The 144,179-nt window shown below is 29.3% G+C and overlaps 2 protein-coding genes and 1 long non-coding RNA gene across 3 annotated transcripts in view; 1 reads left to right on the top strand and 2 right to left on the bottom strand.

Annotated features, from left to right (window-relative positions):
• Window positions 1-10,206, bottom strand: part of eIF3i (eukaryotic translation initiation factor 3 subunit i) — an 18,213-nt gene extending 8,007 nt beyond the window's left edge. The window contains exons 1-2 of the mRNA XM_075372951.1: window positions 10,071-10,206; window positions 2,143-2,389 (exon numbers count right to left, since the gene is read on the bottom strand). Of these exons, the coding sequence (XP_075229066.1) occupies window positions 2,143-2,389; window positions 10,071-10,073 (250 nt within the window). The 5' untranslated portion in view covers window positions 10,074-10,206. The remainder of the gene's footprint in view (window positions 1-2,142; window positions 2,390-10,070) is intronic.
• A 34,158-nt stretch (window positions 10,207-44,364) lies between these two features.
• On the bottom strand, window positions 44,365-95,882 carry LOC142329297 (uncharacterized). The gene is made up of 3 exons (XM_075373743.1): window positions 95,018-95,882; window positions 54,598-54,948; window positions 44,365-44,842 (listed from the first exon to the last, which is right to left on the bottom strand). The coding sequence occupies exons 1-3, from the start codon at window positions 95,297-95,299 to the stop codon at window positions 44,570-44,572; spliced, it is 906 nt and encodes a 301-aa protein (XP_075229858.1). The 5' UTR covers window positions 95,300-95,882; the 3' UTR covers window positions 44,365-44,569.
• Window positions 95,883-134,275: 38,393 nt separating this feature from the next.
• LOC142329298 (uncharacterized) lies at window positions 134,276-136,250 on the top strand. The gene is made up of 2 exons (XR_012757447.1): window positions 134,276-134,520; window positions 135,720-136,250. It is a non-coding gene; the product is annotated as an uncharacterized LOC142329298 (long non-coding RNA).
• The last annotated feature ends 7,929 nt before the right edge of the window (window positions 136,251-144,179 follow it).

The raw sequence follows: 144,179 nt of genomic DNA, 5'->3' as shown, positions 1-144,179 counted from the left end.
TTTACTGCTGTGCATATTGTAAAATTTTCAAAAAACCTTCATGCAACTTTCAAAAAAATATACATTAAAAAATAATACTTTTTTAGTTTTCAGTTTAAAGAACTATTGTTATTTACTACCATTTTAAGAACACTAATGAGAACTTCATTAAAAAAAAATCCATACAGAAAACAAAGAAATGTTGCTGAACACTTTAAATAGTCAATATTAGTTATTATAATAAGTTTGAAGGAAATAGAAGTCTAGGCACCAATTAACCAATCTCATTCAGATTTTGGTCACATATTAGACATGTTTGCTCTAAAACATCATAACTTTGTTGAAGCATTTTTAATACAATTTAATTTAATAGAAACATTTTTAATGCAATTTAATTAAATTAAACTGAATACTTCTAACAATGCTTGAAACACTCAAAATAATGTCAATACTGAAGAACAATGTTGGTTTCCACTAATGAAATAAGGTTAAGTTTCATCAGTAAGCACAGAAAGTAATAATATTAGACTAAGTAATGATGAACTTGGCAGAAATACGAAAATATATTAATTGGTAATTCTAATACTTCTGTTTTCAAGTAAAAAATATATGATAGGCATCTACAAAATGTATGATGCTCCAAAATGCAGAACATCCATTTGTTATTGACAATGGTCAAAATTTTTACAATAAAAATATTTTGACTCTATAAAGATATTTAGCCCTTTTTGCCATAATATTACGCAGTCAAGTATTGCATCCCAATGCATTTTTCTGTAATATTATGCATTATGTCATGCCATCAGATTCTACACTTTACAAACTCCAATTTGTACTAAAAGGTCTTAAAACTAAATTTAGTATGGTTTAAAATGTTTCTTCTTTATAATTACTATTATACAATGAATAATAATCAAGTCTGAAAGGAACAAAACATTTCTCATTCTTTCCATGTTTCATGCGATCAGTTGTTCTGTAATTTGACTTTCATAAGCATCTGGTTCGTAGATTCTTGGTTACATTTTCATATAATAACATTTTAGTGACTTTCTACTGATTTTCAGAGGTTGTGTTATATATTTATATTTTATTTAGTTTTTCTGAAGAAAAATGTGGTAATAATGCTTAGTTTTGTTTCTGTTTTTACACCAGGTGCTTGCGTAAAGTATAAATTGTTTTCTTATTTTAGTTGATGGTTTAAGGTTATAAAATAAACCACGTCAGGTGTAAGTATAAGCAAACATTTGAAAAATGCTGAAATAGAACAATTGTTGGATGAATTAGCATCTTCTATTTCTGAACAATCTGTTATCTTGAACATTTAGATTTTATTCAGTTTGAATCAGATAGTGACGATGAATGTGATGATATATTTACAAATTTATGTTCTGGGGATGCAGTTAATGTATCGGTGTCAATGATAATAATTTTTTTTGGGAGAGTATGAAAAATTATTCTAGTAATACTGAGGAATTTATGTGATCTTGGATCATTAGTGAATTTTAACAGTATTAAATAAATTGTTGTTATTTGTTAAGAAATGCAATTTTTATAATGTATACATGTCTTTTTATAAGTTATATAATTATACTGAAATTTGTCTACTGGTATCATGAATATAAAGTGAAATACATGTAGTTACAGTTCAAGAGCATGATTGGCTGTCAATTAACAAAATAATCCACGCAGTTAGGGGGTATTAATCATAAACATAATTAACCTCTAGGTAAACGTATAAAAAAAATAAACATATTTGAATCAAATTCCATTAAAAATAATCAGCAATAACTACAGGTCACATCAAATGATTTGTGCATATGAACAATAGAAGAAGTTGAAAGCACCTCCTGAACATATGTTTAAACGAGATGTTCAGACTTTATTTGTTATGCAACTTTGAGTAAATGAATCACATAATAATCCACACGTAGAAAGGACATCTGTTAGTTGGGCTGACAAGAAACCACATCCCTTGCTTATAAAGTGAACAGCTCATTTATAAAGGACTAGTGTTTAAATCTTTGCTTTCTTAATTTATCTTATTTGGTTAGAAGTATAAAACTGTGATATCACTTACATGTTAGATGTGTGATGTAACTTACAGTAATGCTTTTTTTGCACGAGATTTTTAAAAGTAAACAGTATAATAATTCAAGCCTATACCTGTAGCAATGTCCCATAGTCTTAAGGTATTATCAGCAGCTCCTGTCATAAAAGTTGTTGTTTGCCAATCGACATCAATACACCATACTGCACCAGCATGACCATTGTAGGTACCTAGACGTTCCCCATTCAGTGAATACCATACATTGGGTCTTAAATCTTTAGAAGCAGAAAATAATAAATCTCCTTCCCTGTTATACTTGATTTTTGTAATAGGACGTTGATGACCTTGAAGAAGTAATGGTTTCTGAAAATGACAAATCAGGTTTGCAAAACAATGTGCACTAAACTTAAAATGTTTGGATGTTTTCATGCATTATAATAATTGTTATAAAAAAATGTCAACTTTTTTCACAAAAAATCAAGATATTTTTCCAACTTGATTAGCCAACCCTGCTAAATTACATTACAAATTTGTAACCTCCATTATTAAACAAAATTTAGTTTATGTGATAATTTTTGTCAACTCTAAAAGATACATCTGTAAACAGACAATGTAAAAAATAAAAAATCAAGTGAAATATCACACCACAACGGTACAAATGGAAATAGTCAAACTAGTAATAAACTACTGATTTTTTTATTTTTGTTAAATACTGATTAACTGAATATTCTTTTTGGGTTAAATAATCTTTTAAAGTAATTTTAAAATATCTTGTGTGTTAACTTTTTATGTCCAGTGGTAAATTGTTATATAATATTTCCCTTCAAATGCAGATCACCTGTAAATAGAATATTACATTTTCATGAATCTAACATGCAACTTTTCTAGGAAAAAAAAGAATTTGTTTAGTTGAGATGCACATTATAATCAATGGTGTACTTTGGTTCTACAATCACTTGATGTCAAAGTTAATAAATCCTTCAAGATTATTGATTTTTGTAATAGGATGCTGACAAAAGAACAGTAGTGGAATGGAGAACTAACTGACAGGGAGTGTACTTTAGTCAGTCACCTCACATTATTTCAACTGCATGGAAAGGTAATCCAGAATAAAAAATTATTCAAAAAATTTTGTATTTCAAATCCAGTAGGCAGAACGGAATATTGCAATACATGCAATAATGCCTTGGCTGACCCAACTGAAGTTACTCATGACTCTGACAATGTACTGCCAAATTTATCTGAATTGGAAGATCATGTTCTGAAGTAAGAAAACACTATAAATATGCATGTACCATTTATTTCATAAAAATTTTATTATTTAAAAACTGAGATTTATTTTTTTATACATCAATAACACTTAAAGAATGCAGTTTAGTTAAATGCAAACAAGATGTTATTTTACCAATTTTTTTTTTAAATGTCACTAAAAATATTCCATATATAACTGAAGTAAATGAAAAAAGAAAAAAATGTTAAAACTCCATATTTGTTCATCCTGGGTATTGTGTCTCCAAATAGATCTTTCAAATTTAAAAATCACTACATATCTTAAAGATTTACTCAGTACATATCAAAAACAATCATTTAGATTTGGTATATTTGAAGAAGACCTTAAGTACTTAGGAGGATATGTTGCTTATTGCTTTTGTAGCAAACATAATAGGTACTTTTAGTACCTATTACAAGAACGCTAAAAGCTTGTGACTAAAGAGGAACCAGACTGATTACATTTTTTATCAGAAGGTGGGAGGGCTGATTTATATTAGTGATCATGTGAATCACTTATTTATGAAACACGATTAAGTCATTTAGTGCAAATTTTTCAGGAGACAAAAAACTATTTTTCTTAAAAAATGTTAAGAGAAAAAATTCATGTAAAATCTACTGTATAAACCTTTTCTAACCATGTACTTACAAACTAAAAAAATTGCTCCTTGGTGTTATAATAACATTTTAAATATTGGTGACTAATGGGGGTTTCAAAAATAAACACAATAGTAGTTTTAACATTATATTTTTAAAGAACAAAAATCATTGGATAATAGCTAATTATTTAATATTTATACAGATTATATTATTATTAAATTGTCCAAAGTGCACAAAACTCTAAATTAAAATATGATTTATAGAGTAAACATGAAAAAAATTAAGTCTGTGATTATAAAGAAAAACTAGGATAACAGTTAAAGATACAAAAGTCAGTATCATTTTAAACAAAAATGAATGATACATAAGAACAAAATTTGGGAAATTGAAAGTATATCATTATTTTTGAATTAATCTACTTCATTACGGTCTTTGCTTCTAGTGGCCAATTTTGTATTACATCATTAAAAAACCTATTTCCATCTTCTGGCATGTACTGCATGCATTTTGTAAATCATTGATTTTGTCTTTAAGTATGACACACTTCCTTTCATAAGCTTTGTTTGATGATTCTTCTGGTATCCTGGAACCCTTGTTTAATTTTAAGGTACTTTTATTACACCCACTCACAAATTTACTCCAATAACTCTCTGTTTTTGTAAATCAAAATTAAATTGATAATAAATAGAAATTTTAACAAGTCCTTTTTCTGGTTGTTTTTGTGTGATCGTTTCAAGTGATGAGGCATATTTTTTATAATACTGCGACCACAAATTTTTAAAATCTGTAATTTTTTTGTTTCAACTCTATTGATAAAAAATGTATTTTTCTTCAATGAGTGAATGATCAGTTTCATCATTGTATAATACCTATCGTGCCTTTTTAACTTTCTTTTAAAAACTGTGAAATCACGATCATCTGGCAAAAATGAGTGTCCTCTTATTGGGAGACTATATACAATTTCTCTGAATCGCTCGCTGTCTGTCAAAAAGAGAAGACAACACAGAACTTTATGGTTCTAATTTTGGCCTGCATAGTTATCACTACAAGTGCAATTCAGTAACCACTCATAGTTATTAATGTACTCATAAAGGAATGAAAATACTTCATTTGGACCTTTTTGAGCGTCTCCTTCATGATACAAAAAGAACATTGCGTTGTTATTCTTTTTGTCATGAACAGAAAAAGGAACAACTGATAATTGACGCAAGTAATACATTTCCTGAATAGGAATACATGGCAGAGAAATGTTTTGCATGTAGTCAAAAGCAAATGATGCTTTCTTCAATTTTGCTAAGTACAGTCTATTGATGCAAAGAAGAGTAAAATTTATTACTCCTTTTATGACTAAAAGCTCAGCAGCTGCAACACATTTAGCTACTGCACTAAGATTATTATCTTTTAATTTTAAATTCAGTCTTTCACATTCACATCTGTGGACAACCAAAGCGATAATCAAAGTTTTCTTTGTAAGTTTTATAATAGAATGAATATTTGACTTCCGAATCTGGATATTTTTTTTTTAAATAATTCAAACATAATCTTAACATTAAATGATGCATCAAGATATTTAATTTCTTTGTTATAGTAGTGACTAATTTTAAGAGGAAATAATTTAATATGGTTCATGACAGTCGATATGCAATAGACAATTTTTTTTTTTTATTTTCTTGTGACCACGTCTATCATGAGGAGAAACATCTTGTAAAGAAGTTTTTGTAAACATCAGATTCTTTCTGCAGAAACAGAATGCCTACTAATAAAAGCCTGTTGACAAAATTGAATTTTACACCATTTTTATCAATGACATGATATTGGAATTACGATGCACAGAAATTACCGGTTATTCTTGCCAATAACCTGATTAAAAATTTAACAAAAAGCAAATTAAAAGGTAAAATCAATTCTTACTATTTACCGTATTTGTAGTAAAATTTGGAAATTGGCTTTAATTTATAAATTTCAGTAACTTTAGAAATTAATATGCACTATCCCATGCATACATGTGCTTCACATTAATAGGCTATAACATTATTGCACTACAATATTATTACACCAGTTAACCACGCAATTTAATTTTATTAACTTTGTATGAGTCTGGATTCCGAATACCTTTCTTTTTCCACTCTCATCATGTACATTTGAATAAATTAGAATATTATCTTCGCAATCACTTTCAACATTACTCATTTTGTAATTTACTAATAACACATTTAATTTGGATTTATTAATAATACAATTTATACGCTAGATACTGAATAACTACTTTGTTTATAAATTATTTTTCATACTTTCTCAACTGAAAAGAAAATGTAAGCAATATGGGCAGCCACAACATAAAGTATTGTTGAGTTATTACTCACAGTGGTTGTGTTTTTGTGACACTCTATACTTGCTGTTCAATACTACATATTCGGTTGTTGTTTTTTTTGTTCATTTCATTGCTTAGTTATATTGTTTTTTTAGTTTTTTGGAGTTTCCTGTTTACTTTTTACGTTATTTTGGAATAGCCTAATTCGGCAGCAATATTGTTTATTTAAATTAGCCCAGCTGTTGTTTGTTTACATTTTGACTTAAAAATTTTTCTTGTTTTTGGACTTACAATTTTTTGTAAGTTTTTGCTATTACATGTGATTCTGGCGGGTCTAGCCTCTCCTGGCAGGCGGAGGTCTAGTAGAAGAGGACAGGTGGTCTACGGACTATGGGGAGCACATTCTGGAGACAGTGTGAGTGAGACATCAGTGTTTCCAGGTGCAGTCGAGTCAGCTGTCAGAGACTCTTCACATGCAGAATAAGAGGAGGGAATGAGGATGATTTGTATGAATGTAAATCAAGTGTAATCTTGTACAGTCTCAGTTAGACCATTCCTGAAATGTGTGGTTAATTGAAACCCAACCACCAAAGAACACTAGTATCCATGATTTAATAATCAAATCTGTGTAAAAATCACAAGGGAGTCTCTCTAATCTGAATAAAAAATAATGAAAATGAAAAACAAATCACATCTTGTATTTTATTTTGCATCAGTCACCTTTTCCACTGAACAAACTGTGTATTACTACAAAATAACTTAGTTAAGTTAAATTGAGTTTAGTAAGGTTTAGAAGAAGGTTAAAGTTTAGATAAGTAACTAACAATTCTGTATACTAAACTTCATACGATATCAGCAAACACACGCTAATGCTTGCTAACCTTGTCTAATTAATTAAGCTTAAATATTAAACTGACCAATTGCTAGGCTATGTCCATAATTGTATATAATAACAAATTATTAAACTAGACTTTTACAAATTTTAGTCTTAGCAAAATATATGTTGAATTATTTTTTTATTGTTAAATGGTTTCCTAAGGATCCATATATTATTTATTTAATACCAGGTTAAAAAAACTTAAACATATAAAATAATAGCATCTGAATACAGTCTCTTAAGCATTACACACTAAATATAACCTACGCTGGCTTCACTTGCTAACCTCTTATAATTAACATTAGATATGCATAATATATACAAAATTATGGTTATTAATAATATAACCTTAATGTTATAGCACCGAAATCCAATTAATATCAATCCACTGAAATCCGATTGACTACTTTGTTTTTAAATAAAGCTGTAGCTGCGGTGGCATTAATACGTAAGTACCTAGGTTAGCAAGCAAAGCGAGTGAAGGTTATATTTAGTTAGGTTATTTTATATACGTACGATTTGTCAGTACACGAAGTCAACATAACCTAAAGCTGTAGCTGCGGTGCCGTTAATACATAAGTACCTGTATGATTTGTATATGGCATAGGAACATATATTGCGGCATGGGGCTCTTGTAATAAAACAGTAATGAATGTACTAAATAATGTACATAAAGTAATACAATTTTTAAATAATGTACATGGTACTAAAACGCTACCCTTAAATTTACAGGAAAAGTATGCATTAAAAATACTTGCTCTCAATTACAAATTCCTTTTGAATAAATTTAAGATGATATATTTATTACTAGAAGTAAAAACTTAATATCTAAAATCTCAATGAATAATTGAATAAAGGCAAAATAAATTGTCTGTTTAGTGCAATGTTTTATTTTAATAACTTCCAGATGAATGGAAAACATTTGAAAATAATAATCTCAAAAACGCTGAAAAATTGTGTAAGAAACCTATGTACAGAATTTTGAACTTTCTTGTGGAACTTTTAACTTACAATTAACAAACTAGATTGTAACTAATCTTTAATAGATCAAAGAATCTTTATTAGTTACTTAAGTCTAACAAATAAGAATAGCTTTAAGTTATCTTTATATTACAGTGTTCAATTTAAAAGAGGGCTCATCACTCAGTAATTTATAATAAATACATATATTGGTGTGAGATAGGTAAAATAATGAGGAAATGTTGGTATGACAGGAGCTGGAGGGTGGAGGGAGGGCTGATTATTTCCTGCAAATTTGAGTATTTCAATCTGTGTTGACATAGGCTTTTGAACAAGGTAGCATAATCATGTGTTGTTGTTTGTTAAAATGCATTTAACTATTGAAGGATGTGTATTCATAATGGAAACTTATTTAAAGACAAAATATCTCATGTTGCGTGTAGTAAATGTTTAGGGAGAAATTTAAAAAGCTAGTACCAGTGAAGTGTTATTCAAAAGTTAGTTAAAAAATGTTATAACCAGAAACATGCTCAACACAGGTCAGTTTTAATGACACAAGTTGTACAGAACATTAAATCGACAGTTACAAGATCTTTTCATAAATGTTTGCAGACTAAGTCAGGAAATGAACACTGCACTAGGTTCACTCCACACTACAGTGAGGAGAATGCTTAAATGTTATCCATACTGAATGTGAGCTTTCTATTATCTAACTAATGCTGATTATGCTAAAAGGGTTTGCTACTATCAATGGTTCAAGAACTTCATTAGAGGCAATATTGACATTTTAGATGAAGTATTTTTTTTACAGATGAAGCATGCTTTTACTTTGGTGGGTATGTTAATAGTCAGAACTACCAGACCTGGGGAACTAAAAACCTGCAAATTTTCTTTTTACCTGCCCTATATCTACAAAAATTGGACATATGGTGTGCGGTTTCAAGGCAATGAATAATAGGCCTTGTTTTTTGAAAAATCTGTGGATGCTGCTGTCTACTAATATTCAACAGTTCACAGCCTTACTGCAACAAGATGAGCATGACTGTTGGTTCCAAAAGGACAGCACCACTTGCCATACAGCTTGCTTTACTATGGAGATGCTATAGGATTTATTCGGTGGAAGAATCATTTCTAAAGGATTCTGGCTGCTAAGATCCGACTAGCCCAGACTTCCTTCTGAGGTTACTTAAAAGAAATTGTTTATAGTAACAATGCACACACCCTGCAGTATTTGAAAAAAACATTACCAATGCCATCCAGGAATGAGGCAGAATACAGTCAGGAACATGTTCTACCATGTTCCTGACTGTATTCTGACACAAGCGCAAAGAAGCAGATCATTTTCATTAATTATTGTGCAAGTATTTGCCAATACACTATTATTTATAACATCTGCATATATTATTTGTTTTTACTATCCAGACTGCACAGATGTGACCCACCTCTGCAGCAGCAATAATTATAATGGAAATATAATAATTGATGTAAGTGTTTTATCAATAAATAAATAATTCATTATCACAACAAACATGCATATAACAGAGAATAAATTTTTTAAAACTATGAATTAAAATATATTTAATTTTAATTCATAAGAATAATTTTAAGAAATAATTAAGAATAATTTTATCTAAGATAAAAATAAACAACTATGTGAACACCGATTAGAAAAATAACCTTACAGGTAATAATCTAAACACTTTCACCCAAAACACATTTAATCACAATCTCTTTCACAACCGCATTATCGAATAAAGCATTTAGTATCCGATATACTGAAAATTCACAAGCAATGTAATTCCATCGTAGCATCAAACTAAGTTATACCATGAGTATATTAGATAAATTAAAAGTAGGCTTATCACATAAAAAAAAAGTTTTTACACGCGTCACAAAGGATTGTCAAATCAGTCTTCTTGGGACATATTTAACATAAATTTAGAAACAAATTATTACGATAAAAACGTAAACTATTATCTAAACAAGAATAAAATTGCTCAATAGGATAAAGACAAACAAGAACATACCATTATGCGATATTTAAGTCCTTTCGCCTAATTACTTACTACGTCGCAAGTGTAATCTTAACCTAAAAGTTTGAGGTTCGTAAACGCCAAAATAGTGGTAACTTGATAATACAGCGTTTCTTTTCTTCGTTCTGATTTAATGTTATCAAAACATATTTTTTAAAGTTTCTCTAGAAATAAATTAAATTATGATAATTGAAAAGTAGCTACACTTATCATTGAGATTTTTAATTTATCATATTTTCATTTTTATCATTATATTAAATTCTATAATTCTACAATTTTATAATTATTATTTTTTTTTAGTATTGTGGTTGCAACTAAGAAAGAAAAAATGTTAACAAAAACATTAACACATTTCAGGTTACTATTACTTCCGTACAATAAAATACGTTATTATACTTAATTTTATTCTGCAATATTTTTTATCTAATACTAAATAAAAAAAGTACTTATAGAAATGCAAATGTTAACGTATTTATGTAAGAAAAAAAATTAACAGTGTTGCATGCATAATGCACTTGTATTTTTTCTTTTAATTTAGCTAAAAATGATCAATCTTTAATAAGTACCGTATTAAAAATTAATGAAAATGTCAGGCTAATAGAAGTATCACACATTACATTGTTTTTAATAAATCTACACACACACACATATATATAAGTGTAAATAAAATATTTTCATCATGGAAAAAGAGGAAGAATAAAAATTGATTACTGATGGCGGGATTTTTTCATTAAGGAGATATTTTGTAACTACGCAGTTTAGTGACATTTTAAGAACATATCACTTTATAAATTATAATCTTAGGTGTGAAAACCATATTATCTTAGATGACAATATATAATTTTGGATGATAAAACTTTAAAAAGCTTACTTTTTAAAATCTCTTAACACTATAAGTTTATAATCTTTTCATTTTTCATTCCACCAAAGAACGCCGGTATCCACTGTATTGCCTGTGGACAAAATTCTTCACGTATTGGTTACCAGTTTTTTAAGTTAAATTTATTTAAAAATTTCCAGTTTACTCATAGGATTTAAATGAAGTTAGACTATTTTTTTTCATGACCCAAAAACTTTAAATATAAAATCAGTCATTGAAATATATTGATCTCTATTTATCCTTACCTCAATCAAGAATACTTGATATGACAGATATATTCAAAATATTACTACTGTGGTTTTTCAGGAAATTGTTTAATTATGTTATCTATAAAAGCTATTCTTTCACATTTTACTAATTCAGGTTTAAATTTTACAACTTGTAATTAATAGACATCACTACATGATTAGATGCAAGTGTTGTATGAATGTGTGATTCAATATTTGTCAGATACAGCGCACATGATTTTACAGTTTACTTTGTTATTTTTTATCATTGTGGATGTAATTTTTTTTTGGTTTCATAGTTAATTCTAAAACTATCTTAAAAATAATTTTACAAATATTTTGTTTGTTAGGTTAGTATACTTTTTAATGGTGACTTGTTGAATTTATGATTCTTAAATGGTAAATAAGAATTTTAACATTTTCTGAGGCCATTTTTATTATGATTAATAAGAAAAAAAGAAATAAAAACACTGAAAATATTTATCTATTTAACAGATAATATTTGCTGATTTTTGAAGTTGAAGATTCTCAGGTTCAAATCCTGTAGCGTCTCATTCTCTCATCCAGAGGTTCCGGGTTCGAATCCTGGTCAGGCATGGCATTTTTACATATGCTACAAATCATTCATCTCATACTCTGAAGCAATATCTAATGTGGTCCCAGAGGCAAAAAAAAAACAAAAAAAAAACGATTGGTTGTTTTTATATGTGGATACCAGTGTACTTTGGTGGTTGGGGTTCAATTAACCACACATCTTAGAAATGGTCAGCCTGAGTCTGTACAAGACTATACTTCATTTACATCTCATATCATCCTCACCTCATTGTGCAGGGTGGAAGGTTGCTTATTGTTCACTTTGAACAGATTGCAATATATATATTAGGAATAATATATATGTTCTACTTCAGTTAAATAAGTTTATAACTGAACATATTAAAAAATAAGGAATGTACTGATATCAAGTAATAACATTAGTGAGTTTAAAATTTTTTTCATATAATTTGTGCACATATATAATTTTGCACGTACACATTACACGCATATGTGTTTGTGTATGAACTAATAGATGATAATTAAAAATATTAAAAATAGTATTTGTAGTTTTTTGATAATGCCAACCTGCATGGTGGAGTGGTAGCCCCTCTGTTTCTGTTAAAACTATACAAATGTGATCCGTAGTGGTTGGAACAAAAAAAAAAAGAACAGTAACTAACAGAAAACATGTTTTTGATATTTTTCTTTTTTTTCTGATGCTGCTTTTCTTCGTATATCATAGCCTTTTCACAAAATCACTCCAAGACTCACTTCACCAGTAATTTTCTTCTATCCTCTCACTTTGATTTGCACAAAATATTGACTAAACTTAGGCAATCAACTTCATAAGCGATATTCCTTCTTTAATATACTAAATGTCCTTTTCTTCATTACTGCTAATGATATTTATTCTTGATCCATTTTGTGTTTCCCAACCTCTCAGTTTTTGCACTATATAAATCTTAAAATATCAAATGCAATAACATTTGATTTCAGATTCCTTCATATTCACCACTCATTTCCTTCCAAAAGATGATTTTTGTACATTTCAAACATTGTCCATTTCAAACACTTCATATGGTTTTTTTTTATTTAGGGGAATTAGGAGGCCTGTTTTTACCTAATTACTTCACCCATTAGATTTATTGTGCAACCGTCACATAGAAAGAGATCATGAGATACTTCACAGCCAGGTGCACTACCAAATTAAGAATGTCTTGGCTTCCTCAGAATGGAAACTCTAGCAGAATCAGACCTACAGGTGCAGAACCAAAAAATGAAGAAGAAAGTTAAACGATAAAGAAAGAAGTGGGTAGTAGGAAAGGATTATTTACCCATTGACTAGATTGATTTAACCATCTTGCCAAGGACCTGGACACATATATTATAAAGGATGGGTCATTTTTCTAAATTTTAAATGTAATATTTCTGGTTAACAGCTGACTTTTAGCAACTTCATATTAGCAAAATGTACTTTTATATCAACAGTTTTTACCCTTTCATTAACACAAGAGTTGACATTATTACTTTTTTCATACTTCCTGTGTGTAGAAGGTAAAAGTTGTAGAAAAAGGCAAAGATTGGAATATTTAAAATAGTTAACTGAGAATGTAGAATGTAGTATATATGTTGAAGTTAATATACTAATAAAGAACAGAAAGGATGGACCAGTCAACTCAACTGACTAATGGTTCCAAAAAAATCTATTTTATAGATATTTAAATGATTCTACATCATAAAATTTCATTATATGGAAATTCCATTTCCTTATCATATCCCATGCACAAGCTTCAAGCTTATGTGGTGATTTAATCAAGCCAGAAAAAAAAAAAATAATTTGTCACCTGTTAAGTTTCTGGAAACCTTTCTTACTTAAACTCTAGATACTCTGAAATATTTTATTAATGCAACAAATATCTTATGTGCTAATTTCATGATATTCTTCAAAAAACTAAAGCACAGATTTAAATTACACAAATTCTTCAAATTAAAATTGAAAACAAACAAGAAATAAGAAAAACTACAATTTGTTACATAATGTAATCTGAAACGATACAATCTCTTGAATACAACTCAATAAATTAATCTTTTAGAAAAGTAAGGACACTAATATGCAATGTTTTTACAAAACTAGATTGATAAGAATTTCCATACATCAAGGCAATTATAGTGGGTAATGTAGGACAACACCTACCCTTTTGTTTGTTGTGGTGAATAAAAGAGTGGGCGTTGAGTTGTTGGATTTTCAGTAATAAATAAAATGTTTTCTTCAAGGGAGAATATCCACTTCTATTAATTTGTATGTTTTCTCTGTGTATAAGATCTGGATATCTGATTCTTGTTTTCCAACATTATTTTGGCTTATGATAATTTCAAATAACTAAACATTTTAAGAAATTGCAAATTGTCAAAATATTTTAAAGATTTTTATAAGCTGGTTTTATATTGATATCATCATATTTTTCTTCCTGGACATACAACAATACATCAATATTAACTAATCCTCGATTTTGTAATACATGACCTATCAACATATCTCAACTCTTTACTAGATATATAAACCTTCTTTTTTGATGACTGGTGAAAAAATATTGAATAGTAGGTTATTATATGAAACAAAAGACAAAACAACTTCACATACTTTGATATTTATACATTCTAAATGACTTTGATGTTTATACTGGAATAAATCATACAAACCATTCATTTATTTCATTGATCAAAATTTTTACATACCTTAATACAAATTAAACAAAAAAAAAAGTTAAAAATCAACTAAGGTTGTTTATACAAAGAGATTAAAATTTAGATAATGAATACATTGTGTCTGTGTGTGTGTGTATGTGTATGTGTGTATGTGTGTTTGTGTGTGTGTGTGTGTGTGTGTGTGTGTGTGTGTGTGTGTGTGTGTGTGTGTGTGTGTGTGTGTGTGTGTGTGTGTGTGTGTGTGTGTGTGTGTGTGTGTGTGTGTGTGTGTGTGTACGTCCATGTGTGCGTACTTGGTGAAAAGTGCTATAAATGATTCACACATTTCTACTGTTGCTCAATTAAATAATTATGCATACTACTATTTATTTAAGTATAAAATATTTTATTAAAATAAATATTTAATCTTTTTTTTACATTTTTTAATCTTAAAGAATAAATACAATACTCTAAGAAAATATACAATGAATTTTTTTCTTATCATAATAATAAATAAAATATTATGCTATTTATTTAGCCATTAAATAAAATAATACTGAAGGATACTATGGTTATTTCAGACCTTCTTTGCTATTGATAGAAAAATTCATTATTAATGATAAAAATACTAATAAAATAATGCCACATTATTTTTAAGGTTTATCATGTAAAACTTACGTCTACATCTGAATATTAGTAAACATTTCAATTGGGAATATTTATGTTATAATGTCTGTTAAATTTAGAGTTTTTAACTCATATAATTCTATTAAAAAATTAAATTAACAACAAATGTTATCATTTTTTATTTATAAATTTCTAATTCTAGTCCTCATTATAATGAATTCTGTATTAGAGTAGGAATCATGAGCAGTGATATAATTGTTTCTTAGCTTTTTATTCTTTAGTTTTAGCTTTTATAGCTTTTAGTTTTAGAGATTTTAGCTTTTATTCTTCTGAAAATATATATTTTATTCATGCACAGAGGGACAAACTTACAAGATTTATGAAATGATTATACTACTGTAATTCAGTGTGATCGGGCCTCTATGTAAGAGGGAGGACGGTACTATTATACCAGAGCCCTGGAGAATTTGAAAAGTTTCCCTTTTAGTTTGCAATCTATACACATAAGTATAATTCAAGCTATGTTGTTATTACTAAAAACACTTTGATACAACTCCCCTTGTATTTTTTATTCTGTTGAACTGAATAACAAATCTAGGAATCAACAAGTTGAGCATCAACAAATCTAGTATTCAAGACAGTACGAATCAACCAAAAAAAATTTGGTAGACTGGAATTACATTTGCTGATGAATTTTAAGTCTAATCACATGCTTTATAATTATAATAAAAAACTGAGAATGGTCTTAGTTTACCTCAGATCACTATAATTTTAACTGGTCAAATTTTTTTTTCATTATTAACATTCTTCTTAAGAAGAAATTAAAAAAAGTAAAGAAACATCCTTTTCAAACTGTTTTTTTAATCCTACAAGAATCTATGACCATGTGAGACAAAAAAAAATTAAAAAATAAGTCCTCTAAACACTAAATTTACCTTATTTTCCTTAGTTACTTTTACATGGATTTGAGAACTAGATTGTGGATACAGATGTTCTTTGGTAGTTTGGTTTCAATTAAACACACATCTCAGGAATGGTCGAACTGAGACTGTACAAGATATTTACAGTTCATCTACACTCATACACATCATCCTCATTCATTCTCTGAAGTAATACCTGAAATGGTAATTCCCAGAGGCTAAACAGGAAAAAGAAATTTTGATATTGTAACACTGCCAGTACTGTTTTTTTTTGTTCTACAATAGCAACTTGCTGGTTGGTAAAAGATTAATGGTTTGCTATTATAAAGTTAGTATATTCTAGAATATCCCATAAAAATGAAAATGGCTTATAAAATGATAGTTTACATGAAGCATTTACATAAAATGAAATCAGCTTAATAACAATGTAAATAATACAAATTCACAAAATCACCCATCAGGTAGGCCTGAACCTGGAAATACTAGTCTCTCTTAGTGCTTCAAAGAAAACTTGCATTATGTATTTTGCAGCATTATGATTTTATAGGAAAAAGTTTTACCATTTTTTGTCATTAGACATTTTGTCTTAAGTGAAAAATTAGTTTGTTGCATTCAATAAATGTGAGAAGGGGATAAAATTCACAGAAAATATTGCTTACATAAATGGCACAGACTAGTTACTAGTAACTAGTTTACTAGTTCCTGAATAATTATACCTTGATTGCAATATCAGTTCTATGTTTTGAACATCAGAGAATCATAAGATAAATACTGTTTTTGATTAAAATTGTAGGCTCTTTTATGTTCTAAGATGTACTCAGGATTGTATTTAGTGAATGTAATATTATTTTAAGGTAATCAATTGTGACTGTGCTGAAGAATCAATGAAAAAAAAAATTGCCTTAGGGCTATTTAAACAAAAAGGCAGTAGACAAAAATAATGTGTCTGAAGACATAGTCACTCCCTTTGAAAGCGCATGGTAGAAAAGAAGTTTTGTTTCAAAACGTACATGTTGCACTATAACTAATATCGAATGTGGAAAGGAATTGGTTGTAGATGTATAAAAAACAAATGGGGATTGAAGTATTTTTCAACAAGTGAAAAATATTCTTGGTTGATTGGTAGAAGGTTTCAGCATAAAAACAAATATCTGACTTTGTTATTTATAATTAATTTTAAAGAGCTATAGAATGATAGCAATTAAAGTAACAAGATTTTTTCTTCAGTATCTAATAATAATGTTATAAATTCACATTTTATTTAACACTATTCTTACTTAATAATTTAATAATTTTAAGGATACTTCAAGTTTTCATGAAGAGATTAGGCTATATTTTTTCTTGTAAAATGTTTTTAAGAAAATAAAAGTTTTCTTCCAAAAAATTTTTACACATTAAATACTTTTTTAAATAAAAAATAAATCCTATCCAACAGACAAATTCATTTGTTTTTAAAAATTACTCATTAAGAAAACATAAATTCATTGTGAATTTCTTTCTTTGAAATCTGTATAAAAAAAAAAATCTAATAAATCTAAAACATATGTATGTAATGATATTTTAATATATGCACTGTAATGTTGGTTAACAGTTCAAAATGTAATTTGATTTTCACCCCAAACAGTTCTTGTACAAAACCTAGATGCCAAGGTTGAAATATATTTACTACCTTAGCAATTAATGTTAATTTTTTCCCCTTAGAAGTAGTTTCAGAAGCATGGCTCAATGAAAACTGCTGACTAATTTAGTAACATGCATATATAGTTTATTTATTTTGTATTCAATTAGATAGACACAAGTAAGAATTTTTTCTAAAATATATATATATATATATTTAAGCAATGTAATATAAACAAACCTAAGTTTATAATCCATTATTATGCTATAAAGTTTATTACATTACAAAAAATATTATCTTATCTACTCATTTGTACAGTATTAAAAAACCAACTACAGTTACTTTACATCATTTTTAATTCATAAAATAAATAACTAAACATAGTAAGAAAAAAATTGTCTGTTTTCTATAAAGTATGAACGTCAGTAGTAAACTGAATAATTTTATAGAGCAGGCCTATTTGATTTCAACAGTGATAACAATGATTAATTACTACTTTTTTATTTAAAAATACATATAAGTTTAATTATTGACCAATGTACAAATTTACTGAAAACAGCTCATTAAAAAAATGTACAAAGTAAATTGAGACCTCTTCCTTTTAAAAATAAAAAAATTATTTTCCTTTTTTAAGATAAAAATAGTTTTATATACTTTATATATTTTGTATTCTAATGTTTGAATCTTTATCTAACTTCATAATTTTACCCTCTACATGTCCTACAATCAGATTAACATCAATGCCTTAATATATTGCTGAACTAATTTGTTAAACTTTTTATAAGATTCTCCCATAAAATTTTTTCTCTTCCCGTATCTGTTTTAAAATCTCTTTATTTTGAAATTTATGAATTCATAAGTTTTATACTTCTCAATTAAAACTTAATTTTAAAAGCTTCTATTTATTTGTCTTTTGTATTTTTCATTTTCTAAAAAAAATGATGACACTCCATATAAATATATTTCACATTTTCTTTTAGAAATAATAAAAAAATATTATCCCCCTCATTACTTTCAAAATTACCTGGAAATTATAATTAAAGAAAATTTTTTTATGTTAATCATAAAATTTTTGAAGATTATTAAATTATTTGCTATATTCATATTCTGCTGAGATGTAAGTTGAGGAAAATTTGTTGATGTGTGTGAGCAATAAATAACATCGTCTTGTGTTACCTTGGAAGAGCAGTCTCCTTCATCATATTAATATTCTATTTTGTTTGCATGTTTCTCATTCTGAATATGAGTGTCTTTTAGTGCTAAAAAAATATGTAAACAAAGAAACTCACATAACTTCCTTGACTTGACCATATCCAAAATAAATAAATACAATATTAAATTATGAAGAAAATCCATATCAATTAACATCTCTACAACATAAATTATTACTTCACAGAATACTAACATGCAACTTTCCTACACATATTATACTGGCAGACACACTTGTCAGCTAACAATTCCACACGTTACTCCATACATTTAGTTTTTGCTTCCGATTTATTCATAATTTTAAGTTATGAGAAAAACATTAATTTTAATGAAAAGAAGCTCAAAGGAGTTCAACTGTTAGCTGAGAAATACTCAGCTAAGGTATTTTGAGTGAGGAGTTGAATATTCAAGATAGGACCATCTACATATTAGTGATTTACTCTTCAGGTGTATGACATTCACGGGATGTGAATGTCATATATATATATATATATATATATATATGTGAATGTCTTGGTGTATATATGACAAAACTCCTGGAACACATAGGAAGAAGTCAGAACACATTTATTAATCTGTCTCTGAAGCAGGAAGAACAAAAGAAAGAAAGGTAGAAAGGCCCCTATATCTTCTAAAATGGCTGTGATCAAAATCCTACATTACTTGATGAAGGCGGTCAGAATTGCCAAAGATGAAGTTTGTGAGATCCTTTCTATAAGGAAGGGTGAGGTCAAGGATCTCCGCATCCAAGTAAAAGACACCAGAGACTGTGCCAAAGTCTTAAAAACCACGATTATATCTAAAGTACAGGGTGTAGCAGCTGCTGAGAACAATAAGGAAGACAGAACCATGTACCTACATATCAAGAACATTGATCAGGACCTGATTGCCAAGGACATAGTAGATTCACATAACTGGATTTCTTTACACTATTTTTCACTGTAGCACTAATTCACAGATATCAATTAAATATACAAGTAGCCATATTTTGAGTAAATTCTTTATTAACATTTATATGTGTAAGTGTTGTGAGTGTGATGCATGTCATTTGATACATAAAGAAATACTTATTTTAATAATGCATATTAATATATTAAGTACAAACATATTCCGGTAACCATGGCAGTAACAAAATAACAAGTTTGTTTACATTTACAGAAAGAAACATCTTGTAAAGAGGAAATGAAGTCGGGATTGATAGGACATAGTGTTGGACATCAGTACTACAGCTGGAAGTACTGAGGCCAGGAACATCAAAGTGACATTCCTCAGGCTGGCTTATGGGTGTACCAATAATGCTACGGTCTTAGTCACTCCAAACGTGGTCAAGTTTCTTACAGAAAAGGGATGTGTGAAGGTTGGCTGCGTCCTGTACAGGGCCCAACTCAGGTCAGCAAAGGAGAGATACTTTCGCTGCTGGAGGACTGATTATAGGGCACTAGCTGCACCGCCCTGACAGATCAAAAATGCATATTAACTGTGGGTAGCTAGGCCACAAAAAAGCAAATCCAGATGGTAGCCATGTATGTGCTCTGAGGGTTGGAGAGTCACAAAGCAAGTAGCAGGACCTGTTCTAAAAGGATGTCATGAGAGTTCTCAAAATTAACATCAATAGGAGCAGGGGCACTCAATGTGTTATACAAGAGATATAGACTTCCTCCTGGTTAGAGAGCCCAACCAGAATCTGATCGTTACTGTGGGTCACACTTGTGACACCAGAGGTGATGCTGCAGTTTTGTTAGGTCTAATAAATATCCTGTCATTGGAAGTTAATGAGACAGGAATTTTGAGAGAGAGGTAGCTGGTGGTGTTACATTTTTTCAGTGTTTACTCTTCACCTAACACCCCCCCCACCAAGACATTCACTGAACTTCTAGATGATATGTCGGTTATCAAAAGAGAAAGTAAAATGGTCGTAGCTGGCAACTTTAATGCCAAGAGCTGTAGTTGGGTGGTGGTGTTACTGATCTGAGAGGAATCATTCTAGAAGACATGATGAGTGGATTGGGCTTTCACCCAATCAACAAAGGGAAGATGCCCACCTTTTGTAGAGGAGACTACGACTCGTAGTTAGATATCACTTTTGTTAGTAAGTCTTTGTTACATAAAGTGAAGGATTGGAGAACTCTCCTGCATGAAGAGACATTAAATGATCACAGAGTGATTGTGTTAGGTTGGAGTCGCTGAACCCAAGAAGAAAGCCTATAGTTCTTTTGCTTTCAACTTGGTGTCACTCGGTGAAGTCAATGAGTTTGCGAGCAAAGGTTGAGAAGACTGATGTAGGTAACTCCCAAGGGCCTGACTGATATTAGACGAAAGTCCTATGAGATGTTAATGAGGAAGCAGGCTCTCAACCAGTAGAGAGTGTACTGGTGGAACCAAGAGGTGGCCCGAGCTAGAATAGCTTTCCTAAGGGCTAGGAGGCGTCTCCAGTTGATCAATCGTCGGGGGATGTGGAAGCCTAGTGAAGGTTGAGGGACCTACTTAAGTTTGCCAGAAAGGAGTAGAGGAGGACAATTTGGGAAGCCAAGAAGCAGAGATAGAAAGAGCTGCGTGGGTCAGAGAATGAGAATATTTGGGGCAATGCATATCACATGTCACCAGGAAGTTTGTACATAAGCTTCCTGTACTTTCTGCTGAGCAGTTTACTCTTTTCGCTCGACTGCTGTTTCTGGAAGGAGGACAATGCTGGAGGGAGAAGATAGTGACTGGACACATCCCTCCTTCACCCTGGAGGAGCTGTGTAGAACAGTTGCCAGATTGAAATGAGGCAAGAGCCCTGGTCCTGATGGGCTATCCATTGAAGTGGTCGAGGCTGAACTCTAGGGAGTGCAGGACATTTTTAATTTCATGCTGGAACATGAGCATATCCCCGGGAGATGGAAGGGATTACAGTTAAAAAAGCTGGATGTCTGGATGTGTCCATGCTGCATAGATAAAAAAGGACTGCCCCTAGCATTTGCCTGGATCAGTTAATAGAAAGTGTGGAAAAACCATGATATGAATAGCACTACAAAATGCACAATTAACTATAAAACAAGAATAAATCTTATTAAAATCCATATTAGTTATTTAAAATATAAACAAAAATATTAAAATAATAATATTAAAACAATAATAAAATAAATATTTGGAGATACTTTTTTTTTTGTCTTCAGTCATTTGACTGGTTTGATGCAGCTCTCCAAGATTCCCTATCTAATGCTAGTCGTTTCATTTCAGTATACCCTCTACATCCTACATCCCTAACAATTTGTTTTACATATTTCAAATGTGGCCTGCCTACACAATTTTTCCCTTCTACCTGTCCTTCCAATATTAAAGCGACTATTCCAGGATGCCTTAGTATGTGGCCTATAAGTCTGTCTCTTCTTTTAACTATATTTTTCCAAATGCTTCTTTCTTCATCTATTTGCCGCAATACCTCTTCATTTGTCACTTTATCCACCCATCTGATTTTTAACATTCTCCTATAGCACCACATTTCAAAAGCTTCTAATCTTTTCTTCTCAGATACTCCGATTGTCCAAGTTTCACTTCCACTCCAAACATACACTTTCAAAAATCTTTTCCTGACATTTAAATTAATTTTTGATGTAAACAAATTATATTTCTTACTGAAGGCTCGTTTAGCTTGTGCTATTCGGCATTTTATATCGCTCCTGCTTCGTCCATCTTTAGTAATTCTACTTCCCAAATAACAAAATTCTTCTACCTCCATAATCTTTTCTCCTCCTATTTTCACATTCAGTGGTCCATCTTTGTTATTTCTACTACATTGGAGATACTAAATATATGAAATAACAAAATAAATTACCATTCAGAAGGAAGGCTCCAATGTAGATTATTGCACCCATCAATGTTCATGTAAAAAAATTTAGAGGTTTTTAAATTATTTGACTAGTTTTATTTAAAAACTAACTGGTAGGGTAGTATTGTTTCTGCCATATTAAAAGTATTTTAATTTTATTTTAAATAAAAGGTGGTGTGAAGATTTTTTTAAACTGGTGTGGTAATTTATTAAAAATGTCAATGGAAACATAATAAGGGCCTTCTTGAAGGTTGACATATTTAGTTGAGTTACACGAAAACAGTTTTGTTGTCTGGTTTGATAAAGGTCGATAGTATTTTTTTTTAAGAATACTGACTATTCTTTTTAGGAAAGATTGCTCATTCATAAATATAAATGCACGGAACAAACCTAAAATTAAATTAGAAAAGATGATTAATGATATTTTTACAAAATAATACCTTGTTTTTTAATCAGGCCATTTTTGAACCCTGAAACTTGTTCTGACATTTTTATATTCAACATGAAACGCTAAAAAAAACATTCTACTTCAAAATTATTTATTTTTTGATATGAGACCATTACTTGGAGTGTACTGCAGACCATGTTTTAGCTGTGAAAAATATTAATGACCATCATTTTGGCTATAGTCATCATAGCCTGAAGATTTTTACATCAAACATTTTTTTAAATGAATCAAAACCCAATTTCCTTACATTAAACATTTTTTGTTTCCCCTGATTGCTTGAGGTGTCGTGGTCTCATGTTGAAAAATAGATCATTTTGAGTTAGAAGCTTTTGCCAAATTTAATTTTTCTATGTTTAACTGATGAAAAGTTATTTAAGGTTGCCATATTTTTTGTTAACATTAAACACGATATATTATATTATATATACAGTATATACTGTAATGGGATTTTGATTCCATTGAGATTCCCAAAGAATCTTTATTTTATTTTTGTTAATTTCTTCTCTTATTTTAATTGTAATATTATTATATATTTTGAAAGTTAATTTTATTTTTCCATTAATACTAGCACACAAATGAACTTTTAATTTTTTTTTTGTCTTCAGTCATTTGACTGGTTTGATGCAGCTCTCCAAGATTCCCTATCTAGTGCTAGTCGTTTCATTTCAGTATACCCTCTACATCCTACATCCCCAACAATTTGTTTTACATACTCCAAACGTGGCCTGCCTATACAATTTTTCCCTTCTACCTGTCCTTCCAATATTAAAGCGACTATTCCAGGATGCCTTAGTATGTGGCCTATAAGTCTGTCTCTTCTTTTAACTATATTTTTCCAAATGCTACTTTCTTCATCTATTTGCCGCAATACCTCTTCATTTGTCACTTTATCCACCCATCTGATTTTTAACATTCTCCTATAGCACCACATTTCAAAAGCTTCTAATCTTTTCTTCTCAGATACTCCGATTGTCCAAGTTTCACTTCCATATAAAGCGACACTCCAAACATACACTTTCAAAAATCTTTTCCTGACATTTAAATTCATTTTTGATGTAAAAAAATTATATTTCTTACTGAAGGCTCGTTTAGCTTGTGCTATTCGGCATTTTATATCGCTCCTGCTTCGTCCATCTTTAGTAACTTTACTTCCCAAATAACAAAATTCTTCTACCTCCATAATCTTTTCTCCTCCTATTTTCACATTCAGTGGTCCATCTTTGTTATTTCTACTACATTTCATTACTTTTGTTTTGTTCTTGTTTATTTTCATGCGATAGTTTTTGCGTAGGACTTCATCTATGCCGTTCATTGTTTCTTCTAAATCCTTTTTACTCTCGGCTAGAATTACTATATCATCAGCAAATCGTAGCATCTTTATCTTTTCACCTTGTACTGTTACTCCGAATCTAAATTGTTCTTTAACATCATTAACTGCTAGTTCCATGTAAAGATTAAAAAGTAACGGAGATAGGGAACATCCTTGTCGGACTCCCTTTCTTATTAGGGCTTCTTTCTTATATTCTTCAATTGTTATTGTTGCTGTTTGGTTCCTGTACATGTTAGCAATTGTTCTTCTATCTCTGTATTTGAACCCTAATTTTTTTAAAATGCTGAACATTTTATTCCAGTCTACGTTATCGAAAGCCTTTTCTAGGTCTATAAACGCCAAGTATATTGGTTTGTTTTTCTTTAATCTTCCTTCTACTATTAATCTGAGGCCTAAAATTGCTTCCCTTGTCCCTATACTTTTCCTGAAACCAAATTGGTCTTCTCCTAACACTTCTTCCACTCTCCTCTCAATTCTTCTGTATAAAATTCTAGTTAAGATTTTTGATGCATGACTAGTTAAACTAATTGTTCTGTATTCTTCACATTTATCTGCCCCTGCTTTCTTTGGTATCATAACTATAACACTTTTTTTGAAGTCTGATGGAAATTCCCCATTTTCATAAATATTACACACCAGTTTGTATAATCTATCAATCGCTTCCTCACCTGCACTGCGCAGTAATTCTACAGGTATTCCGTCTATTCCAGGAGCCTTTCTGCCATTTAAATCTTTTAATGCTCTCTTAAATTCAGATCTCAGTATTGTTTCTCCCATTTCATCCTGCTCAACTTCCTCTTCTTCCTCTATAACACCATTTTCTAATTCATTTTCTCCGTATAACTCTTCAATATATTCCACCCATCTATCGACTTTACCTTTCGTATTATATATTGGTGTACCATCTTTGTTTAACACATTATTACATTTTAATTTATGTACCCCAAAATTTTCCTTAACTTTCCTGTATGCTCCGTCTATTTTACCAATTTTCATTTCTCTTTCCACTTCTGAAAACTTTTCTTTAATCCACACTTCTTTCACCAGTTTGCACTTCCTGTTTATAGCATTTCTTAATTGCCGATAGTTCCTTTTACTTTCTTCATCACTAGCATTCTTATATTTTCTACGTTCATCCATCAGCTGCAATATATCGTCTGATTTTCTACCAGTTCTCTTTATTCCGCCTTGGTTTGCTTCTGCTGATTTAAGAATTTCCTTTTTAACATTCTCACATTCTTCTTCTACATTTTCTACCTTATCTTTTTTACTCAGACCTCTTGCGATGTCCTCCTCAAAAATCTTCTTTACCTCCTCTTCCTCAAGCTTCTCTAAATTCCACAGATTCATCTGACACCTTTTCTTCAGGTTTTTAAACCTCAATCTACATTTCATTATCACCAAATTATGGTCGCTATCAATGTCTGCTCCAGGGTAAGTTTTGCAGTCAACGAGTTGACTTCTAAATCTTTGCTTAACCATGATATAATCTATCTGATACCTTGCAGTATCGCCTGGCTTTTTCCAAGTGTATATTCTTCTATTATGATTTTTAAATTGGGTGTTGGCAATTACTAAATTATACTTCGTGCAAAACTCTATAAGTGGGTCCCCTCTTTCATTCCTTTTGCCCAGCCCGTATTCACCCACTATATTTCCTTCCTTGCCTTCTCCAATGCTTGCATTCCAATCTCCAACTATTATTAAATTTTCATCTCCTTTTACGTGTTTAATTGCTTCATCAATCTCTTCGTATACACACTCTACCTCATCATCATCATGGGCGCTTGTAGGCATATAGACGTTAACAATCGTTGTCGGTTTAGGTTTTGATTTTATCCTTATTACAATGATTCTATCGCTATGCGTTTTGAAATACTCCACTCTCCTCCCTATCTTCTTGTTCATCATGAAACCTACTCCTGCCTGCCCATTATTTGACGCTGAGTTAATTACTCTAAAATCACCTGACCAAAAGTCGCCTTCCTCTTCCCACCGAACCTCACTAATTCCTACTATATCCACATTTGTCCTACCCATTTCCCTTTTTAAATTTTCTAGCCTACCAACCTTTTTTAAGCTTCTAACATTCCACGCTCCGACTCGTAGAATGTTATTTTTTAATTTTCTGGTGACCCCTTCCTTAGTAGTCCCCACCCGGAGATCCGAACGGGGGACTATTTTACCTCCGGAATATTTTACCAAGGAAGGCGCCTCCATTATTGCTATGTGAAAATGCAGAGAGCCACATTTTCTTGGAAAAAAAGCAGCTGTAGTTTTCCATTGCTTTCAGCTGCGCAGTACTCAGAGGACTGAGTGATGTTGATACGGCCGTTTAAGTCGTCCTGACTCACGCCCCTAACAACTACTGAAAGAGCTGCTGCCCTCTTTCAGGAATCATTCCTTAGTCTGGCTCTCAACAGATACCTCTCCGATATGGTTGCACCTTCGGTCCAGCTACTCTGTATCCCTGAGCACTCAAGCCCCCTCACCAACGGCAAGGTCTCATGATTCATAGAGGAGGGAACTTTTAATATGAAAATTTTATTATTTAATTCAACAGATAAATGAATAAACATCCTATCTCATTAAATTGTTTTTCTACTTTTAAATTAGATAACTGGACTCTATATTTATGCTTGAACAGAATGATAATAGCTTTATAATTTTATATTAAATATTTTTAAATAAAATTTGTTATAATTATATTATTTTTAAAAAGAAAAAGAAAAGTATTAACCAGAAGAATGAATGGATCACTTAACTAAAAAGCAGAGACGATAAATAAGTGCACCCTGTAACCCTTCATGATAATTGAAAATTATCATTTTATTAAATGAAAAATCCATCTTAAAATAGGATCTATTGAACACCATTTTAAAAATTCTTTCAGCATATAATGACGTAATACGAATCAATTTGTGCCAGAAAATTAAGTTACTCATCCATGTAGACCTAATTAATAAGTTTTATAAATAAAAATTTAATTAAATACTAAATACTAAGCAGCAGCTAGTACTTTTTGTAACTTGAGATATTACACTCAAACTTAAGCATAAACTAATTCATACCTTATACTTAAGCTAAGCATAAAATCACATGTTTAATTTTTTATTTTATTCTGGGATTTTGGAAATCCTTAAATAGTTCTTCATGGGACAACCCTGTTAAAATTAATTTGCACTTAGCAAAGGGATGTTTTTAGCAACTTTTCAGGGATTTTTATTTAGCAACTTCTTTTTAAATTGGTTTATTAAATTATATATTAATTATTCTTTACATTATTCTTTATTATTAGATTATTTGTTTTGAGAACATTCCATATGACATCAGAACCCTGAAGTGTGTATAATCCCCAACAGCTGCCAGAAACTATTCACTCTCACAAGACATTCTCTCGAGATTTTCTCGCAAACACTCTCTTATAAGGTACTCAGACTCTCAGGTTTGACTCAAGACAACCATGGTCATCAGGGACCATGGTCATGGTCATCAGGGATCGTAAACAGCAAGGATATCCAAGGATTATCCATCTGTACAACTCCATCATTGTTCCTGATGAATTTCAACCAGTACAACTCCATCCTGACATGATTTGGGTTGATAAAGGTCATTTTTATTATTATTATTATAATCAAAACGTTTATTTCACAAATATAATTTCATCACTAATACTATCCAAAACCCTGTGGGCAGGACTAATTGAACCAGTCTATCTTTTTTTAAATTTCAAACTTAAGGATTTTTAAACGACTTCAAAAAAGGAGGTTATACATTCGACCAGTATATTTTTTTAATGTTTGTTTGAGCCTAACTTTTTTCCTAATAATCCAATTGAAATGAATCTTGTTGCAATCGACAGCTGCTTTTCACGGTGGTACCATGACTTGAAACAATATTTTAGACACAAAAAATCGGTCGGAGAATTGACAAAAACCTTTTCGCCGTCCAGCGGATAGTCCGGGAAATCCTAATATTCTATATGTATGCGCCACGTTAAATGATGTTTATGGTCTTCTGTACGGCAGATAACGTAAGTTTCTACAGAAGGCATGTAGCACCGTTCATAAAATTATTAAAAATTGAGATATCTCGTCTTAAATCTTACCCAATATACATAATATACGATTATATTAAATAGCCGTTTCACGATATTTCAATTTACTATTACTATTTATTTCAATTTACTTTTCAAATGTATGTTTATTTTAACGGGTAATCGTAAAAACACATGCGTATAATGTTTATAAATTTTCAGTTAAATTTTTAATGCAAAAGGCTGAGGTAAGAATCAGGCTGAGTAAACGAAAAAGGTAACGCTGCTATTCATTGGATTTAAATAATAGTAAATTATTTTGAAAATTTATTCATCATTGACCTCTTTAAAAAATCTCTTAGCATTCGTATAGAAAATGCTAAATGAACCAAACGCGATAGTCCTCCCATACAGATGCTGATAAAAATAAACCAATGGCTATAAACATTCAACCTTGCGTACTGCAGATATTACACTTCAGTTTCACCGCCTTCAAAGATTAATTCAGTAACTAACCAATCAGAATACCGTATTTTAATATTGGTTATTAAAATACGGTGACTAATAAAACGAAATATACGAAAACGATTGACTAATAAAGAAGTCACTAATTCCCACTAATCAGAACTGTAAAGGAGATTGACAGTTACTGATAAGGTAGTGAAGTCAACCAATCACAATCCTTGTTTTCAAACCAACATAAGATCGGGATAAAACTTATCAATTGGAACACAAGTTTTGACTGTTAAGCTACGTACTGTCCCTGAATGTTGTTATTACTATATTATATACCATTATATATATATATATATATATATATATATATAATATAATAAATATTTTTATTTATTTATAATAAATTTTCTCTGAATGGTTGTCAGGCAGAGAAAAATTCCTTTCGATCAAACAAAAGATATAGAGTTATCAATATTATTTTATCCGAAAATCATAAAAGCAATATTTGTTTACCGGTACAAATACATTTATTATTCAATATATTTATACAACCCACTGTATACATACATTGCAAGATATCAATTTAATATCTGAAAAATATATGTTTAAAGATTTATACTTTTCAAAAGTGAACCTTTTTGTACGTAAAATAACGTAGTAGATTTTTTTACGTATTTTCCAACATAACATCGATTTCTGTGGCACCCGCCAAAATAGGATACGGATTTTCTCGGAAATTAGAATTATATTTACATATTTGTAATTCATTGCACTTGTTTGTTTTACTAGTCGAGAAAGGTAAAGGCATGTTGCGGGTCTTAATCTTTATTGTTTACCAGAATGAGAGTTGGTCAATACACGAGTTGTGTAACGAAATGGGAAATGATGTAGATTTTACAAAATTATAGAAAGGAGTTTTTAGTTTTTACTAAAGAAACAGGAAATATACGACAAAGTAACTGGAAATTTGACATTCAGGCCCCTAACAGAGCTAGACTGTGTGATCACTAGTCTCAGTATATATATAAAACAGGTTCAAAACAATGTAGATATATAGTCTTCCTTGGTGATCGGAGGTTAACAATTCTAATATATTTAAAAAAAGATAATTCTCTTATTAGAAAAGTGTTTTATAATAGTTTGAAAATAGTCTCAGAAATTTGTTTTCCCAGATGTAATTTTAATGTATGAAACTGAATAGAAATATAATATTGACAATCAATATTAGAATAATAGTTTACCTTTTTCCAGTGGCTAATAGGAAATTATAATTTTCTGTGGTAGGAAAAATGTCTACATTATAGTAAATAAATGTTTAATGTTGTGTAGTACATTATTCAATCCCCTGGAAGGTTTCTCAAACTCTCCTTCCGTCTCAGCAAGTGCTTTTTCATCGTGTGGACTATTTAGTACTTTATCTGGATCTAAACCACACAAAGTTAAACTATCTGAGCTTCTGACTCGACTTAGACCAACATAAACTTGTTCTTTTTCAAATTCTTTTTTCCCCAAATCTGCTATAGCTTTATTTAATGTTGTACATTACAAAATATCATTGATATAATATCATTCAAGCTAAAGTTATATTCATAAATCAATTTAACAGTTGGGAATATTCTTATAGCATTTCCATTTTCAAATTCGTCTGTTAAAGGTACCCTCCTTCTTTCGCGAAGCATTTCCAATTGGTCAGTAATAGATTAGCAAAAACGCAAGTTATTTAATAAATCAACGAACTCCATGTCATTTCTTTGTCTCATGTTTATTGTTATCTCACAAAATGAAAACTGATGCCACAACTATTTCTGCTTCACACCAAGAAGGTTGAACAAAACATAAATGGCCTTTCACTGGAGGTAGCTGAATTATATCACCAAAAATTATTAACTCCGCCGAATAACACATCGTTATTAATCAGACACAGAAAATTATGAAGTGTTTATAAAAAAAAAAAAAAAAATGGAACCAACATCAAAATGCGCAAAAAAGTAAGAAATAATTTCGTCCAAATTAATTACTTAAACACTTTTTTGAATCGACGCCAAAACACATGATCATATTTATGTGGTACTTGAATGGATCTGTAGATGGCGTATATAAAAAGATATAGATATAGATACATAAAAAGATTATATTCTATTTTGTAGAAGCAGGCGCCGAATCAAAATTGTCTAAGGAATTAATTAAGTATTTGTACGAAATTATTTCGTACTTTTTAACATTTTGATCTCAGGTCCATTAAAAAAAAAATAATTATTATAATTTTTCTTTTTTTTCTCAATATTAAAGATCATAATTAATCCTTTTCCATTTTCAAAACTTAACTTCTTTTATTTGTAATTATTATATTTTTTTTATTCAATATATTTGTAATATTTAATATTTCTTGTCATCAGCATAACAATTTATTTTTAATTAAACATTTTTACCTCGAATCCCATCATATTTATCAATGTGATGGTATATGAAATTTAATTATAATCATTATACAGCAAATTTCATACTACTACATATATGTATATAAATGTATACACACACAATTTTTCTATAACTTGACTTGGTCAAGTCTGTAGTACGAGATAAACATATATGATATCTTGTATAACTGATGGAAATCCTAATTATACAGAAATGTTTACCATACATATATGGAGATTGGAAGAACAAAAAAGAAATAAAAAATGAGTGTATGAGCATCAAACGAGGCTTTTTACAGGAAAAGATTAATAGATAAATAAAGTAGAATCAATTACATGAATTACAGGGACTGGAATTACATCAATTTGGACTACACTGGTTTACAGGGATTTATCAGCAATTTATTTATTGGTTCAAAAAGCATTCTCCCAGTTGCAGTTACTATTTTTTTCTTTTTTTATAAGAGTTGAATATTTTAGAATGTAAAAACTGATTTTGATTACAAAAGAAAGAAAGAGAGGTTAAAAACTTGAAATGTGATTTCCCACTTTAATGTAAGAAACCTAATGGATAGATAAGTTATGAAAATAGAAATGTTAATCAGTAAATTTCATCTGAGAGTGAATATCTTGGGTCATAAATTGAATGAAACAGGCTGCATAAAATGTAAAAGTAGAATGAAAGTAAAAAACACAGGAGAGTATTAAAATTGTGCATAAAAAGTAAAAAATGATATAAAAGTGTGTGGTACAATGTGAGTACCACATATGTAGTCATATGTATATGGTCATGTTTATTTTGAGAATAATACTTAAGCAGTTAAATAGTAACATATTTTTCACCATTAACACTTTAGTAAAATGTGCAAATACTACACATTTGGTACATTTAAACATATTTATGTTATTTGTTGAAGACATCTTTTTAAGTAAAATTAAATGAGTAAACAAATATAAATGTTTACTAACGCATCAAATATTTAAATAAATGAGACAGCATTAATTTTCTATTTATTTTTTTGTTTGGTTTGGTACTTAATAAACATAGTATAAATAATAAAATAAATATTTATGAAGAAGATATTTTCCCTTCAAAATGGTAATTAAAATATAAACAATTTAATAATAATAGAATATAGTGAAAATTTGTTGAGCACATTATAACCAGATAATGATATTTTTATTTTTTAATGATATAAAACTAATTATAATTTTTTTATATTTTATTGTAGCTATAGTATTTACTTCATTCACCATATAGTTATCTGCTGTGAGACTTGAATTTGCATCATTTCTTGTCTCCAATTACTCTTCCTAACAGCTCCCATTTACATTTCATGATTTTGACATTTTTATATCGAAATCACGCATTGACTGTTTCACTCCATGATGGCTGAGTGCTAAGGTTGTCTTTACATAAAGCAGTGCTACCAACTGTATATGATTACCACTACTGTATGGTTGCTGCTTTTTTTTTATGTCACTGTATATATATATATATATAATAAAAGTTACTATTAATAAACATACTTTCTTCCATTATGAAATCACTTACTACAGTAGGAACTTACTTCCAATGTCCAGGGAAAACTTGATTTTTTCTAAATATAGCAGGAGAAATATTTTATAAAAATTTTGATCTTGTTTGTACTAGCCCCCCTTCAGTCAGCAGTAGGTAAAAGTTGTTGCAGGTCTTAGAAGTCTCCACACTTGCACAATATATCATACTCTACAGGGCAGCAGATTCTACTTATGAAGATTTATTTTGCATTTCAGAACCTAGATTTTCATCTAATTCAACACATTATTACACTTTGTATGGAAAACTATTCCTGGGAGGCAGTTCTTCCTTTAGGTCAATACTTCAACTCCCAAGTTTATCTTCAATTTATTAACATGATTACATACTTGAGAGCTCTAAAGAGCACAAGGTCTTTGTAAGAAGAATTCTCTAAGATGAAGTTATCAGGTTGGCTATACAAAAGATGTTGACAATGATCTTGCTTTTTGTGATCACCTTTCGTAGAATATTTGGTAATGTAATACAAATAAGGGGGTAGAACTTTTGTAGATGTTGGTTTGAGTTATGCAGATACAGTACATGTCATTTTATTGAAAGTCTTTATTTAGCAAGTGCTGAGGCTTTTAAAAGTTATTTCAGCAAAATATGCTACTAAAACACATAACACTAGCACCAATATTCTTGATGCAGTTGACTGTGATCTTCAGGTGCTGCTTAGCGATTTACACAGAATGTTATTTTTGGCACAGACTTAGATAGGAAGACCTGCTTTCACTGGTGCTTCTGTACTGTTTAAATTTAAGCATTTCAAGCAAATTGTACTTGATTTTGAATTACTGATATTCTAATTTCTTTCTTTCTCTTTCTTTTAAGTATATAATCTTATAGTATAATAATGGACAGTGATAGCTGAGAAAATGTATATATATATATATGTCAAAATTAATTAATACCATGCAATAAATTCTGGTTGAAGAAAAAATTCTAGTGCGACCTGACTTTGTTGTTGGCTGACTGTACCATTAAACAGATCAAACTGGTTTTTGTACTTATCGCTATGCTTACACAAATATACCTTGGTGACGAGCTGATGAATATTGTTTTCTGGCAATACGATAAAAAAATATTTTACTGTCTCGTGCTATAATCGTAATAACATAGGTAATTTTATTAAAACATTTATTTGAAGTAAAATCAACTTTAAAAATAAACTGATTGACTTAAAAACAAACTCTTACACTAAAAAAATGTCTATCAGAATGTGCAAATGGTTATGTGCTTGTTTTACCATGTGAAAGGTAAAACTACTTTGAGGCCTGGTTATACTTTAACTCTGAATGGCTCTTTGATAGCATCATCAATCACCAGTCTGTTGTTGGAATCTAATTAACAATATATCCTGACTTTGTGACATGTGGATGTGTCAAACTTCAGATGTACTCACTACACAAACATGAGATGAATGGGCACGGACCTCTAAGCAAAAAAGCTGCACTAGATATTTAGAAACTTCCAAAATATCAAACAATTCAGATTAGACTAAAAAAAGTAATACTTTTTAAGAATGTTAATTTTGATTTTTAGTGAGCACCAAATTAAATGGAATAACTAACTTGCTAACCCTCCCATTTAATTTGATGCCAATTTCAAAAATTAAAAATTTTAAGATTTGAAAAATGTTATTATTGTTATTTTAAATGCTGAGAGAAATGCTGAATATTTATCATGATCTTTTCTAGGCATGAACTAAGCAGTCTAGAACATGAGGATCATCATCTGGTATTCATCTGGCTGTAGGTCCCTTATGTCTCCATCCACTTCTATTCAAGCCTTTTCCTTTGAACCCCTTGTAGTTGGCAATATTAGGTTACATTTATTTTCTATCTGACTTCAATAAAAAATGGATGTTTTTAACTTCATAGGTATGCATTTAAAATGCCCACTGATGTAATCCGATGTCATTTTGTTGTTTGAAGTATATTTTAACAGAAAATTATTTGGAAAAATGAGGTAAAAAGTAATAAATATTCAGCATTCCATGGTATATTAGCTAATATTTGGTAACAATCTTGGTAAGGACTTGAGAAACAACCAGGTAAGGACTTTTCAAAACCAGTTCCAAATTAATGATTACTGATTAATGTAGTTGCTTTTAATTTAAAAGGAAAAAACTTTTGTTAAAAGAATAAAATTATAAAAATGATTTTAATTTCCAAATATTTACTTGTTATTTTTAAGCTGGTTAATTCCAACTTAATGTACTACAATATTTTTAAATGTATTTTATTCAATTAACTTTCAAACTATTTTTTTTAAATTTTCATAAGAATTACTTTAAATATCAGAATGACATCAGGTTACATATTTCAATATGCCACAATAATTCATTAACAAGCAATAATGATAAAAGAAAGGGTTCAAGTTGTTTAAGTAGACGATGTAATTAATTTTTTAATAAAAAACTCTTCCATATCACAAGTTCGTAAAGAACTTGACTGGCAGTTAAATTTAATCTATTTAATGAAACAAAAATTGATAAAAATTGTCAAAATCAGTTCATTTGATTAAGATTAATGCTTGAACATGGACAAAAATGTACATAATGATGGAATTAAGACCTAATATTTTTCTTTTAGTCAGTTAAAAGTACATTTTATTGCATGTACAGGATAAATAATCTGTGTACAGCATCCGATCAAAGGGCGTTGCCCTAAAATCTAAAAATGTTTGTTTAATAAATAATTTTATAAATAAATATAAAGATATTGAATAATATAAAATCTTGGTCAATAATCCATTTAAAAATTGATAAAAAAAGTAATTTACAAAATAAAATAATATATATAAAAAATATCACTGTATATTATGATAACAAAAATCAAATATTAAGAAGAATAATAATGGTTAATAATAAATAAACAAATATTCTTATTTATTTTATTAACAAAAAATTTAATCTTCTACGTACAAATATACAGAATTACAACATACTGGAATTTAAAATATAATTAAATTATTTTTTCTTATAATGAAATATTTATTATTTGATAACATATAAATAAAACACTAAATTTGTCACAATACTAATAATAAACATTATATTTAATAAGTATTTATTATTTTACTCATTTTTATTTTATTTACTATTAATATATAAAGTAATGCAAACATTTTATTATAATATTGGTATTAATAGTAATAATTTATCTCGACATGATTTTCTAAAAATGTTTTTTTTAAATTAGTTTAATACTTCTTGGTGCAGATCAAAATAAAATCTTAAAATAAAGTTAATCTTTGATGTAATAAAATGAAATTCTCTAAAATGTTGACAGTTAAGAAAATACATAGGAAGGAAGGGGCTTTATAAATAATATGTATTTATGTGAATAAACATAAATATTCAGATCCCACATTTCTTCAATGTAACACTATAATATTTTCATATATTTATATGATTTTATTTTTTAAATAAACTTTAGAAGTAAATGTTGAAAAATCTGAATATATTGTATTACAATTATAGTTTAATTACTAAATTGTAAAATGATGAGTAATGAAAAAAATTCAATTAATGGCTTAAATCCTTTGATTTCCCTCAGAATTAGGTAAAATAAAAAATACAATCTCCTGTTTTAAAAGTCATATTTTCATAAATATTCGATAATATTGCTAGTAGTTAATAGAAATCCTATAACTTTTACTGTTTTTAATATAAAAATTATTCTCACACTGTTATCTATTTAAATATACCAGTATTAAGTTATTGAACTTAATAGACTTTAAATCATTCACTGCACCCCATTTCTGAATGAATAAAAAAAAAAAAAATTAAAAATGTACAATGAAAAATAAGAAGCAATTGTAAAGAAGTATCTATTGAAAAACTAAGCCTAGACTGTACTTTTACATGGGTGCAAAACATAAAAAAGAAGGAAAAAGAAAATCTAGTGGCAATTGAAATGTGGACATGAAGAACATTGAAGAAGATTAAATAGACAAATCAATTGAAAAATTAAGAAATGATGAAGAGTGAATGAGAAAAAATGCTAACAATTTGAACAGGAAAGCTAACCAACCAGAACATATCACGAAAGCAGGAGAATTGATTAAAACAGTATTAGAAGAATCAGTAGAAGATTCAATAAAGAGAAGTTGAAAAAGAGTAAAATTTGTAGACAATTTAAAAGGATATGGCTGCTATCAGGAACTAAGAATAGGCACAGGCATGATGAAAGGGATCTGCCTCAAAGTAGATAACCGTATAAGATGATGAGTAGCTCAGAAAGATTACTGAGTAACATTATCACCCCTCTTCAGATGTCATATATTTTATCTCAGTTGCTATCTATACAATAAATTACATTAAAAAGAAGAAAACTTTGGATGCTAACTTCTTCATACTGTTTATATTAGATTTTTAATGCTGCCAAAAGTACAATTACATTTTTTTGTATACAGTCATGTAATCTAATTTTTTTAAATTTTTGTTAAAATGGATATTTCTTGTTACTCAAACTCTGTTCATTTATCAGTATAAATCAGTGTCCAGTGAATGATTTATTTAAAAATTATCACTTGCTATAGGACATCAACTGGCAAATAATTTATTATTTAGTATTTTTTGTTCTAGTATCAAATTTGGTTGCAGTAGATGCTTGCTTGATTATACATTTACTAATATTAAAGTATTTCTATGGTTTTAATACATATAATTTTTTCTTTCATCACTATTGCAGTCTCAAATTTTACGATAAATTATTATACCTGCTTCTTTATTAGTTTTACTCTTTATGTACTTATTTTTTAAAGTTTTTTAATACATATTTTCAAATGTAAATTATGGTCAACTAATATTAGTAAAAGGTTTAATAATTCTGATTGTAAGTTATACAGGCAAGTGTTTTTGTTGATAATTCAATTAATCTGTTTATAATTTTTCAAAGTTATTTTTTCTAATAATTTCATAGGATAAAATTTAAAAAATGAAAACTATTTTGCATTTTAAATTTAAAAGAATGAACATAGTAAAAAATTGTATAAGATATTTTCTTAAGTATCTATAAAATCACCTACAAAGAATAAAAACTAAAAAAAAATATAAATATAAATATGTTTTTGTAATTATAATTTCGGCATTTACAAAAAATGAACTACTTAATTAAAAAAAAATTTCTGATATTAACCCAATAAGACACAAAAAATAGAGCTTAGACAGACAGTAACAGTTATAAAATGAAGAGAAAATACTGTATTGGAATGCTATGACCTAATAGTTCAACTGAAATGCTTTGAAAAATCGAGTTAAATAGCACAACTTACAAGCAAAATCATCCATCATACACTATTAATGAGCATGGTATTTACAATCGGTAACAACCTATAATAATATTGTCATAATGTTTCAAATCTGAATCGATATATCTTGTTTCAGTGAATTCATTATAAAATTATTTAAATAGTTGTATAAATAAACAAGCAAAACAAGGTTAAATTCCTAATAATTATTGTACAGTACACTTAATGAAGGTTTTCTAAGTAATTAACAAATAACTGAGATAAAGTAAAGCTGATATACGCAATTCTTAAAATTATTACAAATCTTAAAATATTATTTTAGTACTACTGTAACAAACCTTTTTCATACAAATATTAATATTGTACTTAGAATTCAACTAATACACATTATTCACAAGACTATGAATGATTTGTTTGTCTACTTTTTTACATTGTGCATTTAAAAATTATGAATATATTATATAATATTTTATAAAAATATCTTTGTTATTAAATTACAATTTATTTCTTGACAGCTTCATTCAACATACTAATGCGAAGTAACATGTATCATGAAAATGAATTTAATTATTAAACAAAGCTAGTTGTGAAAAATAACATTTATTTATTAAAGCTAAGGAATTGAAAAGTGTTCTTTTAAAAAAAATTTGGTTTTCAATAGTACATTTATCTGTACACACTTCCAGATTCCTTGCAATTATAGAATCTATCATTACAATAAAGTAGAAAGTAATTCTTAATGCTTGTACTACTTCAATTTATATGTACTGTATTATAATATATGTATGTATTAATAATGACATGAATATACAGTGTCCTTAAAAGGGGAGGCCAAACTCTAGGAAGTGATTCTACTTAACATACTGAAGAAAAAATGTGCATTGAACATAGGTCTGAAAATGCATATTTTTCTGTCTGTCCACCATTTTATGTTTTTTAAGAAAAACATTTTTTTCAACAATGGCCAGAGATAACGCAATAAAATTTTGTGCACTATTTTAAACTAACATTTCTTAATAGGGAAAAAAATTATGATACTCTTTGTTGACAAATTTCAAAATGGCAGTAGTTTCAATTTTTCAATCTTAAATATCTTAGGAATGATTAGATTTATCAAATTGTGTTGTATTATAAAAATTATGCAGCATTTTTTTATGAACAAAACGACACCTTAGTTGTAAAAATCCAACACCAAACAACAGAGTTATTGCAAAAATTAGGCCTACACTGATATGGTAGCCATCTTTTTTTTTTATTGTGACTCACTTTATAAGTAAATCAAATTTTCCAACCACAAAAGTAAAGTCGGCCTTCATGGTACAAGTGGTAGCATCTCGGCCTTTTATCCAGAGATCCCAAGTTTGAATCCTGGTCAGGCATGGCATTTTCACGCACGCTACAAATCATTCATCCCATCCTCTGAAGCAATACCTAACAATGGTCCTGGAAGTTAAAATATGACCGCCATATTGGTTTAGGTCTACATTTTGCAATAACTCTATTTGTCGTCGGATATTTACGACTAAGATGTCATTTTGTTCATAAAAAAATGCTTCATCATTTTTATAATTCAACACAATTTGATAAATCTAATAATTTCTAAGATATTTAAGATTGAGAAATTGAAACAACCGTAATCTTCAAATTTGTCAACAAAGAGTATCGTTATTTTTTTCCTATTAAAAAATGTTTGTTTAAAATAGAACACAAAATTTTATTGTGTTACCTCCAAATGTTGAAAAATAATTTTCTTAAAAAATACACAAAATCCAGACAGAAAACTATGAGTTTTCAGACCTATGTTCACTGGACATTTTTTCTTCAGTATGTTAAGTAGAATCACTTCCTAGAGTTTGCCCTCACCTTTAAAGGGCACTCTGCATAAGTAAAACTTTTAAATGAAAAATTCTTTATCTATTTAGAACAGCTTTTTAATGTCTTAAAATACTTAAATTTGATTCATCTAAGCTAATTATAAATTTTCTTAACTGAAATAAGTGTAGTAAGACAAAACCTGACACTGCTAAACACCTACTAAATTATTTTTTAATCTATAATTCTTAAAAATCAATTTAATTTTAGATTCCAAATGCATTCAGTTTATTTCTTATACAGGTGACAAAAAAAAAAAAACAGGAACTTTTTAACTTTCTCTGTGCACCTTGCAAACTATCATTGGTTTGCACATTTTAAACACATTTTTATGGCAAAAGCATGTTTTTGACCATTTCACTGCTTCATGATGGCAGTGGCAAGGTTGCCTTGGTATAAAGCAGTGCTGCCAACTGCACATGGTGCCACTACGCATTTCAAAAGTTCTGGTTTTTTGTCACTTGCATTATGAAAACATATAATTAAAAAAAGTAAAAAAATCTAGAAACAATATATATTAATCTTTATAATTATTTAATTTGCATTTAAAGTATTTAAAAAGTTAAATCTAGATATATTTTTATTTAAAATACTTAAATAGTCTACCATGAAAAAAATTATAGAAGCCTGGTAAGGGTAATCAACAAAATGCATATATAAATAGATGTGCAATATGATAAGTGGTATTAACTATTTTTTTGAATTGAAGAAATTTTAAAGATTTTAAGTATCCATTACATCTATAATTTTTATTATACAGTTGTGTCACCCATTTATAAAAATGAAAGATGTATAGCTTCAGAGAAAATTTCAACAATAAAGTGCATGGAATAACCTTTTCATTTTTTCCTGAAATAATTGTAATACAATTGAATTTAATAAGCAGACCTTACCTAGGACTGAAAAGATATAGTAAATCTTTGAATGATGTATGGAAATTTACTTTTTTCAATCAAAAGCAAGATAAAGAGTTCTCATTCAATGCTTTTTTGCTGTTGTAGTATACAATATTATAGTAAGAGAATGCATGGTATCATATCAGAGTTTTAAGTATTAAAATTTTGAGTTCTTTTAATTTGAGTTCCCCGAGTTCAAAAATGCAAACAGGGATGGGTATTAATATGCAGGGATGGGTGTATTAATATACATCTTGATTAATATCTCTGTAACAGTCTAGTATATAATCATGAAAATACAGATTCATGGACATGAGGTATTGATGTTGATTTTTTTTTATGAATGATTATACCAATTTTAAAGAAATAATTAATGCCTCTTTAACAGGTGATCATATAATAAGAAAATCTTACATGGTGGCTCACACATATGGGGCACTGATGATATAAATTTTTATGAAAGTCAGTTATGAATTTTTACAAATGACCAACTGATCTCAATGCAACTTTAAAGAACATATCTAAACCTAAAATCTTAACCCTAAAATATTAACAGCAGGTCCACAATCAATTCTTGATGAAAAATATTTCAGCATTTATTCACTCTGGTTGCTTTTCATGAACAAAAAATGATACAGATAAAAATTAAAGCTCGTAAAGTGTTTTACAATGTTTGAAGTATTTTTAAGTTATGAATGGAGGACAGACCCTGTTGTTCAGATGGAAACATTTTCCTTTCCTTGGGAAAGTATTATAATGGGATCAACATTTTAGAAACTCATTTTTTTTTGGAATTCTCAACCTCTCTTGGGTGCAAAAATACAAAATAAACTAATTAAAAAGTGCTACATAAAGTGGCTCACACATTTATCTACAAAACACACTGTTTTAAATTCATAAGGTGGATTTAAAATAAATATACTCCATCCTTAAAATGATAAAATGACCAAGTAACATTGTCTTTCCTAATTGAAAATTTAATATATTACTGTAAAATTTGTCAACATTGTTACACTTCAATTCAACAGAATTGTCATATTTAACCCACTGCACACAAATGGTAAAGTTTAGCCCATTCAAGAACAAATACATAGTTAGATCTGTATTAGGCCTAAGTCATTCCAAAATAACAAACTCTTTGTAACTGCACAGCTGATTTAATTTTCTTTCTTTGTTAATTTTAATTTGGAAATAAGGTTTTTAGAAAGAACAGGCTTTCTCATGGTATAAAAATTTTTGTTGTTTTTTTGGTTAAGTTGTTAGAAAAATCTTCTAAAAAACATTACACAAATTCTCAGAATATTTAAAAATTAATTTCATACATGTTTCTTTAGAATATATAGAATAAATGTATGAAATTATGTACAAAACTTCCTACTTACAGAGATGAGGAATATGTTAAACATTACAGAGAAAAAACTGTTTTACACAATATTACTTACTAACAAAAAGCTTTTCCTGAAAACTGAATATGTATTTTTTTGCCAAAGAATTAATCATTTATTTTTAAAATCCATAAAAAAAAGTTAAAAAAAAATTATTATTATTATTATTGTAATTATAAAATCTTCATAAGCATACCACATTTTAAAATTTTTTCAGAAGGTAGGGGGAAACTAGATTAAAGGCATGTGTGTTAATCACTTGATCTCAATTAATAGGATTTTTAGACTTCTATCAGCAAGCATACTCAGCAGTTGACAAACAAACCTAACCATTTCAAAAGAATTAAGACAACATTTACAAAATTATAATTTATTATCAAGCGTTGTCTAATTAAATAAATAACTAATTTTAAAAAATGCCAAGGAAATACAAATCACTCAATAATTTATATAATTTATCCTAAAGATCATTATTGAGATACAATTAATTTTAAATTAAAATTATTTATCCCTTGATTGGTGTGATTTTGATTTGAGATGAGGGTAGAATTGTCTCATGTTTTTTACCATATACAAAATGAGGTGCAATGGTATACATGGCAACTTCCATTTCATCAAGAATATTTAATGCAACCAAATGAGTTATCTTATATGTTAAATATGTTAATCTAATATATTAACAGAATTGAGATTTTAATCTCCATTATTTATTAGAAACCAATGTTTTAGTGCTCAACTATCCTGATTCATAGCTACAATAATTATCATTAATTTCAATCATAATAAAAAACTTAATATTATTTTAAAATAATATTACAATCTTACTGAATTATACATACTTATGTTTAATAAATTAATATAGAGAAAAACCAATTACAAGTTTAAACACACCTTATCTACTTTACGTTTTGAAAGTGTGCAGGTGGTAATCTCCAATTCATTTGATCTTTATTCTTTTCTTCTGACTCAAATTGTAGCTTATATTAAACCAATGTCTTACTCATATTGAATAAAATGACCATCTATGTCTTCACCTGTAGAGTTCCAGGTTTAAATCCTGTCTAACTTGGTGTTTTACATGTTACAATTATTTCACATTTCACATAATTTAAAAAATACTGTAAGACAAAATAACAAAAACTGCTATATTTACTTGCGTGTAAGATACATTCTCTGCTTTAAAGTTGGAATAAATATGGATTTTAAGGGAAATTGTTGATTCCTATACCTGAAACTATATCAGATGTTGGTTAAATCTCTAACTTATAGGCTTAAACTTGGCTTTGACCATTGGTAGATCAATTTTGCTACTCCCGAAGATGTTCCAGGTATTGTAGAATCATCTTGTAATAAGTGGAATTTACCATCTTTTTTTTTTCCACTAAGTCAGGTGGTGACATTTCCTGAGAGGTCATCCAGGGATTGTGTTTCCTATCTAGATGGTTGCACAAAATACCAAACTAGTGGCATTGTCAATAAGATCACTAATTCCCACTGAAATGAGATCTGATAAATTTATTGCCTGTTTACAGATTAAAATGTAGTTCAACAGTCAAATATTATGTAAGGTAAATTTTCTAACTTGAATATGCTGGTTTCCATTTACTTTTTTCCACTGAGAATATTAAAGAGAGGGGGTCATCAGGTTTGATGCGAAATTATAAAGATAACAATTACTGAGAATGTGTAAATTGTTCACAGCAGTGTATAAATTGACTTTTAACAAAGAAGGTTAATGAAAATAAGATATACACTATAATAATATATAAAGTGAGAAACTAAACTATGTTATTAATAAAAAAAAAACACAAAGGAAATGTTTAATCTTGTTAACATTATACACTATAAGAAATCTTCAACTACTTTACCATTATTTTGAAAATTTAAGTTTGCAGCAGATGGTATCTTATAAATTAGTATAAATAATATGATAAATGACAATAATAATAATATACTTAATACTAATGAATAATTAAAAATAAAATCTACTTATTCAAGTAAAAGTTTATATACTTATTGACTAGAAATATTTTATCTCTAATATAATATAAGTAATATATACTTAAACAATAAAAATATCTTATTTAAAAAAAAAAAATAATAAAAATTAAGTCCATTCTTTTTTTTTAATTTACTTATTTATAAATCTCTATTAGGCACATTGAATACGATAAATGATTATATAAAAATGTAACTTACTTTAAAAACTTCATCAGATTCATTTCCTTTATATAATTATTACTAACAATAGCTTCATAATCAAATACTTTATTTTTTTTTTCAATATTTTTATTTTGAGTTAGGAAGAATAATTGTAAACATTTACATATCATCACAACTATCGTTACAATTTTCTTCTTTTTTTGGTTTCATTAGATTTTCTATTAAAAATAATGATGTTTTACCTAATCTTGTTTCAGAATTGTAATGTGATGGTGATATCGATGGAGATGTGTCAACCGACTGCAATTGTCGTTTTGATGTTAAATCATCACTAGTTTCAATCTCTATTGTAATTGTATTACTATCGCTTGATTTTTCATCACGAGTATCTAATACTTTAACTCTTACGCCTTCTTCAGTTTTTGATATTACCTACATAAAACAGTAAATAAATAAATAAATAAATAAAGATAATTTTAATGATGCACAAACTAATTTTGGGATATTGTTTTACATAAAATATCAAATGACCTTAATTAAATAATCCCATATGTCCCAAAGTCCCATGTGTTATATGATTTAAAAAGGAATATTGAATTTAAGTAACACCAAGCTGATTAATAGATAGCTAGGAGATTGTTTATTTATACCGTGGACCTATGCCATATTTCACTGTATAAGCAAACTTTACTAAACAAGAAGGCATCTGTAACATAAAATTCTATCAAATCCATCCCACTTAAGTGAAGATTAACTATGAAAAATAGTTTTATCAAACTTTTACATAATTTTTTGTAAAAATAACAGTATTTTAATATATATTTTACAAGAATGAGATGATTTCTATATCTCTAAGTATAATAAACTTTAATGTAATAGTATTCCATTTTAGGTAGATTTCATAAGAAAGCTACCTATTGTAATGGGTATCATGATTTGACCTCCAGAAAATTTTGACATATCTTCGCATTTCACATTCCGCATTCAAAAGATTATATATATATATTACATATTTCACTTTCTTGTGAACACCACGATAACTGCCGTAATTTTTTGCCAATCACTTTCAAATTGTTTCTTAAAAATAACTCGTCCCAAAATCTCGATCAAATTGGTTTAGGCCAAAATCGAACCATGGGGGTGGAAATGGGGAAACTTTTTCAAAAAAACAAAATATCACTATAACTTTCTTATTAAGTAAAATATTGAATTCATTTAATGTTCCTACTATTCTTTTGATAAGAGCCTAAAACTTATCGAAGTAAATTTTTTTTTTATATTTCCAACCACTGGCCCAAGACGTTGAAAAAATGGGGTTTTGAAGACAAAATAGAATCATACCTCTTAACAGGCACAGTATCGACTCAGTTTAAAGTAGTTGTTAGTCCTCTAAACATTACCTAAAACTTTTGTCAGAAATAATTTTTGATATGACCAACCCTTACAGCAAGGGATGACCAAAATGTTGCTGGAATTGTAAGATGGGGCTTGTCATATGTTAAATATATGAAACTTTTTTCACATGCAACCACTGTCATATTAAATAAATTTGAAGTTTTTAAATTGATTATCTGTAGAGTAAAAATTTTTTTTTTTGAATGATGAAAACTGATATAACGAAAGTCAAATTAGAAATTTAACTCTAGAGATTGATACTAACGAATTGGTTTTTTCGCTAGTGATCGGTACATTCCGGTGCCTACTTTTTGGGTATTGTTCATTATTTTATGAAAGAAAAACAATCACATAAATACAAAAATTTTTTAAAAATGTTTAAAATTAAATGCACTAAAAGGTAAAAAATAATTTTAGGATGGTATCTCAGAATTGAGTGCAATCAAAATATAGGGCTAAATGATTTAATTTCCGGATAACCAAGATCAGGTCCAGCAAGAGTGCATGCAATGCGTTAAACAGTTAGCGCTCGACCTGCTGATACATACGACATTTGAATCGTCAAAATCGGACGAGTAGTTGCCTAGATATTACGGTGTTACTCCATCGCACACCCTCCCAAATTTCCGAATGGCACCCGGGGGCACTTGAAAATATTATCATCCGACGGTACCACTGGGAGTGGATTGGGGAAATCAATTGATGGTCGAAAAATTTTACAGCGCTAGGACCGACTGTTTTCGAGATATTTGCAATTTTCGTCCAAAAATTCAGATCCTGTCAAAAAGTACTAAATTTTCCTAAAACTTCGATATATATATATTTCGCATATATATCGATATATAATAATATAACAAGTATACACCTGACCACCACGAGACATGTACTGATCGTAATTTTCTGCTAGTGTTCGGTACATTCCGGTGCTAAGCTAAGGGGGACGCACACACAAACACACATACAAATTTTGTTTAGTAGGGTAGGGTAGACATTGGCAGAATTCTTATTTCATACTATTTTTATCCATTTTTATTTTTCCAACTAATATAATTTGAAGTATTCTGTAATAAGGAAACATTTTAACGGGTCAAAATTTTGGATCTGGTTATTTTCAGTTCTTGACTGACATTTTGATGTCTAATAAGCCCAAAAATATAAACAAAACTAGACAATTCTGTATGGATGTGAGTGTGTGTGTGTTGTATCAATTTTGCTTAGTATCTCTACAATGGGTGAATGTATTATCAATGAAATTTGGTAAGATGATTAGTTTATATTAAACTGATGCTAATAGATTTCTATGAAAATTTGAGAAGAGGTGGATTAGTTTTTAAGCTGTGACTACTGTCTTAGGTAAGGGTATTTTGTATCTGGGAACCTTTGAAGACTAGTAATAATAGTTTAAATTTATATATTAAATCGCCAAAACCATCACTCCAAAGAAAGAAAAATCATTTAAATATCAGAAAAGACAGGATGATCGCTTGGGGACTGATGACTGTTTTTTGACTTTGAAGAAATTTGATAAGTTTACTCGGACATTTTACAATATTAAGTTATTAGACTACTTAAAGATATTAGTAGTAGTGGTTTAAACATTTTGAAAAACTCCTTTACCATCCCCACTGACACCAAATTAAAAAAAAATATTCTAAATGTTCAGAGGTTTAGATTTTTAGCATTTAAAAGTAGAATTACATAAATAGTAAAGGTAAAAACAAAACTGAAGGATGCAAGCTCTTCTCTTGAGTCTACAGGAGGGAAGAAACAATTTTTTTTAATATTTAAACTATTTAACAGTGGCGGCTCACATATAGGCACTGTGGAATTGCAACATTCCCTATTTCCACTTAATATTATCGATAACACTTAATATAATGAGTCCTTTTTTTCTTTAATTCTTTCTTTATACTTGTACAATATATAATCCTTAAGCTTAATATCAGTAGCCATCCCCCCAGTTTATGAAAAAGATACAAAAATCTTTGTATGGAACTGTGCATTTCACAGTTCGAGTGGCGTAGTGTTTGGCTGTTGTGCGCATAGGTAGCTGCACACAAGGTTGTGAGGGAGAGAGAGAGAGAGCACTCTTGCTCCCACAGTGACGACCCTGGCTTGCTGGTGGAAGGTTCTTTTTTTACTCTGCGTGTGTATGGAACGTTCCTTGTTTGTTCCCTTTCCTAGTTTAGTTGGTGGAACAAATATGAAAGTGTTTTAGTTGTTTTTTCAGTAGCGATCAGAAGATGGCAGAAAGCAAGAGTTCTTTGATTGCCAAATCTGTCCAAAATATACTGGAAGGGCAAAAGAGAAGGTAGTTAGTAAAAACGAATTATGTATATGTTTTTGTGTACATAGAAATTTAAATTAAGCACCATTGGACTATAGTGTTTTTAAGTGGACATTTTATTAAGTAATTATGTAATAATACTAAAAAATATTATCTGTATTGATTTTTTTTATTTATTCAGTTAAACCGAATACGGTTTTTACGCACAATATGTTAAAAACTGTGTACCATATTATTGAATATGACAAAGGGTAGAATTAAATTGTTATCCTTTTCCAACTACTCTATTCGATTCATTTTTTTTTCAATTTTTATTTTACAGAAAACTTTAATCATGGTCTTGAACAGGACCAGAAAATGTTTTCTGGAGCAGCACCCCCACTAATTTTATCTACCAGCTGCCACTGCTATTTAATTCTTACCAAATCTTCAAAAAGGATATTTTTCATTATTTTGTTAGTTGGAAATAAATAATAAAATAGGTTGATCTAAAATTTAATAATAATTTTCAACTTAATCACCAGTAGAATTAAATTTTAACCTCTAAAAGAATGCTGAGAAAGTTCAGTGATATTGTTGCCAGCTTGTTCAGTGGCTATGATTATATTGCGGTCAATAACACTTAAAACTGAAAAAAAAAATTAATAACTGAAAAGGTTGTGAGTTTATATAGAGAAATGAACCTGGACCTTTTAAGTATAAAACAATATCAACGATTTCTTAATTATTGTTTTTTTTGTAGTCAACCATCATCAGATAATACTGGGACTCTTGTTCCTCTGAAAACCTAACCTTGAAATAGTTATAAAACATTGATTGGAAGTATATCAGACAATATGAACAAAATGAAACAGAAAGGAAAGTGATGAAACATATTTTAACTAATTCAAGAGCTGTATGTACTATAAGAGTAAATGTACTGTAGGATTTCATTGATCCTCATGACCTCACTTAAATATTAACTGTTTGAAAAGTAATTAATTTTTCATTAATTTATACACACAGGTATCATTATAACAAGAACAAGAACTGAATAAAAATAATTACACCACATGCAAATGTTGTTAGAAACAATTTTAATAACTTCCCCTGATCCGTACTATTACATTCATACTACTGAATTACATGTAATTAAAAAAGAAAAATTGAATAAAAAATTATAAAATAGTTTATTACTATTTAAATACACCTTTATTATCATGATGTAAGAAAAAAGTGAAGACATTTATTAAATATAATCAAGAATAATGAATTCAATCATTTGAACCAATTATTTCAAGAATAAAATATAATTACTAGTACAAAAAAGGTACTGTATAAAGTAATAGAAACATATGTAGTAAAAAATTCATTTACCCTGGCTTTCATCAAAAGAAAAATCACAAAATTACATATTTTACTTACTACTTTAATAATTTGAGAAAAAAGAATTTATTCTTATTAAAAAAAAATCTATAAAATTATTAAATATTACATTCAGTTTAATAGCACTTTTACTATTGGCAATGGTATCCATCTTAAAAAGATTAGAAAAGCCTTTGTGTATATAATCAAAAAGTATATTTGATCTATTTTGTATTTGTTCATTAACATATTGTTTGCTTTCAGAACAATAAATTGCAGAAGATCATACAGAAAACTAACAAAACACATACTGACAAGCATAGGAACCGAGGAGTAAACAAAGTTGCACTAAATACAGAGTATTAGAAAAATTGCTGTGCTTTGTAATTCTGGAAATGTAATAATGAAACTTTCTTAATCATTACTTTTTTTTTAATTTCATTATTTTATAGACTCGGATATAAAATAACTAGAATAGATTATAAAAGGTGTGAAAATTACCTCCTCCAGCATCAATACAACAGTCTACATGTTTCAATTTGTTTTCAAACACTTTAACCAGCTAATGTACTGGAATGCATCATATCTCATATGTATGCCATTATTGCAGTTTTTAGTTTGTCAATTGTGCATGGTCTGACATTTGTGAAAAATGTCTTACGACATGCTTTAAAGACTTAAAAATGTCTAAAGACGTTTTGTAAAAAATGTCTTTAGACACTGATTTCCACTTCTGCTAACTGACTAATGAAGTTTGTTAAAACAGCACAATAAAATTTTTTGAAAAAGATTGGACCCACAATACGCATTCTACTCACACTGAACCAGATTCCTATTTTTGCTTTGTGTAAAGATTTTTTGCATAATTCATGAGGTTAGTTATCGACCACAGTCTTGTATTCTGTGAATTAATATACCCTCCCAGATGAAACCATAGTTCATCTGTAAAAAACATAATGTCAAGGATACCTACAGAATTTTGATCAATAAAAAAAATTTAAACCATTAACAGTAATTTAGTCTTTTGACATAATCTGTAGGTTTAAGTTCTTGAACACACATTTCTTTATAGGAGAAAAGTTTCTCCTATAAAGGAAAGAGATAAAAACGGCAAAAGAGAAAATGGGAGAGAGGGAAAGGGGATATAGCAAAAATGAAAATGAAATAAAGGAATGTGAAGAAAAGGGTAAAAGGGAAAGGTTAAATTTTATGAAGTTCCATAATGTTAACGTTTTATCAAACTTTCAATTGTGTTCATTTAATCTATATATATATACACGTCATATGTATATATATATATATATATATACTCAAATCTAGCAACAGCAGCAAAGCATTCCGGGTCTGCTAGTATAAATATAAAAAAAAAGATAGATAAAATATAAATAAATAGATAAATATAAATAAATAAGATAGATAAATTAATATTTTAATAAAGATTTTCCATGTTGTTACAATAAGGTTTATTTGTAATTAATCTCCTTTCTCTAGTTGAGAATTGAACCCAAGGCCTTTAGTATAACAGGCTTTACAGATGATGCTACCACCTATAAAGAACCATCACTGGGACAGTCCTTTGATATTTACATGACTAACAATAAATAAACTATTTAAAAATTAAATTAATTTTTAATAAATATGGTGCTTGAACAAGTTCTTCCTACACACATTTTTATCATTAATGAAATGAATAAAAGTAAGAGCAAAAATATAAATATTAAGAGCATCAGTTCTACTGAGAACATCACTTCAAACTTTTTACCTGAAAATTCTATGAAGACATGATGAAATTATTTTTGCCTTTTCAGTAAGAGAAAAAAGTACATTTGTCGTGTAAACTACAATTTTTATTATTACTTTTTTTAAATGATTTGTATCTTTTTGTGATTTTGGCAATAAAAATTAGTGGTTAATAAATGAGACACATCCCTAGGTCAATGCAGTTTGTTCACATATATGTGGTTAGAAATCTTGTCTCATTCCCTACTTGTGAAAATTACAATATACACATCATTTTCAATTCTCCCATGCTTAGATGCAAATGCTAATTGATTTTTATATTTTACAAAGATTTTAATCAGGGTAATTAGTTTTAATTTATATTAACAATAGAAAATAAAGTAGTTGTCATCAAGTGAGGATCTAACAGAACAGAACGGACAATAATTCAGATGAATACTTAAACATGTACAATAATTCTTGAAATGGTTTTCCTTAGGGAAGACCGAGCGTGTTCTAGGATGGCTTTAGGATCTGGAGGAAAAGCAATCGGTTGAATATACAAAATTGTGGATAGAATGTATGCCTGCTCAGTGGGGAGACCATGAAGTATTTTTTGAGCAGTTTTATTTGTTCTTTTCATGATTCCTCTGTGAGTAGAATACCCCTTTCTCATCACCCAGTTAATTTCTAAACTTTGATACTTTACTGTTTCTTTGTTACTTCACAGTGTTCTGTGGGTTTTGTAGATAAATTTTCAAAGAAAGAAAATTTTGAAAAAAGTGATATGGTTTATTTAATTATAGATTTATTTATTTGTTCAGAACTAAGAAACAACACTACCTGACCAACAAAACAGACAATATTGCTATCTTTAAACAAACATAACAGTTTGGTAAGCATTTTTGCTAAGCATTAGGTTTTTGAAAAACTGAATATTTCTTGAATATAAACTTAGAAAAAAATTATTATATTTAAATACTAATATCACATTTAAAAATATGAGTATATATGAACACACACATCAATAGAAATCATCATAATTGAACTTTATTAAGAAATTAATGAACTAATGCATTAATTTATAAATGTAAAAACTTGTTAGATTTTTTTAATATTTCTTAATAAATGATATCACTTTTTCCTTATAGTTCAATCTTCAAAATCTGTGTTCTCTCTTTACAAGTTTTCAGTACTTTAGATTTCAAAAATATCAATTTTAAGAATAAGTAAATTGAGAATTTGTTTCTGATTTAGACAGTAAACTATCCTAATTTCCTATGGGGCTTACAGCTCCTGCTTTGGTCAGCAACTTTACCTTCCATCAACCTCCCTTTTTTATCTTTCAAGTTCTCATCGTAATTAGAAATTAATCCTTCTCTATCTACAAGACAAAGGTTAGAACTTGGTAAAACAGCTGTTTCAAGGACATTTTAGGGTGGCACAATCCAGTGAGCTTGTCTAAAGACTCCATTTCCTCTCTGCATATTATCTGACTTATTATCTATCTGATGTAAAATTTTGTACTTATGCGATTATCATTCCTTAAAAAATGTTGATTCGATTGTTTTGTTTTTTTTTTTTTTACTTTTTAAAATAAATATAACAATAATACTTCATATTTTTTAACAACAAAAGATGAGTATAGACTATGGTAAACTTTTTAGGATGTGTGTTTCTTGTATTTCTGGAGGAAAATAATTTTTTATTGCATGGGCAGTCATTATTTTCATATTTAAGGAAGTCGATGCAAACTTTTTGATCAGAAACATTTACTATTCCCATCCAAATAAAATATATCTTGATCTACAGATGAATTATGGGTGGGTTGGGAACCCATACCTTCAACTAATCACCGGGTAGGACAGTATATATTGTGATTTAGTTCTTCTGGGTAGATCATTCTTTTCTACTATTCAGTGGCGGCTCGCGTATAGGCACTGTGGAACTGCCTATTTCCACAAGTGCCACTACTGCCTATTTCCGCAAGTGGAAATAGGGAGTGCTGACTCCCTATTTCCACTTGATATATTATTGATAAAATTTAATATGAGTCCTTTTGTCTTTAATTGTTACCTTATATCTGTACAATATATAATCCTTAAGGTTAATGTCAGTAGTCATCCCCCAGTTTACGGAAAAGTTATAAAAATCTTTTTGTATGGAACTGTGCGCTTCACAGTTCCAGCAGCGTGGTGTTTGAATGTTGTGCATATGTGCACATAGGAAGCTGCATGTGAGGATGCGAGGTAGAGCACTGTCATTCCTGCAGTGCCTACCCTGGTGTGCTGGTGGAAGGTAGTTTTTTTTTTACTCTGCATGTGCATGGAACGTTCCTTGTTCATTCTCTTTTCTAGTTTAATTGGTGGAAGGAATATGGTTTAGTTGTATATGGTTTAATTGTTTTTTCAGTAGTGATCAGAAGATGGCGGAAAGCAAGGGTTCTTTGATTGCCAAATCTCCCCAAAAACATGCTGGCGAAAAAAAAGTTAATTAGTAAAAATTAATTATGTATTTGTTTCTGTGTACATAGAAATTTAAATTAAGCACCACTGGACTATAGTGTTTTTAAGCAGACATTTTATTAAGTTTTAAGCGCAATGTGTTAAAAACCGTGTACCATATTCTTGAATGACAAAGTGTAGAATTAGATTATTATTCTCTTCCAACTCTGATTCATTTTTTTTCAGTTCTTTTATTTTACAGAAAACTTTAATCATGGCCTTGAAAAGGCCCAGAAAACATTTTCTGGAGCAGCACCTCTACTAATTTTAGCTACAAGCTGCCACTGCTACTATTCATCTCTTTTATTTATATTTAATCCATTACTAAGGTAGTTTAGACTATTTTAGTAGTTGAATCCTTTTAGGTCCATGCCAGACCTAAAGATACCAGGATAACAAGACTTGCGTATCATCAGACTGAACCAGAGGCCAAGTAAAGATTAATCCAGCGACTCTGTTTTTTAACTAGTTGCTAAGAAATAAGGCTGAAGTACTTTTTAGGTAAAAATGAACTTCATAAGATTCCTAAAATACAAACATAAAAGACAATTTATGATTGTCTATGATATTTTTTTTCAGTTGCAATATTTAGATAAATCATTTCAGAAAACCATCTTTTTCAGATATTGTCAGAAAGACATTGTCAGAAATATTGTCAGAAAGACATTGTCAGAAATATTGTCAGAAAATATTAAATCATATGTAAATCATTTTATTATTAAGATTCCTAGATTCTGTGTTTGAATCAGAAACATGCTTGCATTTGACAAAAAAATTCTATAGTCAACAGACTGTACAACGGACCTGTAACAGGATTTATGTACCTGTACATCAGAATTTAACCATCTATTATGTTTATCTAATGTTTTCGTTTCAATTAAATATATAAATGCATAATAAAAAATAAATCTTAGAAAATTACAGATTTATATATTTACCGGAGATAAATTAGATCGATGTCTTCGAGCTCTTCTTCTTCTATAATTTCCTCTTTCAAACATGTTAGCTGCAGCTACTGGATCTACAGTCCAATAACTACCTTTACCACCACCTTCTCCTTTTTCTCTTGGAACTCTTACAAAACAATCATTTAAACTAAGATTATGTCTAATTGAATTTTGCCAACCTTGGCAATTTTCTCTATAGTATGGAAATCTTTCAATTATATAACGATAAATCCCACTTAACGTTAATCTTTGATTTGGTGCTGATGTTATCGCCATTGCAATTAATGCAATATATGAATAAGGCGGTTTTTCTGGTCTAACTCTTGTCACATTTGAAGTACACTGAAACAAAAATATATGTTATAAAATAATTTTCTATTATGCAAGAAAAATTTTACCATAAATTAATAGATAAAACAGTAAATGACAAGTTATCATTACAAACTGTTTATAGCTTTTGCCTTAAAGAGATCAATGCCCAGCATTAATTTACTTTTGCAAAGATAAGCTCAATCTCTAAGAGAATATGGATAATCAAAGAGCTTTTTCTTACAGTTCTTTTCTGACCTACTCACAAAATACTCTATCCTTTCAATATTCATACTTTCAATTTCCTCTAAATTTTGTAACTATTTATTGATGAAAATTTTGCTATCACAATAAAAAATAAGTGATTCTGTCTTTACTTTTATTTATAAGATAATACAAGTAATGTTTTAATTTAAAAAGCTTTATGATTTCATTTTTAAAATATCTGGAAATTGTTCTTCCATCAATGTTTTCAATGATCAGAATATGGTTTTTATGATATCAGTTTCAAACAAAATTTTATACTTTTAAATGCAAATTATCTGTTTGTGTTTGTTTCTTATATTTAATACAATCACAGCTTAACAAATTATACCAACTGGAAGATTGTATTTTTAAAGTAAAAATAACTGAAATCTAAGCTATGTTTTAACATAAAATTATCATATCAAGTTCTACCTTTGTTTTTTATTAATTTTTTGGCATTTATGTACTAAAAATGTTTAAAAGAAATAACAGAAATTTGGTAAATACTTTCTTTATTTTTTTAATAACAAATCTATTTTTAATATTTAGACCTGGGATTCAATACCAGTTCATATGAGAATATTTTTTTGTGTTCAAAATCAATTTAGGTAAAGAAAATAAAATTTGAAATAGATTTCACAGAAAACATTTTTACCTTCTTGGACGAAGTAAAGGAAGTATTGTGAGAGTGAAAAATTTTAGTTTCCAGATTTCAATGGAAATATCCATTTTGACCATCCCTGAATCCATTTTGACTAGTTTCGGCATGATGTCTGTGCATACGTATGTATGTATGTATGTATGTATATGTACATATGTATCTCGCATAACTCAAGAATGATTAGCCATAGGGTGTTGAAATTTTGGATTTAGGACTGTTGTAACATCTAATTGTGCATCTCCCTTTTGATTGAAATTGACCAAACCAAAGGTGTCCAAAAAAGCCCAAAATCCAAAAAAATTGGATTTTGGATTTTTTCTTAACTGCAGTAATAATCCCTCATTGAGAGCTTTTCAATGATATATCATAAATGGCACTTATTGGTTTCTGAGTTATAACCAAAAAAATTTTAATTAATGAAATATTTGAATCTTAGGTTTGAATCATCGGTTTGAATCAGACTTCATCTCCTTTCTTTTTAACTTTTTTTTTTTTTAATTTAAATATATTGATTTATTAATAATTATTAACCTCTCATTGCAAAAAAAAATATCGAAAGTTTTTAATAAAATAAAATTTTATGTACTTTTCATTTTAAAAAAATGTGTAAATGTAATTTAATAGGCGTACAAGGAAGTCATGTGTTGTCCACATCAGATTTTTTAATATTGCTTTAGCCATCTTGATAAAATTTTTTTGCACCTAATTAACAAAGGTTGTAGTTTGGCAAAAGATTTAAAGGAACATAAGTTTAAAGAAATAGCATTGTAAATAACTTTAGTAATATTCATTTTTCAAAAACCTTTAGTGGGATTCCTGTTCCCAAAGAATAAAGTATACCAGTGGTAAGTATTTCTTCACATCTATAAAAACAGAAAATCTAGAATACTGATGGCCAATTCAGTATTTTAATCGTGATGAGATGAGCTAAACTTCTTTATTTGGTTAAAAAATTCACAAAGAGAAAACAATGAGTTTTACTTCAATAAAACTAAATATGAAAAATCATACACACACACACACACACACACACACACACACACACACACACACACACACACACACACACACACACACACACACACACACTCATGCGTGCATATTTTTATCAAGATATATATATTTATTTATTTATAAACTGTATTTATAAATTAAATAATTAATTATTTAATTAATATAATATTATTAGCATTATATTTTTTAATAACAATAATTTTTATATTTTGTTTTGGATCACACCTGTGACAATGATGTTTTTAGTCAAGGTTTGTTTAATTTATTTGTGATGATGTATGAATCCCACATCACATTACATGCATATCTTACCAAATAATAATTTACATTATATTACATTTTATTTTTTACAAAATAAATTGACAAAATTTAGACCACCAAATTAAAACAAAAAACTTTAATTTATAATATTGACTTGTACAATAAAGATCAATTAACAAGCAAACTTATCTTTATAAATATAATATACAATTTAAATTTTCATCTGTACTTGTCCAATATGTGTATCTGTGTGTTTGCCTGCACATGCAATCCTAAATGGATAATCCATTTTAATGGAACTGAAAAAATGATTTGGGTTTTTCACAAATCAAATTCAAATTTTCTGTACATAGTGTTAAAAAAATACAATAGCAAACAGTCCCTCTTTTAACATGAAATATTTTTTGGCCATTTGTTGCTAAAATATTAACAAAAAATTTTACTAAAAATTTAATTCCAAGCACCTTTTATGAAAACTATTTTTTATATATAACATTATATTATTCTTTTTGGCATATAGCAATTTATATCATTTCACTTACAACCATTATGGTTAAGGCAATTAACACATACATAATTAAAATTAAAATTAAATGAATAAAATAAATTAACATTGAATGATGTTTAATTAAGAATGAAAAATAAAGTACTATTGAATTTTCCAAATGGCAACAGTATTCATCTGAAAAAATGGGAAAAATAAATATACAACAAAAACAAAATTTGTACTTGAAATATAATCTATTTATGATTTCTGTGGAAATAAAATCTATAATTTATCAATAATCTTTAAATTCTTGATAAACATTTTGCACATGTAAGTATGAGTGGTCCAATTCAGACCATTTAATATATCTAAACATTGTTGTATTTCAAACTGAGGATACAAAACTGAGGATTTCAAACTTATTTCATTTGAAAGTGAGATATGATCCTCCAATTCTTTAATAAAGTGAATAGTTAACCAACTGCATTGTGGTGGACACCACATTGCATCACATTTTTTTGTAGTGTCCATATCAGAATTTTATATTAGTTTATATATTAATTTTACTTTATGTAGCTCAAGTAGTTATGTGGTTAACCCACCGGGTTAGTCTAGTGGGGAACGTGTCTTCCCAAATCAGCTGATTTAGAAGTCAAGAGTTCCAGCAATCAAGTCTTAGTAAAGTCAGTTATTTTTACACAGATTTGAATACTAGATCATGGATATCGGTGTTCTTTGGTGGTTGGGCTTCAATTAACCACACATCTCAGGAATGGTCGAACTGAGAATGTACAAGACTACTTCATTTACACTCATACATATCATCCTCATTCATCCTCTGAAGTATTATCTGAATGGTAATTACTGGGGACTAAACAGGAAAAAGAAAAAAAAGAAGTAGCTATGTGCTGTAAGTGAGAACATGTTGGATCCCTAACCATGGACATATCGGTTCGAATCCAACTTCATATTCATATATTTTTTTTAACTTTTTTTTTTAATTTAAATATATTAATTTATTAATAATTATTAACCTCTGTAAAAATTTTTTAATTAAAATGAAAAATATAACAATTTTAGACACTTTTGATCCATTCCACTGTAATCAAAAAGGGAGGTACACAACTAAATGTTATAATAGTCCTAAATCCAAAATTTCAACATTCTACGTTTAATCGTTTTTGAGTTATATGAGATAAATACGTACAGACATCATGCCAAAACTAATCAAAATGGATTCATGGATGGTCAAAATGGATATTCCTTTACTTCGTACAAGGAAGTTATAATATTACTCCAAATTGTTTATTTTGAATAAACATAGTTTCATTCATAACTCTGAGTTACATTTTAACACTTAAATTTTATCACAAATATTTAAATAAATTTTAATTTCTTATCAAATAATTAAACTAAATTACTCAGGTTTAAATACGCAAGGGATTAAACAAAAAAGAGATAAAAAGAAAATGATTACAATCAGTAACTTAGATTAAAACCAAAAATGTTGTTATATAAAAATATTTTAGTTTATACATTTAAGGAATCGGAACTTAATAAATATTCTCTTTAAAAATGCATTTGACAAGAACTGATCATTCTAAGAATCTATTGATGAAATAAATAATATTTTATAAGTACACTTGACCTACAAATTTAATAACTTCACACAGGGCTAAATGCAAATTTACACGTACTCTAAGTTAATTGTATAGCTAAACATATAATTTAGAAGCAAATATATTTGTAATTACAAATATTAAATGGGGTATTTTTATTATAATTTATAAGATATAACCAAATATCAAAATTCGGAATTTCTGATAAGCAATGGTATATAAATGAAAAAAAAAGAAAAAAAAACTAAAATAATGCACCTTTTAGAAACAAAGGCACATTTATTTATCACAATATGAAAATTTTATACATAGCATATATAAATCAAGATCTCAATATATTTGAAAAATATGAAATTTGACCTAAATAATACATTAAACAACAGACACAAAGTAGATAGAATATTTTATTTGATTAAATATTACAGGTGTTTCTTAATCTTTTGAGACAGAGACTATTAATAAAATTGTTACTGAAATTCCACTGAAACACATGCTGTTAATTAGCTCCAAACGGTTATTTGGAAGCACAACTTCCGTTTAATTTGAAAGCAGCTGATTATAATACCTAATAATTTTGAAGTGTTATCATATTTTATCATGCTGTTCAGTGATTAATAATAATAATAAGATACATAAAATCGAATGTCTGTTTGTCCTTGTATATGAACTAGATTAACTATTGAACTATTTGAGCAGTAGAAATCAGAATTTTTACATTATCTTGCTGTAGTGTTCCCTTTTTATTTATTATTTGAGTTCCTTCAAACAATAAAGATTTAAATATTGTGATATTTAAATTGTTTTTTTTTTTTTAAATTACATTAAAAAATTCAAATGTATTATCTAAATTTTAAATGCACTGGTTTCTGGCATCGTATCCCTATTCAGATAACAAATATTTTTGAAAAATATTTCAATATTCTTATTACTTTTTTAAAATATGTTTTGCTTTGAAGGACAAGTTAAAAAACTCAATGGTGCCATATATTTCTGTTCTAATCTCCAGGTCTTCTATTCTGCTTCAGTTAAAAAAATAAGTATAATTAGCAGCATATATAAAATGTGTTTTTAAAAAAAAAACATTTCGCTTCAGTAGACCAGTAAAAAGCTTAATGCTCTTGAAATGTTTTTAACCCTTTTAGAACCACTATTAGCCTTCTCAGTGCTTCCTTCAATCTAATAAATTGGGATATCCTACTTTTCTTTAAAATTTCTTTTTTTATAACGATTGATTTAAAAGATGTTTTGATAAACTTCACCTTTCCCTTCTAATCCCCTAAACATCATTTGAATAAAAACCCCTAAATATAAACATTTGATTATTACACCAATAATAATCTTAATTGAAATAACAGGTAATATTATTCAACCAATTTCATTATCAGTACGATTAAGAGCAAATATAAGTGGAGAACATGTTCACCTAAACAATTATAATAATTTTACTAATTCAAATTATTTTAACAGTAATCAAATCAGCAATTTGTTATTCAGGCGTATGAATTTTCAACATCAGTAACATTATATTCTAGTCTAGAGAAATCTCTTATATAAAAAATCATCATTTCACATAGTAACAAAAAGACCACGACTGGCAACTTTTGGTTCATTCTTCAATGAAGGGTAAAAAATTATAATAAATGAACTGTTTTGCTTTTGAAAAAACCTCGGGTACTTGTATAATGAGGTATGTGTAATGGTGTCAGGTATATATAATGGTGTCAATGAGGTTTTCATCTCCTTGCCCACTCCACTGTTTACATCTCTATCATTCCTTCAGTATATTACAATATTATCACAATTACCACCTATTATTATCAGTATTACTATTAATACTACCAACTATTTCATTAATTCAACATTTAAATTGTCATTTTGCAAAAAGTGTTCTGGATTCAAGAGATGAAATAAAAATCAACAAGTCTGAGTTAAGATAAGCATTTTTGAGATCATAATTTGTGAATCACAGTTCAGATGTTACAAGGTAGAAAAGTACACCATCAATATTATTACTTAAATATAATAACAGTCGATTATGTATTATTCTTAATAAAACATTTTATTCATTATTTTGACTTAAAAAAAATTACCTTTTCAGAGCTAAATCACTAAAAATAATCAAAATCATTAGCCTGTTATAACACAATATGAAAATATTTCAATTTTACATTCATTCTTTTTCCTTTTTGATAACAAAAAGAATTTAATAATTAAAAATAATATATGAGCAAATTTTATCTATAAATGTAGCATAAATACGCCTAATGTCTTTTCCAAGTTAAAAATATTTCACAATTTATTTGTCTTGAGTCATGATTTATGAATTAATGTGATAAAGCATGCTGTTAGTCACATAAGTAATACTGTATATTATATATACAAGTAATACAACACAATCATTTTAATTTTCATTACTCTATTATTACAATTATTGTTATGTATATATATATTATTGTATGACTAATACAATAGGATTAATATTATCTTAATAATCATGGTATATTTTCATTATGCATAAATATTTCTTTGTTTAATTTTTTTTTCATTTTATTTTAATATGCACACATATATTTTATTAAAGATTTTATATTATTTCATCTATTGTTATTATTTCCTTTTTAATGCATATATTAAGATTTTCCTTTTAAACTACATGATAATAAAAATATCAGTTAAAAAATCATTTAATGTTGAATTTTTTTTAATGAATTTAGAAATTATACAGAACAAGCTATTAAGAAGAAAAAAAACTTATGTCAAACCAAACAATGGTAATAAACTACAAAAAAATAACACTTATTAATTCTTTAAATTTCAATACATTGCAGCAGGCATAATTTCAAACCAACAAACAAGCAGATACCAATTTACTAATGCTTAATTTCATACAATTTTTCAGGAAGTCAAAATTTAACAAAGAATTGAAAAAAGATTATTTTTTAGAAGTAATTTAATTTAAAAACTGTCATTTTATTTTACATTTTTCAACTTAAGTTTTATTTAAAATTTAAATAGACCTATAAAAAATCTACCTCTATTAAAAAAAATCCTCACTCTTTAGTAATGCAAACTCTTTAAGACACAGGAAGCTTGTGTATTGCTAAATATCAGAAAAGAAATATAGAGAATCAACCATAAAAAGACTGCTACTGAGAATGAACAAAGATTCTGTGGAATGTGGGATTATGTATTATTTTTTAATATAACTTAAGTACCTGTTTAAGTTTTCTTATAGTTTTTATACCTAAGGACAGGAGAGTAGGACCTAAGGTACAGGAGGCACTTTTTAGAGTTGTTTTCTCTTGAAAATAATGATATCTAATAAACAACCCATTCCTTTGCGAACAAAGTAATAGTGTAACTGATGAGGGTTGAATATAACATCTTTATGGGCTTTTCATACTCATAAAAAACAGTACAGTTGAGTTACTGAAGAAAGTAACATGATATCACTTTACTCCTGAGAACAAAACAAGGCTAATATAATTTTTTGGGGAAGTTCCCAGGAAGAAACAAAATTGCAATTAATAATCAAATTTAATCAAATTCATGAGAACTGTCTCATTTTAATTATCTTGGCTGCAACTGAACGTATGAAAGCAAAGACTTGAAGAGCTTTGGTTTACGACCAGAAAATTTCAAGCTATTTGTGGTACAATGAAAGGATTCTATATAAACAAATTCAGGAGATGAAATAAAACTCAACAAGAAAAGAGACACAGATGAAGTTTTATAAAGTGATGGCATTAGTCACATTGCTTTAAGGAAGTGAATCCTGGGTGACAAGGAAAAGAAAACAGAAGAGTTTAAGGATTCACGCTGAGATAAAAACGTTACATGCAGTTGTTATTCAAGAAAGAACAGGCTGTATCATGAGTATGTGGGAAGTTAATTAAATTCTAAGGATGTGCAGTATATTGAGCATGACAAAGAATAGCAGATGATAGATTCCTGAAGATGATCATGTTTTATTACCCTTCATTCAGGTTGAAGAAGGTCAAGTAGACCACATGACCTTTTTTGAAGTTGGTGAACTTTATATATTGCACAATTTTCTGAAATTAGAACAGGAGAGTTGCTTATGGTTGTCATATATGATTGTAATCTTATAATGATTATAACTTTATAAATAAATGTTTAAAATAACCTTTTATAAAAAAAAGTTTACATAGAATCAATTCAATAAATATACATATTTAACAAAGGTTTTTTCCTGATTTTCCAATTCTTTGTAAATATTTCTCTCTTTGACAAATCTCAATAAACCTTGGGTGACATATTGCACCAAATCCAACAACAATTTTAAAAATAAATTTTTTTATTAATGCTTTTGGTTACAATTAAACAATCCTATTTAGAATTTTCTTAATATCTCAGTTTACATTTTTGGGATACCCAAAGTTACTAAAATAGACATTTTGATAGATTCACCAATATTAATTTCACAGAGTTAATAAGATATAACTGATACTGTAAGACAGATGTCTAGTTCTTAAACACACTTGCCATAAACAATTGCTTATTTTTTCTTTTTATATTTGAGGTAGTTATGACATTTTTATCACAGAATGTTTAATAAAATGGATTTTAAAAAAACAACTTAAAAACTAACTAATCACTAAAAAATAATACTTCTCAATTTTTCTTTAAATTTTGAAGTCGGTGCCAAAATAAAAATAAACAGCTTACAAATTTTTCTCTTTAAAAATCAAAATATCAATTAGGATTACTTTTTTACACTTAAATGAATTTTATTATTTTATTTATTTTAAATTTATTATATTTTATACTTTTTTAGTTACATTTCTATTAAAATATGGACAAGCCTGTCAAAAAAATTTCACTGATATGGAAAAATAATATTTTTGATAAACAGAAACAGTTAAAAACCTGTATCTTGACAAAAAAATAAGCAAAGGAGAGCAGAGAAATGATGTAAACTACTGAGCACGAGCTAAGGTTCTTTGGACAGCTGATGTATGAATAATTTTCTTATCTTAAGTTTCCTTCAAATTTTTAAATACTGTATTTGTCCACATAAGCTCTTCACCACCGCAAAGACCTGCAGGCTACTTTTAAAATTAATGAGAAAGAAAATATTTTTCATTCAATGTTTCATTCTAGATACTTTAGAATAAAGAACTAACAATAGAAACATAACAGTATTAACCCTTAATGTATAATATGGTATCATATCTGATATTAGCTTCACCATTTTTGCTCTACCAAAGTGCCAGCTTCTGTCGCAACAAAATAAGTTTTAATATTGTACTTCTTCCTAGCGGCAGAAATGGGTATTATAATAAAATTTTTCTTTGTTTACGTGTTGTAACTGTAAGATTTCAAAGTCACAGTCATATATGACAGTGGTTTGTAAAATAATAATCTTTTTGTAAATAACATTTTTGTTTTTGTTTTTTGTTTGTGAGATTTTTCTTATTTGTGAATCGGTGTTTTTTAAAATGGAAAAGTGATTTGTGTTGAAGGAAGACATTTTTGAAAATTTGAGCTCCAGGAAAGAGAAGAATTTGAACTTGGTGAGGATCAGGATTGTAGTGGGACCGCAACGGCGTTCTGGACGATTTTCCAAGCTGAGATGTGTTCCATTACATTTCTAAATTTTGGAAAGATTATCTTTTTTGTTTTTGAACCTGGAAGAATAATTATTAACATTCTGCCCACATATTACTTGAAAAAAAAAATAGATACAAGTTCCTCCATTTCTATAAATCTTTTAGACTAGCCGACTAGTCGGCAAATTTCAAAGGGTAAGTATCAACAATAGAAGAATATTTTTGCATTGCTTTTAATTTTTCACGAAACTTCAGTCTCGATCAGTGGCTTTCGGTGTATGTACATATTTTATGCTTAACTGTTTATTTAATATTAATACTAATTTTTAATCGCTTTTCGAAATATATTTTATTCGCGACGTGTTTAATTATCGACATTAAAAAATTGATAAATTTAATAAGAAAAGGTGTAAAAATTATTTTCAATTTAAAAAAATAAAAACGAGTGAAAAACAGAAGCGACAAACATTACAAAATTTCTTTGTTTAAACAGGGTAGATCCAATAGTAATAAATAATTGTAACGAACAATGTAATAAGAAAATAATAGCAACGTGATAATGAACAACCTGATAGAAACACAGAATGCTAATCACTTGCCAATTATTCATGTTCTTGGCCAAGTATTTGGACTGAAGGTATGTGGGAAAAGAAGAAAAACATCCTTGGATTACATGCGCTCTGGTAAAATCGGATATCAGATATTCATTGAGGTGAAATCTTTCAGCTTTTAAATCTTAAGGCGCAAGTATTTCACAAGAATGGAGTTCAATTTTGGTATCCTTATACGAGAATATCTGCTCGATTACTTTCCTGGCGTAAAAAAATGTCTGAATATAAGAAAACCCTTTCGTGCATTAATGCAGAGAAAATTATGCAAAGCGCAAAAAATCAGAGAATGGAAAAAATTGTGGCTACTTTAAACGAATCGGAAATTGAATCGAATGCTAAAATATTTTGAACTGCTTATTATATAGCCAAAAATAATAGACTCTCTTCGGATCGTTTTGAGTTATTATAATTACAAGAAATTAATGGTGCAAATATTCCTAGCGGTTTACGTTCGCGTTTTAATTCCACTAACATTGTCGACACAATCGGGAAAGAAATGAAAGATCGAATCTGTCAAAAAATAATATCGGAAAAATATCAGTAATAATAGATGAGTCTACCACACTCAGATGAAAATCAACTTTAATTGTGTATGTAAAGTACGAGACCGATGTGTTAAAAGATACAATTTTTTTTTGTAATCGAGCTATGAGACCAAGCAACAAAGACTATAATTGAAGAACTATTATCTTGCTTACAAACTCATAAATCTGACGGAAAATTATTTGAAAGGAATTTAATCGCGGTTACTTGTGATAGAACAAGCGTCATATTTGGAAAAAATCATGCGTTGCACAACGGCTGCTGAAAATGTTTCCGAACATCAAAACTTGGCATCGCCTTAGTCATCGATTGGAATTATCCATCGGTGATTGTATAGATGAAGTACAAGGAATAATAATTACAGTTTTTTTTTTGGATAAATTGTACTCATTGTACGGTAAATCACCAAAAAAACCAGAGAAATCATAGTGCGCAATGGAACTCGACCAAGAAATAAAATAAGATTGGGCGTGTATTTGTCACGAGATGGTTGCAAGTTCCTTTAGAAGAATAACTTCTGTTGGGACAGACTATGAATCACTGTGTCATAATTTTGAATCAGCAATTGAAGGTAAAAGTAGAACTAAAAATATTCAATGTATGTTCAACGGATTCCATAAACAGATAACTCAAATTTGTCGAATCTTGCACTAATACATGACATTTTATTTGAGTTATCGCCTCTTTCAACTTCTCTTCAACAAAGAAATATGTCTATCGTAAAAGCAGATAAAAAAATTCGTAGAACAATCAGGTACATAGAAAGCATGAAAGCCGATATACCACTAGAATATGGTCAGTACATAGTACAGTCGTTACGTAAGCGATGTCAGCTTTCTTTTCCGGAAACGTTCAATGCATTTAGAGAATATCATGACAATGGTGGACGGCACGTGCCTTTAGACTTAAAACCGTTAATAAGTGTTCACACAATAGCGTGTATTTCTGCGAAATGTGAAAGGGGTTTTAGTTCTATGAATTTGATAACTACAGATCCAAGTTCGAGACCAAAACATAGTCAGTAATTTAATGTTCGTGAAACTCCACCGATCGATATTTGGGAACCGAAAAGTTACGTACAGAAATAGTTTCGAAATGATCGATCAGCGACTGACACACTGATGTAGGTAATGCAGATTACCTGAACGTGAAGAGGATGTCTGAAACTTTTATAAGAAATTTAAATAGAATTTTTTTAAATTAGCTATACGATTTTCTTGTTTAAATTGTTATTTGAAATATTATCGTAATATAGTAATATCTATTATTTATACAATCGTTTCTTGTAATCAACCAAAAATTACAAAAGACTGTCAGTAGAAATGATGTAATTTGATAAATTTTTGGTTATTCAATTTTATGGACAGACATTTGGAAAAAATCTCTTTCGTAGCGCCTTTTTAGTCTATTCTGTATAATACAAATTATGAATTTGATTACAATATTTTTGAAAGTAATGCCGATTTATAAAATAATAATATTGCTGTTATTTTAAAAACCAACTACTCCATTTGTCATACCAATAGATAATACAGAAATAAAATGTTAAAATAATTATCCCTATTTTGTTTAATGCCTAAAATAATATTCTCACAAAAAAATCAAAACGGAAAATATTAAAAAAATAATTGGCTAATTTGAAAAATTTTACAAAAAAATATTTTGGGGGGTACTTCTTTTTTTAACACTACTTCCCTGGTGAGAATACAGATTTTTTAATTAGTGAATGTAATTGTGATATGATGTCAAATGATGATAATCTAGATGATCTTTTCAATGCTGATGAAATCTGACGAAAAAACACGCTAATTGCTCTTAATTAATTTAAAAATAAATTCATGCTAGTTTTAAGATGGATTATTTCCTAATTCATGAGTGTAAATTTCAAATAAAAAATTGAATGATATATTTAATTAAATCAAATATAATACATCATTTGTGCAGCAATAATCATTCAATTATTACAATGATTTGAATAAGACCCACACCTGAAAATTTTAAGTAGGAAATCATGAAAAATGCTGCAGGGCTTATGCAAATAAATATGATACTTTTCACAATGACGTAAGGCTATTCATTAAATTTTGACTGTCTGATTCCAAGTGATGATCAAGAGAAAAAAAAATTTAATTGTCTACTTAGACCCTGTAATTTTCCATTAAAAAACATCACTTAAATTATCAGGAAGAATCTTCCATTGGAAACAAAGCAACTTCTCGAAAAATAAAAATTAAAAAATTATAAAAACTGGTGAATAAGGATTGAAAACAAATATTAAAAAATAATATACATGAAACAAACCTTCTTTTTTTTTGTACTTGCCTAAAAAAATTAATTATACTTTTATTAATATATTATATGAAATGAATTTTGCTAGAGCTGTAAATTCTTATTTTTATCAGCTAGAGCTGATAAACTGGATGCAAAATAACCTCTTTCTATGAATCTAAGTTTCAAGATAAGTAATACTATATCAGCCATACTATATTCTGCAATTAGGAACCTGTATAATAATTGTATTAGAAATTTCAATGAATTTACTGAAGAGTTCAGAGCATTTAAAGAGACAAAAAATGATAGCTGAAGCAATGGAATAATAATCCCATGTTCACTAACTGGAAATGGATAGTCCAAAGGCTACAGAGCAATAAAAGATAAGTCTAAGTTCAACAGTGACTACTCTTGTGGTATAAAGGTGAGTTGGAAATAAATATTCCCAATGATTTTGCTAGCTCAATTTGAAAGTAAGTTAAATGACTTTGGAATTCACCTATTTAGTTCAGGCAATATTAAGATCTTACCACAAAATATTAATAGTTCTAAGGGAGCTTAGGGGAAGAAATATTGACTACTTAAATGTCATCATGACCTCTCTCTTTTTTTTTCTGTTTAGCCTCTGGAACCACCATAACGTATTACTTCAGAGGATTAATGAGGATGATATGTATGAATGTATATGAAGTGTAGTTTTGAACAGTCTCAGGTCAACCATTCCTGAGATGTGTGGTTAATTGAAACTCAACCACCAAAGAACATCGGTATCCACAATCTAGGATTCAAATCCTTATAAAAGTATCTTTACTAGGATTTGAACCTTAGAACTCTTGACTTTGAAATCAGCTGATTTCTGATGACGAGTTCACTACTAGACCAACCTGGTGGGCTACCGCCATGTTAAGTAGAGTTAGAATAGTTCCAAATTACCAACATGCTGTTCTCAATTGTCTGTACATCGCTAGCAAATTGTTTCTTTCCATCCTACATATCTCCTTACAAAATTTGAAATATGAATATATTTAATTGTAAAACTATTTGTTGTATAAACAACAAGTATAATTAATATAACTATTAACATTACTAATTAATTAATTTAATGACTGAAACAATTGATAATAAACAAAACAATTAAAAAAAAGAAAATATATATTTAATTTACAAATAAAAGTTTACTACTTAAAGAATAAATAAATTCTAATTAATAAAATATTAATCAATTTGTTTATTAAATAATTATGGTCCATTGTTAACAAACCAGACATCATGTAATTAAATTATATTACAATGTATATAATTGTTAAATTAATAATTAATAAAAATAAATAATAAATATTTAAAATAATTAATATTTATTAATATGATTTTTGAGCTTAAAGAAAACAAATTTTAAAGATTGCCATAAAAAGTCTTTTTATTTCAATATTTTATTGCTTGAAATTTTAATTTTTTGAAACCTTTACCAAATCAACTGTTCCAAGTGTTTTTAAGTTGACAAATTTTAAAATGTTAAAATTATTAGAAAAACTGAAAATTAGTTTTTAAAATCTTTAATGCTATTCTTTTTGAAGATGTTTTTATTCTTACTTAAAAACTGTTTATTTTAATGTTCTTCTAAGAAAAATTTAATTTTACAATCTATGAAATTTATGTAATTATGAATATTGATATGTATATTTTACTAACGTACATAAAACACACACACAAAAGACAATGAACACCTTTGATAAGTAATAGTGAAATGAGGGTAGTAAAAGAGAAAAGGGAAGAGAGAAGATGGGGATTATTATTAAGGTCGTTGCACTCTTTCCTCTTAATGCTTCCTTCAACATTCTTTTTTCATTGTTTACACAACACCAACCTTACTCAAACTCAAAATGGTAAGTACACAATACAAATCAAATAAAATGCATCTTTTTTCTTTTTATGTACACACGCGTGCACACACACACACATAGGCTCACATATGTATGTATGTATATATATATATATATATATATATATATATTTATTTATTTATTTATTTATAAGTAGAGTCTGCCGCCATAAGTAACACAACACATTTCATTTTGTTTTTTTTAAACACATCTTTATTTCTTTTCTTTAGTTTCTTTGTTTTCTATTGTTTTAACAGTCAACATATATTCTTTATTCTATTGTTTTATTTTAATTTTATTCTTTTTTATATTCATTTACCAATCATTGCTTTTTTTATTCAATTTCAATTACTATGACAATAAAACAATAACGTAAATGTACATGTTGATATATGAAAGAAAAATATATGTTTAGTTACATTTACTTATTAAAAAAATATTCAGAATTACCCATAAATTATTGGCATAACAATAAAGTTAAGTGTTAACTACTACTTAATTTAAAAAATGAGATATATACAATTCATAGAAATGACATTCATCAAAAAACAACAAAAAACAAAAAAAAATACAGAATGACACATATCCAATAGAAATAATGTTTGGTATAATATTTTTTTTTTTTTTGCTTGATGACATCGCCACATAAGCTTGAAGCTTGTGCATAAGATATTTTTATAATTATAGTGTAAAGCATTTAAATAATGTAAACAGTAAAATTAACATTGAGAAAATAATATTTATAGCAGTTCACACATCTTTGTATTATTCTTGTAATGCTGTCCTGAGTATATAGATTACTGCAGTAGAATAATCCTAGAATCTAGGGAATACTTCCACAGTGTTAGATTTGATGAAGGGAAGTTTCCAATACTTACCTCCCTGTGATAGAGAGGGTACAATGATTGCATATGCATATATATATATATATATATATACATAAGCAACTAATGAATACAGGGACAAAGTATCTCCTGGGACATGGAAATCCCTTCTATTAAGAGCCAACTGCCTTTTTGGAAAGTGGTAGAGCAGGTTGAAAATAAGGAACTCTATTGTTCTTGGGGTGTATAAGTGCCTCAGAAAGTCTGTTCACTGATGGCACTAGGAAACTTTCTGGATAAGAATTCTTTAATGAAAATTCTTAGTACAAATTATCATAGTTGAGTTTAATACTAAATGTAGGTCCAGAGTTTTACTCCCTCAGTTAATTCTCCAGGGAGATATTTTGAATTATATCAAAATAAGAAAGAAAAAAATATTATTTATGATTCATTACAATGACTGAAAGATGTTAAGGATCTCCAGTTTATAGATGAAAACTGATGTCTGGAATGTACAGCTTATAAACTGAACTGCTATAATAAATGATGTATATCTTTCAAAAAAATGAATTTACGAAGATCAACATTCTGGGAATTTGTAAAGCAGGGTGCCCTGATTCTGAACAATGCTTAATGGAGTGGAACAGTTTATTACTCTGGTGATAATGAAGACCAACATAGACATGGTATAGCAAACATGGGAGATAAAATGTCTAATAAGACAGAGGAAGGATTAGTCCCAGTTTCAGAGTTATGAAATTATAATTAAAATTGTCACCTTTGTAATGGGTGATTTTTTATGAAAAAATTGGTAATGCAGGTGTAGGAAAACTTGTTTAAAGTTATGGACTGGGTAAGTACAGCGAAAGAGGAATTATCTAACACAATTTTCAATTTTTTCAGCAAAACAGTCTTATTGTTATTAATACTTTTTCTAAGTTATCAAACATAAGATTATAACAGATTTGGAGAGTACCTTTAGATGGTTCTGATAAAATAGTCTGAAATCAAATAGACTGTACTTTGACTAATGAAAGATACCAAAATGTCATAAAATCAGTTAAAGCTTCTCCAGTGATCAAATCATCTGAATGTTCCCTAAAACTGATACACAAAAATATCAGTAAACTAAAGAGCACTCCAAAAATTGGGTGCAGTTATCAGTATCACTAACGACTACACTCTTTCTTTTTCTGTTTAGCCTCCAAAACCACTGTAAGGTATTACTTCAGAGGATGAATGAGGATGATATTTATGAATTTAAATGAAGTTTAGTCTTGTACAGTCTCATTCCCGAGATGTGTGGTTAACTGAAATCCAACCACCAAAGAACACTGGTATCCACACTCTAATGTTCAAATCTATATAAAAGTTAACTGCCTTTACTAGGATTTGAACCTTAGAAGTCTCAACTTCAAAATCAGCTGATTTGCAATGACAAGTTCACCATAGACCAACCTGGTAGGTTGCTAACAACAACACTACTGAAATTTAAGCAAGAGTTGAAGAGATATAAGTAAATTTTATGATGAAGAAAAATATACTACATGAGGGATTTAGAACATGAATTTCAAAGTTTTGGCAAGACACTACTTCTCTGCTGCTCTTCTCTGAAGAATAGAGGCAAGGACTCTGAACTCAGCAACTCTTTAAATTTCTCAGGCATTTGAAGTATGGATCTGTAGGTGAATATTAACAACATCTTGAACAGAATATCTATATCTGGCCAACACTGAAATTTTAAAAAGAAAGGGGATCCAATCAGAAATTGTAGAAATAGTTAAGATCTGAAGTTTTATATCTTGATGACAGGGTATGGGATGAGGAATAAAATACATTATTCTACAAGTGACAAAGCAGGTAATAATCCAAGAAAGAAGAGTTATATAAACCTGTAGTTTAGAATATCATGGCTGTGATATTTGAGAGAGTGGTTCAAAAATTCATTGAGCGACCTGCTTCAAGCAGCAGATTCTAAAATTAAGATGCTACTGTAATTACCAAACTCCAACACAGGGAAATTCAAGGATGAAGATAAATTGCACCAGCAGCTCAGAACAAAAGCCACAAGAAATGCCAATAAAATCAATCCTCAATTTTCTGGACAAGTATCAATAAAGTTAAAATAAATTTGTTAGTATGTAAATATTACAGTACAGTGTAAAATAAATAACAGTATAAATACAAAAATCAAGATTAAATAGTTTATATTTTTTAAATTGCTGTTTCTTCTCATGTAATATAGCAATTAAGGGTGGGGATTTGTTGTAAAAGAGAAGAAGAGGTTTATTTAAATGGACTAGTTCATAAAATAATACTAATAGCTAACTTAGCCAATAAGTGTAAAAAAAATTGCTCTATAATAATGCAGAAATGGAGTTGGAAGTGCTGAGAGCTGCAAATTTTTAAGAGCTCATGTTTATGAGTAGGGAAACCAAAGTAACAAAATACATGTAACTGGTTAAAGTACATGAACTGATAGGAAGCATAAGATGAAAATAATAGCTAAGAAATCTAGCAGTACTATACCAAAGGAGGTTTCTGTTGAAATGAGCAGTTCTGAGAATGATAAGATAATGAATTTTATTATCAGAATAGCAGATGTAGAGCTACTTGAATACATTCACCAAATTAAAGTCTGAAGAAAGTTAATTATAAGGAAGTTAAGGTCTGAAGGAAGTCAATTTTCTGGTGTACATTAGAATTTTCATGTCTACACCAAAAGAGGGTTGGTCTGTAGACACGACAAAATGAGCAATATCTCAGTTGGCAAATGATAACATGTTTTCAGTATTTTTTCTATGATGACAAAGAAAAAACATAGTATGTCTTATTAAAAAAAAACATACAAATATTTTATCATTAAAAAAAAGAAAAATCTTCTTATTGTTTAAACCTTTTGTTTGTACCTTCTTTTTATTAAAAAAACAATTATATTTGAACAATTTGTTTGTTAACATCAGTATTTGATTATTTTTAATGTTAAATTATAATCTCTGATATTAAGTGACATTTTGTTTGTGTAAAAATATCTTATAATTGTTTTCACTTTCTGCAGCATTTTCCCTAAAACTGGTGGCCTAACTAAATTAATTTGAGGTTCAAATTACTCAAGAATTTAGATAAGATAAATTACTCAAAAAGCCAATCTCATTGCAGAAAAAGGTAATAAAATACCATAAATAAAATATTTTACTTCCATTTTATATAAATTATTTGAAGTTACAATTTAGCAGAGGATCTTCCCCATTTGAGTATGAAATTAAGGATTTACATTAATGGGGGGGGGGGGGGGTAAGACCTTTATGAATAATATTCTCTAAACTACGTATGATTACTCTATGGTGACACAGCACTCATAATCCTAACTTGTACCTTCCCTTGCAGAAACCAGATTTGGTTTGATTACAAGATACAATCCATAAATAGCAATTAATGATCCTCAATCATTAAAACACATAAATAGTTTTGGCACTAAATTTAATTGTACCAATAATAACATTGGAATCTGGGTTCTATAACATTTAGAATATCTGATTAATAGCACAGCTACTATTAAACAAATCAATATTTTTTTTTAATCTAACTCAGAAATCTCTACATGGAAGTTAAAGTACTGAACTCCTGTTGTAGAAGAAAATATGACTACATACTATAACATTGCACATGATGAATATTCAAGCAAAGTTTTATCCACATGATGAATTAATAAAAATGATAATAAAGTAGAATGCTATTAAGCAATAATAATTAAATATAATTTTATAACTTATATATATATATATCAATAAATGAATATAATAAAACTAGGCAATATTAACTTTCAGGTTAAATTGTTTCATTAATCAAATAAATGGTATTAAAACTGAAATGATAACGAAGTGTTATTGTTGTTGTTGTTAACACAGGTTTTTAAATTTCTATGGAATAATTATTATTAAAAGAACAATAAGGTACATTAATATAATATATATATATATACACACACACACACACACACACACACACACACACACACACACACACACACACACACACAAAACACCTCAAAGTATAATACAATAAACAATGTAACCATATAAATGTACGCAAATGAAAATAAATAATATACAATTCAACAATAACATTTTGTCTTGTTTATATTTTATTTTGTAAATATAACCAATGCAATTACAATAAAATACAAACACAATATCATCAATATAATATAGAAATAACAAATAATGATATGTATATAATATTACACTTGTTTATACTAAATAACATATGTACTATTATTTTATTTACAAAATAACAAAACAGATGTATAAAATTTTAATGATAAATTTTATATATATAACAAGTTTAACCTATCCAATGAAACATACTATAAAAAATAAAGTATAAAATACAACATATTTAAAGCGTTGTCTGTGACAAATCTGAGATAAAAGTTTCCCAACTAATGGTTAATCAAATTTTTTCATAATTTATTCCTCCCATACCAAAGAGAGTCTCTAATTTCCAGAGAGAGTCTGGTTGAATGGTGTATAGTTAAAATTTTTCAGTTTTTACATTTCTGAGGATTGTTGAGGAAGTGTCTAGATGTGTATTGACACTCTCTAATCAGTGATAGACTTGAACTTCAAGTTCATTTATTGTCTGTCTCACTTTTTTAACACATCATACAAGCAGCAGCTGTTTGCAACTGAAGATCAACTGATTACACATTCTTATGAAAACAAGGTATAGTTAACATAAATATTAATAGAAATGATGAATTACATTTTATTAAAAATAAATATATTATCAGAAATAATTAAACCTTAAAATTTACTATAACATATAATTTTGACTCCTTAACAGAGAGCTTTAAATAATTAAACTCCTTATTTTCCTTGGAGTGAAACAATAAATTCCTTGGAGTGAGTAAACATGAATGATCATAATGTTCATAGTATGATAAACATTGAAATAAATCAATAATCAGGGAAGATTTTTGAATGAATGAATTATTAAAATTATTAACTTAAATAAATAGAGTTGTTTTTTGTTTAAAAATGGAATAAGCTATTAATGAACTGAAGGAAAAAACCTAAAAGCAAAGTAACAATGAAGAGAAGATATTCATTGTTATTCACTCAAAGGATTTAGAAGAAACAATGAACGGCATAGATGAAGTCCTACGCAAGAACTATCGCATGAAAATAAACAAGAACAAAACAAAAGTAATGAAATGTAGTAGAAATAACAAAGTTGGACCACTGAATGTGGAAATAGGAGGAGAAAAGATTATGGAGGTAGAAGAATTTTGTTATTTGGGAAGTAGAATTACTAAAGATGGACGAAGCAGGAGCGATATAAAATGCTGAATAGCACAAGCTAAACGAGCCTTCAGTAAGAAATATAATTTGTTTACATCAAAAATTAATTTAAATGTCAGGAAAAGATTTTTGAAAGTGTATGTTTGGAGTGTCGCTTTATATGGAAGTGAAACTTGGACAATCGGAGTATCTGAGAAGAAAAGATTAGAAGCTTTTGAAATGTGGTGCTATAGGAGAATGTTAAAAATCAGATGGGTGGATAAAGTGACAAATGAAGAGGTATTGTGGCAAATAGATGAAGAAAGAAGCATTTGGAAAAATATAGTTAAAAGAAGAGACAGATTTATAGGCCACATACTAAGGCATCCTGGAATAGTCGCTTTAATATTGGAAGGACAGGTAGAAGGGAAAAATTGTGTAGGCAGGCCACGTTTGGAATATGTAAAACAAATTGTTAGGGATGTAGGATGTAGAGGGTATACTGAAATGAAACGACTAGCACTAGATAGGGAATCTTGGAGAGCTGCATCAAACCATTCAAATGACTGAAGACAAAAAAAAATGGAAATCTACTAAGGTTTTGTCAGTTATTTACAAATGTAAAACTTCACTTAGTCATGGTGACCTAGAAATAACAATATCAATAAAAACAAAAATAACAATAAAATAATTCTAACTTTTTATTTTTCAAGGACCAGGCAGCAAAAAATGTTTGGGAAACTTCCTCTACAGAAACAGTAGAAAAGTTTTAAAAGTAATCTTTGTATGCTGTTTGTAATTGCAAATATTAACTTAAAAGTTACTCTACAAAGTCATGACATTAAAAACTAAATGGAATAAAAACATTCTTCATCTTGAAATAACATATTATATTGTTTTTTCTCGCCCAATAAAAGCATGCCTCACTTAGAATCACAATTATTTTTTGCACTGCACATACCTTTATAGCTTACAGTGCAGTAAGTATTTTTCTTTCTTTTTTAACTTCCAGGACCACCGTTAGGTATTGCTTCAGAGGATGAGATAAATGACAACTAGCGTGTGAAAATGCCATGCCTGACTGGGATTCAAACTCGGGTAAAGAAGCCAAAGAAGAAAAATTAATTATTTTTAAAAAATAAAAAAATTAATGGCCTCCCAACAACCCTTCTACTCTAATCCACCTACAGAGGACAGAAAGCAGCCATCCAGTGTGAGAAAGGATGCAATGGGCCAATAGAACAATTTAATATTTTTATATACTGCCCAACTTACAGAATAATGTTCATAACTATTAAAAATTATTTATCTTAAACAAAATTTAAGAAATCATAAATAGAATATACTATGTAATAAAAAAATTAAAATTGAATGAAAAGATTTATCAGTTTCATTAATCAGGATTTTACTTAATATGTAGAAAAGTTCTAAGTAGTCTCTTTTTAAAATCAAATAAATCACTGAAAGATCCACTATAACACAGTCGCTAACACTTGCAATATATCTGGCAGTGGGTGACCAGTCACTTATAATTCTAGGTTTATATTTATTGTAATTTCTAACACCATACACAGATGGTCTCAGACCAATATCCATAGGAATTATGCTCTCACCTTTCAATATCTTTTGAAAAATACAATGTCCAATAAAAAAAAATCCATAAAATATCCAATGTTATAAAAAAGTTGATAGTTTTAAGTCATCACACATAACCTATTCCTATTTACTAGTTGATTGGGGAATTTTTTTTCCATTCAAGTAATAAACTACTGTTAGATTCTCTCAGTCAAGTAAACTGAGCAAACTGTTTCTCTATTCCAAATAAATGATGAGAATTCAAGATGATCCCATACAAAGATTTATACAGCAAAGAGCAACTATCGATATTCCCAAAGTATCAACTATCCACTTGATTAATCCATGGTTCCTTCTTCCTTTGCTGACAATTAAGCTAATGTGCACCGTAAAAAGAAGTTTGAAATAAAAAGCACACTGAGTTTCTTGATGCCTTTCTCCTGTGTACGCATTGGGTATCTATCATATATTTAAAAACAGAAATGTTTGTCTTACAAGAAAATTACCAACAACCATTTTCCGAGATTTAATGGCATTTTATTACTACTGGCCCAACTGATCACTCTGTCAATACAGTCTTGTAGTTTGCAATGATCATCCATGCTATTAATTGTAGAGTATATTTTGATATCATCTACAAACACAGGTAATCATAGGTGATCACTTCCACAATGTCATTAATAAAAATTTAAATAAGAAAGGGGCTAAGATTAGTACCCTATGGAACATCAGATCTAGCAACAATGTTTTTTAGAAATGGCCCCTCAGAAATGTAAATTGAATGATTTTTCCAGTAGTAAGACTGAACCCAAAAACCAGTACTTTTGCTAAAGTCAATAAAGAGAATTTATAGAACAACCAATTTATCAAAATTTAAGGTTTAAGATTAAAGATTTAGCAAAACATTTTATCAAAAGCCTTCAAGTTGAGATAAGCACCATTGATCTGATCTTGTCTTTCAACCGTAGGACCGATAACAGATAAAAAAAAACTATGAAAATCGGAAGTAGTAGAATAGCCCATCATAAACTTTCTGATGAGGTGAAATGAGATTATAGACATAGTTGTAAAAATATTTGAAAGTAACTTTTTCAAAGCGTTTGGGTAAAATAGCAATAAGTCAGAAATTAGATATGCTCTTACCACCCTTTTTAGGTCTGGGAGTAGCAGCAGCTCTCTTCCAGAGTAAAGGGAAAACAAAAATGCTTAAGCACCAGTTGAATAATGGTGCTAAGATAGGCGTGACAATATCAACACCTTTAATAATAAAGCGAAGGAATACCACCCAAGCTCACAGCCTGGGCTCATCTATCTCATTTAATAGGCACACAAAGCTTATCAACCTTAGTAAGTTAAATTTGTCACTCCAAGACAATTATACACATTGTTTGAATATTTGCTATCAACAATATCAAATTCTGATAAACAGATTCAAAATATCATCACACAACTTAGCGGGATCAGAAGTTTCTGATCTGATAATGAGATAGTTACCTCATCACCAACAGGCAGCAGTATCATAAGAATTGCAGTGGTATTTACTTAACAAGAAAAACCCACAAAACCTGGGAGGATTGATTGAAAGATCCTTTTCAACTTTCAGAGTGCTCTTGATCATACCCAATCAAGTGCCGCACTTATTTTCTTAACTTGGAAAACTCATTTTAATTGACATTCAGACTAGCCTTTTTAAATTTTGTGCATGCCTTCTTCAATTTCTGGCAATGAATAAGTTGCAAAGAAAACCAACCCGGGTATTTACTTGGCTTTGGTGTCTTAAAGGGAATATTATGTTAACCACATTCCCCAGGTTAACAGCTAGCTGGATAGTATTCCAATTACTGTTAGATGGTTGCTTATATAAGACAGGACTGTCACTTCTCATAAAATCATAGTTACAGGTTGGTAAGTTCTTCAACACACAACAAGGGGTTATGGTGTACATCCAGCAATACAATGTAATCAAAACTGTTTTCAAACTTAACGTTGCAGCAATTGTTCATTATCAAGTTAAGCACTGATCTACCTTTTACATGTATGTTGATCTGATCTACTACTATTAAATTCAAGAAGTTGATGATAGAGCAGACCTTAAGTTTGACATAGAAAAAAATTAGTGATCCTGCCAATTTAAACCGCTTGCATTAAAGTTCCCTGACGAAATGATATTAAATAGTCCACAACCAACAGTATCATTTACTTTTCAAAATTATTGATTGATTAACCAGGGTGGGCAAGACATCTGGCGCGTTAAGCCTCGCGGCTACACCAGCTACCGACCGTACCAGCGAATTTTGTTTTATGTAAGTTGTGAAATTAGATCAGTTTAGTTAGTATCGGCCGTCACCACTAGTAACGTCACACCCGCGCGAATTAAATACGGTATAAGCGCGCGCTTTAATTAGGATCATTGAATTAAATAAACTAAAACATATTATATTTAAATAAAATGATAAATATTTTAAAATAAGTTGTGTGTGTATGTCTCTCTCTCTCTCTCTCTCTCTCTGTGTGTGTGTGTGTGTGTGTGTGTGTGTGTGTGTGTGTGTGTGTGTGTGTGTATGTGTGTTTGTAAGCCGTACATCAGAAACAATAGAGTTGTCAGCTTTTTTTTTTTAAAGTTACAAAACTTTCTTCAACTCGCGTGCTTTTTAACACAGCCAGCTAACCCGTATTTGTTTATGAGGTATTCATAATTAATAATAATTTGCCGATCTCGTGGCGGAGTGGTAACGTTTCGGCCTTTCAACCGGAGGTCCTGGGTTCGAATCCCGGTGAGGCATGGCATTTTTCATATGCTACAAAATTTCATTTCATATTCCTATGCACAAGCTTCGAAATTTATATGGTGAATTAATCATCCAAAAAACAAAAAAAATAGTAGCAACAATAATAAATAATAATAAAATAACAATTTACGAATTAGTGCGGGGATTAAAAAAAAAACGATGTTTAAGACTAAATTTTCAATTAGGAAATAGAGATTTCCTTCGTCTTCAAAAATCACTAAGTTATCATTATAAAATTCGAAATGTTTTCGCGAGTGGTAACTGTAATTACCGTGTTTGATTCGGTAATTATATAATACATCTACGCGGATCATGAAATGAAATAGAATTTACAACAAAATTTGCTGTTTGATGAAGACAAGTAAGTAAATCCTTGGAAATAACTTAACGAAAATTTAAGAGTCGGAAAATTCTTTTCTTCAGTTTCTAATTTCCTTTGACAGATAAAGTCGGAATGCTGCGTCTCAGTTTCTAGAACTCCTGCAGTAAAGCTAAACTGTTTGATTCTTTTCATCCTGCAATAAGAAAAACTGCGAGCAGGATAGTCAATATGTAGTCCTAGGTTACTTTAAACTCCTCTGAGGATTCAAGTCCGCTCCTTAATCGATCGACCTGTACTAATGGCCATAAAAAGAACTAGGTGAACTCGATTTAATCATTGAAGAATAAATATATTACTCGTGAAATAAAATAAATTTTATTTCTCGGTTTGAAATAAACATTTTGAAAGTTAAAATTTTGTTTCGTTTTGTGAAAAACGAAATAAAACAGTTGCATTTGTCTTAAAGAGCCACATTCAGATTTACAACGAATGATTTCGCTGAACAATTCAGTTAACCTACATTCTCAAGGTGGTATATGAGATTTATAATTTCTACATTCTTCATCATCAAATAAAAAATATGTGATTAGACATTTACTCGTGTTTCCTTCATTTTGGGGTTTTACTACAGCCAAAGTTAAATTCAAATCAGATCAGTGGAATTTAAAGTTATATCGAAACAAACATATTACCACAAAAAATAACAGTAGCTATTTGTATGAGATAGCAATAGAAAAGTTTACAAAATTTCATTTACAAAACGATAATTCAATTTTATTAATATAAAACTTAGTTTATTGAATTATTTGCTTATCTGTATTCCTCATAATGTGAGTCAGAAACAAGACTGTAATACACGCACGTAATGGTATTCATATTTATCATAGTCTGTAGACTCTCGGTGAGAGATTAACCTTGTATTGCAGTCTGAACATGGTGTTTGGAGAAAACTCAAGTTAATAGGTAGAAAACAAACAATAATAGTTAATTCGATCAATAAATATCGTTGAAACAGAAGTATGAATAATACATTTCAAACAAGAAATTAATTGATCTTTAAATATGTTTTTCTTGTACACTAAATAATCAGGACTCTTCTGCCATACGACCGTAAATCAGATTTTCTTTCCTATTACAACAACTGTATTAGCTAAGCGGGCTACGGTCTGCATTACATTGCAATCTACTCAATAATCATAAAATATACTTTACTAATCGTTAACATTACCCTAAATAAATATTATGAATTTATTGAAAAATAAAGATGTAATTGTCCGTAAAACAGAAAAGAATTCCTTTGATTAACTTTCTTAAAACAAATTAAACTTTTTCTAAAGAAATGACAACTTCTACTGAAACTAATGACTATAGATATTTGTAGTACGGTACAGTAAATTATACGCTGGTCTGTTACTATTGTACTTCAAAATGAAAGACTGAGATACCAGATAAGGCAGTAAACCGTATTTACAACCTGACTGACAACATCCGAATCATCCAAATAACGATTCGACAACACCTGGAACGTTTCTGAAAGAGTTCCTCAAATTGAAGGTTTTAAAACATGAACGACTTAGGCACGTTTAATAAACCGGTTATCGTAGGAAAAAATTTTAAAACAAATTTGTTTTAAAATCAACAGAGAATGATAATTTTTTTGAATTTTTGAACCGTTACGTCCAAGAGTATTCTAGAATTTATACTTGTCTGAATTTGAAATAAACATTTTTAAAGTTAGTTTCGTGTAAACGATTGTGAAAACGTACATAAATCATTTGTCTTATAGAGCCGCATTCAGATTTACAACAAATGAATTCGCTAAACAGTTCAGCTAACGCGAGTGGTGCTGATGTTATGCCTTTACCTCAATTCCAGCACCACCCTGCGAGAGGGAGTGGGTCCCACCGCATAGGCAGTGAACCCCACACACCCAGTATGTGCGGGCTGCTGGGCATTTGGTTCAGACAAATTTTCCCACTCCGGGAAAAAAAAGTTCTACTAACTTACATAGCAATCTGTATTTAATGTGCAACGCCAAGCGGACACAGTTCTATAACACTATGTTGCAAAAATTTGTTCACGGGGTTTATACCACTTAAAGATATGCAACATGGTGATTTGTCGACTAATTAAACCAACGTGTGTTAGCAGACTGTGTCACCTGCAATCTCTTCTACGCGAACAACTTTACGCGATATCAAGTTGCAGATTTTTCCATCGCGAATCGGTATTTCAGCGCATGAGATTTTTATAATCTAAGTTGCGCAATCTCGTTGTGTCGTCCAAAACATCTATTTACTAGATTTATTTATTTAATATCTATTTTTCATTAAACATTTTTTTTTTAGTACTTGAGCTAACAAACATGAAATTACACATTTAAATTACGCCACTGTTGTAAAAACGTGTAACAATACTTTTTTATTACTAAATTTCTCACAAGTAACTTTTTTCCCCTTTGTGGGGTTCAAAAAGCAGATCAGGATTTGGAAATACAATTGGCAAAAAATTCTGTGATAAAAGAGGGTTAGAATAATTATACTTTTTATTACGTCATCTTTTTCACAAGTTTTAAAATAATTTTCATACCTTGTAAAACCGTTTATCTGTCATATGTTTTTAAAGTAGGTTGATAACTCAGGGCGTAGTGTTTGTAGACTGTATATTTTGAAATAAATTCATGCATCGTAAAATCTATGCAATTACATAAAGATAGATTGATTTTTTTTATCCGGGGTAATCTTATTAAGAACTAATGAACCGACACGGCAAACTTATCTGTTTTAAAGCTTACTCCTAATGTAATAATTATTAAACTCTCCCCTCTCCTTATTCACTCATCAGAGTATTACTTTCATCACACCAGAGCAGTTATTTTCAACCTTTTTAGTTTCACGATCCCCAGAAAGTAAAAAAAAGTATATAATGAATACATAATTTCATACTACATAATACTATTATATTATTTGTATTTTCATACAAAAAAGTTTTATATCACTTAATTGTTAATTGTACTTCAAAACTAGTAGCATTATTAAAGTTTCTAATTTCTCTTTTCTGACACAATTTGTTGTTACAGTTTCTTTTAAAGGTGAAGAAAAATTAGGTATTCCCGAGAAAAAACCTTCTTCTTTCTTTTCCTATTAAGCCTCCGGGAATTACCGTTTAGATATTACTTCAGAGGGTGAATGAGGATATGTATGAGTGTAAATGAAGTGTAGTCTTGTACAGTCTCAGCTTGACCACACCTGAGATATGTGGTTAATTGAAACCCAACCACCAAAGAACACCGGTATCCACGATCTAGTATTCAAATCCGTATAAAAGTAACTGCCTTTACTAGCCCGAGAAAAACCTGAATGGGAGTTACCAAACGTACTTTAATTGCATTAAATAAAATAATATATATTGCATATATGAATTATATAATAAAATATGAATAAATATAGTTTTTTTTTTTTTTTTTGTTATATATATATATATATATATATATATATATATAACATAAAGGCAATATGCTGCCTATAACAAAAATAAATGAAATAATGCTCATACTCATTATTTACAATAAGAATTAACATCCGACCTATGCCCGTAAACCTTGATACCATAAGAATTGTATAATAATAGAAGTTTCTGGTACTTTAACACTCCAAAATACTCACCTAAATTTCATTTATTTTATTTGTTCAAATGTTTGTAGCTAAAACAGAAGAATATATATCTGTATAGAGAAGACACATCATATCAGCTTAACGAAATAAACAGTCAACATTATCTTTTCTTAAAAGCCATCGTTTAATACTAGATTTAAATTCTGTATAAATAAAGTTCTTTATTTCATCGGGTATTGTGTTGTAAGGTCTATGAGCTATGTAAAGGTATATCCTACGAAATATCTTTCTATTTAATCTAGGTGGTATAAAGTTCTCAAGCGATCGTAGGTTGTGTACTCGCCAACAGCAATTTTGTTGTTTTTGTCCACTTTTGATAAAAAAGATTTCTAAGGCCTTGAAAAAATATAGGTATATTATGGGTAGTAAGTCCCGCGGTGAGGCCGTGGACACACCGCTTCCGGTTTCTGAGGGCGTTGTTCACGTTTTTAGCTATTATGGCTGACGGTCGTGTGGGTAAGTAATAAGCTGGTAAGTAGTTGAGTTGTGTATGTGTATTTGTGTACTCTGGGTGAAATTATGGAAATTTAATTAACTTTTGAGTGTGCTTTGGTGGATAAGTTACGTCTTGTGGCTATGTCTTCCTGATTGTTGTGCGCTTATCTTGTGTTGACTTGATTGTATGAATGTATAAATGTGTGTAGTACGTCTTAATTAGGTGTGCTATTTTTTCTGGATGTTTTCCTCCTTTAGGTATGTGTGGTGTGCGTGTAGTGGTCTGGTATGGATGATGTTTGCTTGTGGAGACCGAATGTGTGTGTGGGCGCTAACCCCTCTCCTGAAGTAAAGCTTTATTAGCGGTTTCCCAGGAGGTGGGATCGCCAGGGGTGGAGGTTTAGTCGGTAGTGCGCAGGAATACATACGCATTTTCTGTAACAGCTTGCGAAACCTGTTAGCGAGTCCGACACTGCTTCGGCGCTCGTAAATGGGGTTCCTCCACCTCAAAAAAAAAAAACAAGAAGGTATTAAGTCCCACTGTCGAAAAATCGGTAACGAATACGTCATGTGAGATTTCTTAGAGATTATCCTGATTATATATTTTTGTACCACGATCAAGGGATGCACCACCCCATATCGATATCCCATATTGCAGTCTGGTTTCGATTAAAGTGTAGTATAGAGATTTCATTACAAAATCAGGACAACTTTTCGCTGTGAGAGCGTCATATTTGAACATGAATATGATACGTTTGAACATGTTGTGTTATTAGCAGTATAAAAGAGGCGTGAGGGGTACAGAACGTCGGATTAGTTTCGAATGCGAAGCGTGCGTCTGATGCCTTTATTTAATTTTTAAAAGCATAATTTCATTGAAAATAATAATAATAATTGAGGTTTTGGTTTTTTAGTGTAGGGTCTAACGGTGTAACTGTTTTTTTTTTCAATTAGATTCTTATGCAAAATGAATAATTTGTGAATAAATGAAGTGAGCCATTTACATACAGTGAATCGATTGATAAAATGATAAGATTGTACAATGACAGTTATTTAAATTATGGTTTTATCTGATTGGATGGAAACCTACAGTGCGTTGTATGCTTTCAAATCCTCTCCGATGAAAGCATGAAGCCATCAAAATTAATTCGACACTTCGACGCAAAACATCCGGATCATAAAAGCAAACCCCTGGAATTTTTCAAAAGAGAATTACATACTTTGAGAAATCAACAAGTTTATATTTGTAAATCAAGCCAAATTGATAAAACTACACTTGAAGCATCTTGTAGCATTAAAAGTAAGTAAGATGTTCAAACACCATACAATCGCAGAAAACCTGTATTGCCTGCTGCAATTGATATGGTCTGGTGTTTTAATAGGCGTGAAAAAAGCAAAACAAAGTTAAAAAAATTCCGCTTTCTAACGACACAGTATTAAGGTGAATCGATGACATGGCTGCCAATGTTCGCGATCAGCGAGTGAGTTCAGGTAAATTTTATAGCATTCAATTTGATGAATCAAACATTTCTCATGTTTTGAGAGGTATGAATGCGAATGAGAACAATAAGAGAAAATATGTTGTTTTGCAAATCAATACCTGGTCAAACATCACAACAATATTTTTTTGATGTTTTTATAAGTTACTAAAACCTATGACATACACTGGACAAAATGTATCTGCATTATTCGCCTACAAAGAGTAAAATCTTGTTGATATGTTTTCCCTCACTTCCGATTATATTGAGAAAAACTTGGATAATGAAACACTATTATTCATCACAGTTTGGATAGCAAGAAGATCCGTTTCCGTGTACTATAAATTCATTTGGCGGAGTATTTCCCGGAAGATAAAAATGATTTCTCGAAGAGATGGCTTCAATTAGTGAAAACGTTGTTGCAACTGTTAAGTTACCGGTTGAAACTCACGGCCATCTCATCGAAATGTCTGTCGATGAAATGTCACATCTAAAAATTTAGATACGTTTTGGCTTGTTCGTCGAAGTGAATAAGGATATTTAGTCATAAAAGGATTGAAAATATTAGTCCCTTTCGCCACGTTTTATCTCTGTGAAAAGGGTTTTTAACCTATGATTGTGCTAAAAACTAAATGTAGGAATCGTCTTTTATTACTCGAAAACAATTTGCTTTTGTGTGTTTCTAGCATAGATCCACGTACGGAGAAACTTTTAAATGGAAAACAAATGCAACCATCTCATTTTTTATTTTCTTTACATGTGAACTTATATAAATGTAAGTAAAATGGGTATTCACTTCATCCTCTGAAGCAATGCAAACGGTTGTCCTGGAGGTTAAAAAAAAAATAGTAAAATGTTTACTTTGGGTACCGGGAAATGTTTTTTTGGAGGGGAGATTTTTAGTGAATCCCCGCTTAGTGAGTTTTTGGCGGGAAACCTCACAACCCAGTAGTACGGGCTGCTGGGCGTCTGGCAGTAGATTTTTCCTCCTCCCACGAAGAAAAAAGTGAAATGTTTATGCTTATTTTTAGGCTTAAGATTCATAAAACAAACTACAGGCTATAGATAGTCTAGTACAGGGTAGAGATGACCGGTCGAGCCGGAAAGCCAAGATTAACCCTAACTCTGGGGACGGATTTAAAATATGTATGTTGTCATGAACCTTCCGGATAAGGCATCAAGAGACGAAACAGTGAGGGACTTAGAAGTCCCGGTCGTAAATTACATTGCTGTGGCATCATCGTTAGAATTAAGCCATATTATTGGTATAAGCATTTTCGCTAGGTTAAGATCTATTGTGGCGTAATACGGAAAATAAAAATATCTGGTCACAACCAGGTAAATGTAACAATGTGGAATTAAAGGATACTATTGTGTAATTTATTATTAGAATTAAGCTGTATTACGTTTATATCACTGCGTTAGACTATGACTAATTATACTAGCCACGAATCAATACGAGAAGAGAAGCACATAGCTTCGGTGCGGCTGATGTCCTGCACACAACGATGGGAAAAATGATCTAGGCTGGATGTACCCGGATAAACAGAAATGCAGGTAAGGGGAAGGGAACAGCATTGTTACCCTACTGGTTGAACGCAGAATTGAAAATTACTTAAATCCACTGTATCATAAGAAGTGTCTTCAAACTATATAAGTGTTAAGAAATCACTCAACATTGTATTTTATTTATCTTCATGCCTATGTTTATGTTTATTTCCGTGTATTATGTTAAGCCAATTACTTATTATGTTATTGGGTATGGAATCAAGTAAGCTAAGGAAAAGTCCCATACGTTGGACGAAGAGGCAGTCACATAAGAGGGTAACTACGGACCCGGGTAAAGACACATGGATTTACCGCAGCAGCAAAGAACAGGCAGAATCAAAAATTAGTTCCAAATGGAGGTGGACTCTGAATGGCTAAAGAGGGTGAAGACCTGTTTTTATTTTAAAAAAAAAGAAAAAAAGCGACGACGGGATGAAACGTGGCGCCATGCAAGGCAAGAGAGGTAGTCCCTACGGCTAGGGTGTTCTGGCCGTCGGCCAGAACACGCAAGAGTGGGGGATCGGGGGCTCCCCGATGATGGCATAGAGGACTCTCGACGTATGCTGAAAACGCGCGGGGAGCATGAAGGACGTGCGCAAAGAAGTCTGGATCTGATAGGCAGGGTACGGCCGGGAAGGGTAGCCCTTCAGCGGAGGAACGCTTCGGCAATCTGGAAGAGGAGGTCGGCGTGTTTCAATGAAGCGGGAGGACCCCGACGGATAAGCTCCTGGGAGAGGAGCAAGATACAGTGGGCAGAGACTGCTGCCACGGCACTTCAACGTGATTGTGTTATGCTTAACAGCATAAAGACCAATTGCCTTGGATGTGCTTAAAAAAAAGTCCTCATTCATGAGATTTGTGGTTAATTGATTCCCAACCACCAAAATACACCAGTATCCACTATCTGGTATTCGAATCCGTACAAAAGCAACCGTATTTTACTAGGATATGAACCTAAGAATCTTCGATTTTAGAAATCAGCTGTTAAACAACTGATTTGCAACAAGTAGACCAGCCCGGTGGGCTTGGGACAAAATTTAAATTTTAAAAATGAAATCGCTTCAGTTTTGTACGAAAAGCAAATGAAATCTGAAAATAGAATGCGTTCTTACCGATTTACAAAAATAATTAACTGTACAAAAAAATAGAGATCGCTATCTGAAATTATGTCGATCACCTTTGAAAAATGAGAAGCGTTTCGATTTTCTATTAAAACCCTAAAATCTTAAGAAAAGATTATTCAATTTTAATAAATGGAGTTACAAAAATCTATTTACCACATTTGATTCAAAGAAACTAAACATCTATTATAGAACGTTATTTAGTCAGCGATTCAAAACATTGCTAAATGAAAAATGAACCTTAAAATACGATATGCTTTCTCGGTTTTAACTACGTTGTTTAAATAGTAGAATTATCTGGATTATTCTAGCATAAAGCGTAGTTTAAATTTCAATAAGTATAATGGTAACAGAATAAATCGAACCTTTTTTAAACAAACATTGGTACAAACACCGATACAACAGGGTTATACTGATATGTGTACAAACTCGTATTATAAGGTTCTAGGAACATTTTCAAAACTCAATAAATTATATATATATATATGTATTATTTTTTCAAACATTATATTTACCAACATATCAAATGAAATAATTTAAAACAGTTATATACTGTAACAACCAGATACAGTCAGAATAAAACGGTAAGAACACTTACTTAACTAGCGCTTTCGGAATGTTACTCCATTTTTAGCGGTGAAATATATAAATTGCACATAATTAAAATAAAATGAAAAGTAAAATTTAAAATAAATTTCATTAGTATGTATGTAGTTCTGTCAGTAAATGAAACCTCTTATATCTACCGCGGCAAGATAATCATCATTATAATTATTATCATCTTTTATACTCATTTCAACACGAGTAATTGAACATTACAGCAGTAAATATGGCAAAACTGTAATTCTTAAGACTATCCGTTCTTTTCTGAGTTTTACATACACTATAGCACTTTTTAAAAAAGAAAAATTCAAATTTCTTTTAATTCAAATTATTTTTAAAATTACGTAATATTTTGTAAATTAAAAAAAAAGAATTATTAATGTAATCATCCGTTTAATTTTGTAAACTTATAGTCTGAATCAAAATTTGTACAATTGATGTAAAAAATCAATATAGACTATAAAGATACTCTTGTATTAAATAAATAACGATCACTAAAAAAAATATAATATAACAAGTATAATAAATTCATAAAATCCATGCAGGCCTACAATATAATGCTATATTTTGCACTTGTATTTATTTCAAGAGATAGAAGTTTTTATTTATAAAAACGAATAAAAAATTTGTTGTTGTGGTTATTATTATTTATTTTAATATTGTTGAACGTTCAATAAACATAATGTATTTATACTTTTCAATTTTCTTTTGTTGTACAATGTTATTGTATTAAATTTTACGGAGTAGTTAACAAATAAAATATTCTAAATATTACTAATAAAAATTCATGAAAAAAAAAATCAAACACCGGCTGAAATTCTTTTCACTTGTTATTTTATTCGTTTTATATATATATATATAAAACTTCATTAATACAAATAATAACTACTTCATTAATATAAATATCAGTATGTCGGCCCACCGATATACAAGTTGAATTTCAGATTTATAAGCTCCACCTTCTATTTCTTCACCACAGAAACCTTCTAAAAAACATCATTAATCTCAGAGAAAGCAACTCTGAGCGATTGTGATGATGATGATAATAATAAACAGTAATTGGACTATATGTTATAAATTTCCTTTTCTAATTTCTGTTACAACAGGAAAAGAAAATTACAATTTTTATTTAAATTTCTTTAAAATTACTAATAGTAGTATATTGTTTAAGAAATCCTACAAAATGTTGTCTCGTATTAAAAAAGGCATTCCTCCTAATTTTCTAGGAAGAAAACAAGCGAAATTGAAATAAGAATTGCTTTAAATACCATGTTTCAGACGATAAAATAATTGCATCGGACAAAACAACGCTAAAATCAGATCCATACGGAACAAACATAATTAAAGTAAGGGTTGTTATTTCGGAGATAGGCGTCAGATCGAGACCGATCTAATTCAGTACTAAAATAAATTAAAAGGCAAAAACACATGTTTTCAGTTTATTTTTCTATTATTCATTAAAATCGTTATATTCATGCATTGCTGATTTATTACTGGTAATCAGACAGTTTATTTTATCTAATAAGCTAAACGAAAAAAATATGATGTGGACACCACATGACTTCCTTGTACACCTATTAAACTACACATACACTTTTTCTTTAAATGAAAAGTACATAAAATTTTATTTCATTAATAACTTCTGATATTATTTCCTATTTTTCAAATTTTATTGTTATTATTGAATTATTTATTGTAAAATGATTTTTTACAATCATAGGTTAATAATTATTAATAAATCAATATATCTAAATTAAAAAAAAGGAGATGAAGTCGGATTCTAACCGATGTACTTTCTTGTAAGATCCAAATATTTAAACATTAATAAAAATTTTATTTGGCTATAAATTTGGAACCAATGAAAATAAGTACAAGTTATGATATATCGTTGTTAAGCTTTCAACGAGGGCTTTTTACTACAGTTAAGAAAAATTTTAAACTCAAAATTTTTGGATTTTTCCATGTGCTTCTTTTTGGACGCTTTTGAGGGAGTGCACAACTAGATGTTACAACAGTCCTAAATCCAAAATTTCAATATCCTACGGCTAATCGTCTTTGAGTTACGCGAGATACATATGTACGTACGTACAGACGTCACACCGAAACTATTCAAAATGGATTCAGGGATGGTCAAAATGGATATTTCCGTTGAAATCTGAATACCGAAATTTTTCGCGAGTACAATACTTCCTTTTACGAAAAAGTATCACAAATACTTTATATATATTTAATATAATTCTCCATTTCTTAATCTTAGGAAAACCCCATGTGTTCATCATCAGATGAAATGTATATTGTATAAATCTTTTGTTCAGAAAGTTCTTTTTAACTTTTAAACGATTGAAGATGAATTATTAAAATTTTCGTAGCACCTCTAAAGTGTAAAAATATTTTGGGTATTTTCTGTTTTTCCCCCACAATGGTTTTTTTTTATGTTACGTACTACGTATTAATTTTATATTTTTTCTTCCAAATCAGTGGGTATTTGGAGGTTTTGCAGAGAAATTGTAAATATAATCTAAGCAAACTTAACCAACGCTCTTAACCAACTTAACTAGCGAGGAAAGCGAGCGTAGGTTAAGTTTAGTTGATTATATTTATAATTTCTCTGCAAATACTTCCAAATACCCACTGATTTTGGAGAAAGAATTGAAAAAAGTGGCTGTCGGATTCCGAAAAATACCACAGGATATTGCATAAACTCTAAACATTAAAATGCTTTGTTAAAAACTTATTATATCTAATTTTTAATGTCAATATGTAGGCAAATTACTAAAAAATAACAATTATTATTTTCTAAATGAGTTTAAATTCTTAAAAAAACACCATTATGGGGAGAAATAAAAAAGACCCGATATTTTTACTCATTAGCTAATTTCAAAAGTTGTAGAAAGGGAGGTTGCCGGGAATAGGGGGATAAAAATTTAAATATTAGGGTAGGGCATAAGGAACAATATTTTAAAGAAAAAAAATTTGGTACTAACCGACGCTCGATAAATTATTCCTTAAAAAAATTATGGCCAGTCAAAGTAAGAAGTAAAGATAATCCTATCTTTAAAAAATAAATAAAAAGGAAAACCAGTTACGTTATTGGTAAACTATGTTAATTTTCCAGTATTCTTAGAAATGTCTGATAATCAGCTAATTCTAAAAAAAAAATGGTAACTAAAATAATCTGATAAGTAATAATGAAACTGAACATAAAAATTCTGATGTGAACACCACATGACTTCCTTGTACGCCTATTAAAGTACATATATTTTTTATTGTAAAAATTTTTTTTTACAATCAGAGGTTAATAATTTATTAATAAATCCATATATTTAAGTTAAACAAAGAAAATGAAGTCGCATTCGAACCGATGTGCTTTGTAAGATCCAAATATTTCATTAATTTAAATTTTATTGGGCTATAACTCTGGAACCATATATTTATGATACATCGTTGAAAAGCTTTCGATGAAAACCTTTCTTAACAGCAGTTAAGATAAAGTACAAAATCCATATTTTCTGGATTTTGGGCTTTTTTGTACACTTTTGGTGCAGTTGATTGTAATCAAAAGGCGAGGAGCACAACTAGACGAATACGTACATACACCTACACGTACGTACAACTACGAACTACATACAACTAGACGTACAGACGTCAAGCAGAAACTAGTCAAAATGGATTCAGGGATGATGAAAATGGATATTTCCGTTGAAATATGAACACCAAAATTTTGCGCGATTACAATACTTATTTACTAAATTTTTATTTATTAAAAAATATGATTTTTTAATATCAGTTGATTGTCAAAACTCAATAACAATGCGGTAAACCTCAGCTAGTTTGCCGATAACTAATTAATTTTCCTTTTAACTTTTTTTTAAACTATGGTAAACATACGGTGTTATGTTAAAATATGTCTGGTATCGTATTTTTAACGGATCACTTTATTAAGCTTCAGTAATACCAGTTGTTTTCCTTAAAAAAAAGAGAAGATAATTATTACGGTCCGGTAAATTCAAATAAAATTAACACATTATTTTTCTTCAATTGTGTTGAAGGAATATTGAGCAGTGGCCGTGGTGTGTGTGTGTGTGTATGGTTTAGTAGTATAGTATGTTATAAATCAGTGTGAGGTATGAAGTATATAAAATAGGCTGAGTTAGCGGATGGTATCGTTGCTAATCAGCTTTTTTTTGTAATACTGTAATACTCACTTAAACTCTAATTAAAGGTATAATTAGCTAATACAGTTTATAAATACACGCGCGCACACACACACAGACAGACACTAACACACACATATATTTTCAATGAATATCTGATCGGTAAAATTTAGTCGTTAGACTTTAATTAATGGAATTAATGATCTAATGGAAAAACCTAAATAACGGTAATTGTGTAATTAGCCAAAAATGTATCGTGTAAACCAATATAATATCAAAAAGAAAAATACAAAATTTTTTTACATAATTAAGTCATGTGTTATTATAATATATACATAAATTTATTTTTAAAAACAGGTATGTTTGTATCGATAAATGAAACATTTTATTCTACGCACTTTTTTTATTACGCTAACCAACGAACAAACAATTAAAAAAAAAACAATCTTAAAGGGAAACTATCCCTTGCTGAAATAATTATTTTAATTGAAGATGAATGAAAAAACGGCCAAGCTTTTACTAGTAAAAGAAAAGATTAATTATCTGGAAGATATTATATTATAGACTTAAATATTATATATGGATAAGGTTTCGTATAAGTTAAAGTCCAATTGGAGTTTAAAAGAAAGAACTTTTCTCTACAGCTTTTCTTCAATTTTTTTTTTAAATCGAATTTCAGAATTAAAATAAAATAGTGTAAATTAATGATCAGGGAATAAAAAAAATATAATCCTCAATTTTTTTTAGTCATTATGATACAGCTGATTGAAGCTTCATTATTCATCGTCAAACAAATATCGAGACAATTTACATATATATATATATATATATATATATATATATATATATATATATATATAAATTCATGCTGAAAGTTTTGTTAAATAGTTATAAGATTATGTCTGAATACGTAATTAAACACAAATCGAAATAATTTGTTTATATGGTTTACTTTCGTATAAAAACGGGAGTATACACAAATGTAATACTACATTAAAATCAACGTGTTCTAAACAATACATAGGTAACACATTCAGCTTCTGTATGTACATTAACACCGATATAAAGAAAATTATTTAAATTAAAAAAAAACATCTTAAAATAAATTTAAACTATTTTGTAGTACCTCACCTGTTTGAGTTGTGCGAGTTGTAATTGATGTAAATACGGCAACAGTCGAGCTTGTAGGCTGTAATGATACAGATAAGGTAGATGCGAAAAAGGAATTGTTCCAGAGAAATGATGATGATCTAACGTTGACATATTAGCGCCGACAGGAATGCCAGTACTTGATAAATCAGCAGGTATCGGTGAACGTTCAGAATCGCTGCCTGTCGGAGATGTGGACGGAGCTGGTTGAAGATGGTCTTGTAACAAAGTCGGTGTTAAAGGTAATCTAGGTGATGGCAACATGACGTCAGTTATTTATTTTTAATTATTATTATTATTGTTTTGATATAATGCCACGATAGTTTTCCTTTTCTTAAATAATAATAATAAAAAAAATGTTTTATTAAATTAAAATGTTTTTAATAAATTAAAAAATAAATAGTATTATTTATTTGTATGCATCCACACGCACGAAATAAAAATTGTAAATATTAAACTTATAACTTATCAAATTTACAGCGTGAAGTTTTTATTACTTTTTTTTTTTTAACAACTGAACTGTCGACTAAAACACAGAAAGTACAATAGTAAAGTTAAAAAAAAGAAAGTATTGCCGTGTCCACAAACTATATTATGAAAAAAAATCGATAGAATATAATAATATTGCCGTTGTCCATCGATGTTTTCTTCTTTCTTAGTAAACTACCAAGTAATAAGACAAAAATATTTCATCACACACTTAACTACTTACATTTGTACCGTCCCGTCGTCATTAATAAATTAGTTACGACACTTTCTTATACAGCAAAAAAAAAAAAAAATTCTTGTACAGTCATAACTATCAAAGTGTTTGTATTATGAATTTTTTTAAGTAAAATGCAAAACAAATCTAAACAGAACTTTTTTTTAATAATTATGTTCCATAATTAATAATAGTAATTTCTTCTACAATTATAAAAAGAAGATGTTAAATGTTTTAATCACTTTTTAATACTTCAGTATAATTATAGTTCTAAAACACATAAAAAAAAAAATATATATATATATATAAATTAAGAAAAAAATAAAAATAAGATCGAATTGACGTAAAACGATATGAGAAGTGTTACTGGACTAAATGAATGATATTTCTAACCTAACATAAAGACAGACCGTCACTCATTCGTCCCGCGTCCCCACTTCAGGGTGTGTAGCGGTATACAAATAAGAGAGAGAAGTCTGAATCGTTGTCGAGGTATATAGTTTGTTATATGATGGTAATGTAGTGGGGGAAACGTTTATTTATTTAAATATGAGTTGTTTGGTTCCCTCATCTGCCTCATATGTACACAGAGAACACATGTTTTGATTGCTTTTTGTTTATTGTTTATTTGTTTACTTGTTTGCCATGACGTGGCCGATAACGGACGAGAGTGAGTGAGTTAGTTTATATATATATATGTATGTATGTGTTTGTGTGTATGTGTTTAGTAAGCGAGAGAGTTTAGGAGAATTGTAATAAGAGAGAGGGAGTGAATAAGAAGAGAAAAAATATACGAATAACTGCCGCGCTACGACGCAAGATATTCTTTCAAATAGCGTTAACGTTTTATGTTAAGAAAAAAACCGCCCCAAATTTTTATTTATTTATTACTATTATTTTTTTTTTTTTTACATAGAGTTGTTTAATTCAATCCCCTTAATAATATGTAATATATTTATAACATAATGTAAATTGAATATACAAGAAAACTAAACAAATAAAGACATCCGGTATTTATTATTTATATTAAAAAAAATAATAATAATAAAAAATAAAAGAAGGAAGTATTCTCCGTCAATATCTCACATTAACACTTATTTTATATCCCTTTCTATCTTTTTTCTATACTTCACAAGTATACTTTTTATTCACTCAACAACACTAAATTAAACTCAACTATAATAAAATAACAACAGCAACAATAAACTAAACAACTAAAAACTAAAAACACTTCTTTGTTATCGCTTTCAACACGATTCCATATTGTGAATAATGTCAACAACAGTTTCGTAATTAGTAATAAATAAACAAACAAACAAATGAAGTTTTGTTCTGTTTTTTTTTCTTATTATTATTTTGTAAATAATACTAATATGTATAACAATAACAAATTATAATGAACTGTGTTAGCGGGCGGTTGCAATGACACGTGCAGTATCTACATACAATATAGTAATATAGTATAACAATATGAGTAACTGAGAGTATATAATATATGAGTAAGTGAGAGTATATAAGTTAAAACAGTATAGTTTGATATGTGCGTGTAAAAAACTGACACACTACTACTATTACCCACTACTAACAGCGTTCTGTATTCCCTCTGTACAACTATCGATGTACGACTATTAACAAAACACACCACCACTTCACTATGTACTGTGTGTAGTGTAGTCTATTTTCCGTAACTGCGGTGCGATTCTTGTGATATTACTCTCTCGCTTATTTGCGTCCATCCCTCTCTTTTTCTTTTATTCTTTTTCTGTTAAACTTTTACAGTAGTTTTAACCGTGTAATATCTATAACGATATTGTTTCATTTTACTGAGGGGAGTTTATTGTTTAAACTATGTTGCGTCATACATTTTCCCTCTTATTATTTTCTTTCTTTCTTGTATAGTATACTGTTCTTAGAAAATTGTCCTTAGAGTTACATCAAAATATTTCTACTATTTTTCCTTTCAAATGATTTCAAAAAAAAAAAAAAATGGTATAACATTCAGCATCTATGTAACGCAATAAAAATATTTCTAAGCCTTTTGTTTGATTTTTTCTTCAAACTGATTTCGTTTGTAATTAAATCAGATCGTACTATTTTGAATTAAAATATCTTAATAAAATATTAAACTTGTCATAATTATTAAATATTTATTATACTTATATATATTCCCGTCTAAAAATTAATAACATCTTATGAGGGAGTTTACAAGATACAAAAATGGGCTTATTTTACGCCAAACAAAGAATATTTGGCGCTCATATAAATCGTGTAAAAAACTGAAAGTTTATTTTATAAATGTTCAATGTTTGCTGAAAAGAATATTTATTCACTTATTATTTTTAAAAATCTAATGTGAACACCACGTGACTTCCTTGTACGCCTATTAAATTATATATGCTCATTTTTTTTAAAATGAAAAATACATAAAATTTTATTTCATTACTAACTTCTGATATTTTTCCATATTTTTTTTATTTATTGTTATTATTGAATTTTTATTTATCGTAAAACTTTTTTTTTACAATCAGAGGTAAATAATTATTAATAAATCAATATATTTAAATTTAAAAAAAAATAAAACCGTCTGATTCAAACCGACTTGCCTTCCCCTTCTAAGATCCAGATATTTCATTAATTAAAATTTAATTTGGCTGTAACTGTGGAACCAATGAAAATAAGTACCACTTATGATATATCGCTGAAAAGCTCTCAATGAGGGATTATTAGTGCAGTTAAGAAAAGTCCAAAATCCAATTTTCTTTGGATTTTGGGCTTTTGTGGACACTTTTGGTTCACTCGATTGCAGTCAAAAAGGGAGGTAACAACTAGATGTTACAACGGTCTTAAATCCAAAATTTCAACATCCTACTGCTAATAAATTTTGAGTTATGGGAGATACATACGAGCGTACATACACACATACGCACGTACAGACGTCACGCCGAAACTAGTCAAAATGGATTCAGGTATGGTCAGAATGGATACTTCCGTTGAAATCTGAAAACCGAAATTTTTCGCGATCTCAATACTTCCTTTACTTCGTACAACGAAGTAACAAGTAAATAATAATTATATACGTATATATATATATATATATATATATATATATATATATATTTTAAGTTTTAGGAACATCGACTGCTGTGGTCATTAGCTACTTCCACATAAAAAAAAGAAGAAAAAAACTACTTTTCCCTCCTGATTAAAAACACGAGCGACATAGTCAGTAGACTTGTCTTGTCAATAGAGATCATCTAATAAACAGACTTGTCATGGAACTAAAACCCCCAAAGAAACACAAAATAGCAAGGGTGTAATGGTCCTTGCCACTTAAAAACAAAAACCATTTCTTACGAAACGTTGTCATACAATAAAATTCACATCTAGTAAACGTTATCAAAATCACTATTACAAAATATTAAAAAACATTAATATTAAAAATATTAATATAAACACATATAGACAAGGGTGTAAAGGGCCCTTCCCACTTAACATCACACATCACTTATAATAGAAGATATTCAAAGAACATAAAAAAACACATGTTAAAACTCTCATGTTATTCAGAAATAAAAACACAATCTTTATTAAAAGAAATTCTTCGTAGAATCATAAAATCAATCTCTTTTTAAATTCTATCGCCTTGGTTTTTTTTTAGGCAATCCTTTTTTTGCTTCTTTTCTCTATCTTCTTAAAGAACTCGATGTCGAATTCCAAGGTATCTCAGGCCTCGGAGATGGAGTCTTCAGATCCTCCGCCGTAAGTCTCGGAGGATCTCCTGCCGGCATGCTTCCTTCTGCAACGAGCCGCCGTCTGTCCGAATCTCTGAAATCCACTGCTTTTAATAATCGCAACGATTGAACGATTGACAGTTTCCACAAAACGTCCCACTGCAGTTTTCGTTGTCTCTTTAACCGGTCCTCCAGCAGCTTCGGTGATGCCACGAGCTATCACGAAAGGGCTAGTTTCCGGGGAAAAAAACGCCGTCTTTCTTCTTTATAACTAAATATTTTGGTACTGAACCACTATTCTTCAGTCTAAACTTAGACGTTTCCTTCTTCCTTTCTAGATCTATAACCTTTCTTTATCACAAAATTCTACTCTTCTTTCTCTTTGTCTGCGAAGATAAAGGCTCTCCAGGACGAGGGTTTTTACGTGGACCCTCTGCCACGGATGTTGTGGATGTTGAAAAATCCATAGTCTATATTTTCGTCAGTCGCCATGTCACAAGGTGCAGGCGGATAGACAGTTGGGCGTGTCCCAACTGTCTGTCTGTTAAAAGCCCTACCAGTTGAAGCCTTCCAGCGCTGGTACCAGGAGTGGAAACAAAGACTCCGCCGGTGTATAGCTGCCCAAGGGAACTACTTTCAAAGGGATAATATTATTGTTTGAAAAACTTTAGTAAGTAAAAAGTCAGTCTCATTACTTTTCTCACACACCTCGTCAGTAATAGCTCCTTGTTGCAGCTTTATCCGCGCTATATAGTTACTTGCGTTTCTCATAGCGGTCAATCTTTTATTTTAAGTTTTATAGTCAAGTAACCGGAGGCAGGTGCAACCAGTTACACACAGTAACGATGGCAGCGGCTGTGTTGCTTGAGCCACAGACAGACGTCGTATATATAAAAAAATCGGAATTAAAAAAAAACCGAAAATGGATTTTAAATATTTATCTGAAGAGTATTTATTTGCAAGCCCAAATTTACTGAATATCTCGTTTAATATAGTCGGGGGTACTTTTTCGTTTCTCCTCCCCCCCAAAATGTTTGCAAGTTTTTCACCGGGAAATAACTCAAAATAGCAGGAAATATTAATATTAACAAAAACCAGGTTGAGAAATAACACAATAACCCGATAGCACACTAACATGCTGTTTTATACTGGTCATTTTAAACATTCTCTATATTAATATAATTTATATATTATAATGTAAGCGTTATTGCTTATAATTATAGATATAAATTATAAATATAATCTAAGCAAACTTAACCTACGCTCGCTTCGTTCGCTAACCTCGACTAATTAACAGTAATGTTTTGATTATTTAAATAATAAATAATTGCTATAATTACTGAATGAATTTATTATTTAAATACTCAAAACATTACTGTTAATTAGTCAAGGTTAGTGAGTGAAGCGAGCGTAGGCTAAGTTTGGTAAGATTATATTTATTAAATAAATAAATATAAATGGTTATAAAAATGGTAATATAAATGGTTATATCGGATTATTGGGTTATTTCTCCAACCTGGTTAGTGTTGATATCAATATTTCCTGCTATTTTGAGTTATTTTCCAGGTGAAAAACTTGCTAACTTTGGGGGGGGGGGACATAAAAATACCTAGCCGGGACTGGGAGAATTTACAATCGTTCAAAATTTTTTTTACCTTTCTTTACTCCCTTTCAAGGTCGAATTTCAAAAATCTAGAAATTGGTTTATTCACATGAAGATTACACAAAAATCAAGTTGATTTCTTCATTTGTTACCAAGAAATTAAAGAAAAAATATATTAAATTTCATTGTTACTCCATTTTACCCCTTTAAACTCGGAATTTCAAAATATCCTTTCTTAGTGTGCAGTTACACCGTAAGAAATACACATATACAAATCTTCATCAATTTATCTGCAGTAGTTTTTGACGTTGATTCTGAATCACTAACGTTATGTTGTCTTCAAATTCAATAAGACCTCTATAGAAAACACCTCTACTGAAAAATATCTTGGGAGCGACTGGCTGTAAGAAAGGAGCATGAGAATTTAGCGGTTCACCGCCTAGCGGCCCGAGTGAGAAGTACTACAACGTAATGGATTATTTATTATTTATACATTTTAATAAATAATTTTTCACTTTTAGATAATATTTCCGAATAACCGTGATGTGTTAGCTCTCTCGAGCTAACACATCAGTGTACCTGATGCGCAGAAGTTAGCCTTCAACCTACTAACAAATAACCCGTTTGAATTTTGAAAATCATACGATTGTTTGTAGAGATGTGAGCATTGCACCTCCAAAAACAGCGCTCCATGGACACCCCGTTTGTTATCAATTGATGGTGATGATCGGTTTATCCTCCCACGAGGTGCTCGCGTACTTCAACACTCAAGCCTCACACGCAGTTCCCACAGGAAGCCCATTATTCTTAAATAGAAAGTTTTTAAATTTATTTAATATTATTTTATTTATCGTAAATTTAATTATACTATTTTTGTAATATTATTTATTCTATTGATTTCAATTCATTCAGTTCAAACCCAGCTCACACAGGGATAGAGACTGACAGTTCACAATTCATTAAAATTTGTGCTTCAACCATCATATCTCCGCTATTACATAAGTATATAAACATTTTTTTCGAAATGAAATATATCTAAATACCTTCTCTTTTATCCCGAGAAACATGGAAAAAATTTAGTTGCAAATGATCTAGTAGTTTTTTGTTTATACCGAACAAACAAAACCCTCTTCTTATATAATAGTATAAATATATAATCTATTTTTATATATTTACTTTTAACGACTTCTGAATTGTGAATTATTTATTAGTAATTTTTTATATTTAGTATTTTTATTTACCTTAAAATAATTTCTTGGGCTTATATTTTAAATAATTAATGTCGACTCTTTTTTTATTCTTTTCCAGTAATATATCTATTACTGACACGATCTATATATTATTATGTACCACAGAATAAAAGATTTATTTATAAATTATATTTATTAGTTAACAATTTTTTGCCTCTAATTGTTTATTCGTTAAATAATTAATAATTCATACATTAAAATATCTTATCATGATAATCGATTTATTTTTCTATCTGCTTCTTACAACGAATTTTTTGGTCGTTTACGTGGGGTTTTTTAACGTACCAAGGAAAATAAGGGATATCAGTGCTTATTATCTGGTGCATGTTTACAAAAAAGGTCACTTTGGCTACTGAGTGTTTAAAGAGACGCTTCAGAAAATTTCTCATTGTCAATACGTAATTTTTTTGTGGAAGTGTGTGAGTGAGTGCGCGCGTGTATATACGCGCGCGCGCATGTGTATAACATTCGTAATTCCTCTGCTGTGCTAAAGCACTTATATTACGAACTGTTTCATAGCAGACACAGCAGAGAGGGGTATGTTAACTATCACGTTACTTCTTTCGGTAGTGACTCACATAAAGAAATAACCTTTTACAGTGTTTTCTCTGAAATTAATGATGTTCACTGTAAGCTATATCAGTATGATAAAAGTAGTAAGGACGTTACTTGTAAAACTGAATATCACCTGCATTTCTGTTGGCTTGACATTCTGATATCAGGATTTTTTTGTTTCAGAGCGAGAAACAGATAACAGAAACCACTTCACGTTCCTCAATTTTCCAAATAAAGAAATATAATTAGCTGGTTAAAAATTAGTTTTCCCATTTCTAAAAAAAATAATAACAATAAAGTTAATAAAAAAACCCAAACAAAGATTTTATAACTGCAATAAAAGGTTCTCTGATGTGATTAAGCACGTAGAAGAATTGTTCAAAATGTCTTCCTTCTGCCCTTAGCATTCGTAGCAACGTTTAACCACTGATTACATAATTTGTCCGATGAAGTTTTGTGGCGATTAATAAAATGAACAGAATTTTTGATCGTTAGCTGATACGGTTCATGTTATTTGAATTTTTTTAGACAATACCATTCTTGACGATTCCTCAGAACAAAAAATTGCCAGGCATGAAATCATCTAAACGCAGTGCCCGTTCGATTTTTCCTTGAGATTTAGGTAACTTTTGATGAAGATAGTCTATAAAAAAAATTAATTTAAACGAAAGGAAATTTTTTTTGAAAATATATGTTTGAAGCGTAGCTTTATATGGAAGTGAAACTTGGGCGATCGGAGTGCCTGAGAAGAAAAGATTAGATGCTTTAGAAATACGGTGCTATAGGAGAATGTTATAAATCAGATGGGAGGATAAAGTGACAAATGAAGAGGTGTTGCGACAAATCGATGAAGAAAGAAACATTTGGAAAAACCTCTAAAGGAAGAGACAGTCTTATAGGCCAAATATTACGGTATCCTGAAATGGTCGCTTTGGTATTGGAGGGCAGGTAGATGGGAAAAATTGTGCAGGTAGACAACGTTTGGAATATGAAAAATAAATTTTTAGAGATAAAGGATGTAGGGGTATACCGAAATAAAACGACTAGCAGTAAATAGGGAAGCTTGAAGTGCTGCATCAAATCAGTCAAATGACTGGTTTGAAAAAGTCTATAACTTGAAAAGCATAGTAAGGAGGTGTTCAATTCCCTGTCAAACATAGGGATTTCAAATATCCCGATTTCAAATATGACGCTTTTAAAATAACTCAGGAATAATACTCGTATCATCTCTCTTAACATTCCAAGTTATGAACCGCTTGTTACACTTCTTACAAAGAAATAAAGTCCCAACACTCCTTTTTCGTGATCTCAGACTTAATGTGAATCCGGGTACGTTAACTTCCTTCTCCATATTATCGAGTATTTTCATCAGATTGATAAACAGAATTATGACGGTTTACTAGGCCGCTCTATTTGGAGCGTGCTTTATCAGACCGTATTACTGAGCTTTAGAAATAAGGATCTACTTCACAACAAATAATTAGTCCTCACAAATTCTACCCTTTTTTCAAAATCATCTTCGCAAATTGTAAGAAGTAATCTTGTACGGAAACATTTTAACTTCAATTCTTATAGAATTTTTTGTAAACTTGTTCTGGGTATTTTTCGCCTAAATAAAACCTTTCTGATCGACAGTTTAAGGTTTTTATACTAATGTGTCCTCAATAAGCTGTTTGTTTTCGTAAGTAAAGGCTCTTTACTTAAGTAAAGACTCTTAAATAAAGACTAGTTTCAGCCCTGAAAGTTCAACATTATTTTATTTTTAAAGTAGTTTCTTTTACCTTTTAACCATCGAAATCGTAGTATTAGCTTCTATGTAAAACTTTGTATCGATTTTTTTTTTAATCTATAAATTTTACTCAGATAAAATAGTTAAATACAGGCAGAATGTATGCGGACATTCCAAGACATACATCCAAGTATTATCTGTACTTTTTAAAGTCGCATCATATACTATTTTAAGATATTTGATTTTGATTTTATTTAGTACATAAAAAAGGTAAAATTTAAATAAATAAATCTATGTTTAAATTAATGTTTATTTATATAGAGAGACGCATATTTTACGGGCGGAAGGCGAATATTAACAAAAAGAAATAATTAGAAATAAATTACCTTTAATCTCCTTTATTTCCTTTGGGTTTACATTTTAAGAACGATTGCTATAATATGTGTTCGTGAAATTTGGTGATTTGGAATTAGAAGAAATTGGTTTTATTTACATTTTGAAAATATTGGATGAGGGAATAGAAAGGTAGGGGGCTCCAGCATTTTCTTCCTCATTTAATTGGCCGACGAAAAGATAAAAAAATGATTTCATTGCAACGACGTTCTGAATTTACTGTGATCTGAAAAAAAACTGTAATGATTATTCACTTATGTGATGTAGCACATCAAACATGAATGTTCGTTCTAAGACCTCATTAGAATTATCCACATACTACATCTGACCATTCTAGCTGTTGAAACAAAAAATAAATGATACTAAGTTTCATCTGAAAAAAAATGTTACATGAACAATGTCTTTTTTTAATTTATAAAATCTAAAACCGGTAATAATCAACATATTTAGGATCAGTATAGATAACTGATGTACTGCAGTTACTTTGAACGAGTATAGTTTTAAACCCTTTAATAGTCAGTGTTCTGTGCCTAGTATTCCTTCAGATTTCTGCTTATTGTGCTAATTTTCTGATACGTTTTTGGAGTTTGAGCTGTACGATCGTAAATATCATCCAACATTTCCTCTGGAAGGATAGAATGATTCCGGATTCGGGTGTGTCTTTGACGAATCAAAAGTAAGTTCTTCTCGGAAGTTACTGATCAAATTTTCCACGTCATTGTGATGCAGAACATCGATTCTGTGGAAAATATCTTCTACAAAAATTCGAACATGTTTGATGAAACACTTTCTTCTCATATTCAGTGTATTCATTATTACAACGAAATGCATATTCAGTCAAAATAGTGGCTGAATTTCATTCGTTACACAATTGAAAAAAAAAAAGCTTCACCGTTACAGAAATAAAAATTGTGATCAACGAAACATGGAAATCAGGTATGAACAAAGTCAACTATTAGTTTCGCTGCTGATAATATAAAAAGAAAGTTAAATAATATTTTATTGATTGAGATCTAGATGCTTTTGTTTAGGTGCGCAGTTACACGTAGGACAACCTACTTCAGCAGTATTTATTTAATATACCTTTGAAATTATTGAACATTCAAATTGCATTATTTGGAAAAGAGGCAAAAAAAAAATTAATATTGCCGCAAAGTTTTTTGTAAATATAACAAGTTTTTTGCCAGTAAATTGCAACTCTTAATAATAACAACTTAGAATAGAAAATGTTTATATAACTTTCTTTTTTTTGTTTTAGTTAATCTATATATTATAAAAAAAAAATTTTTTTTTAACTAGGACTTTTTATATTACCCTACCGGGTTGGTCTAGTGGTTAACGCGTCTTCCCAAATTAGCTGATTTGGAAGTCGAGAGTTCCAGCGTTCAAGTCCTAGTAAAGCCAGATATTTTTACACGGATTTGAATACTAGATCGTGGATACCGGTGTTCTTTGGTGGTTGGGTTTCAATTAACCACACATCTCAGGAATGGTAGAACTGAGAATGTACAAGACTACACTTCATTTACACTCATACATATCATCCTCATTCATCCTCTGAAGAATTATCTAAACGGTAGTTATCGGAGGCTGAACAGGAAAAAGAAAAAAAGGACTTTTTATATTAATAAAAATTTCCTTTTGATAGGGAAATGAATTAGCAACTCGCTCCCTTACAATCATCTTGAGGACTCTTATCTAGTGTTGTTTCATTTTTACACAGCGGATGATGTTAGCGTTGGATTATCATAATAACAACATTATTACTACATATACGAGTAAGTTGTTAAAAGTGTAATCTTAAGAACACATTTTTTTTTTTAATTCTAAAAAACATCGGTAAAGTATTTATTTAAAATACTTAATAATCGCAAATAACGATTGATTTAGCTATAATACTCGTACTTGTTTCCTGTTTGCGACTTTCCCTCTAAGAATAATAAAGAAAAAACAGAACCACGCCTAATTTTTTCTTTTCTTTTTTTTATCAAAGCTCGTTATCGTAATCTTACAAACCCATGTTTGTATATTCCTTTTAAAAATATTTATCTATATACAAATACATAATTTATTATTATAACAATATAAAATAAACAAAAATTATTTATTTGTAGATAGTTTTTTAACAATAAATGTACAATGATTGTTCAGGCTAGCCTATATTTTCTTCTATGAGTCATCGATTTAGGAGCGCAGATATTATTAGACAAAATATTTAAAATAAAATTTGTTTGATATCGTAACAATATATTTATATACATTTTATATAATAAAAAGTTCTCCAAATTAACTGACAAAAAGTAAAACACGTCATGAATGAGTTTTCTCCAGTAATCATCATTATCACTAAATATAGTATAGAGAGTAATCACTAGATACAGAATTTTTTGTACAGTTCGTCACATCATGGTAATATGTGATGATCCGATTAGTGTCAACCGGCTAAAGACGGTATCTACAGTGTGACAGGCTTTTAAACTTCAGTTAAAATTTATTCGACCCACCGGGTTGGTCTAGTGGTGAACTCATCTCAAATCAGCTGATTTCGAAGTCAAGAATTCTGAGGTTCAAATATTAATAAAGGCAGATACTTTTACACGGATTTGAATATTAGATCGTGAATACCGGTGTTCTTTGATGGTTGGGTGTCAATTAACCACACATCTCAGGAATGGTAGATATGAGACTGTACAAGACTACAATTCTTTTACAATCATCCTCAGTCACCCTCTGAAATAATAATTTACGGTGGTTCCGGAGGCAAAACAAAAAAAGAGAAAGGTAAAAAGTTTATTCATAAATAAAAAACGTTGAAATATTATTAATTTAATTGTATCTTAACATTTGTAAGAAGATGAAAAATGTATTTTTCATAGCGGTCCCACTATTAATATACGATTAAAATTCCGTCTCTAAAAATAATAACATGTTATGTTTGGGTTCCATAAAAAATTAAAGCAAATTGGCTTTGTTTAGTTATATTTTTCCTGTTATTTAGATTTATACCTTTTTAAAAAATTCGACAAATAAACGGATTTTAATTAAAAATTGCAGCTTATATGATTTTATATTTACTCGATTAGAGCGCGCTTAACAAAATAAAAAAAATATAAACGCGCTCATCTTTCGATTAAATGGTGGTTTTTTTTTTAATTGACATTCTTTGATTTGAAAAAATTTTAACGATGAAAATTAAAACAAATCATAATCTTAAACAACTTTCAAGAAAAATTTCTGACCAATTAAAGACGAAATTTTCGTTCATTTTGAAGGCATTTTTTAATTACGCACTGTAGATGTATTTTAATGAAAAAGTTAAAAGGAATGAAATTAGAAAAACGTTTTCGTACGAAGTATTATTAGGAAGTTTGGTTAAGGGTTATTTGTAGGTAATAAAGAAAATGTGATATCGAGGAACACAAAGTAGTTCAGCTCATATATATATATATATATATATGTGTGTGTGTGTGTGTGTGTGTGTGTGTGTGTGTGTGTGTGCGTGTGTGTGTATATAACAAAATATTAGTATTAAGTGTAGCGCTTTATTTTAGTGAAATACTGATGATAGAAAATCATAATGAAAAGGTATACAGATCGTTAAAATTTGGTATAAAGAAAGAATGAAAACCACGCTGCAAGGAAAACACGCAAATCATATGTGTAAGGATATAAAAATAAATATGATAAGAAGAAAGTTAATTTAATATCGGATAGAGGTGAAGGAAATCTACACACCGGGTTGGTCTAGTGGTAAACGCTTCTTCCCAAATCAGCTAATTTGGAAGTCGAGAGTTCCAGCGTTCAAATCCTAGTAAAGCCAGCTATTTTTACACGGACTTGAATACTAGATCGTGGATACCGGTGTTCTTTGGTGGGGTTGGGTTTCAATTAACCACACATCTCAGGAATGGTCGAACTGAGACTGTACAAGACTACATTTCATTTACACTCAAACATATCATCCTCATTCATCCTCTGAAGTATTATCTAAACGGTAGTTACCGGAGGCTAAACAGGAAAAAGAAAGAGGTGAAGGAAATAAAAACTATAGAGATCAGAAAAAACCTCAAAACAAACTAACAACACAACAATCAAACATCGTAACTCATAGATGTAATAAATATTCAAATTAAAATATTTGTGCAGAATAGAATTTAATAGTCAAACGCATGAAACGAATTTAAAAATTGAGGAAAAAATATTGATAATTTTGTATATATAGGTGTTTTAGGAAGTTTTTTCATACTTTACTGTATGTATATATATATATATATATATATATATATACATCGATTTGCCTTCCCCTAATAATATCCAAATATTTCATTAATTAAAATTTTATTTGGCTATAACTGAAGAACCAATGAAAATAAGTACCACTTATGATATATCGTAAGAGAAGATGATAAATAGAAAGAGGAAGAAAATGTTAAAACCAAAGAAAGAATAAAAAGATTAAGAGAGGATGATGAATATAAAGAGAGAAAATTTGAAAACTAGAGAACGTTCATATTAAGATCAAAAGGATTATATCAAACCAAAGAGCGAATTAATGATTGGTAACAAAAAACAAACGAAATGATGATCAAGTCCGACTTAGGGAAAATATTGTCCGACAATATCAGTGGAGTAATGAACTAAAAGATAAGAAAATGTTGCAATTTATTAAAGATCGGGCATGTGCGCTTCAGTGTATATGTTGTTCTTGTGAGGGTCTATTTTTCAGTCACCCTGTAGTTAACTTTAATGTAAATAAATTTTAACAAATGTAAATAGAATTAAACTAGAAAATCCAAAAATAATACGATTCTAAATTATAATTTTTAATTATTATTAAATAATCAGATGTTTCACAAATCTATTACTTTTTTTTTTTGTGTCTTCTGTCATTTGACTGGTTTGATGCAGCTCTCCAAGATTCCCTATCTAGTGCTTGTCGTTTCATTTCAGTATACCCTCTACATCCTACATCCCCAACAATTTGTTTTACATATTCCAAACGTGGCTTGCCTACACAATTTTTCCCTTCTACCTGTCCTTCCAATATTAAAGCGACTATTCCAGGATGCCTAAGTATGTGGCCTATAAGTCTGTCTCTTCTTTTAACTATATTTTTCCAAATGCTTCTTTCTTCATCTATTTGCCGCAATACCTCTTCATTTGTCACTTTATCCACCCATCTGATTTTTAACATTCTCCTATAGCACCGCATTTCAAAAGCTTCTAATCTTTTCTTCTCAGATACTCCGATTGTCCAAGTTTCACTTCCATATAAAGCGGCACTCCAAACATACACTTTCAAAAATCTTTTCCTGACATTTAAATTAATTTTTGATGTTAACAAATTATATTTCTTACTGAAGGCTCGTTTAGCTTGTGCTATTCGGCATTTTATATCGCTCCTGTTTCGTCCATCTTTAGTAATTTTACTTCCCAAATAACAAAATTCTTCTATCTCCATAATCTTTTCTCCTCCTATTTTCACATTCAGTGGTCCATCTTTGTTATTTTTACTACATTTCATTACTTTTGTTTTGTTCTTGTTTATTTTCATGCGATAGTTCTTGCGTAGGACTTCATCTATGCCGTTCATTGTTTCTTCTAAATCCTTTTTACTCTCGGCTAGAATTACTATATCATCAGCAAATCGTAACATCTTTATCTTTTCACCTTGTACTGTTACTCCGAATCTAAATTGTTCTTTAACATCATTAACTGCTAGTTCCATGTAAAGATTAAAAAGTAACGGAGATAGGGAACATCCTTGTCGGACTCCCTTTCTTATTAGGGCTTCTTTCTTATGTTCTTCAATTGTTACTGTTGCTGGCGTTTGGTTCCTGTACATGTTAGCAATTGTTCTTCTATCTCTGTAGTTGAACCCTAATTTTTTTTAAAATGCTGAACATTTTATTCCAGTCTACGTTATCGAATGCCTTTTCTAGGTCTATAAACGCCAAGTATGTTGGTTTGTTTTTCTTTAATCTTCCTTCTACTATTAATCTGAGGCCTAAAATTGCTTCCCTTGTCCCTATACTTTTCCTGAAACCAAATTGGTCTTCTCCTAACACTTCTTCCACTCTCTTCTCAATTCTTCTGTATAGAATTCTAGTTAAGATTTTTGATGCATGACTAGTTAAACTAATTGTTCTGTATTCTTCACATTTATCTGCCCCTGCTTTCTTTGGTATCATGACTATAACAATTTTTTTGAAATCTGACGGAAATTCCCCTTTTTTATAAATATTACACACCAGTTTGTATAATCTCTCAATCGCTTCCTCACCTGCACTGCGCAGTAATTCTACAGGTATTCCGTCTATTCCAGGAGCCTTTCTGCCATTTAAATCTTTTAATGCTCTCTTAAATTCAGATCTCAGTATTGTTTCTCCCATTTCATCCTCCTCAACTTCCTCTTCTTCGTCTATAACACCATTTTCTAATTCATTTCCTCCGTATAACTCTTCAATATATTCCATCCATTAATCGACTTTACCTTTCGTATTATATATCGGTCTACCATCTTTGTTTAACACATTATTAGATTTTAATTTATGTACCCCAAAATTTTCTTTAACTTTCCTGTATGCTCCGTCTATTTTACCAATGTTCATTTCTCTTTCCACTTCTGAACACTTTTCTTTAATCCACACTTCTTTCACCAGTTTGCACTTCCTGTTTATAGCATTTCTTAATTGCCGATAGTTCCTTTTACTTTCTTCATCACTAGCATTCTTATATTTTCTACGTTCATCCATCAGCTGCAATATATCGTCTGAAACCCAAGGTTTTCTACCGGTTCTCTTTATTCCGCCTAAGTTTGCTTCTGCTGATTTAAGAATTTCCTTTTTAACATTCTCCCATTCTTCTTCTACATTTTCTACCTTATCTTTTTTACTCAGACCTCTTGCGATGTCCTCCTCAAAAATCTTCTTTACCTCCTCTTCCTCAAGCTTCTCTAAATTCCACAGATTCATCTGACACCTTTTCTTCAGGTTTTTAAACCCCAATCTACATTTCATTATCACCAGATTATGGTCGCTATCAAAGTCTGCTCCAGGGTAAGTTTTGCAGTCAACGAGTTGATTTCTAAATCTTTGCTTAACCATGATATAATCTATCTGATACCTTCCAATATCGCCTGGCTTTTTCCAAGTGTATATTCTTCTATTATGATTTTTAAATTGGGTGTTGGCAATTACTAAATTATACTTCGTGCAAAATTCTATAAGTTGGTCCCCTCTTTCATTCCTTTTGCCCAGCCCGTATTCACCCACTATATTTCCTTCCTTGCCTTTTCCAATGCTTGCATTCCAATCTCCAACTATTATTAAATTTTCATCTCCTTTTACGTGTTTAATTGCTTCATCAATCTCTTCGTATACACACTACCTCATCATCATCATGGGCGCTTGTAGGCATATAGACGTTAACAATCGTTGTCTATTACTTACACACGTACAAATATAATAATGCCTATTAATTTACATATACACATTCTTAAAAGTACATAAAATTTTATTTAACTATAACTTTTGATTTTTTTTTATTCATTATTATTGTTGAATAATTATTATTTACTATATAGATTTTTTTTTATAATCGCAGGTTAATATATTAAAGGCACAATAAAGGCATTATTATAAATATTAAGGCACGGGTTAATAATTCAATATATTAAAGTTAAAAAAAAGTTTAAAAAAATAAATTAAAAAAGTTAAAAACAAATTTAAAAAAAGGAACTGAAGTTTGATTCGAACCTTCCCTAGTAAGATCCAAATATTTCATTAGTTATAATTTTATTTGGTTATAACTGTGGAACTAATGCAAATAAGTACCACTAATAATATATCGTTGAAAAGCTCTCAATGAGAGCTTATTACTGCAGTTAAGAAAAACTTCAAAATCCAAATGTTTTGGATTTTGGTCTTTTTTGGACACTTTTGGTTCAGTCGATTGTAATCAAAAGGGGAGGTGCACAACTGGATATTACAATAGTTCTAAATCTAACAATTACATTATTGGGTCCCAAGAATTACAGTAGGATTGTAATTAGAAGAGTTGAAATCCAGGCAAAATCTTTCGCTAGCCGTATTCGAAAACAAGCCGTTTCCAGACATATGTTTATATGAATTTTTTCATTATTTTCACAAGTAGAACTTGTCCTGAAAGTTTCTGTGTTTCTTCCTGGGACACTCTGTATATATATATATATATATATATATATATATATATATATATATATATGCATATTAAATCTACAATCATGAAATCAGTTCTGTTAGCTTGTATACCCTCATTCAGAGATTTTCAACAATATATCTTAAGTGGTACTTATTTTCATTGGTTCCACAGTTATAGCCAAATAACGTTTTAATTAATGAAATATTTGGATCTTACAGGGGAAGGCACATCGGTTCGAATCAGACTTAATCTTCTTTTAGTTTTGATTTATTTTTTCTAACTTTTTTTAATTTTAATTTATTAATAATAATTAATTATTAACCCGTGATTGTAAAAAAAAAATTACAATTAATAATGCAATAATAACAATAAAAAAAAAAATGAAATAAAATCCGAAGTTATTAGTGAAATAAAATTTTATGTATTTTTTTAAAATGTGTATATGTAATTTAATAGGCATTATTGCATATTAAATTATGGTGAGACATCTGATTATTTAATAATAATTGAATATTATAATTTGGAATCGTATTATTTTTGATTTTCTAGTTTAATTCCTGTTTAATTTTATTTACTTTATATTTAACTACAGAGTGACTGAAAAATAGTTCCTCACAAGAACAACATATACACTGAGGTACACATGTCCGATCTTTAATAAGTTGTAAAAAATTATTATCTTTTAGTTCCTTGCTCCTCTGATATTGTTGGACAATATTCTCCCTAAGTCGAAGTTGATCATCATTTCGTTTATTTGTTTTTTGTTGTCAATCATTTAATCGTTCTTTGGTTTGATATAATTCTTCTGATTTTAATTTGTGTTCACGTTCTCTAGTTTTCAAATTTTCTTTTTCTTTACATTCATCATCCTCTTAATCTTTTTATTCTTTCCTTGGTCTTAACCTCTTTGTATTCATCATCTTCTCTTAATGTTTTTATTCTTTGTTTTTTTTTTGCAACATTTTCCTCCATTTCTTTCTTTGGTTTTAACATTTTCTTCCTGTTTATATTTATTTATCATCTTCTCTTAATTTTTTTATTCTTCCCTTGTTCTTAACATTTTCTTCCCCTTCATATTCATCTTCTTGTTTTTTTCCCCAGATATATATATTCATGTTACCTTTATTTTTCCTGTTTCTTTTTCATTTTTGATTATTCACCACATGCAATAATAAAAACTGAATATTTTACTCCGTTACATCGAAATTAACATTTTAAACCAGTATACAGGAGTTCACTAAACGGAATAGCTTAATTATTAACTTTTATTTATACCACACACCAGAAATCTGAAACTTTTGTTAATCAACAACTCACGAAGATACGAATAATATTGATTTAGTAATACGAGTAATAAAGTGACATTTACTCTATCCTAATATTTCATGTAAGATTGTTGAATTAATAATTTTATAAATATTTGATGTTAATAAGAACTAATATTTCAGAAATTGTGTAACTGTTCACTTTATTAAAGAAGTGGAGGATCATATCTCACTTTCAAATGAAATAAGTTTAAATGAAGTGAAGTGCAGCAAAAAATGTGTACATGTAATTTAATAGGCGTACAAGGAACTCATGTGGTGTTCACATTCAGATTTTTTTCTGTTATTAAGTTTAGTATTTTCTGAAATGTCGCTGGAATGAATAATACATAAAACATTTTTTTAACAAATTTTCATTAAAAAAATATTTCACTGACCCCTCCGAAAATTAAATTTCTTATATTCTTTTAAATTATTCACTTGAAAAACAAACAGCCACATTAAAAGGCTATTATTAAATTAAAAAAATTGGAAAATAGAATTATGCTCATAATTAGTCTTAGTTGTTGATTCATCGTAACTATTAAATTCGGAGTTCAAAGTGTTACTTTTTATTCTTTCAAATTTGCCAATTGAAAATTATTTTATTATTTTTTTCCAATGAGGAACTTTCTGCATATAAATATCTTTTAAATTTATAATTCACGAAAGTAAAAGTAAATTGATATTATTTTAATTAGTTTCGTTGAAGTACACCAATATTTGTTATTTTAGGTTAAAAAAACTTAATACCATAATGTAGGGTATACAGACTAAATTTTGGTATTGATGTTTTAAAGGACCTTAAATAAGCCTCAATCTGTATGGGTTTTCTTGTTTTTAATTACAAATCATACTCTTTGTCAAACACCGATTTCAATGATTCTTTTCTTTTTCTGGCTATATATACCTGAGGAGAAAAGGGAAATAATTTTGGAACTAATTCTAGAGCTTGAAATAAGGAAAAATGTTCATACATCATACAAAAAAGTCAAAAAGTTAAACATAAAATTGATGGTTTCTTAACCTGAAAAAATCGAATAAATTAGTTCTCAGAACTGCATCTCCCGCAGTTTTGTTTTATGACATCCAACGTAAAACAGAAAAATTCGGTGATAAAAACAGGTTTTTTTTAGGATTAAAGTACAATAGCTTTGTTAAATGATTAATAAAAGAATAAATACTATTATAAACTTTGTTAGAGAATTTAATTCTGAGAAAATTGATGTAATAAAGTCTACGAACTACAAAAAAAAACCACGTTTATTATTAAAAAAAAGTTTACCAAAAAAATGTTATGAATTCGTAGAAATTAAAAACAGACGTAATTAATATGCCCTTTCATATTAGAACAACTTATCACTGGGAGAAATTATCTGAAATTTAAAAAGATGAATTTTTACAGTGCTTGGAAATTTCTCATTGGCGAAACTAATTGAAATGTACTATCTAACAATTTGATGGAGCACCAACACAATTCAACAATTCACGAATGAATTAAGACAATTCTTAGATGAAAAATTTATTAGGTGCCAACTAGATCACCGGACATCTAGGTGGCCAGTACAACAGTAATCTCCCTTAAATTAGTGTTATGGGAATGGATGAAATGCGAGGTGCACATACAAAATGTAGATGCATGTGATGAACTGATCGCTCGCAATCTCAATGCTGCTGCCCTCATCAAGGAACGCGAATTTATCATTAGGTTGGCGACCTAATGTGTAAGAAACGAGTTGAAAAGTACATCGATGACAATGGCAAAATTTTCGAAAATTTATTTTAAATTAATATAGTATAAACTACTGGTTCTTTTTAAAAATTAAAAGTATTTTAATTTTTGAAAGTTGTAAATTTATTGCATTAAAAATAGCTGTATTAATTTTTACAAATTCATAACATTTTTTGTCAAGTTTTGTTCTGTTTTGTTTTTAACAATAACGGTTGATTTTTTTTTTTGTTATTGATTGACTTTTTACATCAGTTTTCTCGGAAGTAAATCCTTTAAAAGGTTTGATAATAATATTTACCGATTCATTAGTTATTTAAAAAATTTATTGTTCGTCAAATTAAATAAACGTGTTTTCCGTCCCGATTTTTTCTGTTTTACGTTAGATGTCATGAGAAAAAACTGATACAGTGTTGAGATCTGTTTTATTCGATTTTTCAGTTCAAAAAACTTAAGTAACCATCGATTTTTACTGTACAAAGCAACGGAAACCACTTCACTCCTTATTTTTTCATTGTAAACACATAAAGATACATATGAAATGTGTATTTTGGTATTGGCTTTAACGATTTCTGGAATGACTTATACGTCATTTCAGAGATGACGTGTTAGTCACTCCCGAAGTCATTTAACAGTGTAAATGACTTACAATAATTAGAATTATAATATTTATATTCATTATATGAGAAACATTAATATTTAAACGAATTTTAATTTTTTTAAATAATTAACCTACGTCATTTATCATTTACAAATATTGCTTTTTAATGTAGTTTTTTTTAAATCGGTTTAATTTTTTTAAATTAAATTTTATTTTATTATTTGCGTAACAGATTACTTTTTTATTTTTGTAAGAAAGTAATTGATAAATCATCAAATACGTAAGATAGGTAGAACAGGTAACGATTTTTTACTTTAAATTTCTTGAAATAATAATAAAATTCAAGAAAATATTTTCATAAAATCAATGCGATTAAAAAATTTCATTTCTTTTCTTACAATTTCAACCTTTCGACTTAAATTATTTCTGTTGTTATTCAGAAAAGGAAGAATTTTCAGGCCTTAGTAAAACGTTACAGGTTTAGTAAAAAAAAAAAGGGTAAAAATAGTTGTCAACCTTATCAGAAAGGCGAAGGAAAATTCTTATTTTATTTTTTATTAATATTTTGTTCCGATAACCGAAAATGATGCTATTTTGGATGTTTCTAACTATGTTTTACGCCTAAAATACTGTTTTCTTATCCGATAGAATCTGTAATAACTTCTACAACTTTTCACCGCTTTAAAAAAAATTACAACTTTAAACCATTTTTATTTTATTATTCCTTTATTTCGAGTATGTACAGATGTTAGGCGCCGCAAGCAAAATTATTTTAAGCGACCTGAGATGACGTGTAAATCATTCCCGAAATTGTTAAAGCCAGTATCAAGATACAAATTTCGTATCACGTTTACAATGAAAAAAAAAGAAGGAGTGAAGTGGTTTCCGTTACTTTGCTCCGTTCCATCGTCAGCATACCGGTGAAAATCGGCATGCCAAGCCTACCGAAATCCAGAAGATATTCAACAGGAACAGGCTATATAGTGAAGAACATTACTTTCGTTGGAAGCGACTCTCATGCTTTTATAATTGAGATGTTTAAAACCCCCTTGGACTTGAGAAGGACCGAAACAGATAGTGCAAAATAACAAATTTATGTGTCCTTTGTTAAGAAAAAAATCAATATATTATATCGCCTCTACTCAGTGGAGAAATATTATAAATAAATAAATAGGATGAAAAAGTTATTCTACATTTTCAACTTTAGTTCTGTAGGAGAGATATTTAACTTCAAGATGTAACAAATGCCTGGAAAGTTTAGCAACGTAGTCGCCAGCTTTAGTATCGGTTATGCCTAATCATTTATTTAAAAGATAATATTGATTTTTTTATTCTATTGCTACAGGTGGATGTTTAGACTAGCTATTTTAATACAGATAGCCTAATAAATGATTGTCGCTCGTAAATGTTTAAAAATTGTCGCCATGCTCATTAATTTCTTTTCATATATGTATATTTTCGCTTACTTTTTTGTCGTACGGCCTTTTAAATTCTATTATATTGCTTATTAATATATAGATAGTGATTTTACTAAGCTGTGAATATCAAATAAGAGTTAGATAATTAGAATAAATTCCATGAAATAAATCACACACATTATATTTTATAACACTTCAGTAAACAATTGAACTGAACGTGTATAACGCGTTTTTCTTGTATGATGAAATATTGTAATAAAATTTACAATTGTATTTTTAGTTTATTTCACAATGTATTAATGGATAACAAAAAGATAGACTTGCAGCTGTTCAACAACGCGCGCGCGCGCACACTCCCCTCCCACCCACACACACACATACATATTTATGCAAAGCATGTTTTTTTTACTAGGATTATATTAAAATATCAACGGTTCTCTTTACGTACCACTCATGTGAATTGCAGATCAATAGCGCACCATTGAACTATTAAATATGTAATATGTCATAAGGATAGCGATAGAGTTATATCTAAGAATGGTAAAACAATAAAAAAATTGCGATGTTTTTTGAAAGGATCTATTAATTTTATAAAAAAAAGTTAAGTAAATTTTTTTATTTACTATAAATTTTTTACAAAAACATTTATTTACTTTACAAAGAAATGTTGTTACATTATATACTTATTTACATTATTGATTCCTAACAATTCTTGAATACTAACAATTCATTGAGAAGAGAAGTATGGAGTTGCATACTTGAAATAAGTGGAGATATCTGGTTCAGTTGAACTTAATTTTAAGCGCAAATTTGGATAAAGGTTCATTTTATAATGAAATTTATATTTTACTGTAACCGTAGTCGAAAATTCAGTTTCACAAAGATACGTAGTAGAAAATGGAATTAAAAATAACAATTCTTTTCTGGATAGCAATGGATATTCATTTTTAACCTTTAGTATAGTTCACGTAAGTTTAATTTAGTAAATTTAATTTTCAAACTACACCGCAAAATTGCTTTATCAAAGATTCTGTTTCGTGTTTCGTTAGGGTTCAAGGAATTATATCCACTAGGTTGATCTAGTGGTGGTAAACTCATCACAAATAGGCTGATTTCGAAGTCCAGAGTTTTAAGATTCAAATCCTATTAAGGCGGTTACTTTTATATGGATTTGAATACTAGATCGTGGATACCAGTGTTCTTTAGTGGTTAGGCTTCAATTCGTCACATATTTCAGGAATGATCGACCTGAGACTGTGTATAAGACTACACTTCATTTACATTTATATATATATCATCCTCATTTATCCTCTGAAGGATAAATGACCTTATCCTTATAATTACGTTATTTTCTGAAGAAAAAGAAAAAGAAAGAAAAAGGGTTGGGTTTCAGGAATGATACCCGGTTTGAAAGTGTTTCATATCCATAAGAATTTAGAATGTTTTCTTTAAAATATTCTTCAAAGGTTTCAGCGAGCATTAGGCTGTGGCATTTTATATTATTATCTTTCATTTGAATTTTGTGTACTGTGACAAAATTTTCCAAATGTGCATTCGAAAGACAATTATTCATCTTTTGACATTTAATTATAAATACCTTTATTTTGTCATTTTTTGAAAATCGATTTGTTGCTTCGCCTTGCAAAATTAAATTTAAGTCAGTGAGACGATTGAGAATATCTGATAAGTAGGCTTGTGTTACATTTTATAACGGTGACGTGATCGTCAATCGACAACACAATTCAAAATCTGTATCAATTAGGAACATTTCAACCTCTGAATGTAGTTCAGATAACCTGTTTAGCATTTTCCCTTAGAAAGCCATCTAATCTTTATGTGTAGCAGTAATTGAATCTGGTCACTGTTCGTTTCAGTACACAATTTTGAAAATAAACGGGAGTTTAAAGCCAGAGATTTAGTAAAATTCACCACCTTAACGGCTTCTTGAAGAACATGTTTAAATTGTTCAGGCATCCGTTTTACTGCTAAAGCTTCTTTTTGGTTGCTGCAATGACCAGAGTACAATTTTATGAAACCGATTTTACTTTAGTGGCAACTCCTCCATATTTCTTGGTTATAGCTTGAGCACCATCAAAATACAAGCCAACAAATTGCTTCCGGTCCAGTCCATTTTCTGTAAAGAAGTCATCTGTTTCATAGGTGACAGTTCGTGTTGATAGCTCATCACAAAATAAATAATCCTCTTTAATTGTATTTAGAAATATCTAAACCATGGTCGATCATAATTTCTTACATCTACTCTCATCGAGTTGTGATGGCGAAAGAATCACTAGTTTTGACTAGAGCAATTGAGTTATTTTTAACGTTTAATGTCGCGCTTTCAATTCTGCGGTGCACGATTTCATTTGACATTGGTATCGTATCTAGCTGTTAAAGCTGGCAATTCATCCAACATCCAAGTTACCATATCTTCTTCAGGAGATAATAACTGCTCTTTACCGATTATATGAGCTTTTCCACATGTTTCTATTTTTAAGCTCACTAGGAAAGATACATAGACTGCTTCATAAATACTGACTATGAAAGGAGATATATTTTTCTTTGTGCATTTTATCTCTATTGACAATTTTTGAACAAAATAATCCTTAGGTTTATTTTCTAATGTCGAATGTTTAGTATTAAAGTAATCTTTCAATAATGAAGGTTTCATGCTTTGATTCAAAAAAAATTTAAAGCAGATTACACATCAAGGTTCATTGTTTATATTCGTGACAGTAATGTATTTTTATTCTTATTTTTCAAATAAGTTCCTTGAATTTTTTGCGCAAAAATACCTTGATTTAGAATAAATTATAATTACATTATAAAAATTCCTATTAAACAACAATGTCGAAAACAAAATCATATCATTTATGGAGATAATATAACTCCTGTTTAAAAGATTATCGACTCAAGTTGTATCGATAAACCTAACATGGAATCATCGAATGAACTTCCTGTAAAAAATAAAATCTCGATTTTTTTATTACCAGGAAGATATCTAATTATTTTCAGGTACTTGTTTTTTGTTTTTGATTTGATTTTTTATTCATTTATTTTAAAATTTTGATAATATCTGGTAACTTTTTATTGTAATCAATGTAATTTTTGTTTTCTAAAAATCTGTTTTTATTTATTAATTACTAGCAGACCCGGCAATGCTTCGCTACTGCTAGATTTGAGTACGTATATATATATATATATATATATATATATATATATAGATTAACTGAACACAACTGGAAATTTGATAAAACATTAAAAAACTGAACATTACGGAACTACACAAAATTTAACCTTTCAGTTTATAAAAGTAAGAATGTAAATAAATCCAATTGTCAAAATAACACTTACCTGTCGGATTTAAAGCAAACTACTCTCTAAACACAGTAATAGGTTCAAAATACCCCTAACTTTGTTTCTACTGGTCAGATCGAGGATTTCAAAAGCTTTAAACCTTCTCCGGACAAGGCGGACCATTTTGCAAAAACCTGGGCGTAAATCGGTCCAGTAGTTTTTTAGTCTATAGCGAACATATATACGAACATTGCCTTTTATATAAATAGAAGAAAGTTTGTTTGTATATTTGTTTGTTTGTTTCGTCAATATTTAGAAACCGACGCCACCTAGCAGGTATTGGTTTTGCAGAAATTTTTCTTTTCACGTAACTAATGTATATTTTGAATATGAGCCAGATCGATAAATAAATACAAATTTTCCAAATATCTTAACTCCAGCGCCATCTAGCGGATCCATTTTTGCAGTGGTATTTATTTCCATGTAACTAATACATATTCTGAATATGAGCGAAATCGGACGATCAAAATTTTTTCGAAATATCTCGACGCTAGCTGGTCCTAGCTGGTCAATTTTTAAAAAAAATATTTCTTTTCCCATAACTAATATATATTCTAAATATGAGCCAAATCAGATCATACGTACAATTTTTCGAAAATCTCGACCCCAGCGCCACCTAGCGGGTCCAAACTAATATAGAGACCTTCGCGTGCGTGCGCACAATTCACCAAAGTTTCATCGCAATCGGATGAATGTAAAGGAAAGCATACGGGACAAACAAACATTCATTTTTACTTCCTTGTACGAAGTAAAGGAAGTATTGTGATCGTGAAAAATTTTGGTTTTCAGTTTTCAACGGAAATATCCATTTTGACTAGTTTCGGCGAGACGTCTGTACGTACAATACATATGAATCTCGCATAACTAAAAACTATTAGCCGTAGGATGTTGAAATATTGGGTTTAGAACTGTTGTAACATCTAGTTGTGTATCTCCCCTTTTGATTGCAATCGACTGAACCAAAAGTGTCCAAATAAGTCCAAAAATTTGAATTTTGGACTTTTTCTTAACGGCAGTACTAAGCCCTCATTGAGAGCTTCTCAACGATATATCATAAGTGGTACTTATATTCACTGGTTCCAGAGTTATAGCCAAATACAATTATAATTAATGAAATATTTGGATCTTATACGGGGAAGGCACATCGGTTCGAATCAGGCTTAATCTCCTTTAATTAATTTAAATTTATCAATTTATTAATAATTATTAACTTCTGATTGTAAAAAAAATTACGATAAATAATAATTCAATAATAACAATGAAAACAGAAAAGAAAAAATATCAGAAGTTATTAATGAAATACAATTTTATGTACGTGCTTTTCATTTAAAAAAAATGTTGTATGTAATTTAATAGGCATACAAGAAAATAATGTGGTGACCACATCAGTATTTTATATATATTGATTAGGTACACAATTCTTAATATTATTATTACTGGTTAACATATTTTTATTTTTGTACTTTATTTCCTCCAGCGCACAATTTGGTGGTACAAAAAATAAAATACTTCTTCTTTTTACCCACGACGGAATTAATACGGTATATGCGTTTGGAGTAAGAGGCTGTGGGTGTATGTGTATGTCTGTTACAATTACCTCAAAAACTACTGGACCGATTTCGAAGCGGTTTTTTACATTACAAAGAAAAATATATCACTTCAGAACAGATTCTTAGATATGTTTTACGATTACAGACCACCGAGGACGCTGCAGTAAATGTGTTTTTCTAAAACGGTTGGGCCGATTTTGATGCGGATTTTTGCATTATATAAGTATCACCTCAGAGCATGTTTTGTAAGGTTTTTGAAATATGTTAAAAGATTAATATGGTATCACTATCCATTTTAATAATATCCATTTTGACCATCCTGAATCCATTTTGACTAGTTTCTACTTACGTATGTATGTATCTCGCGTAACTCAAAAAGGATTAGCCGTAGGATGTTGAAATTTTGGATTTAGGACTGTTGTAACAGTCCTGTTGTAACAGTTGTGTACCACCCATTTTGATTGCAATCGACTGAACCAAAAGTGTCCAAATAAGCCCAAAAATTTGGGTTTTGGACTTTTTCTTAACTGCAGTAATAAGCCCTCATTGAGAACTTTTCAACGATATATCATAAGTGGTACTTATTTTCATTGATTCCAGAGTTATTGCCAAATTACATTTTTATTAATGAAATATTTGGATTTTACTAGGGGAAGGCACATCGGTTCGAATCAGACTTCATCTTCTTTTCGTTTTTTTAACCTTTTTTTAATTTAAATATATTTATTTATTAATAATTATTAAACTGTAATTGTAAAAAAAATTACGATAAATATTAATTCAATAACAAAATATATATATATATATAAAATATACATATATATATATATATATATATATATATATATATATATATATATATATATATATATGTATATGTATATATACGTATGTATATATATGTATATAAAAAATATCAGAAGATATTAATGAAATAATGTTTTATGTACTTTTCATTTTAAAAAGATATGTGTATATGTAATTTAATGGACGTACAAGGAAGTCATTTAGTGTTCACATCAGATTTTTTATATTATATTGGTATTGCCTAATTATTAGCTTTTACTAACTTATAAACAAATATTTGATTTAGGAATATTACGTATGCGTATATATGGGGGTCCACGTACGTAAAGTTAGGATTCAGGGGATCCACAAAGCAAAAAAGGTTGAGAACCCTTGCTCTAGAGGATATCAAAATACCAGTTCATATTTTTCTTTTAAATTATTATCTTTAGTATTTTTTTTTACACATTTGGGATTAAATCACATTTGGGATGTGGGATTAAATAAATCCGGGAAAGTTTTTATCCGCATTACCAATTTATTTTATATTTGTTCGTTATGGATGCATATCCAGAGAAGTATTTCTGATGGTAACAATAAAAACAAATAAATTTGTAGCAACTTTCGTAGAAACACACTTTTTTTATGAAGAGATCTGCTCCGAAAAACCAGATAAAATTAGTTTTTCATCCGGAGGTTCCGGGTTCGAATCCCGGTCAGGCATGGCGTTTTTCACACACGCTACAAATCATCATTCATCTCATTCTCTGAACCAATACCTAACAGAGGTCACGGAGGTTACAAAAAAAAAAAATAATAAAAAATAAAATTACTAACCCACTCTGGAGAACACCAGATGGTAAAGAGGATTATTATCATAAACAAGGTGATAACATATTTACACGATATTTTTCAAAAAAATTACGAATAACAGCATTCGCTTATATGCGGTTACAGTTTAATATTCAGATTTAGATTCTGTTTGTTAATTATTGACGCGGTAGCGTAAGTCAATTTCCACAATGTATTTTATTATACACGCACACCATTAACGGGTATATCGTACGGACGTTGCATCATATTTATGTCGTCAGCATTTCAGTACATAAAGAATCGAGAATAAATGATGAACAGGTAGTAAAGTAGATTGTAAAATATTTTTATTCTTTCTTTCTTTAACTGAAACAAAATAATGAAAAAGATTCTAAATTCGACCGCTAGTTTTATTTTTACTTATTCATTTTACTTATTGCATGGGTTTTGTGATACTTTATTATTGTAAGTTTTTCTGTGTAATTTAAGCGGAAGAATTTTTTTAAACAAAAATTATATCCTCTATTTAGATGATTTGAAAGTTTTTTTTTGAGTTTTTTATCGCTTACTATTGAACCTTTATTGCGTAATACGTAGTTTCATATCATTCTGATATTTATATCACTTTCTCTAATATTTATATTTTTCCCAGGTAACTTAGAATAAAAAAAAATATTTCTGCTACTCTCAAGGGTTTCTTTTACTTCCGGAGACGTCGGTTGAGAAATCGGTCAGTCGACCGATGTCTGATATTTGATGACATTCTCCATTTCTTTCTATTTTGTGCCGTTTTTTTTAACTTCATCATACTTAATTACTAAAACCTGGTCCTCGATTATCTGTTTCATAATATAAATTCCTATTATAATATTCCCCTGCCTTAAGATTTTGACCTATTCGTCCCTCCATCACAGAATTAACTAAACTTTATCTTAACGGACCAAAATCTTATATTACTTGGTGGATGTCTTTGTACCGCCAAAATTATTGCAGCAAAAATGTAATAACATCATTACAATCATCAATGTTTGCTGAGAAAGATACATAAAACACTTGTGTATCGTTTTACATGTTTTTTAACGTCGTGAAAATATTAAGAACACGGTTTTTAGAAGATTTCCGGAAAATCAGTATTTGAAGAGCTATAAGAAAATAACGGGGATTAAAAATAAATTCTAAAATGTTATACATCTAATCCTTATATATTAGTTTACTTATTCGATTAACGATTTTTAAAACGCCAAGACGTTTTTTGCAAAAGAATCGCATTTCAGGATCTGATGGGTGTTTAGTGATAGATTTTGTGTCGTTGAAATAGTAAACGTAACACGAATTTGAGTATAAGAATTTGAAGTCGAAATAAAATGCCAGGTAATGGACGTAGATTTGGAATTGAAGAGTTGCATTCCAATCCGTCCTAAATAATTTTTTATCAAAAGTAGGTTAGTATTTATCTTGTAGTCAAGTCATAATGTCGTGGGAATATACTGCAGTTGTATTTGTTTCAAACGGTACTATTTCTCGTATGCTTCAATAAAATTTTCATTTTTTCCAAACTAGCCTACGTTATATGGTGTTTTCCAAATAAGCCTAGTCAACAAATCAGCTGACTGCAAGGCTGCAATATTTACCACAATCCAATACACTACAACCGCAATAAGATGTGTATATATGTGCAGACATGTTTATACTATTTGTTTTACTGAATTATTGAAAGTATTAGAAAAAGTATTAGATCAAGGCTGACTACAAACAAATACCAAAAACTTCCATTCAAACTTCTTGATCGGCGAGTACTTATTTATATCAAGGAATCTAAAAAAATACAAACTTAAAAAAAAGTACACTTTACCAGATATACACGAATTATTGAAGAAAAAAGTGCAACTAAATGAAGCGTATTTCAAATATTCAAATTATTTCATTATTTCGTATTTCAAATGCTTCATTTCAAAATATTCAGCACGTCAGCCACATAAACAAAGAAAAAAAGAATGATGTTCTTAAACTTTTACGACATGTATCCCTTAATGATGAAGAAAAATATTTTTATGATAATGCTTTGGGAACAGAGTGTAATGGAAATGATGTAGTGGTTTATGAAGGGATTAGTGAAGAAAATGAACAATTTTTTTAATTTTTTAAATGTTATATTTCTGATATTTACTTTCGTTGTTTTTCCTTTTCGCCAGAATCTCTTACATCTACAGATATTTTTTTTATAAATTCTTTTAATAAATTTATTATAATGGAAACTTGTAAAAGGTCATTATTTTCTCCTTGTTATTAGTCTTAAATAATATCATTAGCTAAACAGTAGTACTTAGTTCATTCAAAACTACCCTCAGTCAGTGCCTTGGAAGTGACTCATTTTAATCTTGGAAAGTTTTGCTACACATTAACTCTAGAATTAGAAAAAAATATTCAAATTAGATTTAAAAAATTTCATATTACAAATTTTTGAAAATATTTATAAATTTTCAGCTGACATTTTTCACTATTTCACAAATTATTAGTGTTTTATTAGTTTCTCAAAAATCTGAAAAAATGACAGAAGAGTTTGAATAGCTTTTTAACTAATTCAGGAATAAAAAGGTAAGCGTAGAACAGCAGTTCTCTCGTTCAATAGTCTGGTTGTAATGCATTATGTAATTTTTATGTTACTGAATTCATATTTTACTTCTTGCACCAGGATATATCTTCAGTTGAAACTAGTTGTAATTTTTTTTTTAATAGCTATCCAAAGTTTAATTTACCAAAAAACTCCTGAAAAACTATATTTTTTCGTTTTCAAGCTAATAAAAAGAAAACGTAAAACAGATCGCAAGAGCAGTTTTATAATATTTTCGCAGAAGAGACTGATGATTCTAATGGTGTAATTAAACTTCATCGTGTAACTTTTTTTTATAACACAATCACACGTCAGAGTCATCCGCCATATTATATGACGGTTAGTATAGTTAGTCTATGAACAAGACTCTGGTACAAAATTCTCTCCTTTTTTATTCGTCTTAAAATTTCTCGATTCTAATTTTATCGATCTACCTTATTTTCAACATCCACTGCACTTAAAAGATCTTTATTCATTTCCTTCAACTTTCCCGGGAAAGGAAATATTAAGGTGTAAAGAAAAGTTAAAGGTTAGTGAAAGTTTAGTTAAGTTAAAGAAAAGTAAAAGGTTTCAAATTTCTATATTAAAGGGGAAATTATGGTGATCATGTCAAAAATGGAGTGTCGGGGTTTGTGCAAATCTTTACGTTTTAGGGTACAACTAGTTTATCTAGATAAAAAGTCTGATGTGGACACCGCTTGACTTCCTTGTACGACTATTAAATTACATATACACATTTTTTTACGATCAGAGGTTAATAATTAGTAATAAATCAATATATTTAAATTTAAAAAAAAAATTTAAATGAATTAAAAAAAAGAAAGAAATACAGGTAAAAAAAAGGTACGAACGCACTTCGAACAGATGTGCCTTCCCTTGTAAGATCCAAATAATTCATTAATTAAAATTTTATTTAACTATAATTCTGGAATCAATGAAAATAAGTACCACTTATGATATATTGTTGAAAAGTTGTCAATGAGGGCTTATTAATGAAGTTAAGAAAAAGTCCAAACTCCAAATTGTTTTGGATTATGGCTTTTTTTGGACACTTTTGGTTCAGTAAATTGCAATCAAAAGGGAAGCTGCACAACTAGACGTTACAACAGTTATAAATTTAAAATTTCAACATCCTACGGCTAATCATTTTTGAGTTATTTGAGATACAAACGTATAGAAAGAAGTCACGCCAAAACTAGTCAAAATGGATTCAGGGATGGTCAAAATGGATATTTCCGTTGAAATCTGCAAACCGAAATGTTTGCAGATTTCAACGGAAATATCCATTACTTCGTATTCTTACTTCGTACAAGGAAGTAAAAAAAAATGAATGTAAGCGCGAACGTTTATACGTATGAGTGAGTGGTAAGGGTAAAATTTGGACTAACCACCTATACTTTCTCTTAAAATAATCTTGACTCCGAATTCTCTTAAAATAATCTTGACTCCGAATTCTCTTAAAATAATTTGCACTTTAATTTCACTTTAAAATAATTTTGTCTTTAGTGTTCACATCTTTTGATTCTATTGTGAATTCTCTTAAAATAATTTCACTGGACTGCAGTCCGTTAAATTCTTATACTGCAAATTCAATTTTCATATTGATACTTAAATCGTCTATAATGTTCTGTGTTAATAGTATCAACTAATTTATAAAATTCAGTCCACCGATCAGCATTCAAAACAATTCGATCACTACCGATCTGTAAAACAATTTCTGTCTTGTTTTTAACTCCGCGAACTTTCATCATAACGTTATCGGTAAAATTAATATTTGTTACCAATTTCTCGTCTTTTTTACCGTACAAAAGAAGATTTTTGGAAAAGGATAGATGAGAACAGTTGTTGAACCTAGTACCTCAATGCATTAATTGAACTACACTTTGGCAGAGTCACCACTCATCACGATCACACTTTGCGGTCTGTAGCTGTGGATCTTTAATTCAATCTGCTGCAATTCTATACGATTACAATTTGCGGTCTATAACTTACATACTTCTTGTTTTGTACAACCGGTAACTGTGAAAAGTTTTCATTGAAAAGTAATTAGTTTTAATATTATTCATTTCCGTTAATAAATTATAAAACTATATATTATATTCGAAAAATTTTTGACTAAACTTTTGAGTAAAAATAATCCCCATTTATCGACGAATAATTTAATGATGAAATAATTTACATACAGACTGTATTTAATAGTTAAAAAGACTAACAACAGAGTATCATCTACACATTTTCCTATTCACACACACACACACACTCTCTCTCACTCTCTCTCACTCACTCTCTCTCTCATTCTCTCTCTCTCTCATTCTCTCTCACTCACTCTCTCTCTCTCTCTCTCTCTCTCTCGCTCTCTCTCTCTCTCTCTCTCTCTCTCTCTCTCTCTCTCACTCTCTCTCTCTCTCTCTCTCTCTCTCTCTCTCTCTCTCTCTCTTTGGATACTATGACAAAACTCGTTATCACTTAACTTTTACACTACACTTCAGATCTTTTTTAAAACCTTTTAAAAACAAGTAATTACATCTTCAAACAACATCAACCGTGTTTTCTTTTCCGACAACATAAGGAAGTAACTACACGCGCGATACCTTTCACAAAATCTCCCCTCATTCAAAGATTTTCTTAATGTTTTAAATTGAGTTACAAATACGTTAATCTTCCATTTTATCTTTATCATACATAGAAAAAATATTTTCCCAACCGAGATTATCAGCCACTTCTCTACACATAGTTATATGTTCACGCTTTATTTTAAAATCAATAACAGAACATTCGAATTATATATTTTTAAGAATACAGTAAATTATTAGCTCATAATCTACAGAATTCTTTCGTTTCCATTTGTTTCTTAGATCATCAAACACACGATAGAAATCAAAATAAGATTTATTAATAATAATCGTAAATATTGCATAGGTTAATTACATTAACCTGTTAACAATTAATCCGTTACTTTTATACGGATTTGAATGCTAGATCGTAGATATCGGTGTTCTTTGATGGTTGAGTTTCAATTAACCACACGTCTCAGAAATGGTCGACCTGAGACTGTACGCTTCATTTACACTCACACCTATCATCCTCATTCATTCTCTGAAGTAATACCTGACAGTACTTCCGGAGGCTAAACAGAAAAAGAAAAAAAAAGGTTAATGCCTGATCAACAATATACCTCTAATAACATTTTTTTTTAAATTTTAAACGGTTAGAAATTATATATTGTTTATTATAATGGTCCTCATATTCAAAAAAATAATTGGTATTAAAAAAATTGTTTGTAATATACTCCACAAAGCAATTAGTACACGTTTGGGAATTCCATCAGAATGTTGAAGAATCAGAGATTTCATCATCAGATAGGTAAAAAATTAGCCACACCTTCGAAATTAACTATTGATTTTCAACTGGTTAGGTACTTTTATACAGTTTTTTTTAATAACACAGTATTTCCACAGTATCTTTTACATAGTATCTCCAAAGATATCTAATAATATTAACAACACAAACAGAATAAAAATAACAGGAAGCAAGAAGCAGGTAGAATATAAAGTAAGGGGAAACAAGAGAAGGTAGTTAATAAAGGAAAAAATAAATATAAAAATAAAATAAATAAAGGAAATGTTTATTAAAATAAAAGAAAAAAATATGAATAAACAAAAAGTAGTTATAAATAATGTTCCAACTACTATAGAAACAACTATAAAAGATTTACTTAGAATTTATTTAAAAGAGTAACCGATGCTTGAATAGTAGACTTTTTACAGAAAATAAAGGACATCTTGTTACAGATATAACGGATATAAAATATATTGGTAACTAATATAAACAAAAAGGATTGTTTAAGCTATTAAAGATCCTATTTGTGACAACATAATGATTTTTAAAATTTTAGATGCAAAAAATGGCAAACTTTAAAAAAAAACGGAATATTAGTGGTTAAAAAAGAAATTTGCGAATCTTATAACACGTATTTACGTGATCAATTTTTCAAGCTCAAGTTAGCAAGACATTGGGTTAAGTCTAAAAAAACCTAAAAATCTATTGTAAACAAGAACTTATAAAATTAAAACAAATTTTAAGAAAAGTACTGGAATGCTGTTTTCGAGAGATACAGAGGCGAATCTATAATAATCATATACAAAGTGGAACTTGCAGACGTTAAAATAGAACAAATTTTAGATTTACCTGGAATTTTAAATAAAATTAGAAGTGACAATTGAATTTGGATGTTAGTCGTGATTTTACAAAATTTTATTTAATAAAAGATAAATGGAAACATATTTAAACAAAAATTACAAATTTTCCATAGTTGGGAATAAGTTCGATAATAACACCATGAAAGTAATTATTAAAAATGACAACACTGTAGGATTAAATTGCTTAAAATGTATTTTAACATGTTGTTCCTCCCATTCTTCAGAATATAAGTAATTTTTTTCGTAAACAGCTTTTTCTAAACATTTTTACTCTCTTCTTCTGCGATAATCTTTTGGTTTGTTTGGAAGAGAAAAGTAGTAACATCCCATAGTTATTTCTTTTAATCTAGCATCGCCAATGTTTAAAACTTTACTGTAGTTGTATATTAATTTTTTTGAGGCAATTTTTATTTTCGTTGCTTTAAGGCAATTACAAAAATTTAAAACCATATTTTCTCAGAGAGGCTTTGTAGCAAGTCCTTTTTATGTATTTACATTTAAGTTAGATAAAGGAAGAGTTTTGTGTGGAACTTTCGGGGTCAGAGGAAGGCGCGGTGATCGTGCTTCCGCGAAGCGGTTAATCCGATAGTTGACGGTTGTAAGTTATGGTAGGTAGTCGTGGTTGGAAGAGGTTATACGAAAGTAATAGTAGGTTGTGTAAATGCACTGACGAAAACGTTTGCCGAGGTATTTGCATCGGTGGTCCTGACAGGGGCCAAACTAATTACTGTATTGTATTATCAAGTTTAGAGAGTTTAGAGAGTCTAAAAGACGACCTCAACCAAAGCCCATCAGGACTAGGAATGGAGGGGATGGTGTGGCGACTGCGATCGTCACAAGGCACCCCTACGGGAGTCAAGATTTGAGATAGAAACTCTAAAACGTATATTTGTCACAATTTTTAGGTGTACTTTTACAAAAGTGATTTGTGTCCACCCATTTTATGATTTTTATTAACGATTGATTCTTTTTAAAATGAATTTTTTATTTCAAATTTTAGATAAGCAAAAAAATATCATGACGTAAGATTCAACTACCAATTCCCAATTACATGATATTTACCCTAAACAGATTCAAGTCTAATACAGAAATCGTAAATAGTTGGAAATAAATAGGGGGCTGTTAAACTAATTGGTTTACAAATTGACTAACTTTAAAAGAGAAAGTTGAAATTATTTTAAAGATTTTGTGGTTTTAAGATTTTTGTAATATTGTTTTTAACTTGTTTTCACTTAGAAAGAAGATGGTTATATTTTATTTTAGATGAGAATTTTATTTGGTGGTGTACCGACTGAAATGGTTTTCGGTAAACCACTGTCGGTCTTTCCATCAAAAATATTTTTCTTCTTGTCTGTACTCAACGCTGCAATAGCAGCAGTGAAGGATTTTACTTGGTCCGACAAAGCCTGGACCAACTTGGTCAGTTCTTTGCATGATGCGCACTCGTTCTCTTTTTGCACATTATTGGATAGAACCTGAACGAAACTAACACCGGGCGTACAGGATTCCTCATATTGAGGGATTTTCTGTATACCCGACAAATACAAAAGACACTTTTTTTCCTCAGTACAAATCCTTAATATGGCCTGTTCCTTCTTATAAAGGGAGCATTCTCGACACCTTGCCGAATGTGAACCTTTACATTTAAAGATTTTTCAGCTTCAATTCATGCGCTATCATCATGCCCTGTATGGCTGCAACGCGCACGAATTATCTCAATCAGTGTCGTTAACATTTAAATTTAGTGTTACCGTTTCGTTAAGCGTTTTGTTTTCATCTATCCTTCAATCACTGCTATATATTAACCAGGTAGATTTGTAGTTCCGCTAGAAATCAAGTAAGAAGTTTATCTAGTTCTAGTGAAAATTTATTACTCCAGCTACTTACGTGGTAGAGAATAGTCGTCTAGTAAATTAAAATTGTGTTTCTGAACTGTACGGTAAGAAAAGATATAAATTACATTTACTTTGAAAAAACTTAAGAGAATTACCCTCATAAAAATTTAATCGAGGTTTTATATTTTAATCCTAATTCCTAATCTGCTTCTTTGCTCAATTTACAATATTATTTAAAGATATTAATTTTATTATTAGACCTATCTACTTTATTATATTGCCCTAATTTTTTTTTCTTATCTTCTTTTGTTTTTAGTTTCTGCTTGTTTATAATGTATACATTTAGTTTATCTGTTAGTAGTATTTTATCTATGTTAAATGTGGTTACAATATTTTTATGCAGTTTTAACAATTGTGATAAATCTGTTTTCCCCCAGATTTTAATAGCATACAATAGATAAGGTTGTACGAAAGCGGAGTACACTGATTTTTTAAACGTGCTAGAGAAGTGTTCAGTAAAGAATAAAGAGGCATGTAAATTGTTGATTGAAAACTGCCCTTGGTGGAAAGAGCATCTGGAAAAACGAAAATTTCTGGAGAAAATCAATAATAGTCCGATTTTGATACTCTAATTTGGTATTATAAAATTATTTTTTTAACAATTAATTAAAAAAAAAAAGTAATATTAGTTGTCTACTTTCAGTAGTATTATTTATGTTTTGATAAATTAGAACTGTTATCACGATTTTCGTAATTATTTTCACGTGTTATTGCACAAATGAGTTACATAAAAATTATTTATCTATTTTATTATATGTTGAATGCTTTTAAATTTATCGATATCAAAATTTTGTGTACGATTAATTTGTTTGATAACGATTTAATTTTTCTATCGAGTAGTTTTACCAAATGGAATAAGTATTATTAATCTGAATCTAACATTAGCCGGACCTAGTTTATCTTGTTTTATTCTATACTTAATATAGGTAGTGTTAAAAATGCTTGTGCTTTAGTGCTGTTTTACTTTGATAGTCGTTGATTCAGTAAAATTCTGAATAATTTTTAAAGAAGGGAACAACGGCTAAGAAGTTGATACTCCTTGTTTTCATATTCCTAACCGTTTTTGTTATCTCATATGTAAGTATCTAAAATTATTTTTGCTGCAATTATTAAATTCCGAATTCTGAAATTTTATACTATAAATTTTAATTTGGAAAGATTTCGTGAACGAAACGAATCTTTTAATTAGCGGTTAAAATACACAATAGAAATCAGTTTATTTTGGGACTCTTTAACTAGAACTTGATATATCAGATTAAATCTGAAACACTGTAATTTATTATTTTTAAGTTTCCCCGAGTCTGATAACATAAATATTTTAATGTTAAAAATAATACACGCTAATATTATTACTTTTAAAAGGTAAAAGTAACATATTAAAAGTAAATTTTCTTTGCGTGTTCACATGTAGCCTAAGTTGGAATTGTATTTTTTTATAAGTGGTAGACCTATTAAGGATAAAGATTAATGTGGAAAATTGTAACAACATATAAATGGTAAATTTATTTTTCGTATGGCTGTGGTTACACATCTCATATGATTAGGATGATTTTTGTTGTTCGTGTGATTTTTTACCATTTTTACTTCCTTGTATGAAGTAAAGGAAGTATTGTGATGGCGAAAAATTTCAGATTTCAACGGAAATATCCATTTTGATTATTCCTGAATCCATTTTGACTAGTTTCGGCGTGATGTGTGTACGTTTGTATTTTGCATAACTCAAAAATGATTAGCCGTAGGACGCTAAAATTTTGGATTTAGGACTGTTGTAACATCTAGTTGTGCACCTCCCCTTTAGTTTGCAATCGAATGGACCAGAAGTGTCAAAAGAAGCTCAAAATCCAAAAACATTTAAATTTTTGACTTTTTCTTAACTGCTTATAAGCCCTCATAAGCATACAAGGAAGTCATGTGTGTCTACATTAGATTTTTTAACGGGTAAAAAGAATGTTTGACTAATTTGAGATAGATTTTCCACACTTACGTTTTTGTCAGAACGTCTGTGACAACAGAATTCGTATTTATTCAATTAACAAAGAAGTTTTCCAAGAACAGTAAAAGACGTTATTAACAGCAAAGAAATATTTACATTGATTTTTCTTTTGTTATTAATATTTTATAGAAATTTAGTAAATTATTACTTTAATTGTGTTGCATTGGTTTAGTTTTATGTTCGTTTAGTACAAAGTACTGTAACATTTTACAGATTTTTAAAAATTAGAGGCTATGTTTCAAACAATAATTTTTATAATTGCGCTTTTATTTTTTGTTTGCAGGAAGAAAATTATGTAAATTAAGAGATCGGATGCGACAGTTTCAAGCAGGTTGTCAATTCGTTTGCGTTTGTGGACAAACAATGTTGTTGATAAAGGAATTTTTCCGTTATAGGAGAGTACTAATAGCGGCCCCACGTTGTTCTGGGAAATCCATTAATATGGTAAACAGTTACCGGTGTACCAAAACGGAAAAATAATACCAAAAAACAAAACTGAAAATTACAAATAAGTACAAAAAAGTTAAGTGAACATATGGGTCAATCCATTGAAGTTACCCAAGGGTAGTTGCTTGAACAATTAAAAAAAAACTGAAACTTACCCACTTGTATCCTACATGTCTCGGGAACAATTTTTTTTTTTTAATTTTTTATTTAAGCAGTTTACCTGTGGCGTCCATTTTGTTACGGTGCGCACACCTATTTTTGTGATTGTAAGGGTTTACGGAAAAACTCATAACTAAAAAACAATTGCTCCTGGAAGGATGAAACAAAAAGCAATTTATTAATATTTTATCAAGGTAAATGATTGATTCAGTGGTTTATTTACCTCCCTTTCTACCTTCTATGAGAAAATAAAGTTGAACATGAAAAACTGTGAAATATCACTTTTGGTAATTTTTTCAAGAGGCAGGGATAGCATACACAGTTTTAATTATTATTTTTTATGTAAGTATATGTTAGTAGTTTTACCATAAATAATTTGTGATATACTTACCCGTATATTTTTATGAATTTTTGAAAACTAATTTTTTTAAACGAATTCAAACTTTATATTCAAATAACTCAAATGAGGCTGGTGATAAAAATCTCAAATTTACACAACTTGCAAATTTTTTGTAGATTTTTATGGCAAATAAAAAGTTTTTTGTGTTGTATTGTACTAATAAAAAAGTTATAATCTCCCAAAAATTATGAAAAACCTGTTAAAAGCGATACATTTTAACTTACAAAATAAGTGTTTCAAGTTGATTTCTTGTCTTCTTGGCACTTTATATTTTTTATATATTTTTTCATATATAGCTTCTATGTTGTTGAAGTTGACGTTTTCAATACTTATAAAGTAGTTTTTTCTAAATTATTAAAATCGTCTTTTGTCACTTGAAAACAATTTGCGGTTATCTGTTTCTAGCATAGTTCCACGTGTGGAGAACATTTTACACGGAAAACAAATGCAACCATCCCATTATTTATTTTCTTTACATGTGTACTTATAAATGTGAGTAAAATGTTTGTAATAAATGATCTTTTTTCTTATAAAACAATTTCATTGTTGTTTACGTATAAAGTTATAGGTTGTTTCGCGACCACCATGTTGAGAAATGCTAGTACATATTACAAAAAAGTTTCCTTTTTTACACTATATAAATATCTATTTACTATTAAAATTTATCGATTTTAAATGGTTTTAGAATTTTTTTTGTGCGGTTCTAATAATTGCAATAAATCTCCTTTTCCTCGTATTTTAATACCATAGAGTAGGTAAGATTGTATAAAAGGGAAATTAACTAATTTTTTAAATACTTCCAATTTTGTAACATTTAAGCCTTTTTGTTTGATTTTATGCTAATTTTTTTATTTAAATGCAACTTAAAACTTAACTTTTTATGTATTATGCAACCTAGATTCTTGTATGAGTCAACATCTTTACCTGTTAGGCAGGTTCAATAATTATTGTTAAGGTAGCAATCATAATTATGTGTTAGAATTCCGTTATTTTCCGCTAGATTAATGTATACCCTTGTAGTAATAAAAAATAGTGATAATTTAACGTATACTCGTAATATATGGTTGTAGACAAAAGTTTTGTTGATAGATTATTTATTGTGTGGTTCCCAGTAATACGGGTTTGCAGTGTATTATTGTAGAAAATTTAGTAAGCACTTCTTAAATTGTGTAATAATATAAACATTTTTTTGCTGATGATACTACGTAAATTTGTAGTAAAATATTCTGAAATCTCAAGTTACAAGACTTTTACAAAAAAAAAATGGTACTTAACGTATTAACGCCACCGCAGCTACAGCTTTATTTAAAAACAAAGTAGTCAATCGGATTTCGGTGGAAAACGAACAGTCTCTTTATTAATTTTAATAAATGGTTATTTATATTTATTTATTTTATAAATATAATTTAACCAAACTTAACCTACGCTCGCTTCGCTCGCTAACCTTGACTAATAATACACCGTAATTTTTTGAGTATTTATTTAATAAATTCAGTAATTATTGCAATTATTTATTATTTAATTAATTAAAACACTCCTGTTAATTAGTCAAGGTTAGCGAGCGTAGGTTAAGTTTGGTTAAATTATATTTATAAAATAAATAAATATAAATAACCATTTATTAAAATTAATAAAGAGACTGTTTTGAATCTATATTAAACTCTATATCGGCCCATTTTCCACCGAAATCCGATTGACTACTTTGTTTTTAAATAAAGCTGTAACTGCGGTGGCGTTAATACGTAAGTACCCCAAAAAAATAATAACACAAATTAAAAAAGAAACTTATAGTTCATTTAGATATACTTGTCACAAGAATTTATGTACCCGGTTCAGATCTTATAGAGAGAATTGTAGATGTAGAAAAGAAGGAAAGGTTGCACCTTTCCGTTATTAATTAACGTCAGTATGTTATTTATCATAACTTCCAGGTAAAAATGATTCCTCGAGATGTTACGTATTCAGAACATGTGTATTTCGATATCAATTATCTTTCAAACAAGTTTGGAAAAAGGATTTAAACAAAATATTTAGTGCTAAACATCTACACATTGTGTTGGGTGGCGAGAATGAAAGAGATTTGCTCATAACGCATATTTATTCCTTCCTATACGATCTTAACAGTAAGTTTAATGAAATGTAACATTAATTCCAAGAAAAATATATCATTAAGGTTAAATGCAAGTAGAAAACCACTAAAATTTAATTTTAAGTAATGCATTGTTACACACGATTACTCAAGTAAGGCTATTATGAAACTAATTTTCGTATTATAAATATCAAATTTTCACTAATTAAATCAGCCCGTTTTTACCTGGTACCCCGTAATTCGTCAAATTACATGTTAAAATAATCCTCTTTAAAGAAAAATCTTCCTAAAAATTAAACGATTAAAAATTTTTTTATTGCTTACCGTGTAACACTGAACAGCAAAATTTTTTGAACGATCGTAATCGAAGGTTTAAACTTTAAATTTTATCGTTCTTAAAAAAGATTTTTCTTAAAATCCAAGTATAAAAATTTGATAGCCATGTTAAAAATAATATTAAAGAGAGAAACATTAAATAAAAATCTAAAAATGGGGCAATAAAAACGCAATGTTTGATATTAAAAAACTATAAAAAACTTAGAATAGAAAAACAAAACTTTATGTGTGTGGAAGGAGAAATCCATAAGTTGGTGGATAAATTTGATAAAGAATTTTGAAATACAACACCAAAAATCATGGAATGGTACTTCCAAAGAGATTACCTATTTTGGGAGGATTTAGTTACAGACTGCAATGCTTCAATAGGAAAAAAAAAATAATAACGTTTAAAAATGTTAATGTGATTTAAATACCAAATTGGTATTTAAAAAAAAAACTTCTTACTGCGCCCACATTGTTAATCTTTCTTTAATTTTTTGTTGGTGTTGTTTAAAATTAGTCTATTTTTATATGGAATTTAAAATATAAGTATAAAGATAAAATTTAAATACAAAGGAAAATCTTTGTTTCCTCCATTTCTTTTCGTACTAATAATTGGAAATAAATAGATAAATCAGATTTTCTATTTTTCTATTTTACCTCTGTATTGCACTGTTTTAAAAGAAGTCACGATAAATTATTTTCCTTCTTCTAAAGATTCTAAGCGACTACAATATTTTTTGTAGGATGAGTTGTATTTATAATATCTTGCATAGCTATATCTTAAATCTAACGATTTAATGTAAGTTTTAGGTTCTAAAACTAAGTTCTGGTTTCTTTTTTTCTTGGGTCATCTAAAATTTCTAGATAATATATCGGTAAAAGATTAAATTAAATGTATTAATAAATAATATAATTGATTATCTTTTCTCTTTGATGTGTGTTTTCTGGAAGCTTAATGTCATAACCAACAATTTTACTGTTAACCCAATGTCATAATTTCAAAATGTTTTTATAAACAATACAACAGAACTTGATAAAAAATCAAAAAATTTTTCCGCTATTCTGTAAGAGCAGAGAATAAAACGGAGCATCTTTAGAATATTTTTGATCCTTCTTAAAACTTCTACATAATCTCTTAAAAGATCTTTGAGTACACAATAATATTCTATTTCCAAATCTTTGTTATAACTGTAAATTGTAGCTTCTAAGTGTATTATTCCACGTCTCATGAATTTTTCATCGTTAAAGTTTTTTCTAATCTCTTATCCGGACATAATAAGAGATTTACGATATGGTTACCTAGTGTTTTATTTACTCCAGCAGAAGAAGTTAATTGACAAACGAACCGGTAGTAAACCTTGGTTCTTGCGTTGGAATTAAGCCATGTTAAGCAATTTAGTCCTACAGAGTTGTCATTTTTAATAAATATTCTTGTGGTGTTATTGTCGAACACCCAATCATGGAAAAATTATAATTTTCGTTCAAATATGTTTCTATTTCTCTTTATTAAATAAAATTGTGTAACATCCAAATCCAAAAGAAAATAATTGCCTCTTCAAATTTGACTTAAAATTCCAGGTAAATTTTCTAAAAGTTGTTTTATTTTAACGTCTGCAAGTTCCAAGTCGTCTTGCAAGTAAGTAATTACTATAAATTCGTCTCTGTATCTGTCGAAAATAGCATCCTTCACTTAAAATCTGTTTTAATTTTACAAGTCCTTGTTTACAATAAGTTTTAGGTTTTTAGCCTTAAACCAATGTCTCACTAACTTGTGCTTGGAAAATTGACCGTGTAAATATGTGTTACAAGATACATAACCATTAACGTCCCGTTTTAAGTTCACCATCTTTTGCATCTAAAGATTTTAAAATCGTTATTTTGTAGCAAAAAGGGTCTGTTAATCGTTTAAACAATTCTTTTTGTTTACGGTAGTATCAGTATAGTTTATATCCGTTATATCTGTAGAAGATGCCCATAGTTTCTGTAAAAAGTCTATTAATTTTCCAGCATTGGTTACTCTTTTTAGATCCACTCCAAATAAATCTTTTATTATTGTTTCTATAGTAGTCGGAACATTATTTTTTGATCCTTTACTATAATAAAACATTTCTTTAATACCTTCTAACACTTTTCTAACTACCTTTTTTATTTTCCAGCTTCTTTCTCTTGTTTCCTTCTTTATATTCTACGTACTTCTTACTTCCTGTTTATGTTTTAACATTATTAGATTTCAATGGAGATACTGTGTAAATATTTAAATACTTGAAAACCGATAGTTCGAAGGTCAGGCTAATTTTTTACTTATCTGAAATTATCCTAAGAGAGTTCAAAGTGGAAATTATTTTTATTTGATTTATCACTCGTTGCTCCAAATCATCACCCTTACTACTCGTATGTGTGTCGCACTGTTTTTGGCCTTATAGCTCCAGATTGTCCGAACCGATTTTATTCAAATTTAGTTCATGTATTTCTGTATATGACGCATTGATCATATTAATTTTTGTTTCATAGTTCGTGCAGTGGGTGGGGGATATCGCAGAAAACCATTCTCGATTTTCTTCTTAGGCACTTTAAATAAAATTACACTTTAGCAAATTTTTTACTTACAATACACACACACACACACACACACACACACACACACACACACACATAATTATATATATATTATTTTATATGCATATATAAATATATATATATATATATATATACATAATCTCCAATTAAAAAAAAAAATCAATCTCCACTTCTTAAAATTGAAATACGTGTTTTTTGTTTTATCTATCTTCGGCTTTAATATTAAAAAAAAAGTTTTTTTGTGTTTAATACATCATGTAAAGGGCTATCAAAAAATGTATACAATTTTTCAAAATTACAAAACCAAAACTTTAAATACAGAAATATGTTTCGAAAGATTTACATTCTTGTGTGCGGTGAGATTTACAATGAATAATACAGATATATTTTCAAACAGTCGGTGTACAGTATGAAGGGGAAAGAACTAATTTTGTAGAATTATTAATAATTTTTCAATATTTTCTAGAATTTTAAATAAGGGAGAGTAATGTTACTTATCTTACATGCAGTAGTCTAGTTAAAACTTTTAATTTTTAATTTTAAATTTATTTTTTCTTATTACAAATGCGTATTAATTATTATTTTTTCAAAACTTTTATTTGAAGATAAAAATAAACTGAAACAGTCCTTATTTATTTTAATATTACATCAAATAATGAAAGTTCAACAGTATAGTCGTTATTCAAACGCTAATATTTATTTAATATTTAACAATACACAATAACAGAAATAAAATAAGTAAAAGGAGTAAATATTTTTTATTTTGAACAAATAAATTCCTTCTAATAATTAAAATCCAATATCATCGCTTAGCGATTAATGAAATGTTTATGCAAGCATTTTAACGTTAATATAAATTATTCGGTTGATTTCCTTTAAACGCATTTCGATGTTACATTTACGTAAACGACAAGAAACAAGCAACAGTTGTTTAGACAGCTTAACTGGCCGATATTTTGAAGGTTAATAAACTTCAATTTATAATTGAAAAAAAAATTCGACCGAAATTTTATTTTATTCCCTCTCCGTTTTCTGTACTTATTATAAAAATTCATTTTATTGTTAAAAAAAAAAATAGAAAATCCAAATTAAAAGTGTCCTTTATTGACTACTTCTTTAGCATCACGTCTAGGATAAACGAGCAAAAAAAATTCTAAAAATACCGTCTATTAAATGTCTAATAATTCATATTTTATTACTACGCTGTCCTCGTCCGAGGAAGGTATTTCGGTCGATGGTTTTACATTTATCGGCTACATTTAAAATAATTACTATTTCAATAGGGAATTATTTTTAAAGATTAAAGAGCCAGTATTTTCGATCTGATAAGCTGAATTTAAAAATTTGTATGCTAGTTGTAACCCGAATTACGATGAGAATGAAAAGGTATTAAAAAAAAAAATTTAAATAACTACCGCTTAAAAAAAAAATACGCGCTGAAAAACTATATCTAACGTTAACTATGTTATGGGCAGAAACTTATAACATCAACCTACCGGGTTGGTATAGTGGTGAACGTGTCTTTTCAAATTAGCTGATTTGGAAGTCGAGAGTTCCAGCGTTCAAATAATTTTAAAATTATAAAAGGTAAATCCTTCTGATCTATTTTATAGATACGGTTGCGGGAAAATGACGTTATAAATATCTGAAGTAAATCGTGGATTATAAGGTTTAAAGAAAAAATTTTGATAATGTTATAGAGGAGGGATAGATCAAAAACTTGTTGGAAACGGTAAATTCACCCTGACTTGAACCTGTATAAATGAAAATTTAAATCTGAACCGCCGCTCTGATCGTAGGATCTTGCTTTTAAGAAATATATACCTACCGAATACTTGCCACTGTTTACTTTAATACCTAAATAATATTTTGGATATTTTGTCCGATAATTTTCTTTTTAAAAAATGTTCCTTTCCACAACATATGTTTTAGAAGGAAAACAATATTTCTTCTAAAAGTCATCATCAATTAAAAAATAAATAGAATATTTCTGCACATACTAAATACTTAGCGTATAAAATATTTATCAAATTATTTATAAATAACCCGAAAAATAACTTAAATTTTGAAATAACTTCTAAACCTTGTCTTATATTTTCCTTCACAATTTTTATAAATATTACGTACCTCATTACGGTTCAAGAATAATGTATTGCTAGACTAGAGAAAGTAATTAAATATTATTAATAAATTTGAAATTGTTTATTATTAAACTACAAGAAGGTGAATACAAGAAAACAAATTTCTACCGAATTAGTCACCCGTCAGCCGGTCGGACACTGATTACTATGTTTTTTATGTTCTTCACTTATGGGTTTCCAATTGGGAAAGCTAGTAATTAAACTTACGATCAACTTACTTAGGATCAAATTTTTGTTCTTTTTTATTAAATATTGCATCGTCCCAAATACAGCAGCTGATGTTTAGTTAGTTATGATACAAGTTGTCCTCCACCACCAAACTGGTACCTTGGAAATAAGGCTTAATCTTATAAATATATGAGACGAATAGTTTGAGATGCAACGTATGAATGTAAATGAAGTGTAGTCTTATTCAGTCCCAGGTCAACCGTTCCTGAGATGTATGGGTAATTGAAACTCAATCACCAAAGAATACCGGTATCCACAATCTAGTATTCAAATACGTATAAAAGTAACTGCCTTTTCCAGGATTTGAACCTTAGAACTCACGATTTTGAAATCAGCTGATCTGCGATGACGAGTTCACCACTAGATCAATCGGTGGGTTAC

The sequence above is a fragment of the Lycorma delicatula genome, chromosome 8, assembly GCF_047948215.1.
Source record: "Lycorma delicatula isolate Av1 chromosome 8, ASM4794821v1, whole genome shotgun sequence".
In the NCBI taxonomy this organism is placed as follows: domain Eukaryota; kingdom Metazoa; phylum Arthropoda; class Insecta; order Hemiptera; family Fulgoridae; genus Lycorma; species Lycorma delicatula.
Note: the sequence above shows the minus strand (reverse complement) of the source record. Positions and strands in the feature narration are given on the sequence as shown.

Excerpts from the sequence above, each read along its gene's own strand:
- LOC142329297 (XM_075373743.1), bottom strand. The coding sequence starts at position 95,299 with ATGTTGCCATCACCTAGATTACCTTTAACACCGACTTTGTTACAAGAC. Across the intron at positions 54,949-95,017 it reads AACTCGCACAACTCAAACAG|TGTACTTCAAATGTGACAAG; the intron begins GTGAGGTACTAC and ends TTTTTGTTTCAG. Across the intron at positions 44,843-54,597 it reads ATCGATCTAATTTATCTCCG|GTAATATCAAAAACTGAAGA; the intron begins GTAAATATATAA and ends TGTTTTATGTAG.